This window comes from Aythya marila (assembly GCF_965140915.1).
Source record: "Aythya marila genome assembly, chromosome: 1".
Taxonomy (NCBI): domain Eukaryota; kingdom Metazoa; phylum Chordata; class Aves; order Anseriformes; family Anatidae; genus Aythya; species Aythya marila.
In genome coordinates, this window is record NC_139042.1 from 191,079,508 (window position 1) to 191,215,759 (window position 136,252).

Genomic DNA, 136,252 nt, shown 5'->3' on the forward strand with positions numbered 1-136,252 from the left:
CTCACTTGTTGTAACGTGGCAAGTGGTGGAATTAATCAGTTGTGCTGCTATATGTTGGTGGGCTATGATTAAGTCCTAGTTCATTAGCTAGTCATTGAAGGCTAGTCATTTGATTTAGGCTATGAGTGGGGACCTCATGTGTTGAATAATTTAGTTTTTCTCCCCTGCCTTCCAAAATATGTGGTGGATTTGGGCTTGGATAGGCTCCAGTGGACAATTCAGTATTTTATTTCGTTATGGCCTTGAGTTTAACTACACCGAATGGTTAAACTTTGTGATAGATCACAAAGATCTATCTTTGAAGGAGAAGGAGACAACTAAACATGCCAGACTGATGTGGCAGCTAACAGTGGTGGGACAGATGCCACTGTTTAAGGACAAGGAAGAAGTGCTTCCTTTAGCCTGACTGAGAGCCTGCAGTGACTGCAGGCAGGAAAGAAGGCTGCTACGAAATGAGGCCAATAGATCAGAATGATTTCTAAGCTCCGTAGATGTGCAGTGATCTCAAAAAATAAAAAATATAAATAAATAAATAAATAAATAAAAATTCAGCCCAATTCCTAAATCCTGACCTATAAATCTCATACCCTTACAAATGAGGAAATGCAACCAACCCTAAAGCAAATCAGTCATCCCAGTGAATGCTGTTCCTCTTATCAAACAGGCCTTGCAGGACACAGCAATGGCACAAGCATTTCTGGCACAGGAATCCCACATTCATTATGTGAAGAACTGTAGCGTGCATGATACCAAAGGCACCAAACTCACTCCAAGGCTGCATACTGCAGGACTCGGTACCATACTAGGTTTCTAGCCTTGGATTTCACAGACTCCAATGTAAACCTAACTGTGATCCAGGTGATGGCATCTCTAGTGCAACAAACTGTAAATTGCTCAGGTTGTTGATACTAGCCCTCCTCAGAGACTCCAATGGCAGAAGGAAAACCTAATCTTTCAATACCTGCTTTTGCATGCTTCCCTGAGTTGTGTAGCTTTGGTGTATGCTATGTAGCTCATGACATGACCTTGAGCAATATGATCTAGCTTTGAAGTTGAAGCTAACTTCAGAGATGGCCCTACTTTGATTACAGGATTAAGCCAAATGTCCCCAGATGACTCTACAGACCTTAACTCGTGAATTTAGCTCACACAAGCCTCTCACCTGAGCTTAGTAAAATGAGCCAAGAAATCCATTTATGCAGTTCCTTCTTCACCTGACCACAATACCAGTGATAGCCTTAGTGAGCACCATCTGGTCCAGACCTGAGGTAGAGTTAACACACGCTATTTGCCTTTGCTGACATATGAATCCTGTGAGCTTGGAAAAATGCTCAGCAAAGTTCTATATACACCCAAGGAAGGAAAGAAAAGTCATCTTTTGCTGTCACACCACGACCCTCTCATTTACATCTTCTGAAAGCCTTGCTTCTGGTTTCCTTAGGGATCTTTGGCTTAGGGATCTCTGTTCAACCTTTCCTCCTGGGCTCAGTCCACCCCCTGTGCACTTTTTCTCAATCTACAGAGGAAGAGGAACTGATTGGTCTCCTCTTCCGATCCCCAAGTGTGAGGGCTCCCTGTCCCTTGCCGCTGCACGTGCCACGTTCCTCTGAGACACAATGCTGCTCTCTGCCTCTTCTCCCTTGCCCAAGATTCAGAAGCAGGCTTTACCCTTCTGCCTGTCCTTTTTGAGATGGTCAGGGCTTTAATTTTTTCCCAAAGTCCTCATCTTCGTTTCTTGAGAATGAGAATAAGGTGAACCTTCATGGCATTCTTAAGACAATTACCAATTATTACCTTAACACAGCATTTGAAGAATCAGGTGAAAGCCTATAAGTTAGAGGTCAACTCAAATTTAATAATTTCATGTCTCTGATTTAACTCACTTTCTCGGTACTGTAATTTGTAATGGAGGAAGTTTCCCCTCCAAGGTGATATCAGCTTTTGGCTGTGCCAAAATTTAGCCTGGCACAGAGCTGGGCCACCATGCCCTGCTCAGCTCCAGGGGAACAAGGGCTTGCACAGTGCCCTTGCTGAGGACCCAGGGACACAGCAGTAATTCCACATCCTCGTTTCAGACTAAATGGGCTTTACCATGGGAGTGGTGTAAAGTTTCAAAATGAGAGAAGGCATTTAATGGGAATAAAAAACAACACATCTCAATTAATATTGAAGTCAAGGGTTACCGTCTAGCTACAAAATCTCCGTCACTGGAAAACACGAAGTACGTATCAATGTACAAAGTCTACATTTTCCAGGCAGATGGTCAGTGGCAGGTGACCTAACCCGCCAGCCACTCGTTCCAAGCAGCAGCTGTGGCTCAGGTTAGTTTTCCTGCCAAGTCTTAACTGTAATTTAAATTTCCTCCACTATTTAAGCTGAGCAATCTGTACTTCAGATCTCTTGAGCATTAATAAAACAGTTATGAGAAGTTTCAGGATAAAAGGTTAAGCCCATAAAAATATGCAACTCATTTATAAAAATAACTCCATCAGGTTTTTCACAGGCTATAAAGACAAGGGTGTTAATTTCTGCATTTGTAATAACCTTGGGACTTATAGTGGTAGAAGTCACAGGAGCAGCTTCTCTTTAGGAATCCCAAACTTTTCAAAATGTAAAGCTAGCCTGCATGCTTCACAGGCATTTTCTACCTTACAGCTGGGGCATTTTGTACTTCAGAACCAGGGAAACAGCTCAGGAGACCAAGAGACATCCTTGAGACATCCTTGAGACATCAAGAAACAGCCTTGGGTGGGATTTCTGGAGCTCAGTGCCTCCTATAAAGCTCAGGCCAGGCTCTGTCTGATGGGTTGCTTGACCCAGCCTGACCACAGAGCCCACACCTCCCGGTGGGATTGTCCCTCTTAGCAGGGCAGGCCATTTCACAGAAGCCATGTTCTCCATCAGCTGGAGTCACTGTCTACAGGGTAACAGCAGGGACAATCTCCCTGTCTGCCCTGACCTCAGCAGGGTCACCTTCAGGGTGATGCTTGGGGTACATCAGACATCTGTGTGTCCCTTGCAATCAGGAGAATCGCCTAGGCTGGCTCAGATGCAGACATTGTGGACATCCAGAGTCAGGTGAGAGGAACTTGGTGATTTCTTTCTCGAGACAGATAGAATCAACTCGTCCAGAGTTACTGTGTGAGTCCAACTGAAAAGAGTTAAAATGTCACGCAGGCATTTATTTTGAGAGTAACTACGTTAAGTAGTTCCAATTTGAGCTGGGCTTTTCAGAAAAGCCAAAGTGTGTAAGCAGCCCAGCCCATAGACAAAGTCAGTATGGTCTAGAGACAAATTTTAAGCTCTATTAGAAAAACTTTTGCTCCAAAATACTCTTTTTTTTTTTTTGCTCCAAAATACTATGAAAAATGTTTATGCAGTTCCTCGGGAGCTCAGAAATTATTTTAAAATAAATCAGCTTAAAATAAACCCAATAATTCCTTGTTATACCTGATACCATATTCATCCTCATATAATCAGCTTTTCTCAATAAGCATTAGCTTGTATTTGCCTGTCAATTTTGAAAGGTCTGTTCTTTCTTCTCCCCATCTAGGTTTCACTGCAGCCTTTTCTGGGAAACCAGGCAATGCAAGACAAGCATCCTCCTGCCTCGTTACCACTGATCACCCTGCTCTGGCCCATTTTTCTCCTGGCCTGTTCTACAGGCCTGGCCTTTTCTAGGAAATGCCATCCTTCCTCATGACAGCATGGCACAGAGACTTGCTGTGAAGGCGCTGGCACAACGCTACAGCTGTGGATGGGGAAGCTGTTTGAAAACCTTTCCATCCTGGAATAAAAGGATTGCTGTGTAGGTGTTTCCTGTTCAGGGTCCTTATTAAAATGTAGTTAAATACATTAAAATGTATATAAATTTACAAAATATAAATCTATGTTGGTATGACCAACTGCAACAAACCCCAGTGACTGGGGTTTCTTGCCTGTTTGACGTCTCCATCCCATACAACTCCACAAAACTCCAAGCTGCTCCTTTAGCTTTACACCAACATAACAAACATCTGCTTCTGATCCAACATCTCAGCCTGACTGGGTCACAAACTCTGCTTCAGAAGAAACCTCTCAAACCAACAGCTTAAGGAGAGGGAGGAGCGCTCTCCTCCACAACCTGCAAGGGCAGAACCTGCCAGCACTGCAGGTGAGGAGTCATCAGATGAGCACACGAGATGGGAGCCAAACCACAGCTGATGCCAGTGGGAGCTTCAGTAGGCGATTGGAAAACATCACCTCATTCAAACAACTTTAATCTCATGTAAGGCAGCTCACTCTAGGTTGGCCATCCTTTCAGATCTATATTTTTTTTCTTCCTATTTGTGCTAAAAATGAGAGCAGAAGCAGGAGAGTGCTTCAAGCCTGTGCTGTGTGAATAGAAGTAACAATAACGGTACTTAGCCTCTGTGTAGAGGCTTTTTATCTGTACATTTCAAAGCATTTCCACAAAAAGACATTACTGTCACTCTCCACATTCTCCCAAAAGGAGAAGAGCCATAGCCAAGCTCACATCCCGACAGAGACAGAGAGCAGCCCAGCCACCAGCATCACACCGGCTTCCCCACCGCTCACCCCCAGTGTGTACAAAATACTCGGGGTTTCTTCTCACCACCATCTACCCCTGCGTACCTGCACAGCCTCCCGGGATGGGATCAGCTCTGCTTGGGTGGGCACAAGTTGGGGCCAGGGACCTGGAGATCAGCCGTGCGGGGAGATGGCTCTGTGCAGACCAGGGCTTCTTCCCAGAGCTGCAGCAGCTTTTTGAGGTGAGCAGCCTGAAGAGCTGGTCCTCTACCTCCTGGTGGTGCAATAAATAAATAAATAAATAAATCACTGTGCTAAGAGACCTCCCGGTGTGTATTGCACTTTTTTTTTTTTTTTTTTTTTTTTTGTAAGTTTGTGGTACACAAATGTTTTTTTTTTTTTTTAAAAAAAAGACATATACATAGGGGAAAATGAGTAAGTTAGTTGATCTTTTCTACCTTAGGAAGAAAGGATGCTCTCATGATGCAAGCCTGAGCCCTCCTCCTTTAGTTGCTTTTGCACTTGTGGGGTCTGCAAACCATCCCAGTGAAAGGGCAAGCAGTGAGTTTTGTGCCTCTCTGCAGGTCTTTTATACCAACCTGGAGTCTGCTGCAAGGTCCTTGTGTTTCAAGACAGCAGAATGCTGGAAAGCCCAATAGTTTCTGGTGTTTAAAAATATTTAAAGTGGAGCAGCCGTATTGAATGAGTAAATGGCAGCAGGGAGCCCCTCGCAGCTGCTGGAGAATTTGGGCCTGCTCTTTACATGGGGAAAAATGCGTCTTCTGTGCTTCTGCCTTGTGTGCTGTGAGCCCTGCACAACACCAGGATTTCCATGGAGATGGAAGCATTGCATATTGTTGAGGCAAGGAAGTGAATTTAAAACAGAAATATGATTGATCTCGCAGTGCTGCTCAGGGGGCAAGGCACTGTTATGCTAAAGAGCGTGCTTTCCAGCCCTCTGCCACCAGCCCAGGGCCGCTGCTGTTAACTCCTCCGGCACCGAGCCCCACGCACACCCAACAAGGAGCAGCCTGCTACAGCAGAGGAATGATGTCGAGGTAGCAAATTTGCTTGTCTGCCTGCCTGAAAAGCTCCAGCTTTTCTGCAGCACAATCACTGCCATACCAGCGTGGCAGTCAGCACCCACCCTACAGCCTGCGGGGAGGTTTTGGGGCTCCTGGGTCGGGAGGGTGCTCAGCAACCTGAAGGATAAAGCCATGGGATTTGGGAATCACAAAGTAATCTAATAGGAGGAGTTTATATATGTATATTGATACCTCAGCCCTCCACTAATTGCCAGAAAACATGAGGAAAACATATTATTCAAGCCAAGGAAGTGCCTGTTGCCAATGTTTTCTCCTTTCACATCCCCCACACAGCTCTTACAGAACTTGAAACACAGAGGGAGCGCTGAGGGATGCGGGAAGGTGACCTGGGAGTGGTTTCAGCTACTTGTAGCTGAAGGAGCTCTCTCAGATGAATGTCTCTGAAGCTCTCTTAGGACTGGGAAAACTCATAAATATTAACAACAAAGTGCATTGTGCACCTGGGGGGAAAATAAACAGCGTGTCGCTGCAAAGGTGTAGGCAGCCTCACTACAGCCCTGACATGAATGTGCGGGCAGCAGCTTGCCAGTAACACATCGGGTGTGCTGTTTGGGAGGGAGACCTGGAGGCACAGGAGTCTGTCATGTCTCCAGAAATAAAGGCCCACAGTGTTTTAAAATCTGCAGGCTGAAACGGGGAAACAGCATCGCCAAGTGCAGAAGTACCGTGGTGGTGGCAGGGGGTAGTTTTAGGAGTTTGGGGAGAAAAATCAGACCAGGAACAAAAGAGTCAAGGAGCCACGAAGGGGCTCTGGTCCGGCAGGGAGCTAACACAGCTGCTGCAGGGCACTTGGCATCCATGGAAAGGACTCTCTGCTGCCAGCACCCTCACCCCACAGCCCTGTCTACCACCCAGGATGGGGTCCCTGAAGCTGGAGCTCCACTGAGGCACCAGCTCTGCCCCAAGCTGGCTGCCTGCCTCCAGCACAAGGCAGGAAACTTTAGCCCAAAGTCTTTGTGGCTCAGCATCCTTTGGTCCCCTCAGATGTAAGTTCCACCAGCCTTTCCCAGTGCTCAGATCACAGCAGCTTCCACAGGCCATAGAATCACAGAGTATCCTGGGTTGGGGCACAGCTGTACGGGTCTGTCCCCATTTCCCCTGCCCAGTCACAGGTGTGAAATGCCACGCTGTCGATTGCGTGGTGTTGGGACAAATGCCTATCTCTTACCGCTCTCCAGACTCCACAGAAAATGAAGCATCTTACATATTCTTGATTAGACGAATGGCCCACCAAAGGCAATCTTCATTAAAATTCCATATACATAAGTATCATTAAAGCACAGAGCTGGCTTGTCCTCGCATACAAATTTCCCAGTGTTAAATCATGAAATTGTAGCACTTAATGATGTTAGAAACCAAAAAAAAAAAAAAAAAAAAAGTTTAGTCTGGCAACAAACCATCAGCCAAGTACTGCAGGCCTGAAATTCATTGTAAAACTATTGCTTGGGTGTCTTTTTTTAACTCTACCCACAATATGTTTGAAAAACCACAACCTGGAGATTTCTTATCCTCTCCATGAAAAAACAGGGTGTGTGCTAGGAAAGCAGAAAAGCAGCAGAGCTGCTCTTTGGCACAGGACTTTGGGAAGGCAGGGATCAATCCAGACAAGCAGGGCATGCCAGCAAGAGGCACGAGGTGGTGGGGTTCTCCCTGATGGATCTGATTCTTCTAATAGATCGGGATCCTTCTTGTAATTTCCAGCCCGTGTTTTTTCAAGTCCCCCTTATATCCCACAGCTACGCTGTCCCACAGACCAAACCTCCCTGAGGCCTGTTCCCTCAATGTGTATTTGCAGTGAGCATACCTCCTCTCAATCCATATTACCAGGCTGAGCACAGACTCTTTGTTTTCTTGCTTCTCCTTCCCACAAATAGCCATAATAGCAACTGAGGTTCACAGGCATCCCTTCTGAACACCAGTGAGCAGACATGTGCGTTTGCAGTCCAGAGGTTGAGGATGAATTTGAGGGTTATCTGGAAGGTCGCTGCTGTCAGCATAGTAGTTGTGCTTGAGGGACTCTGGCATTGAAGTAGAAAGTGAAGTACAAAGTGATTCACTGTCCCATTCTCTTTGGCACAAATAGGTAAATTACCCGAAGATGATTTCAGATGCAGCCAGGGAAAGGCTTAAACAGGACAGCCACTTCTGAGAGCATGGGACAGGATGGGCTGGAAGCAGAAGTCTCATCACACAGTGCTCCACCACCATCTGCGTCTGTGTGCTCGTCCCCTGTGTGCCTCTGGGGCCCCGACCTCCCCGGGAGAGAAGTTTATATCCTGTCTTGGTGAAGATCTGGATGTGACAAAAGGATTCAACACAAAACAAGTTTCAGAGCAGGTGACAGGGGGATTAAAATTCAAGTAGAGCATAAATATACAAGGTTAGCTTCATCAAAATTAAATTACTTTCTCCTTATTGTTCTTTATAGACTGCATATTGACCATGAAAGTGAACTGTTTTCTATAGCATGTTCAATTGACTTCGGGAAACTTCCTTAAATCAAATTGGAAATGTTTTGAGATTTCTCAGGAGAACAAATGAGAAATAAATAGCAAAGCAGCATTTTGTTGAGGTGTCTAGTCACTAGTCATCATTAGATCTGACAGACAGAACAAGATGTTTAGAAAACTTATTGAATATGGTCTGTTATCTAGCTATGTACTGAGGCTTTTATCTGATGTATCTCTGCTTTTCTTTATATAAAAAGAGTTCTCTTGCATTTGCAACAAAAATATCTGTTTATCCTAAGGACCTTGTTGTCTACATTATGTTGTTTCTGAGTACTACACAATCCATTTTATGGCAGCGTAGTTCTCTCTGTTTTAATATTGCTGTGAAAAATTAGGAACATTACAGTTTGTCTGGTGAAGGGCAGACAAAAATCTGCTCATATTTATGCTTGAATAAATCTAAAACAACTGTTGACTTAAGTTGCTCATCTAGATACCCAGTGCTGTAACACAGGAGCATCTCATCCGCAGAATGCTCATTTTATTTGATTACGGCTGTCCCAGCACGGCTGAGCCTGAGCTCTTCATAGATAATGCACAAGTGCTTTGAAAAAGTCCTTGTCCTCCAGCCTGGATCTCGAGCTTTCCTCTGCCCATGGCCTCAGCCTGTCTCGGTGGTATTAAAGCAGCTCAGAAACTTCAGAAGCCTTTTCCCTGGGCAGGGACTTACAGGCCATGATGAAGGCACTTAAGCTTCTTCTGGATAAATTATATTGAATTCTTGGCGTTCTCTAAGCTTTTCCAGACTTCAAATCATTCTTGCAGCACTTCTCTGAATCCTTTCCAATTTATCAGCATGCTCCTTAAACTGGGGATCCAAGAAGCGGTCAGTTTGTTCCAGTAATGTTCTTGCTAATGCCTCACAGAGTGATAATTTCTCTTCCCACCTCTCATCAGTAGTTTCTTCCTTTGCAGCCAAGGATTGCTGTAGTGCTTCAGCCACTCGGTCAGACTGGGAGCCATAAGCACTCAGCTATCCACTGTGAAACCATTTCTTGGCCATTGCTTGCTGAAATACAGTCCCGAGCCCCATCACTGCTACCTGCATTTTTGTTCCTGCGTACACATTTCTATCTCTAAGCTCAGCACAGCATTAAAAGCCATATTATTCGAGCAAGCCCAGACTGCTGTGCCATCAGATAGCTCTGAGGGGCTGCCCTTTAGCATCTCCCCTACCCCCCGTGCCATATGCAACTGGCCCCTCTGGGGGATATTTGCACCCCAGCAGCAAAAGCCCAAGAGAAGTGGGCCAGGAGCAGGCACTTTGTGAAATCTTGGGATTTCACTGGGATGCTGGCTCCTAAATTTAATTACTTTCTGAAATCTGCCCATTAGCAGATTTCTGAAGCCTTTGGATAGGGGGTTGTGTTGCCTTGTGTACAGAAATGCTGGTGGTGTTTCTTTTTTTTTAACAGAGAGTCGTGTGTTATCAAACGAAACGCCTTACAGTGCAGCATTTGGCAGTGCTGTTACTTTTATCAGTCCGACTGAATCTCAAAGAAAAAGCAATATCAAGTTTGACAGAAAGACTGCTCTGCACTCATTTGCCTATGCATACAGAAAAGCAATCAATCTGCAAAACCTCAGCAAATAAGAAAATATATTCAGTTATTTAAATTTTCAAAGGAAAATCTTTAGTTCATCCGCCTTGCAGTATTCCTGAAAACAGAAAGGTTTTTCCTCCTTACTGATATTCAGCAACTCCCATAACATCTGAGACAGCTAATTTCACTCTCAAGCCATTTAAAGCAGATGGATTGTACTCATGCACAAAACTCTCTAATGAATAAGTAAAACTACAGTTACTTATTATATTATATAATAGCCATTTGTAAAGAACTGATCATTGAAGCAGTTGAAGTTTTCAGCTTCTCTTTGCCTTGCTATATTTAATTGCCTTTGTCTGAGGCGGGTTTGTTGTGCATCTACTGCCATCCAGTGCTTCTGGGGAGATATTGCTCCTACATCCACCGCTCAGGGCTAACCCACAGCAAGGCAATTCGGCTCCTAACGAATTCGCTGACCTCATTTGCAGAAAAAGTGCTCCAGGTATTTTCCAGCAATAAGGGCTGCGCCTTGCCCTGCTGCTGGCAGCGTTTTGGGGTGATGCAGTGCTTCACTGAGCCGACAGCTTCATGAAAATGGGACGCGAATTGGAACTGCTGCCGTACAGGTGTTGCAGGGAAGACATCTCATGATGAGCACTTTAAATAATGCTTTGCTTTGGTTTGAAGATGTTAATCCTTATTTTTTATTATTATTTTTTTTTTTTTTAATTTCCGACTCAGGATTTGCTTCTGTGTTTCATAACCTGCAAATATTCGCTCATGTCTTTCAGAGAATGGGGTGCTTCTGCTTTGCTGAAAGATAGAGCTCAGTATATGAAAAGCATCCATCTTACCTGAATGTTGTTTTTTTTTAATTAATTTTTGTCAAAAAAAAACACACTTCCTAAGATTTTTACATGTTTGTACAATGTCTAACAAAGCTAAAGCAGTAGAGATTTTAATTTTAAAGAGCCCAAATTACTTCTATCTTCATGAAATTTTGGGTGGGGTTCATAATGAGCAGTCCATTTTGCTAAATAAAAACAAAAATAATAACAGAAATCCCACATTCTGCTCTCTTGTCTAAGCCTGGGTGGCTGAGTTGTGCGAGGAATAAACTGGGGCTTCAGAAGGGCCAAAAATGTTTCTTCAGCTCTCATGAGGAGATAGACAATGAGACGCCTAGGGCTGTGAGCTGGGAGGTCAAGCTGAACCCCGATCCTGGCCAACTCAAACCACATTCTTGAAGTTTGGCAAGTACTCCTTGATTCTGGGGTGTGGGAGACGCTAGAAGGGCTTTATATATATCCGGCCATCTTCTTACTACCTTTGGAGTTCACCTATGCCACCTAGTGGCATTTTCCCTATCACAACAACGTAATACATTCTGGTGATAAAGGAAAAATATATATTTGTATTTTTAAATTTAAGTCTATTTTGTCATCAAGTGCTGATTTAAGAAAACCTAAACTTGTATAATACAGCACTTGAACTTTTTTTTTTTTTTTTTTTTTTTGGGAGTGTGAGGAAGGTCAGACCCTGGAACTCATTGCTTAGGGAGTTTGTGGGCTCTCCATCCTTGGAGGTACTCCAAACCTGACTGGACATGGTCTTGAGCAACCTGTTGCAGCTGATCCTGCTCTGAGCAAGGGTGGGAGTAGATGGTCTCCAGAGACACCTCCAGCCTGCAACAAATTACTGTATAGTGCAGGAAAATATTGTATACCAACCCTAGTCGAAATCATAGCCAGTTTATGTTAATGAGCTAACTGTTTTTCAAGTTCCATTAAGATAATGAAGCTCTAATGGCACAGCAACTCATAATAACGTTCATAAATATCACATAATTTAACTTCCAATATACTAAAATGTTCAAGCACATACACAAGTATATGAATAACCACACAGTGGTCAATATTCAGATTAAGATTAAGCATGTAGTCAGATGAACATATAACCTTTGCCTCTTTTAACACATCCACTGCTGTGATATCCATACTCCAGACCACTGAGCTGGTTAATAAAGGACAAACAAAGGTTTTATGGGTTACTAGAAACTGGTGTGTGTCCAGGTGAGATAGAAGAAAATTCTGGGACATCCCAAAGAAGGGAATACCTGGTCCCAAAAACACCTTCTGTGCTCCTACCTCAGTCATTGTCCCACATAAGCAGTAGTCTGAGGAACTGATGAATACCATGATCCAATATTACATTTTTCACTACTGAGTTTTATTTTCTTTAAAAAATCATGTTAATTAAAAATCTTTGCCTCAATTAATCTCCGTGGTTTAGAGGATTTCAACTGAACCTTTAAAAAAAATGTTCTTCCTCCTTTATCATTGTTTCTAATTTTGTGCTTCTTTCAGAGTGGTGAATCAAAGAGAATTTAATCTGATTCAATTTGTTTTTAATTGATTCCAATTCCAGATGGCTTTTACATCCTTCAGATGCCTTAACGGTGACGGCAGGGAAATGCAGATCCATTTTCACAAGAACAAAAACAAAAAAACTGTCCTGAGGACTTCCACACTTACCTAAAACAAAACACCGAAAGCACAAAGACCTCAGAAAGGGCTTTGCAGAGAACCTGCGTAAGAGACCTGAACCCTGGGAGAAAGAGGGTTGTTTTAGATGCTCTCTTACAAAGCTTTCATCGGATTAATTTCTTTTACTTGCTCGTGAAGGCTAGGAGCTGGAGGACTATCATCTTTATTTCTCAAAGAATAAAAAGCCTTCAGAAAATGTTAAAGTTTTCTGTGGAGGAAAACAAGGAAGATGTGGGGCAAATGTCATTTCATATTAATAAACTCCTATCCTGTTCCAGCTAACCACTGTAGTCTTCAATCCTGAGCAAGAAAATAACAACAACAAAACACCTCAATGGATATGTTTTAATTCCCTCTCCTACGGCTTAAAAAAATAGCACAGAGACATAAAAGAAATGGCATTTCATGAGATTGGGAAGGAGGCTGCTTGTCTTCCTTTTCTTAAACCCAATCCTATGGCAGGATCCACCAGCAGCTTGTGCAGCCACCCGGCCCTATGTATGCCCTTAGCTCTAGTCTGGCCCCAGATCGTCCTAAATAGAAGAGGTGATATCTGAATGAGCTTTGTTATTGCTCTGTCCACAGCTCTAAATGGAAAACTGATTGTTTAAGAATATTTAAAAACACTAAAAGAACATGTAACACACTAAATGCTGAAATCACAGCTGAGCCACAGAAAATGGGTTTGCTTTTGAAGTAGCAGGAGAAAAATAGGTTTATTTTTTCCACAAATGCCTGTAAAACTGTTCCGAGAGAGCACTTAGCCTTTTCTGATTGCTGACATCTTTACAAGACCATTTTATACGACATCATTCCGAAAGTTTCATTTCACCTGTTCCCAGAAGGCTGCACTACTGGTGCCCCCGCTCAGTATTTCACCACGGCCTAGTCTGATATTCATGCTGGTCAGTTTGCCATGCTATCTAACCTGCCTGTTCCCATGTTTAGCTACTTCTCCTACAGTCTCTGAAGAACTCTCTTCTTTTTCTGCTAACCTGAAAGTATTTGCATTTGCCATTTGATAATGGCATTATGTCACTGGTGTCCTTTCCTTCAAGGCATTACATTGAATTTCTGCAGGAGCTCCTTCTCATCTTATCCAGATTTTTAATTCTTCTTGGTTTGTACTTTTAGAAATGCTTTGAATCAGGTTAATCCCTCTCTGTTTTTTATTCTTCTGGATCTGAAATGAGTGTTGGCAGTGATTCACTGGATGCTCCATAGATGCTGCAGGTCTGTGTACTAAAACAAAGAAAAAGGGAAAGAAAACTTGTTTTGACCTTGGGCATGAAGAACATTAATTGTACTCAGAGCTTTCTTTAATAATTTCATAGTGCTTGATTAGGAAGAAATCCTGCAAAACCTAAAAATATTAATTGGATCCTATCTAATATGAGAGCAATCCAGGAGTCAAAAGGGATGTTGAAGGCAACACAGAGAACATAGTACAGGTCCCTGTAGGAATGTGGGGGCTTCCATGAGCCTCTTTTTTAAAGCTGGAAATTTGAAGCCACTACTAAATAAGTTTATAAAGCCCATCGGAGATTTCTATCAAATTTTTTAAAATTTATTATGACTGTGGGTAAATAATGGGAGATGTAATCCCACTGAAGAGACGACCCTCTGAGCCTCAGCCTTTCAGATGCCGCATGTGTGCTCAAGGGGCTGACAAGGTCCCACGGAAGCAAATGAGGGAAAGGAAAGTAGGTTGTGCCTAATTGGCATTCCTTCCTCGGGGTTTTTGGCTGTGAGGCAGCAAAGCCTGAAGACTAATGCCACAGGAGACAACTGGAGCAGAGAGGACATCAATGCACACCCCCACGGACTGCAGCATCAGGGATACATCCGTGCTATAGATCATGGCTTATAGCACAAACTTCTACCTGGTTCCGCATTAGGTACTGGCTTTGAATGCTTCATTCCCCATGTTTATGCTCACGTGAATATTTCAGCCTGCTTTAGGACAAAACAACAAATGCTGAAGAACCTGTTTTTCCCCTGGGATGAAAAACCTAATTTCTGCTTGGCTGTGGAAAATAAACAATCTGCAGTAGCTTAGAGGCTTAATTAAAAGTGGGCTATACCTGTGGTAGGAACTGGCAAACATCGACTTTTTAATGGCTTGTGCGAGCAATCAAAAAAAAAAAATAAAAAAAGAAAAAAAGAAAATGAAAAGAAAAAAAAAAAAAACCTACTTGACCTTGCAGTCTAAGGAGACAAGCAGTTCTGAAGAGCAGCCAGTCTGAGGACCCTGACCTTCACTGATAGCACCCTTAGAGATAAACATGGCTAACACAAGTACCAAATGATGCCCGGGATATAAAATATTACCTTAACAAGATGTGTTTTACAGAGTTGTTTTGCAAGATGTGTTTTGCAGGATTTTACTACCAGGACACAATTATAATGAAAAACAGAAACAGAAGCACTTCTGAGGTGGTGGAAACAAAATTTATTCCTACCACCAGTTGAAGGGAAGAGAGGAGTAAGCCGGTCTCTCAGCACTTTCTCTGCAGAAAGGGAGCCACGATGGAGCAGTGCAGCTGGCCACCTTGTGGAAATGCAGTAACACTCACCAGAGATTACACGGGGGTGATTTCAAAGAAATGGCACCAAAACCCGCAGAGCTTAATTCTGTTTGAAAGGATTGTTTGCTGTGAACCTTCTGAGAAAGACCATCGCTTGCTCTAAAGGCTGGTTCACAAGCAGATGGAAAGCTGCTATTTGCAGAGCTGACCAGGATTCAGCTGTCCTCAATAAACACTGCAATAAGGAGAAAAAAAAAATGAATGAAGTTCTGATATCCTTGAAGACAATTGCAGAGGAACAGAAAACTCTTCTTGTCAAGCTCTCATCCTTGCCACTGCTCTAAGGCACACTCCCAGGCTCACCCTATTTGTGCGAACGGTTTCCAAACGGCTCATTTGTTTAAAAGTCCCTTTTTGCTGTGCTGAATTTCCCTACTAGATAAAGAGCCACATTTCACACTTATCATGGTGCTGCAGCTCACAGACCCCCTGCAAACACAGTGCTCCTCACTGCTGCCTTCACCGGCTTGCAATGAAGTTTGCTCTACCCTGATCAATTACTAAAGAGGAGACTCAATAGCGATTTTTCTCAGTCTTGCTGACTTGTTCGGCTGTTAGTGAAAGAAACAGAGGAGGAAGCCAGTTAATTTGGTAACAGGAAGGCTTTCTTCACTGAAATACCACAAGCAAAAAGCAAGCATTCGGGGTTTTAGGTTTGTTCCCTTGATTATTCTACGTCTGTAACAAAGAGAATGTTTGCTATGTTTAAAGGAGGTGCTATGTTTAAAATACATAATCATTTGTACTGAACTCTTAAGAGGGAAAGCTAAGATGTTTGCAAGAAAGATTATAATAGAAAATAAAACACACATGATTTATTACTGACTTTAATCCTTTTTCTTCTTTCTTTTAGACAAGCTCATTACAAGAAAACCGAATTTCTGCAGTCACTGCCTTCGTTCACAGGCCTCTGATGAGCAATCAGTGCTGTGCACTGAGGCGTGAACTTTATATGTGTACAGAAATTCACAGTTCAACAAATTCCCCAGATCAGTCTGGAGATGGAATAACAACAGAATTAGATGTGTTATTACAGATAGTGACCCAACACCTTCATTCTTAGTCTTTTCATTTACCTTTCCCTCTGCCTGCATCCAAAGTGACAAGCTGAGTCTATCTCCACTCCATCACTTCTGTGATGAAGTGTATGATGAAATTTCAGCAAGCCAAAAATATTATTGCTCTCTTTTTAATTTTGATATTGTTTTTCTCGCTTTGCTGGTCGCATAGAAGCCCCATATGCATGGAAGAGATAAAGGAAAATATCAAGCTGTGCAGCCTTTGAATTAAAATGAGGTTCTTGCATCCCACTTTGGCATGTAGGAAAACACATGAAAGGTCCTGCATTTCCTCCACTTTTCCAAGTGGGATCACGGAGTGATTTTATCTTTGTCAGTGCAAGCAGCGATGATTTCAGCCTGCAACAGGCACGATCATTTGTACATCTGTCATTGACTACAAAGCGAACAGCTCATCCAGATCTACCTCCTCCCTGCAAGCTTGCCACCACATCCCTGGTCATCATGCTCCAAATGGCAGCTCCAGCTCTTCTGTGCAGCACTGGGGGGCATCTCTGTGACCCTGATCATGGGGACTGAGGGCTTGCAGCCAGCACAGACAACAGCGTACCTGCTTGGATTTTTTAGGTCCAGCATTTTTAGCATATCTTGGCTTCCCTTCTTCAAAGCGAACAGTCTGTGAGGTTTGCAGTGATGTTAACTTCTTTCTGTAGCACTGAGGAGGAGGACACTAGTGCTCTTAGCACTGTGGAAAGTGAACCTGAAATCCATAAAAGCATTTTTTGACAAGCTCCTTTAATTTAATATATAGCAATGCTGCTATCATGAGGCAAAGTAAGGAAAGAGTGGCAGTCTGGTATCTGAAACTTGAGATTTAGTCACTAAGAAACTCTTTTATGTAATACATATTCCATAAAGCAAGAGATTTTGGAGCTCATTCCCTGATGTATTAGCTCAGTGAGGATGAATTTATTGTAGACACAATTTGTAGGGAAATGGAGCTGCAGGGTGCACTCATCCCTGGAGTCAGACCTGTTTTCATGTCCTTCTTGCTGATGGCCAAGGGGCAATGGCTATCCCATCCCCTGCCTACAGCAGTCACTTCTCACTGGTACAGCATCCTTATCCTCTGTCCTGTCAGCAGGGGGGAGCATCCTTCTATACCCCGAGGGCATCACAGCTCCTGCTGGCATCAGCCATAACTGCCCATACAATGATTTTTACTGATACCAAATACATTTAATTTACCCATTAAAGGGATAAATATGTTACTACATTTTGAAGCACTCACCAAAAGACCAAAAGAAACACAGGTTTGTAAGGACAGACCCAGCTTCCCCCACCAGTGCTGTTTGAAGGTACATGTGTTTCTGTCCCAGCCTTCTCCTTGTCCTCCTTGTCTTCCTCCACATGACCCTCATCAGGCACTTCTCATGCCAGCATTATTCATGTCTTTCATTCATTTAAGTCCCCTAGCAAAGACGTACATCATGACAGGCAGAGAAGTGTCCTACTGTGAGTGCCTGTGGTCTCCTCCATGCCTGTTCCCCTTCCAAGCCCTGAAGCTGAGCTCTCCTTCAGCCCTCCTGATTCTCCCAACCAGCCTCCTAATTCAGAGCTACTCCACAAGCAGGGCATCACCTCTGTAGTGCTCCAGCTGAAGTGCTGGTGGCGATGGCACAGAGTCCTGCCACTCAGCTCTAGGGCCATGGCCTAGAAGCTGATCATCCCCCAAACTTTGGGAGCTAATTTAACACCGTCTGAGGTTTTCCTTCCTGATAGCACAGCAGTGGGGCCAGGTTTCTCACAGAGTAAGTCTGATGTCACGCCAGCGATGTCAGATGTCTCTGAAGGTATTTTAATTAGTTCAAGGTAGCTTGTGCTTCCATCAGAGATCATAAATGTCTGTTAGCTTTATCATTGCAGAGCTCTGAACTGATGCGTCTGATAGCAGCCTGCATCTGATCTGTTTTCCATTAGAGCATTAGTGGTCCGCAAAAAATTGAAAATAAATCAATTTTCAATTTTTTTTCCAATCTATTATTCACCAACTTTGACCATTTCCTAATCTCATGAAACACACAAAAATAGCTATGCTAATGACGTTGTTATGAGTCCCTTTTTCTTACTCATCATTACCATTTTAAAGTGGCTTAAATGGGCTAGTAATCACCATAGCAACAAAACAGCAGTCAGAAGGACTACTATCAAGAGAATTTGGCATCTTAAAAGGAAATGCGATATTTTTTTTATGTCTTTTTAATGAAACCTGGGTTTCTTTTGATTTTGAACCTGATAGCAGACCAGAAAGAAACAAGAAGAAAATACAAGCGTTCTCATGAAAGCAATGAATATCCCCAGGTATGCACTTCGTATTTATTGAAGCAAAGTTTAAAGGGCATAAAGAGACAAGTAAGAATTAGTATGTCACTAAGGATCTGGAGCATGCACTGGGGTAAATAACACATCCAGGTAGCAGAAAGGCAATGCTCCACTTCGGAAAGTAGATAACTGGGGTATGGAAGATGATGGCAGTGTCTTGCTGTACCTCTGATTTAAGGTGTTCGTTTTTTTTGTTGTTGTTGCTTTTTTTTTTATAGATCCTCTTCCTCCTTCTACTGCTAAATACTCACAGACCCTTAAAATGACCTGCCATCGTACTCCTCACAGTTTTACATCTTCATTTTAGGAGGAGAGGAGAGGGAGAGGAGAGGGAGAAAAAAAGGAGAGGAGAGAGAGGGCCATGCTACTGCTTGGCTCATAAGGTTTCTGTATGTTTACCAAAAAATGAAACATTAAAATAACTACTGTTGTTTATCTGTTGTCTCTTTCCTATCCTTCTCTGTTTCTGGAAGACTTGATAGGTCACAGGAAGAAGCTGATTCAGATAGACATAATAAAACTGTTTTTTGTTTTGGTTTGGTTTTGTTTGTTTGTTTGTTTGTTTGTTTGTTTTATCATTTTTGTTTTTGAAGATATACATAAAGAATGAATCATAGCTGTTCATACCCCTTTTGACCTCTCTGGATAAAAACTCCTCCTGTGACAACTGAGCAAGCTGTGGCTGAGGTTCGTGCTGCTGGGAAGTTCCTCTGCCATGAGCCCATCACCAGCACATGGTGCCAGGCCTAGAGGCTTCCCAAAAAGCAGAGCTTTTTGTCCCCAGAGTGCCTGCCAGCAGTTGCTCTGTTCAGTCAGCACTAAATAGCCACGGCAGACGGCAGGTACAAGGAAGATATTTGCCTGTATGCAGGCACGGCTTAGCCCCGTCCGACCTGGCTGTGACCACTTCCAGTGATGGGGCACATGGACAACGGGTTCCTGCACCACTGGGCCTGCAGCACGCCAAAGGGGGACGTGCGGGGCCTACACCAGGTTGGGCAGCCCTGGGTTAAACCAGACACAGGACTGTGACACTGAGACCTTCTTCCAGCTACCGCCAGATCAAATGATCTCATCCAGATGCTGCTGCTCTGGTGGGCACAGAGACCTTTCCGAGCCCTGCACGCTGCTCTGTAGCCAGATGCTGTTTTCACCTCACTGCTGACGAACGTGTAGAAACTGCTGATGAGTGGATCTACAGCAGTACACTTTCTCCACGTTTCTTTCCTTCATTATTAAACACCAGCAGACAGACTTGGCTTAAGGTCTTACCTGGCTGTGCCCAGGGTCTGCGGGAACGCAAGCTGCCTTCACCACGAGCAGAATGCAGCAGGATGCACCAGATGAGAACTCATATGAAATAACACTTTGTAAAACAAAAATAACAACCGAAACAAGACAAAAACAAACAAATAAAACAAACAGACCAGAGATCTCACAGCTGAGCTGTGCTCCAGGTGCTGAAGACTTCAGCTACAGCACAACACAGGACCCTTGTGTTCCCTGGACCTCCGAGTCTGGGCAGGGATGGCTGCCCAGGACCACGTCCAGGTGGCCTCTGAAGATCCCCAAAGAAGAGACCCCACAGCCTCTGTGGGCAGCCTGTGCCAGTGCTCGGTCACCCACACAGCACAGAAGTGCTCCTGTTGTTCAGGCAGCACCTCCTGTGTCCCACGCTGTGCCCATTACCTCTTCTCCTGGCACTGGGCACCACTGAAAAGAGCCTGGCTCCATCTCCTTTGCACCCTCCCTTCAGGTATTTATGGACATCAGCCTAAGCATCTCTGCTCTGCTAAGTGAAAAGCTTATACAGTTAGAAGAGTGTTTTTTTTTTTTCTTTCTGCTGAAACGTGTCAGGCCGTAGCCATAGGACAGAAGAGCAGAGCCTCTTCCACCGCTGCTCACCTGCTGGTGGCTTGGGGACAGCTCTGACCTGGGTGCAGGAGGTGCAAGGCCTGGCTGCTTCAGCTGATCACCATAAGCCATGACCAGGGGCGGCCCTGGATAAAGCCACAACTTGGACCTGGCCTGGAGGCCTGGACCTGGCCTGGTTCTGCCAAGCTGGAGAGGAGCAGCACCTTGTTCCCACCACGTGCAGTGCTGGGGGGAACATGAGCTGCTCCCTCTCACCTCCCTGCTAAGATGTTTGGAGCACGGTGCAGGCACCTCCAGCCAGAGGCCCAGCCTCGTGCAGCCCTTGCCAGAAAGCAGCAGTCCCACCACGTCTCCCAGCGCTGCAGTACCCAACTGCACAGCTCGTGATGTGCCCTCTGGTTGTGCCAGGTGCTTGGTTCATCAGCTGACCTGGTTACAAGCAACCTAATGAGATTGCTGAAAGGACACTGCTGAATGAAGATAGGGGCCTGGGAAGCCTAAGCCTTGGCCCCGGCAGCCTGCGGTTCTGGGGTCTGCCCATACCATCCGTGCCACTCCTGCACCCAGCTTTCAAGTCAGAAACAAAACTTTTTGCAAAGATTTCACCCATAATTCTCTTTTTGTGCAGGCTGACAATCTAATCCTGGATTTCTTTGCATTTTATACCAATCTAGACCCGCTCCTCTGAAGCTGGATGGAGTACGGGTCTTCCCAAGCCTTGCTTAAGGAGAAGAGCACTGGTCATATGAGAAAGCAGGGAGAGGGTTTTGCTTCCCTGGGGGAGCTGCAAGAAGTGAGATGAACCTATTTCTGCCAGAAAAAATACAAGGACCGGGAAAGCGTGAACTAAATTCATACGAACACATCTGCTGTGCACTGACGGGTACATTTGGGGCTTGTTCATTAGTGCGCACAGTGACACGCCTGCAGGAACGCGTTCAGTAAAGACACAGATGCCCTATGACTTTCCCTGCTCCGACTGCAATGGCCCAAAAAAATCCTGGATGGGCAACTGCTACCCCCCTCCTCGCTTCTTTTTGCCAGCTCTGGGGTTTTGAGAGGAGCAGTGGAAAAGTCACTGCTTGGAGGCAGCAGATTAAACGTAGCGCTGACAACAGCACGCAACTCTGCAAATATTTGGGTGATCAGGTTTTGTGCCCAGTTAACTCGTGCACCCAGAAGTTAGCTTTAGTTCCCTGGTTCTTTGCTTTGTTCTTTGATACTATAAACTCAGGGCTAGCACTTTAAAGTTTATATTTAATTTGTTTTTAAAGGTTACCTCTGGAATCTGATGGACTTCGCAAAACTGGAAGGGGGACACAGAGCCAGCTCTGTATATCAGGGTTGTTACAATCCCCCACAGCTTACCTGGGGCTGGGGTTTCAAGGGCAGCTACTGGCTTGGAAGGGAGATGTGCAGTGCTCTTCTCACCACTCCGAGGTCCTCTGCTGGGCTCTGCCATTCTAGGAAAGTCTGATGAGCCCTTCTGCTGGCATAAGGCAGGTGGCAGGAGACAGCAAGCTCTTAGTTTGGCTTGAAACCATAGCTACTTTAAAGTATTTGAAGAAAATATTTACAGTTGGACCTGGAGCCTGGCACACCTGGGAGAAGCAGGCATTAAAGGGCTGCTGCCATCCACAAGTAAAGAGAAAGCTGTACGGTGCTCAGGAAGTCTTCACCGAGCTGTCCGCCTGCTCAGGAATGTAAAATAATAAAACAACTACTCAAACAGTAGGAATAAGTTTTAAGCAAAAGCTAGGAGAGCTCTAAGTTGCTTTCAGGTTGCTTGCTGAGCTCACATTTGATTTTCTCTCCACCTCAAAAAGCCACAAAACATAGCTGGTATTTGCCGTGTAGTGACCTTGCACGAAGACCACGATGGTCATATTTTGAGAACTACTGTGTTAGGACAATAAATCCCCATCCTCCATATAGACACCCCTTAAACAGATTTCAGTATATTTAAAAGTAGAGTCTCAACATATTTATAGTTGTATGAAGAGAGCATCTCCCCCCTTTCCAAGAGCCCTCCTGAACCCTGCTCAGCCCCAGATGGCGTCGGGGGGATGGAGCCACAGCCATCACAAGCCCAGTTTTGGACTCAGCGCTGCCTGTCCCCAGCCTCCCATCTGTCCTCCCTTCCAGCAGACATCAGTTCAGGCCTGCAGCACTCAGAGTGAGTCCAGGGTTAATTCCCTTCTGCTGTGCTTTCCTTGGAAAGCGCCCAGAGTCGTTGCAGATGGACGTGAATGCAGACACAGCCACCACTGCTCCATGAGCCATGCAGTTGGGTTTCAGATCTGGGAAAGCTCGTAGGAGTCAACACACGAGGTAGAGCTCTGTCCAGGAGCAGGAAGGCAGTTTTCTAAGGCATCTCCCCTGCCAGATGAGCACTGACGATGCCCTGTGTACCTTCACTTTTCCCAGAGCATGTCCACTAACCAGTATCATCTCAGCATGTTTCCTGCAAGCATGCAAAACATGGGGTTTTGCAAGAAAAATCCATCCAAATACAGGAAATGCCTTCATTAACACACTCCATCCCCCCAAGGATAATGGTAAATGTTACCATCATAAAACATATACCCCATAAGGAAACACTCAATGTATGGTGGTGTTAGTTCACACTCTGGAACCCCACCCCCAGCTTTTCCCAAACACCTTCTAAAAGATTTGATCATTTTTCCCCAGCCCCAAATGCCTCTCAGACAGATCCCATTTCTGTGGATTTATGGACTTGTGTGATATTTTCAGGGATCAGGGGGTTTAGAAACAGCTCATGTGACTCTCACTCTTTATTCATGTGTGACTGGTTAACATTTTTCAGTGGCTAATGACATTTCTGGTCAGAGATGACTTTTCAAAACGAATAAATAACACTTAATATATCTGTTTGGTTTACAGACTTCATACCAGCAGCAGTTCCTCCTAAATACTTACCTAGCCTAAGAAAAACAGGGAGAGGATTTACAGAAGTTCTTCCCGACTTAGCTGAGAGATCAAAACCTGATGCCCTGTGCTCAAGAGAACAGCACGGAGGCAGCTGAGCAAATACCAGCTTAGGCTGGAACAATCCTTCCCAAATACCTTTCTGTGGCATGTACCTAGTACTATGTTTATTCCTCTGCAGACACCGATTTTGCTCGGTGTAAGCCTGAACCAGTAAGAAAATGGTTTGTTGAGAAGAGATTGTCCAGTCTGAGGAGTGCACGCTTCAAGAGACATCCTCTTCCTTCAGCCATGCAAAGACCTGACACGTCAGCTTGAGAAATGGAAGGCGCAGAGTGACCCAAAGCAGTACAGAACAGTTTGGTTCCTATTTACACAAAATGGAAGATGTAAAACATGGAGGCAGCTTTAGTCAACGTGTGATGTGCTCATCGGGACATAGCTACTCAACGTCTGAACAATCAGGACCTAAACATAGGGAGGAAGAAAATTGGAACCATGCTGAGGACACATCAGAAAAAAAAAAAAAAAACACTGGAAAGCTCTCAATTCAAAACCTGATTATGTAGAGAGAAAGCAAAACAAAAATTTGGGAAGTTTAGGAATGAAAAAAGAGAGAGTGACTCCTCTTGGACATAATTCACCTTGAACCTGCAGCTAGACTGTAAGGTAGAAACCAGCCACTAATTGCCATTAATTACTAAATGAAGTGGGGATGAAGACAAATTTCTGGTCCAAGCATGCAAATGGCTAGTGAGATCTTACCCATTTACGTGTGATCATCCAGAGATAAAACAGAGAGCAGAGGTTAAAGAAAGGGATGCAGCAGGCTAAATGGGTCAAGGGGTTTTGGAGGAAGGTTTGTATCTGCACGAGAAGGAGCAAGATAGAAGCACAAAGAAATACACATGAAATTAGGGGAGGGTGAAACATAAGGGAGAAGCTAGAGAATATGCAAAGTTGCTTGTTAACTGGAATAAAAGCACAAGGAAGACTGAAGGAAATCCTTCCCCACATTTAGCCATTTTACATTCAAAGTGGCAAAGATGGAGCTTCAGTACAGGACACAAAAATGGAGATTTCACCTAATTCACATCTGAAATAGGTGTTACACTCACAAGGTACAGTGAACAGCAGGTATTTGAACATGGAAACAGGTCTCTATCTTCCCATCATCTTCTCTCTGCTTCCCATACAATGCCGAATGATCAGACACAGTTCAGGTTAAATATAATATCAGACACATTCACAACCATGTCCTTGTGGCACTGCATCAAGCCCACTTACATTTTAGAGTGGCAACAGCTCCAGGAGGATACTGATGCTTCAAGAGACTGTTTGTTCTTTTACAAACACCCCAACTTCTCTAACACAGGAAACACATCTTTTAGACCTTTTTGCTCATAATGCAGGAAAAATATTTGAAGCTGAGAGGAGCCGATAAGTTGTAGGCAGAATGTTTAGCTTACTAAATTCCCCTACTTAGCAAGGTTGAGAAAACAAGTGCAATTTTCAGGAAGACCACCCCCTTCCCCAAGTCCCACGTGGTCTACAGCCAAAATCAGATGTCCAGGCTCCAGAGACTCTTTCCACAAGGCTGCAGGCATGCTTGAGTCCAATCTACGTGAGCACTGCTATAGATGCAGCTATCTTGTACAAATATTTAATAAAAAATGCATTAACAGAAGTATGAGGGGGAAGTTAAGTATGGTGAGAACGCACAAGCATTTAAAATACGAGCTTGAAAGCACTACTGTATCGCCAGATGCATAGCTGCCATCGTGAGAAAGCTAAATATAGAAAGAAATGAAGCAGCATGCATTCATGACTGCAGGGTCTGCCATGGACTGAGCTCTGTCAACGGAGCAAAACATACAGAGGAGCATTGTAGGGACAAACAAATACGTCGGGATTAGATGACCAGGAAGCTTAGTCCTGGTATCATATTCCTAACCAAAGACAAAGGGCTGTGTACCCAGTGAAAGCCAGCTCCTGTTGCACACAGCGTGGAGAAAGAAGCCCTACCATTTATCCCAACAAGGTTACAGATTTCACAGAAGCACAGCCAAAGGCTCAGCAGCTCAGTATGTATTTGTAAGACAGATGGACCGGGCCACTACATGTTCTGCAAGACAAAGAGCAGCCCTGTTCGGATGTCAGAAGCTTCTCTCCTGCATACCTTTGGGGGCAGAGAAGGGTTTTGTTCTTACCTCCAGTGCCTACCTGTAGCACAGTCTTCAGCTATTACTGTGTTTCATGAAAGAGCTTTTACAGGTATCCATTTGTGCTCTTCCTAACACACTAAATGGCACAGAAGACAAAAACATTACTGTGCTCTGCAATACACCAACATGACTACTTCAGGTTAAAGCAGGGTCCTCGAGCTTCAAAAGCAGTGAAGCTTCAAAAGCAAAGCCCACCCAATTCCCCCCAGTGATGGGCTTGAGGTGGCTGTGAATATGCCAAAAGCAGCTCACCTCATTCCAAGAAATCACGTCTAGTTTTGCTATACGACTCATTAAAGTTTGTAAAAAGTATTAGCACAAAGCATTTTTATGTTTATTTAAATAAAAATTATAATTTATACAAGACTTTTTAAACAAACAAGATTTTCTTAAAAAATGTACAGGGCAAATTATTTCATTATTTCAATTCTTCGTACAGTATAAGTCTTTTGTCAAACAAAAGTTACACTGATAATGAGTTATTTACAACTTCAAAATATAGACTCGAACTTCAGACATAAAAATTTTAACATCCATTATATCTCAATGATTAGTAGTAGAAATTAAACATCTGCCAAAATGTACAGAATTCAATAAAAACTACCAGTGTTTTTAATACAAGTTTAAGTAGCCAAAAAAAAGTACATCCTTTCATCTCTTCAAGATTGGGTAAAATTGTGTTTTTCTTTGTCTGCAGGAACAATAGGAGGGTTTTGCTGCTGGCTTCCTGTGTGGTGTTGCTACTTATAAATAGCTTGTTTCTCTCAATCTTGCCTCACAAAAGCTACAGTGTACGGAAAGGCATGATTTCATATTTCAGCTTTATTTTTTTTTTGCCTTTTGAACTTAAATGGTCATCAATAAATAATTAAAGCAGTCAGTTTTCATCTCCCTTTTTTTTTTCTCCCGTAAAAGGGACTCAAACTAACCAATGCAATTCGACTGAAAAAAGCTAAACCCAATTACACCTGAATGATCCAGCAGTGAACCACACACACCAACAGAACTGCAAATATTAACAGCAAACAGAAAGACAAGAACATCATCTTCTGCTATTAGAAAGTAACACTTTACATTAAGTGATGCTACCCAGCCTGCTGATGAAGCACAGCAGGCTACACTGCAAAGCTTGGTAGGACAAGTGGAATTTAAGGTTAACTGGAGTGTAATTGTACAAGTCAAGTACATATTTACTCACTGTCCATCCCCTCCAAGCCCGTGAGGATGTAGCAGAAGAGCGGGCAGAGGAGCACTCGTGAGTAAACACACCGAGGGGACTTGCTACCAGCTCTGATGTTTGGTAACACACGAGCAATTCCATAGCAGTAATCTGGACAACCTAATGGAAGTGAAACTTGTCAAATATGTACACAGATGTCTGACAGTTATATTACAATTCCTTTAAAAAAAAATCCAGTCTTTTTTCTACACGTTAGAATGAAAAGATGTTGCATTGCAGTTTGCACTAGGTTTACTGCTTTAAGAGGAGTCTGGTTTTAAATTCACACTGTTAAAGCGTGGATTAATTTCAAATTAGATTATTAAAGTTCCTAACAAGTTTCTAGTTTCCTTGCTCAGACCAAAAAAAAGAGCATATTGTGCATGAGGCATTTCAGGCTGGGAAAAGGATAATTATTTCTTTTCTCCCTCTCTGAAGCCTAGGCGTGGTTAATTGTCCTGGCACCACAAGCGCAGGACCTACGGCTCCTTTGGGAACCAGGATCTAGGACAACCCTGTATGCTAGGGTCAAACAGCGAGGGGGGACGTGTGGGGGGAGTAGTAAGTGCCAGTCAACTGATTTCCTACTGAAACTGCTGCTATGATCAGAGTGAAGATATAAATTACACTTGAAAAAATGATACAAAAATAAGAAAAAGAGCATGCTCTCTGTAAAAAATATAGTTTTCTGTTTCCTCGGGAAAAAAAACAATAGCTTGAAACACACTCAAGTGATTTTTCCTTAAGACAAAATGAATGAATCTGGTTAAGATTTATATAACATTAAGCGATTTTAATGCCTATTAGCCACACTTACTATTCAAGGAAGCTTCTAGAAAGGAAGGTCAAATGGTAATACACAGCAGTTAGAAAAAAAGATTAATTGACTTCAAAGCAGGTTTGAAGAAAAACTTTAAGGTTTTTTTTTAAACAAAAAACCTGCATATGTAAAGTGAAGAAGACACAAACTGTCAAGCTACACCCACATTAGATGGTGGCAAAATGCATTTTTCAGCCAACTTCACTTGTATGTTAAGCTTTCAGGTCCTGATGTACACCATACCTAAGGAGGTATCAGAAATGCCCCCCTTTTTCTGGTCACATAAAGGTGCTCTACCCAGTGAGCTCAAAAATTGCATCCTTCCCCTTCTGGTGGATTCTCCCCAGCTCGTGCTCACAGTTCCACTCAGGGAATGGAGTTTTACTGCAGTCAGTGTTTTCCTTTACAACACCCAACCAACTCACAGCGTTCAACAGTATTTCTTCATGTCAAGTTCACATCAAGTTCTTCTATCATACCTCGTCATGGCCAGACTGAAATAGGTTTGCGCAGTTTGACTGCCACCTTCTTCAGTACTGCTGCATTTGTTGAGAGGCTTGAAGTAAAAATTGTGCTAAGAGTTAAAGACCCTTTGGTGCTTGGCTCCCCTGCCTGTCATTCATTTTACCCCTTTCCCCACAAAGAAAGAAAAATCCCCGATTAAAAACAAAACAAAACAAAACATAGAACAAAGTCCCATTTTTTAGGTAAGAATCTGCATCTGCAAAATTACTTTTTTGGGGGGACCTTCATATGATGTCTGGAGATATCCACACTAGCAACTCAAAGGACATAGCAAAAGAGAAGACAAACGGGAAGGCATAGAGTAACTCCTACTGTGCTTTAAGAAAAATGCAAATATAATTCTAAACCTCTCAGAAGGGTGCTATTGTATACAATATAAAAGCTTTCTGTATTAAAGACGAAGGTCAAATATGTGCTTTGCTGCTAGAAAGGCCTGAGAGAGTTTAGATAAGGAGTCCAGCCTTCCTGTTTTACCTGGCCATTGGGTTTAATTGTAACTAAAATTTAATTTTGCACGGGGAAACACAGCAACATTCCAGTGCCCCTCAAATTATGTTCTGAAAAGGAAATAGTGCTTTCAGTTGCTATATTATAGTGTTATTATAAGGGAACTCAAGAGAAAAGCTAAATTAAAAGAGTCATGTCTCAGTTTAGTTTAATTATTCCCGCCTCCCCCAACACAAAAAGCCTGCAAGTCTTTTATGCATTAACATACAAACACCTTGTACATACAACGTGTACAATAGTTGAGCCCTTCTGTGACAAGTATCTACAGAAATACAAATATACGATGCCTAACATTTTAGGAACAACATTTTGATGCCGTCTTTTATAAAAAGTATCTGCCTGCCTTCCTTCCTCTTACTTTGGTTCATTCGGAAAGGAAGATATAGTTACAAACTTTTTCCTCCAATTCACTGTACAAACAATTTAAACCTCTGTATGCAGGAAAATCTGAACCTAACCCAACCAGTAAAATATCCTTCTGCAATGCAAGAATTAGCAAGGAGGAGTTATTTTAAGTGCATTTACAAATACAGAAATACTACGATGATAATACTTCCTTGGTGTTGCTACCAGTTTTAATGTAGAACCCAATTAAAAACTCAGAGCTGAAGAAACAGACTTCAGGCTACTAGAGTTGTCATTCTCATGTCTTGGGGAAAAAAATAAATGAGATAATGGGACAAATGTATCCCTAGTGATATCAGTGGAGTTAAAGGGATCAACCTGTTTCAGTCCATTATTTCGTCAGTTCTCCAAGTGTCTTCCCAGCTTTTAATGTCAGTAAATAAACATTAAAAGTGCTTAATGTGCAAGGCTAATAGTGATGATAGCACTTTCACCGTCTTGTTTCATTTTGTTTTTTGTGTTTTTTTGTTTGTTTTTTACAAAAACCTTAAAAACAAACATGAAGGCATATATAAAATACACTTGATTTATGTAACAGATAGAATATAAACCACCAGACAAGAAAAATTATTGCAAAATAGATGAGGATGTTCATTTTTTTTCACTACCAAGTTGTAAAATAAGAAAGTTTCCTTTAGGTCTTCTATGATAAGATACTAGCTCTCACTGTTGGATGATGCAGACGTTATTTTCACATACTGGTTGAAAATCGTCTCAAAAGCTTCATCTCGGTGTACCATGGCACCAAACACCAACGGCTGGATGACAGGGGAAAGGAAAAAATCAGAAAAAATATCATGTCAGTTTGGAAAAAAGAAGTCTTCTTTCAGGTATACTTTTGGCCAGATCATTAGCAGCAGGAGATGAACTATATTCAAAGTGCATTCATAAAGTAAGAATCCTTTTCTCTATTAAATCCTTGGATGCACGCCAGAGTTTCTAATATTTTCACTTCACCAGCCTCTTCCTAAAACAACCATGGCATAAAGTGCATCTGCACGGAGTACTAGCAATAGAGAATATTTTAACTCTGTCATCCGCTCAGTGCATGAAGTTTCCCTGATTGACCTCTGCCTTTGTTAAAGGTTTCTAAGACTCTTTATCAGTGCCTCTTAGCTTCAGCTCATAAAATATTTATTTAGGTAGATTAGCATTTTCAACCTCTTTATTAAGTACTTCTCAGTATTAAAAAAGTGAGCAGAAAGCCTGGTACAACCCTCATATGACTTAAAGAAAAGCTATTTATAAGTGGTTAGTTTAAAACAAGGTACAGTAACATGTTAAGAAAAGCTTCATTTGTCCCAAAGGTATTTGAGGCTTAGAGATGTTTAAATCTTTAGCACAATAAGGTCGAAACAGGAAAACTGAATCCTGAGGGTCAGGCCCTTCTACCCCCAAACCTGCCACGCAGCACACACAAAGATACTGTCAAGCCATCAACTTTGAGCTTCAGACTGTTTCCACTGCAGACCACCCCCTATGCTCTCAAAGGAGGTAATGAAATAAAGGAGCAGTAAGGCAGAAGTGAATCTTTCTGAAGCGTTGCAGTAAAATAGTCCAGATGCAGTAAAACAAGCTGAATGTTTAATTCATTCAAATTCTGAAACCAGACATGCTGATATGCACACAAATGAAATAAAGGAGACAAACACTAGCATGAGTGGGGAAAAAAATAAAAAAGCCTTTTTGCTGGTGCTAGCCAAGAGAAAGACGACAAAAAGAGCATGAAGTCAAACACAGCCATATAGATATAACCAGACATAAAGATATAGCCAGCTACTTACTTTTTGTGTAGATGGTGTTGATACAGCAATACCCATCCCTGATCCCGGGAGAACAGAGAGCACTTTATACTGAAAAGACCAAGCACAGATCAAAAGATAGCTCATATCTACTGAACAACTGCCAAAGGTGTTGAGAGGTCATGCAACCCACCAATGGCAGACCCTCCCACCACAACTAACAGACCTGCAGTAAAAATATGAGCAGGCCAAGCACTCCCCTCTGCCCCTGGTGTCCATGGGCACAGCACTGCTTGTGCAGCCAACTTTGCTTGTGCCCCTTCCCTTTCTGCCACATATATGTCTCTGTGTGTATATATACATAATATATGTATTATACATATACATGCACGTACATGTAAATATACATGCATAAACAGGCAAGAAAAAGTGTGGAAGTGTGTATTATCTAAAGGTTTCCCTGGAACTAATATTCATCTACTGTTTAAAGAAGCAGGAAAGAGACCAGAAAAAGCTTCTTTTCAAAACTCGATAGACCAACAGGGTATGTACAGCTGGGCTTTTTGAAGAAAACCTCTAAAGCTAAGATGAAATACAGTTGGCAGAACTAGAGAATATCCTAAATATGGAAGGAGCCTGAGCGTGGCATGTTTTTACCCATCCACAAATGAAGCAAGGCACAATATGTTTTTATGCTTGGCTGCATGATCTCTGTCTCATCTTCATTAAGAAGCTACACAGATACAAAGGAACATTCGCAGCATGCTACTAAACAACAAGCCCTCGCTGCTTCAAGTATGATTAAAATGCATCACTATGAATTATTAATTCCAATGAGAATGTTCAATCTGAGCTCAAGTCGTCTCATTTATAGATGTGACATAAATGGAAGAAAGTCATTTGAAAATCTGGAGGTACCTAAACAGCACACACCAGACCAAATTACTTCTCTGAACAACATAATATAAACGACTGCACTCATGGCCACGGGATGCAGTAGAAAGCACTGGTGTTGGCCTTCTTGTGTTAGATAATTACAGAGAGGTTAACAAATATCTCCATATAGCACGATGCTAGGTGTGGACTAAAGCCTCTGGTAACAGCGGGCTGATAAAACTCAACCAGAGGCTCACACCTCACTTGCCATGCTTCTGACCATCCACTTTTCCCCTCTTTTAGTGATGGGATGCCACCAAGACAAAGCTCCGATCCAGTAATGTTACTCCAATGGTTGAAATAATCCCTCTTCCCTCTGAGGCACCTACATTTAAGATGTTGCGTCTACCCACATCGACACACAAATTTAAGTTAACATTACACAATTACTGCTAACACAAAATCTTCTTAAAGCCTACACAATTCTGGTCATTACAGGAATTAAGAAACAGTACAACTTTAATTTTAAAATAAATCAAGAGTGTAAGAATTTCATAAACTTTTATGCTCATAGTGAGTTTGCGTATGGTCAGTCTAACCGGCTAACCAAACAGTTCTGGAAAATATTCTTTGATCAAAGAATTATGTCTTAGTTATAAAAATCAATATTTTTTTTTACAGCATCAAACAAACAATAAAAAACACCACAGAAAACCAAAGCAAAACTAGTTGAACAGAAACCCAGCTTTCTCCCCTACTTGCAACACAAAGCAGCCATACCTTCTGAATATCCGTTATATCCGTTAGCTTTATAACCTTATTTCTTTTAGATGAGCCAGATTTGGAGCTTTCAAAACACAAGTAACTGAAAACAAGGAAAGAAAATGGTCATTTTGATACAGTATTCTAAAACGAAGCTCACAGTATCCTTCCTGTCACTTCTGAAGTTTGAAATCTCACAGGTTGAAATCAGCTTTACACAAAAAGAGGCAAACAACATGCAATTCAGTTACAGCTTCTAAGAACAAACATTTGTAAATTCTAGAAACTAATGTGTTTGGAAATTCAAAACAAACAGTATGCATACACAAAAAAATATATTATTTTTAGATTACTGCATTGAATTTCTGAGCCCAATAGGTATTTTAAAGATACAAGAAAACAGTAGAGCCTTACAGAGTTAAAATACTAGATCTCAGAAGGCTTATAAATATTTTACTTTGCTAGAAGATTAATGGAAAATAATGTGTTAGTTACATATCATTGTGATGCAGACAAAAGCTCAGATTTCTAAATGCTAGAGATTCTAAACGCCCTCTATCATTAGGTGACATTGCATACAGATTAGCTTTACTTCCATTCATTACACTCCAAAGGAATTTCAGTGCAAGAGCCAAACAGTAGTCATGATATTTATTTCAGCACAGGGGAGGGGGAAAAGAGAAAGTAAGAATTAAAAACAAACATAAATACTAGTTTTGAAACCAAGGCTTGAATTTCTTTTTTTTTTTTTTTTTTGCTGTTGTTGCACATTGCTTCAAGGAAGCTATACATTCAGTTTGCTTTAAAGAAATGAACCGGAGTATTTGATAAATAACCATTAATCACAACTCTCAAAATACAATTAGTGTTTAGTTTCTTTTTTAATATACATACAGTAAGTATGATATCCATATCAAGGACTGCAGCTACTAACAACTAACTACATAGAGCTGTTCTCCATTCCCATGCAAGCCTTTGCATTCCCATGCAAACATGTTTTAACAAAAACATGTTTGTTAAGCTTTGCCACAACCCAGATTTAGTTCTCCCTCTCCTACAGTGCTTTCTTGAGGTTTTAAAGCACCACAAAAAGGCACTTGATACCCACTTATCAGCAGTGTTGTTTCAAAATATTGTCAAAGGACTGCTTTCAGATTCAATTTTTTAACGTCTGTTGCATTTCCCTCCTAAGAAATGTGTCAGATGCAATGACTCACTTTTCTGTGACATAAAGAATTCCATTCCTGATGTAGTCTGTAGGCATCTTCCTATCTCTATTAATCAAGCAGCAGCGCCAGCCATTTTCACACACTAAAAAAAAGAGTAAATCTTACTTTAAGAAAGAGAAAAACAGATATTATCCCTAGCAATTACTTTATAAAGAAGCAGAAAACACTGAAAATGAAACTTTACGTACCCCAAATCAGAAGTATTTACAAAACAAAGCCTAAACAAGGTGCTTATAGACACTGTAATGTCTGTTTTACACTGGTAAAAATAATAATAATAAAAATAAAAAATAATAAATCAGAAAAAAAACACCACACATACACGATTTTTACTTTAACATTTGCACTACCACAAAAAGCATGACAGGCTGTGGATTCTCACAGAGAATTGTAAGGATAAAGAATGAAGGAGATCACCTCCATTCATCTTAATTGAAACCAGGCATTTGTTAATTACAGGCTTATATTTGTACATTGCACTGAATCCAACTTGAAATTATCCGCAGCTTTTTGGAACAGATTCCAGTAACGTAGCCTTCCCATTGCAGTACCTGCTAAAGGACGCTCGTTTTCTGACAAGTTAAAAACTTCATGGAAATTGCCCCTCTTGGTGGTATGGAAGCGACTCGTGTCTTCATCTTTGTTTATTCCGGTTGGGGCATTTGAGCCCACATAACTTCTGGATGCTGCTGTCTGAAGCTGCAAAAAAAATAAAAATAAACATAATTTTAGACTTATCAGAGAAGCCTTTCTCTTAAAAACATGACTAACTATTCTACCTTGAAAAACAAGCAAACAAATAGACTGTAAGACAAGAATTTTCATTAACTTCACTGATGTTGACTTTGGACTACTGAATTCTACTACTACTTTACCACAGGCTGTAACGTGCTATCTGAAGACAACCTTTCAAAGTGCTCTGCTTTGACAGGCACCCTTTGCAGGGATGAAAGCACATGGCACTGCACATTCCTGCCCTAAAAATACCCTTTACTGTAGAGAAATGGTAATCTGATTACATACAGCTAAGTCACTGCACACAACTCCAAATTACTACCCTAATGGAACTAGTAATAGCTAATATATTATCAGTACTTAGCTTGTCTTCAAGAGACAGGCCAAGCACAAGATATTTTTGCACAAAATAAGTTTATAAAGAAAAAAGAGCAAACAAAGAAAAAGGCACGCCAAACTGCATAAGCTCATTATGAATACAAATACTGAAATTGAAAGGAAGTTTTCCACGCTACGATCCGTACCTTTTCATGCCCTGACAGCTAGCAGGAAAAGAAACAAACAACACAAATGTGACAGTGACAAAAGAAAAAAGTGAAGTCTATTTAACAGTATAATACATAGAATAAAACATGAACTGAGTGAAGCTGCAAGATCTTGCTCACATACCAAAAGACTACATACAATGAATGCAATTAAAAATGAGAGTTAGCAGTGGTTAGAGCACACCAGTTCAATTTATTCAGGTTGTGTTAGAGTCATTGATCTTTGCTTTGCTTTGAAGTTCCACTGACTTTTGAGCGTAGACATGTGAAATAAAACTGAAATGGTTGTCAGCATCCTTGAGGAAAAAAAAAAAAAAAAAAAAAAAAGGAAAAAAGGAGCATGGAGTTCTTAATACTGAAGTCCTTCAGTAAAATCTACCTTTAAACAGGGCTCCTGAACCTCTGGGACTGCCCTAAAAAAAGGCCTTGTTTCTGGAAGGACTGAAGGCAGTTTCCTTCAGAAAGCTTGCCTCCATTTGCTTTTTTCACCTTGGTAGCACAGCACACAGTTCTCAAGGCTGGCTTTTGTCATGAAAGCAGTACCAGCTCTGTTCTTAGTCCTACTGCACACATGCAGTTAAACAACTGGCAAACTGACAACATGCAAGCTCGGGACTAAGCCCTTCTCCTGCGCAGCCCAGTGCTGTTGGAGGGTAGCTAGCCTCAGCCACTTTTTGAGCATAAGTTGGCAGCACTCAACACTTCACAGGATTTAGCTCTAACAAAAGAAATATAAAGCAAATGAGAAGTGTGCACTGCAATCGCTGAGTATAAAATCAGACTGACAAAACAGTTATGCACAACAGAGGGTATTTACCATCCAGCTTTTAGGGTAACCGTAATACAACGATGCCTCAAGGGAAAAGAATAAAGAAAGTTGAGATTGAAAGAAAATAGTTGACAATAACTGTACTATTGCTTCAGTGACTGCCCTTCTGCTCTGCCCTTAGCAGTGAGTAAGCCCCTGGAACCAGCCCCTGGAACCAAGGAAAGCTTCCCCAATTCTTTGTGTGGGAGTAAAGATCAGATGAATTTTTGGAAGGCTCTCTTGGACGAGTTATTTGGCTCCATACACACGTAACCAGGTGAAGCTCCCCAGCCCAAGACACACAGAAGGTCAGGACAAAAGAGATAGTGTGTTTTGCTCTGGAATAAAGATTATTCCTGCCCTCTGCTGCATGGCTTCCTACCTAACCATTAAAAAGAGGCAAAAAAAAAAGGTGGTTAAGCTTCAGTATCATACCCCATCCTGAGGCTGGAGATGTGAACAGCTCTGCCCTTACTTTGAGTCCTTCCTAAAACAGGCAAGTGTTTCCATTAAAACAAGTAACTATTTAGCTATAACCACCCAGGCTAGAGACAAACCATGATCCATGCCTAAAAGCAAAGCATCAAATCCAATATATTAATAAGCCTTAAATATAACTGGAAGTCATTGAATTTGTAATGCCAGAGGAGTCCTGCCTGCCTAACGACCTGGAAGCAGGCAAACAGGATTCCTTGCTGCTTCCACTTGACCTGTCCTCAGCTTTTGACGTACAATATTTACCAATCAGACACTGGTGTCAGGATTTTTCTCAAAGGACACTTGGTCAGGGTGGTACAGGTAATGCATGGTGTCTAATTTTACAGTGTCGTGTACACTATTTAAGGATAATAAGCCAAAGCAAATGCACATAAGCTGTGCATGCTTCCAGGCTTTGCCTTTTGTACGGGGGTCAAAAAGGAAAAAAGGAAAATCCATTTGGCTTTTACCTTTTATAAAATAATAATAGAAAAAAGGAGAGATACAAAGAAAAAGATAATGCTTTCAAAGACATTTTGAAGCAGGTAATGCAGTCCTGCATGTCCTTTCCAGGGAGAAAAGCCAACCCTGTCAAGTCAGTCTCAAAACCCTGGTCTCCTTGTCAAAACTTAAGTTGTTAAGGAAGGTCCAAGAAGGACAATTACTGTCGTCTCTGGATGACAGATTCAACTTCAGCAGTTCAGAGCCTTTCCATCCCTAAAACAAATTACACAATCATCACAGCGAGTGATAACCTGCAATGATAACAGAATGGTAAGAAAGTTTTAAGTCAACCTTCTACAAGCAACTGAAATAGTCTGACTGCAGCTGACAGAACCTACAGCTCTGTCTAACCACTCACTCATCTCTCTCACCCCTTAGAAAATACAAACAAAAGAGTCCCTTTCAGTCAGAGATTTTCCTTCTCTTCTACTTCCTTCTCAAATACTCAAGTCACACTGCTGTTACCATTTTGCCACCTACTGCTAAATTTCCCCCAGACATGAAATTTTGTCTTCTTCTTGACAGGTTAACCAAGGGTTCATGCGTTTATCCATTTTGCTCCCCAGATGTGTTCTCAGGCTGAATTATTGCTAAGTGCTTCACATTATAGTCAGGGAGTTTATGAAAGAACTCAGAAACCCCATGAATGCAATTGCATATTGTAATAAGAGGCATTAAGCAAACACTAAAATGGGATTAAAGTCTATGAGACTTTAACAAAAGAAAAAATTACTGTTATGAGTACCAACACGGTGAAAAGTTATTTGTCACCACTACACTTACTTGTCATCTAATACGAATAACCTTAAGGCATAATACCTAAATATGTGAACTGCTTTACTAATTCTATCAATACTTATCCCATCAGTAAGCTACGTACAATCAATCTTTCTTTTTTTTTTTTTTTTTTAAATGTTCTTCAATCCACACAAGCAGCTGAATCTCCACTAAAAAAAATATCTGGGAATAGAGAAAAGCTACAGAAGACTAAATTTTGACAACAAAAATCACACAATGTATGTTACAGAAATTGATATGAGTATGGACAGCATCATTTTTGTGCATTTAGCTTCCTATGATTTGCATTATTTGTGTGTATGTGTATAAATATATCCACATTTTGATAATAAATTCATTTCTTATAAGAAACAAATTCTAGATGCAAACTCTGTGAATCTTGGAAGTAATTATAAAAATAGAACTAACACTGACCATTACGGTTTAATTAACCTTCCCTTTAATGTGCTCTAGTCACTGGGGAAAGGGGGAAGGGAGATAGGGATCTGATTTTCAGATGTTGGGAACAAAGAGACAAGATGACTTATTATCCTTACCCGTCTCGACACTGTAGCATTAGATCGTTCTTTGAGCTGCGGATCTGTTGGGAGGCTTGTCCAGATGATATAAGGAGTATCATACTTAGCTCTTAGTCTGGGGCATCGTTTGAAGATGAAATCAATAAGGAAAAACTTGATTCCGGCATAGAGGCCTGAAAAAAAGGTCACTGTAGTATGCATGTTGTAAGGGCATTAAGAACATCCCAGTTTTGACCGTGTTTTAAAGAGTTCATGAAGGAAACCAAATTCTTTAGTTATCTTCATTTACAGTGTTAAACCACTCTCTAGGTTCTATTTGGAGTCCTCTTACAAAGGCAGGAAGCTACTCCTTTTCATCCCCTCCCCAGATGCCTCTCTCCCCCAGATTTTAAACACGTAGCTTCTTACTACGCGGAAGAGCACTGAAATGATCCAAGCATACATTGCTTATTAACAGAAACATCCTGAAAACATAATATACTTCCAAAACAGGAAACATGCCAGAGCATTATACGCTGCAGTTCCTTGCAGGAATTTAAATGGCAACAGAGGGCTCTCACGTACTGCATTAAACTGTATCTTCCAGTCCACTAGGCCTTATCTTGCGGAAGATATTTCCTTGCATTCTGACAGATTAAAAAGGCTTTGAAATTTCTTAAAACTTAAGTGAATGCAATTCAGATCTCCTAAGAGTCACAGTAACAAAATAATTCCTCACACTCATAATTCAATAGCTATATCAAGCAAATCTATGTATATGTTTAAATTTGAAGCTTGAAGTTCAGTGCCACTGAAGCTAATACTCATTTGACCATCTCATAACTTCAGTGAGTAGAGAAAAATAAAAAATAATAATTCTTGGTTCACAGAACATGGCCTTATATCTTATAGATGTAAGTATTGTGCTGTAGAGGGAGCTGTCTTTTCCCAATTCCCAGCTGAAAGTGGAAGTATCTGAAACTTTACCCACAGCAGTCTGCTTTTTCCAGCCTATCCTCCAAGTTCTACACGTAGTCCTACCAACATCTTTCACTTTTTTTCCAGCCCTACTATCCTTGTGCCTTCTGTGTGGTCCCATGTATTTCATTTACAAGGAAGAGAGAGCAAAAATAACCCCAAATATAGGACTTCCTGGAAGCCTTATAGCTGGCAATCTGAAGACCTCTGCTAAAAGCTCATCAGAAACTTTCCCACTTCAAGGAGCAAATGCATTACTTTTTCTATTATGTATTCAGAGATGGTCTTCAAAATGAACACAACAAATGATGCCAAGCACAATGAAGATACTTTAAAACACTGCATTATTTATTAATGCAGGGTTTTCTTTCTTATACTCGAAAATTCTCCCCCTGAAGATCATGCTCTATTTTAAAAGCATTAAGTCTAGACTTTAATAGGTCAATTATTTATTGTGTTTACCCATTGCAAGACCAATAATCCTGTAGGGCAAAAAGCAGGATGCAATAAAAGCCGCCCATAGAGCAATGTAGAGCTTCTGTGTTATTTCTGGTTGGACCCACATGAACAAGCTGAAAATACACAAACAAACAAAGAAAAAAAAATCAAAACTGTATTCCCATGCTTTCCAGACATCGGTCAAGTCTTGTTTTAAGAGGGTAAAAAGACTCATGTCAGATAACTTACTTTTTAATTTTTTCCAGTATGTCTGCCATCTTTCCAAAAAGGTTCTGCATAAAAAGCAAGAGAATTAAATCCAAGTCCCGTGTTATTTTGGTGGGGTTTTGTCCACGTAATAGAAATCAACAGTTATCTTACAGAACAAGCAATCCCTGGAAGTGATTTTTGCAATAACTTTTAGCTATTTATATACTTTGTAGGTGAGTAAATACAACACAGAACAGTAATATTCAATGACTTCCATCTCATTTAACACCTTGTTCTGTAACTCATGTTTATTAGAAGTGAAAGGAAGAAGTTATTCAGTCTCAGTGGTGTGACTGCAAGGTGTTTACATCACTGTAAAATTTTTAAATTAAGTTGTCAGAATTTGAAAGTTAAGAGCTTCTGTCATTTGGTAACAAAATGGGAAGTTTGTTGAAACACTCTGAGCACTGACTTTTCAGGAAGCAGTTACTAAGTTTATGAAATGTTGGTCTGTTAGTTTGTTGTTTTTATTGAAACCTACCACAATGAGGTTTTTATAATACACTCTTGAAGTTATTAGATTCCATGTAATTCCTGTATTGCAGACAACAGCTCTGTATTAACAGTGTTACTCAGCAACCTTCCCTAACTGATCCTTGCTGTCACAGCACCTGTAAATTTCATCTTCCCAATAAACTTCCGAAGGTAGTCATATAAACACAGGAGAAGCCCAGTCGCTTATTGCCCAGACAAAAGGAACCAACAAATTGGTTCTGCTGCTACCAATGGGACGATTATTGAAGCAGGAGACCATGCTGCTGGCTCACCACACTCCTACCTGAGGCTAGCAATGGCTCACTGCCACGGTAAGCTCCTTCCCTGCTCTCAGTCACTTGCCCCCCACTTGACCAAGAGCTTGGTTTCATTTTCTGTCAGATCAATTTTATGTCAACTCCATGAACAAGGGGTCAGGCACGCACCACAGCCAGTAGAAGGAAGGAGACAAGACTACACAGTTGGCAACAGAAAAGTAAGCTACTTTGAGCAGCAGCACATTGTTAGACATGGCACAAGGCTCATGGCAAGGCACAAGGTTCAACTAGATGGTCGAGTCACGGGGCTACAAGTGTAGCTCACCAAAATGATTTCGCTGGGAGAAAACCTTCCCTCACTCTTTGCCATGTAAATAGTAGATTTCAGGGTTAGGCAGGTGGTGGTGTCTAGAAAACAGACTTTCCAGAGATGCAGTCCAAACTGTTGAACTAAACTAGCAGCAGCCTTCAGATTAAATCTTGAAAGACTATGGTCTCTTAAATCAGTTTTGTCACTAGCAGATTTGTGATATGAATCCATGCTCCAGCATACTGGTAAGATTTACCACCTGATCTACATTCTTGCTGATGTCCTATTGCTTGAAAGTGAAGATCCCCATGCAAGAAAAGTGTTGTTTAAGTGTTTGTTTTCACACAGTGTGTAACAAAGTGCTTTGACCACTTCAGAATGAATGAGCCTCCATGTTTTAGGGAAGCAGCAGGAGAGGTGTGAGAGTAGCACAATACCTGAGCCTTCTGAGCCACATCTAGGACAAGCTGAAACTTTTCAGACACCGTCAGGTCCTCTTTCGGGGGTTCCTTGGGCAAGAAAGAGACGATTGATTAATTTCCAACTCAGAAGAAGCTGGTATTTTACAAAACTCATGAGAACGTGACCCCTCCACATTCTTGGCAACAATAGTCTCACTTTAAACAATCTTTAAATCTACCAAGTTTCTCCCATTGTTTTAAACCTACTGATTATGTCATACTGATGGTTATCTTTAGCTATGAATGCTTTTCCTCCGTGACATATGCAAATATAGTAATATGACACTGTGAAAGACACAGTAAGTCTTTGATGCAATGCAGTTACAATGGCTTTCAGTCTACACCACAGACCTTAACTGACTTATTTCTGATCTAGCATAGAAATGTTATTTCTGTAGAAGTTTTACAGCTCTTATTTTTTATTTTTTTTAAATAATCTAATATTGCCCTTTTAAAAGTAACATTATCCTGGAAGCAAGGCCAGATGGCAATTCAGGTTGGAAGGGACCACAGTAGGTCATCTAGTCCAACTCCCTGCTTATAGCAGGGTATGTAAGTGATACCTTCAAAATGTTACAAAGGAGACTGCAAGACTTCTTGAAGATCCCACGGGATCTAACATGTCCAAGTTTTAGATTAACATTTATTCCAGAAATGCAATTCAAGTGCAGATATGTTATGGTGAAGCACTCAAACGTAAGAGTGCTGTTAGTAAAGGTTTCCAAATTGCAAGAGAAAGAGAAGCTGTAGTGTCTTTATTTATACCTTATTACTCTTTCTTGTCTCAACTAGCCACACAAACACACAGGAAGGTTTTGAAGGTGCAGCTTTTAACACAGGCATACAGAACACACTGATCAAAGACTTACCACAGGTTCAGAAACTTCAGGCACAATGCTCCACTGTATTCTCCAACCCCTAGAAGTTACGGAAATAGTTAAAGATAGCAAGTATTTCTTCTCCACCTGCCAACATGGATTGTTTGCAAGAGGTTAAAAAGCAGTTTTCTGCAATAAACTCTTATGGTTTAAAAAAAAATCCAAACATCAAACGAACCACCACATAATAAAAGCACAAGCACTCAACCACAAACAGCTTTAAATGTATATAAATTATTTTTAAATGGTATTAGGTAGAATCAGGTACGTAGAATCAGGTACACCAATTTTACAACAGAAGTGAACTGCATGCACAGAGGATATTTTATGTGAACAAAATTGTATCAACTCATTCAGGAGTTTATTTGCTCCTATTAATTTTCAAAGCATGGAGTGTCAGATAGTAAGTGCCAATTAGGAAATCAGAAAATGAGTTAACAATATGCACACTAAAAGGTCCTCACCCCAATTTTAAGGGGGAAATACCATAAGCCTATAATAGCATTTTAAAAGAGCCTCTCAGCATAATATATATATATATATATGTATACACATTTAAGAAATCAAAAATGTTAATAGAGACTGAATTTACAAATTGAAGATTCTTTGGATAAAGTGTGTCATCAGCTCCTGAAAATGACATAACTGCCTAGGCGAAAATTCTCTCTAGGAGTAATCAGCAAGTTTCAATATGTGACATTCTCCAACTACTCCTGTTGCCCAGAGAGGTTGTAGATGCCCCATCCCTGGAGGTGTTTAAGACCAGGTTAGATGAGGCCCTGAGCAACCTGGTCTAGTGGGTGGCTTCCCTGCCCATGACAGGTGGGGTTGGAACTAGATGATCCTTGAGGTCCCTTCCAACCCAAGCCATTCTATGGGTCTATGATACTCTGAATACTGGAGAGTAGTTTTATTTTAGAAATTTTAAGTGTTGAGGGGTTTGTCTGATAGCACATAGCATCATTTATGATGACCCAAGTCAAATTAGGAGCCATTTCTGCTCAGAAAGAGCAGTCAGGCACTGGGACGGGTTGCCCAGGGAGGTGGTGGGGTCACCGTCCCTGGGGGTGTTCAAGGAGAGGTTGGACGTGGTGCTTGGGGACACGGGTTAGTGGCGGCACTGGTGGCAGGGAGTGGTTGGACCAGGTGATCTCGGAGGGCTTTTCCAACCTTAATGCTTCTATGATTTTATGATTCTAAGTCACAGAAAATAAAGATAATTCCTTAGTGTAGTCAAAAATTATAGAACTGAGTGATGAAATCAGTTTGAATTTTACCTTGTTAAGCTGAATTCACAACATTAGGAAAGATAATGGGTTATGAGTCAATGATAATAATAATAAAACAGATTTTAAGCAAAGCATTACAGGAGAATGATCTAGTATATAAGTAAATACCTGGCTATGAGGTAATTTAGGGACAACCTCAAAATTGCTAAAAATAAGAACATAGGAATGGCCCAGCCATGCCATACAGCATTCATGTAAATCTGCAGAGTAAGACAAAGAAAGAAAAAGAGAGATGTGGATTACAAACTTGGGTACAGTGAGTCATAGACTGTTTCCCACTGTACCATTGTGTACAGCATCATGCAACTCAGATCATGAACATTAATGGATTTTAGCCACCCCATGACTGACAACAGCGCTGCATTCATGAATGTTAAGTTAAAACTGTAAGATTGAACCAAATCTCCAGAGATAACACTTAAATAGTTCTCAGCCGCTTGAGAGACTGAGTATTTCCAAGGCTGCATTCATGTGATGGCGTAGAAGAAAAGAGTGAGCCTTCAAGTCTGTGAATCTGCCACATGAACACAATAGGGTCGAACTTCATCTAAGGCAGTGAAGTAACGGCACAGTAGAAGAGCAGGAGTTATGACAATTATACCCTTACAGGGCAACAGGACAAACTCACTGCATTACTTCAGGTCAATTAAATCCCAAATTCTTTACCAACCTAACAATGGTGGGACAGGCCCCTTCTCAATATTCTTTCAACTGTGCGGTGCAAAGTAGCATCCAATAAGGCTCTGTAACTTACAGGGGTGGATCACTTTGGTGAAAATGTCACGCTCCTTTTCATTAAGAGGCTCATCCTGACAAAGTTAGCTACAACTACTGCTAATAGTTTTCTTTGACATCTAAGTATTGTGTCTATATCGTGACCAAAAGAATTTAGATCATTTAATTCACAAGTAGAAGAAAAAAAATAACAAATTGAAACTCCACTAAATAGTTATATCACAGCAGTATGCAAACTTCCTTACATAGCCCTGTGGGAATACTTAAATTTAGTTCTTGGGAATACTTAAATTTAGCTCACAGACCTCCTGTTGGCACATTAAGCGATACTCAAATCAAGACACTTTGTCTCTCATCACTAACGATGATCCTAATCAATGGAAAAGAGCACTGCTGGTAAATACCCTTCCTATCAAATACAGCCTCTATCAGCGTTTCAGCTCTAGAAAAGGAGAGGTTTTGCAGATGCAGAAGAAACCATCAATTTATAGGACAGGGAGACAGGAAGCAAGGAACATGAGAACAATGACCCGATTGTTCTAAGTTACTTTAATGGTTACAAAACAAAGCAGAATACACAATTGAAATGGCTTTGAAATATAAATTAAAGTGTCAACTACATGGCATTTTGTGTTAAATGTCATTCCACTGTTTGATTTGACCTAACTGTAACACACCCCCACTCAGATATGGTAGTTTCAATGAATTTCAGTAAACAATACATTTTAAAAGTTCTTACTACTCCCGGAGGAATACAATAACTTACAATAAAGGCAATAGCAGAAGTGTAGATAGAATACCAGTCTGATAAGGCAGAAAGATTCTTCACAAAATTAGTAACGGGTTTGGCACCTCTCTCTAAATAGAATGGAGAAAAAAGCACAATTGTTAGAATTAGCTGTGGTGTTAAATCACTTATAAATGGTAAACGAAACAGAAAATATGAATGTAAATATAAAAAGGCTTATCCAAATTAAGGAAAATGAAAACTTAAGAGACCCATCAATGTAACTGAACAATTAGTTAAGCAATACATTTCCAAAACTTTAAGTGTCTTCATCAAGACAAAGGTTATGTCTAGACTGTTAAATACAGACCAAATAAATAAATAAGAAAAATCAAGCATAGCACTATCTTTACAAAAGTTAACTTGGATGCCACCAGAAGTCTGTTCTGAGCTCTGTTCATACTGCCCACAAAGAACTCAGCACAGGTCAGCCTGTCCTACTGTAAAGCAAGGTAAATTAGCCTGACGGGACTCCCAGCCACCAAGAAGCCATTCATTGCTACCCCCAAAAAGCCAGCTCCAAACCAGGCTAGACATCTCTTGGCTACACTTCTGCTGCAGTCAAACTGCTAGCACTTTGCTGCTTACTAAGCCGGGAGACAGAGGAGTTTTCTGCCTGAGAGCGTTTGTCTCTCACCTCTGCAGACCTTTGCTCTTGCTGGGTGACAGATCTGTGCAGGGAGAGGCACTGCTCCCACAGGCTGATGCACACCGCCAGCCAGCAACAGTAAGAGCTCCCTAAAAAAGACTTGTCCTTTACACTTTCTATTCCTACATCCTCTTTTACTACTTAGCTAGGAACACAGGAAAATAGGAAGGGGCCTTTGCAAGACGACCTTTGCTTACTCTACTAGCAAACGCTGACTTTTGCCTTTCCTGCTGAGAAAAGTGAAGACTCCCCTTGCAGGGGGGGCCTAAGGAGTACCCAGCCTTGTTTGCAGTACAGCTCACAACTTTGAAAGGCTTTCCTCAGGAGAGCCTGCCACTTGCTGTCCTGGTTTGTTTGCCCTGAAATGCAGCTAGCCTTGATGTATTCCCGATGGGAAGCAATTAAACAGCGAGACTTCCTTGAGCATCAGTGACACAAAGAAAGCAGCGGATGAAGCAAGTGGAAGGGGCAGGCTCAAGGCACCAGAGGAGGCCACTGACTCGAGCCCTGCTCCCAGCAGTTCTTCTCATCTGCTCTGCCCTACCAACACCAAACCTGCAGGGAAGGTCAGCGCTTGGAGCCACTGGTGACAGAAAGGCCTTGAGAGGCCCGGGTGGCAGTCAGGCACCGGTGGACAGCAGGGATGTAGATTTTGTGGCTCACCTGCTGGTAGTTAAGAACCACTCAAAGCTTAAACTCAGTGTTTGTTTTTTAAAGCTATCCCTAATGGCAATGCGCATCCACCACAGAGAACAAGTCACTAATATTCTCCCAAAGGAAATTATTCTAATACTGGTGCTCATTCTGAAGAGAACAAAACTGAAATTACAGAGATTAAAGACCTGCATTTGCCTCCTCCCTACAATACTTTAAAACCTCAGGACATAAATTAGCCTTTTTTTTTCAAGCTAGCAATTCTCTGCTGCACGGAAGGTTAAACTACTTTGTTTAACTTGCCGTCACCCATCCTCCACTTTCCAAAATAAGTTATCAGCTCTCCATGAGAAAGAAATGCAAGCCACGCTCAGGGTCTGCATGGTCCAACCCCTCCCCTTGAGCTAAAAGCTTAGCAAGCAAACTACAAGCAGCTCAGACGTAGCTTATGGGCAATGACTTTTGCCACTGGAGAAATAGCCTGCTCTCACTCATTACATGCTTACACATTTTAATTAGCACTACTTTTTTTGTTCTGAGATACCTTTCATCTTGAATTACAGAGTAAGGTCCTACCACTGCTCCTCTAAGTTACTTTGTAAAAAAAAACATTCAGGATTTCAGGATTTGTACTCAATAATTGAGGTTTTCAGAATCATTTCTGCTTATGAACTGGCAGAAATATTTCTGAACATCAGATTTTGCACAGAGCAGTCTTCCCAACAGGGTTACCAAGAATTACTTTTACTTGCAGAAAATAAAATATTTTTAAGTACTTACTTAATCTTCTCATATTTTCAGTCAACCTGAAAAAAATAAAGTAAAATAAAATTAACTTGTTAAATAGACTACTAGTGAGTTATATTAAAATGCAGTTGATACATATTGGGTCTCTGAAAAATTGCTCACAATTATAACTTAAATGTTTGTGTATAGAGCTTCATTCTTGCCTGCTGTGAAGTGTTTCTAGTGAGTAGTATAGACTATCTTGCATCAAGCCAAAAACTGAAACATAAAAGCTCTCCTGCCTAACTAAGCCCTCGGCCACACTTTTTGAGAAGTACGTGACAGAATCTGCCAAATAATAACTTCTATTCTACCTTAGACCACAGACAGACTTCAAATTTCATGTTTCAGCCAAGGTATTGACAAACCATTTGAGACAGCTCAGTATCTTCAGTTTCATTACTTTTTATAGAAACACTTGCTCAAACCACATAAAAGATTGTATTGTGTTCTTAAAAGAAAAACAAAAAAAAAGCAGCAGCAACTTGTAAAGAAGCCAACAGTTTCTTACAATCATGTTAGAGATTTACCTTCTAGCACTAAGTGGCTCCTCTGTTTCCACTGTATTTTCCTCTGGCTGAAATCTGAAGTCCTCAACATACTCCCCAAATTTGTCACAAAACCACTTTTGGAGTCTTGAACACACTGTATGACTACGCTTATCTACAAAAAAAGAAGCACCATGTATCAGGATATTACATGAAAACATCACACAAAACCTGCATCTGTTCCCATATGCTACTTTTCACAGCTATTTATGCTATTTTAGTAACAGCGTTTCTGTCCTTCACTAACACTTTTCATGGAAATTCACTATGCAATCTATTTCTGCCATTTCACAGACAGAGTGATTATACCATTCTTGTAAAAGATGACTAAAGGTGATTCCTGCTTCCAGCAGGAGCTTTGCTGTAAGTACAACACATGGGAGGGAGCATCTCATTACAGAAGTACAGGAATTACTTAAACACTCCAGACAAATGAGTTTTTTTAGCAAATGCTAAAAAAACTTTTTCCTGTGTTCCCGTAAACAAAAGACTGCCCTAATTTTCAGCACTCCTATTGTGCTGAAGGGTTTTCTAGAGAAAAGTAAGTGTAAAGCAAAACCCTCCTGAGCAGAGAACAGGACAATCACCTTACTGCCACGGCAAAGCAGTGCAGGGGAGAGCAAGCCAAACATCTGGTGTTGCCTCTAACTTGGAAAATCACTTTCCAGCAGCAACAGACAGACTGTTCTTTGGAAAAGAAGGTCAGTAAAGCAGTGTAAAGAGATGGGTCACAACTATTCCAGGACCTCTCTTAGTACAGAACTCCATAAAATTAACACGTGATTAATCAGAGGCATGAAAGACTGATCAGCCAACTACGGCTGCCAAACCTACCCTTTCTAAGCATACAGAAAGGGTAAGAAAAAGCATACAAAAACATAAGAAAAAACAACCAGGCCTCAGAAAACAGGATTAAAATATACGTTAATGTGTGACAGTGAACTAAGAAAACCAAGGACTTCAATACCAGTTCACAGCTGAGAAAAAAGCTTACATTTGAAATAAAATGCTAATAACACTTGAGGTAGTGCAGAGAACAGAATTTTGAGCATACAGCATGACAGGTACAAATGACAAGCTGTAGTTCACAAAGAAAGACAGAACTGACATTACAGAAGTACAGGAGGAACGATTTCAAACACTTCATTTAATCCAGAGATTTAAAAGTCTAACTGGTATTGTAAAAAAGAAAAAAAAAGTTGTGTTTTTGCAGTAGAAAATTCCACTAACCTTTTATATTCAAAGAGTGACTGTGTAGTCACAACAATGGGGAATGTTAAGCAGGTAAGGGGACAGTGGAAGACTCCACTGTTCCAAAATAAGGAGGGTGGCTAAGAAAAGCAAGACGAGCAGTGCGAATACAGTAAAAACAAAAATAACAGGCCCTCTAGTCACAAGAGAAGAAGGAAAAAAAGGGGGGGGAAGGAGAAATGAAAGATTCATCAAATAAAATTGTATGTATGTGGAATAGTAAAAGCGTCAAGTAGATTGTGAACCTGTAGTACTCAACCAATGAGGAAAAAGGTGAGGAATTGGGTGTCAGGTAATAGGGAATATAAGGTTATGATATACTTTTGCTGTGTGCTCCTGCTTGCAGGACGCCTGCCATTGCAACTGCAAATAAATTAGCTTCACAGAAGACCCCGTCTGAGAAAATTATTGAGAGATTTCTCACAGTACTCTTAATCAAGAGGTGTGGGAAGAAAACTCAAGTGCTCTGAAAGATTGAGAACCTGCCTGTTACCTTAGTTTTTTTCAGATATTATTCTATTTATAATGAGCAGCAGCTTGAGAAATGAAAATGAAATTAGTAATTCACTTAAGCTTATTCCCTCTACAGAATGTCCTTTCTTTTAGAAAAGAGAAGTACTACCATTAATGGCATAAAAGAGGTTTTGCAGTTGAGAATGAAACAAGACATCTTTCCTATATATTACAGCTGTGTTCTGATTAGTTGAGGATCAGCTAGGTGTGCAAGAATAATTAAGTCAGACAACAACAGTTCATTACATTCCTGAAGGGCTTGTAGTATAAAATAGTTTCCTTGCTCAGGCATACAAAATCATCAACAAAGAGTAAAAGCAGAATCATATACAGAGGTAAGAAACTGCTCAAATGCTCTTTCATACTTGGCTTCTTCAGAAGTCTCCTTCAGGACCCAGCAAGTTCTTCTGCAACATTTGATTTTCTGGAACAGCTTCAAAAGAAAGAGGTGAAAAAAAAAAGATCTGACTGCATCAAACTGCTCGTACATATTTGACCAAGATTACCTGTTCCATTGGCTTGTGTCTGTGGCTTTGCAGCTTGCTGTGTTGCAGGCACCTCTTCAGCTCTACAAAGAAAACAGAAACAATGTGAAATGCTACAAGTTCAGAATTTTAAGAGAAAACCAAGTGTGCGCCCTATTTCAGGATTCAAAATATTCACTGTACACTGTACTTAGGATCCAGAGAAAGACCATTGTGTAAGGCAAAGTGCGTTTTAGCCATTTTGTGTCACCAACAGCTCAGCCTGATCTTCCAGCTACTGAATATTTTAGTATCAATTTTCTTGCATTACTTCTGGTTTTGCATCGTAGATTCATTGCAATGCCTGCCAGGAAAACTCTTCAGAGCCCTGACTTTTCCCACAGTAATAAATGAAAAGGGATTCCATATTGCAAGTTGATAACCACAGAGCTAAAATAAAATCAGCTTAATTCATGAACCCTGAATTCTGCCACCGTTATTGCAATCAACACCACTCATCTTCACAGTGAGAAGAACAGATGTCAAGAATTATGTTCAAATGTTATGTCGTAAGCTCTTGAAGTGCAAAGATACCAACCCAAGATGAAAATATCTTTTTTAAAATGCAGAATTTAAATAATGTTGTGAAAAACAGAGACAACAATGTGATAAAAATACATGGCAAGAACCAGGCACCACTGGTCACATCTTTCAAACAGGTTAAGAACAATACTCACATTTATTACAAGTAAGCAGATCATGGAAAATACGAATGCCTTGGCCATTCTGCACATGTGCAAGGCTTCAAATTACATTTGCAGTATCCATAGCCTCCAACTGCTAAAGTGGCTTGATAACACTTCAGGCATCAGTCCAAAAGCCTTGAGCCATCCATGAAGATATGCTACAGCAAGATTTCTCTAATGAAGCAGTAGCTTTGACAACACCAGCTGCAGCAAGCTTTACTTGACGCAGTTGTATGATGGAAAAGTTTACTACTTGAACTTAAAAACATGCTCATTGCATAATTTCAATATCACTTATATAGCAGACCATGTAGGTGCTTTCAAATATTCCCTTCATCTTTCAGTCCTCAGGAAGGGAACCAAGTGGGATGCAGGTCAGCAAATGGAGAGCAGGAGGAGGGATCCCACTGCACTGGGCAGATTACAGAATATATAAGTAGATTTATAGGCATCTCTCTGTTCCTCCACGAAGTACACGAGGAAAAGATCTCACAGTATTGTCTGTGTATGGAAAAGGCCACTCTGAATTCGTGCACTCTGAATGAGTAAGATGGAAAAACCACAGGACTAATTGCCTCCCTTCTTCCCTTAGCACTCCCCATATTTAATGAACTTTCCACATTCCTGTTTATTTCTAAAAGGAGCATTTAGAAATAATTTATTGATTTATAGCTATACTTGGACAACTATCAGGGTGAGTAGCCAACTTCAATGGCTTCTGCTTTTCACCTGTTTTCAACTCCCCTGCAGGATTTTTCCACGTTGCTCCTGTATTTGCAGCAACTCTTGAATCTTTTCAAAAGCCACCTGAATTCTATTAGTTAATTTTTTTTCTAACTAAACTTTCATTTGGGCTTCTCTGCCGTCAACTTTGCACAGACTGCTATACAGCAGTGGCTTGTCTTCCTGGATCACACTCCTTCCAGCACATCAAACGGTTACACCATACAGGTGGGACATTTTTAGTCACAATCTGTCACTGCCACCGTCTCTCATTAAAGACACGTTTTGGCAGCGAGGATGTAGTCATTCACAGGCAGGAGGCAGTTACTCGACCTGCTCCCGTTGTGCAAGCACGCTGAGGGGATGTCACACCTGAACGGCCCTGGTGACAGAGCCAAGATGGGATCCCACAGCCACCACCCGTCAGAGCCTTCAGGCTGGGCCTTCCTTTCACACGCTGGGGTGTATTTTCAGAAGCAGCTCAGCGTCATTACTCCCTACGTTTCTTGGAAAAAAATCAAGAAAAATCTCAGCCAAAAACAGTCATGAATACCAGCCTGACTGGGCTCCCTCAGTGGCACGTGAAGGTTTGGCCTTGGCCACTCATGGTGTTGTTTTTTGTTTGTTTGTTTGTTTGTTTGGCAATGTCTTACCCACCATCTGCCTGTTACTCTTTCCCCACGAAGAATCTGATCTTTACGAATCATCAGGTTAATGATAGCTCATTACTGCACCTGTGAATCAGGCTATAATTAGCCACCTCAGACAGATCTGGGCCAGGAAGCTTCTAATTCATTCTTTAGGCTTGCACAATCCTAAAACCAGGTCAAATCAGCCACTACTGGAAGACCTTTGACAGAGGGTAGGAATTATCATTCCTATAGTTTCTGAACCACTCTTCATGCCAAAGATCAGTTAGGAGGCTAGAAAACACAAGCCATCCCCAGAATCACAGGATTACAGAACTGTAGGGGTTGGAAGGGACCTCCAGAGATCATCAGGTCCAGCCCCCCTGCCAAAGCAGGTTCCCTACAGCAGGCTGCCCAGGTAGGCATCCAGACGGGCCTTGAATAGCTCCAGAGAAGGAGACTCCACAACCTCCCTGGGCAGCCTGTCCCAGTGCTCCGTCACCCTCACCGTGAAGAAGTTCTTTCGCATGTTGGTGCGGAACTTCCTGGGCTCTGTTTTGTGGCCATTGCCCCTTGTCCTGTCCCCACAAACCACTGAAAAGAGGTTGGCCAAATCCCTCTGTCTCCCACACTTAAGGTGTTTATAAACATTAGTAAGATCCCCTCTCAGTCTTCTCTTCTCCAGGCTGAACAGACCCAGGTCTCTCAGCCTTTCCTCATAGGGGAGATGCTCCAGGCCCCGTATCATCTTTGTGGCCCTCTGCTGGACTCTTTCCAGGAGATCCCTGTCTCTCTTGTACCAGGGAGCCCAGAACTGGACACAGTACTCCAGGTGAGGCCTGACCAGGGCAGAGCAGAGGGGGAGGATCACCTCCCTTGACCTGCTGGCCACGCTCCTTTTAATGCACGCCAGGATCCCGTTGGCCTTCTTTACCACTAGGGCACACTGCTGGCTCAAAATGTTAGAGCTATTCATGACTGGTACAAATATAACGTTCAAAAATGACAAGTACACATCAATGAGGCTCCCACTCAATGCTGCCCCACAGAAACATCCAGAACGATGCCCAAATGTTATTTTTGTAGGTGCAAATATGACCCAAAAGTTAAGACAGCCTTGACACTGAACTGCTGGCCGTTTATCTTCACTAAATATTTTGGGTTAGTGCATCTTTAGCCTTGACTACAGCTGTGAGCTGAACAGTATGTGAACCAAAAGAATCTCTCCAACAGTTACATGAAGACCTTGCCCATCGCACAACAGCTATTGAGCTGTTCTCAGCCATGTTCAGAGCAATTTTCCTACAGACCAGCTCCAAGTACTGAGCTCCCAAGCAACCCATCATCATTCTTCAGACAGCTTTTGTGGAAGCCAGTCAAGTCTGTTTTATCTGTGTAACTGTTACTGCTCAGAGTAACATGGACGCATACACATTTGCAAGACGAGCACATTCCAATCTCAGAAATGTAAAAATAAAACATGAAGGAAGTATTTTCTCAACCTAGTTTAAACACAACTCGCTCAGGTACACATGGCTCCTTAACCTGAGGAGTTGTCACAAAACTGAGTTAAAATATTTTAACATTTTTCATCTCCTTCCCATTAAAATAAACCAAACACATCAGAAGCTTTTGTCGTCCTCACAGATATTCCCACATTTTACATGGCTATTGTCCTGCATTTGTAGTGTCAGAAACAAAAGACAGGCTTTCAGAAGAAATGTCATCAGCCCAAAGCTGTACAAGATCTAAATATTTGTGGCCAGAGGTAAAAAAAAAAAAAAAAAAAAAAAAAAAGCACTCTTGACAGGAGGTACTTCACAAGCAGATCTGGTGACAGGCTGCTAAGTTAAAAATAAAGACACACACAGTTCAGCCAACTGGGTTTGTCAGCAATCAAGTATGTTAGCAATCCCAGGGCAGCACGGCAACCAAACTTTTGACCCAGGACTCAGCTTCTTTCTACCTGTGCGGAGTCCCAGGCTGACAGGTATCCTTCCAGCAGGGAGCGTCTCCAGGCTCCAGAGGAATCTCCACTGCCATCTGAAGCATCTTCTCAAGTGACAAAGTCAGCTATACCCAAAGCACTGCGTGTGTGGAAGATGATGCCTTTTAGCAAAAGGCCAGGAAGAGGCAACAAAAATAAGTGGTACAGAAGAAAGAGCGGCTTGTGCAGGAGCACTGTCTATTCTTCCTTAAAAATAGCTCACAATGATACTACTAAAAGGTTTGTACCAGCCACAGCATGTTGGTAGGTGTTATTACAATACTTTTTTTTTTTTTTTTTTTTTTCCAAACTGCGTGATGGAGCTGGCTCAAAATTTGTAAAATAAGGCAACAGCAGCCTACAATTTACACTAAACAAGCATTACTCACACAGACTATTCCAAATTATTTATGCATTGTTCCACTAACAAAATGTCATCAGCTTCAGCTGTTGTACCAAATGCTGGGCTGTCCCAAAGCGTCTATGGAAAACTTTAACTGAGGGCACGTTTTTGAATGCTCAGATGTACAGACAATGTACACCATGACAAACAAACCCACTAGGCATCCTTTTCTTCCACTCCTCCCTGCAAAGACTTCAATGAAGTAAGCCCATGTTCTGCACACACACAGAAACAGAAACAATCTACGCTGTTAATTCATTGTTTTCTCCTTGCTGAACATTTTGCAGCGTCTATTTATATAGCTACATGTATCGATCTACTTCACAAATACTTCTGAAAACTGCAACAATTAAAATAATTTATTTTTTACACTACGACATGCTTTGCTTTTCATTAGCAGTTCAATGCTGTAAGCAAAAACAGAATACATGCAAACATTTTTTATATGCATATCTATTTAAAGATTATACGAAAAATTACCTGAGACACAGGGCAAATTTGGCTTTGTTGACTTCAGCAGAGTAAATGACTTTCTGGGGTCAAGTTGCTTAATAAAATTAAGTTTCTAGTAAATATAAGTTTGGCCTATTACATACATGATTGTGTCAACCAACACCTTGCCTGTAGTGCTAATAGAACTATTTCAAAATGCCTATAGCAAAGTGCAAACAGATAAAAAGCAGTGATAAATAATTTCACACAACAGAGCACAATTTATGAAGAAGCCTAGGCAACCTGAGTTGTCTTCTGAGTATAAAATGGAAAACTCTTTGAATTTATTTATTTTTGTTATATATACCTGCCTGTCTGAAAAAGGTTAGAATATTAGCAAGACTGGTCAAAAAAAGACTGATAAAATGGATAATTGGCTGAATGTAATCTTCAAGTGCAACTCAAGCTAAAAGGGCTAATGCCATCCTTAGGATATCTAAATGGGAATACAGCACTGGAGAGGGCAGGTCATGCCACCTTAGTTTAATAGTGGTATGCCTGCACGAGATTTGCTCTGATTATGGTTATCTATCTGACCCAACAGGACACAGATGTTGACACTTGAAGAAGAAACACTGAAAGAGATAAAAGAAAGCCTAAAGGTTTGATAAACAAAGACCAAACTCTTTTCTCAGTAAAACACACATACTCACAAGCCACAGTGGGCCATATCAGACCCTGGACCATCCTCACTACTCCTCGTAAAGAGGGACTCAGCAGGCTGCAATTTGGGTACCTTCTTGCAGAGGAAGTCCTCATCCTTCTCCAGGACTCTCAGCAACGATGGGATCATTTTCCTCCCTCTGTGATGGCTATGACCTAGAACCCAGGTGTACCTGCTTTCAGGAGAAAGCCTAAGGGCCAGAGCTGATGGTACAACCTGTACTGTGCTCAGCTACAAGCACAGAAACACAGAATCACAGAATTTCTAGATTGGAAGAGACCTCAAGATCAACGAGTCCAACCTCTGACCTAACATTAACAGTCCTCCACTAAACCATATTGCTAAGCTCTACATCTAAACGTCTTTTAAACACCTCCAGGGATGGTGGAACTTGCATCTCAAACACCTTCAAGGGAGCAAGTCGGAGACAAGAAGGAGTCCTGAAGCACCAGTTTCATACACCAAGAGAAGAAAGGACCATTCTTTGTCATTGCTTTGTACTGCTGCTACATAGCAAGCAGATATTCTCAGTGTGGGAACAGGACCAAGTTTGTCCCTTTTCCTCTGCCCCCAGTAGTCGACTCAAACAAAAGAACATCAGTCTAGACACAAACTGGAAATTACATGAGCATGCAGGCAGACCAACCAGCACAGGAGATAAAAATACACTCACACTTTCCAGCTCTAAGAGCAACTGTAAAATGTCAGAAAAAAATCCCCAGAAAACAGAGCTATGCAGATCGCCTTCCAAGTGCAAGATCACAGCCTGGCTTGGGAACAACTTCTCTGTAAGGACCTTGCAGAGCCCGCTCTAAGCACACAACTTGGCAGCTCAGGTCAGGACTGCACATGGACCAACCTTCCATGGAAACAGCGATTTTGGAAGACTGTCAATATAGTCAGACAAAATACATCAGACAAAAAAATCTAACACTGTCCTGGGTTCTGAGAATAAGAGGGGAGGCCTAATTAAACTGCTATATAAAGCCTTGGTGAACCCACACTTTGAATACTACGTGAACTCAGTCTCTTCATCTTAAGACACAGGAGTTGAAGAATGATAACTGAAGTGATGAAAGGAATAGAGAGTACTCTTAAGAAGATACCAGAAAAGCTGGAACTCTCTAGTCTGCAGAGGAGAAGAGTAAGAGATCAAAGGTGGTACTTAAGCTGAATGCTGAACAGTTGTTCACCAAATCTCCCAATTCTGTAACTCTAGGGTATGTCTTGAAACCACTAGGAAATCTGTTTAAAAACAAACAAACACCATACAACTGCTTTTTTGTAATCAACAACTTCTGTAAGGTATCGCCTCCTTAGCTTCCTGTGGTAGACAGCACTGGCATGTTAAAAAGGGGACTAAACAAATCCCTGGATAACAGGTCTGCAAACAGAGTCCCAAGTGAAAAGGCAATGATATACCTTCAAATACCCCTCACGCAGTGTTCATGGATGCTAGAGAAGTAGGAGATAAACAGATCACTGAAAGCAACTGGGCTCACGTGTTCCCCATAAACAACTCCCCTGTCCTTGCAACATAATACCAAGGGATATGGACTGCTGACCTAACCAGGAAAAGCATTTTTATGCTCCGAATGCGTACAGAAGTAAGTAGCACGCTGGGAAGACTTTGTATAACATTCAGAAACCTCATATCCAAGCAAATAGTTCTACCCTTTTTTTTTCTTGCTCATCACTTCTAAATAACTGACAGTGCTTACTGCATATGATTACTAAATCAGCCTGCACTATTTAGTGTTGACAGTAGTTGACGTTGAACCACAACTCCTACTGCTCAGCCAAGTAACCTTAGCTACTGCTGAGGAAGATAATGCAGGCAACTACGTACGCAAGTGGGTTTAGACCAACAAGGCCACCAAGCAGCTGCTGTGAGTCTAAGATCTAAAGTCCAATACTGTAAGGAGAGACATCATCAAACACGATGGCTTAGCAGCACCACAGAGGATATCCTCAACGTTGAAGGGTTTTGGGTTTTATTGGATTATGGGGAGGCACATATCCACTTGCCAATGCAGTGGCAAGGAAGGCTTACAGTTCAGCCACTCCCACACATTTAGGTCTGTGGTGTGGTATTGAGATGTCCTGCTAGAAGAGGAGTACTACAGACTGAGCAGTCTGGAGATGACAATGCTTGAGGAGGCAAAGCATATGCAGTGTCGTGGCACAGGCTCTGGCACTCAGCAGCACACATTGCACACTTATATCCCCAGGTACGTAAGATCCAGTGATATGAAGAATATCCCAACCAGATAGCTGTCAGGACACCTCTGTAACTATGGCAGTATGTATGGTCAAGTAATATGGAAGTACCTGCATGTACAAGATGTACTTTCACATGAAAGCACAGACAGCTTCTCTCTGTGAGAGTTACTCATTTATTTGAAGAGAGCCCAGGCTGGAAATGGATGTTTTCATCAAAACTCCTCATTAAGAGAGTCTGAGACCTCAAGTGGCTTTTAGCTATAGAGTGAAGACATTTCTCTTACCTTGCTTTAAGTACTTCATTGACTTTTTGTTCTAGTTCTAGTCTCCTCTGTCGTTCCTTTTCCAGCTCTTGCCTTAATGTTTCAGCGTTTGTTTCTTCTCTCAGCTTCCTGAGTTCCTCCTCTATTAATTAGGGGATAAGAAGAAGATTCAGTTATATCAAAGAAAATTAAAGCCTAATTATGACAAATTAGGTATTTTTTTGTTTGCTTGTTTTTTCCATTTGTGTTACAGTGAATATGTTCACCATAAAAAAAAAGGTAATCAAGAGTTAGAAAGACTTCACAAAAAGCACACAGTTGTATCGTGTACAAAATGTTAAATTTGAATTGGTAAAACAAGAAGAAAAACAACTTTAAAGTTTTCTTTTATAGATGCATCAAAAATAAGTTCCTGTAAGCTACCTTTATTTAAATACAACTTCACATACCCTTAATTCCCCAAAGAAATAATCATCAGGAAAGGCTGTTTATTGCCAAGTATGTTGTGTCTCTCCCCCACACCCCCAATATGTTTGGGCAGGAAAAAAAAATATACATACACTCATACAGTCATACAATGCTATGCAACCCTCTGTCCATCAACTCCTGGCACTCTCATATTTTTATACACGTCAGATGGGCCTGTTAAGAACCTGAGTACATCATAGTTTTAAGAATGGGTTATGAGATGGAGAGCTAAGTTCAGATTTCTATCTTTTTACGAAGTTAGTCTGCCCTACTAACTTCCAAGGAGTAACTTATGTATGCATGTACATATAAACATACATATGTATATATATATATACACATATATATACAGATGTTTCCTTTCATGAGCACATTATCAACCATGCATAAGGCTTTTTGTAGCTAATTAGCTTTGTTTTTTGTCATTGACAGTATTCTAGTTTGTGACTTTACTTTAGCCCAGAGCCACACAACAGGCTCGCTATTGGTGATCATTTTACCCACATAAGCATTCAAGAGATGACAAAAAGAAGATTGGGAATCTCTTTTGTTTTTTACTTTTTTTTTTTTAATGACAAAATTACTCTATTTTGTGTTCTCTGGGCTCTTTTTTTTAGCTCAATTTTGCCAGTAAACAGTAGAACAACAGAAAATACTTGCTAATTCTACTGTCACCACAGACAGTAGTTCAAGCTTTACATTGTTTTACGTGATCCATATATTATGTTCTACCCTACAGCAACCTCTTCTGTTTCTTTTTATAGATTGTCTCATAAATCTTAAATAATCTGGTAATTTTGATGTTTGAATCTCTCTCTCTTCAATCACTACGTGTCTTGAGAAGGTCAGAAATCCTACTGCAAATACTCAGAAGATGTGATAAACTCTCTCTCCCCTCCCTGCAGGAGGCCTTAGTGCAGTATCTCAGACTGTTTTATCTGCTGTGCAAGCTAGGCAGCGGTAGATTATCTGTATTCCTGCGGCACTAAGGGCTTTAGAGCACAGAATTAGAAGAGAAGGAAGAAGATAGATGAATTGAGAGGACAACATGATGTGATGTGTTACACTGTGAGGCTACAGGTTGAATGCCATTAAACTGAAAAGAGTTTGCTATCATCTCATCACTAATGACCCTAGAAAGGAGAGTTGGAACACAGAAGCCACCTTATCCTCTAGCAATTTGTATTGGGTTTACATGGAAAGGGCTTGGTAGCAGGGGCCTGCTAGGGTGGCCTCTGTGAGTAGAGCCCAGCAGCTGCCCCATGTCAGATCAGAGCCAGCTCCAGGCGGCTCCAAAAGGGACCTGCCACTGGCCAGAGCTGAGACAGTGACCAACACTGGTTGGGCCTCTGGGAGAGCAGATTTAAGAAAGAAAAAATAAAAAACACTGTGCAACAGCAGCTGGGAGAACGAGGAGTGAGAAGCAGCCCTGCAGCCCCCCAGGTGAGTGCAGCAGGAGGACAGGAGGTGCTCCAGGCAGGCAGCAGCAGTTCCCCTGCAGCCTGTGTAGAGGCCCCTGGTGGAGCAGGCTGTCCCCCTGCAGCCCATGGGTCCCACATGGAGCAGATCTCCACACTGCAGCCCCCCCATGGGTGGAGGAGCCCTGAGTGAAGCAGGTGGATGTGGCCTGGAGGAGGCTGCGGCCCATGGAGAGGAGCCCACGAAGGAGCAGGGGTCTGGGGGGAGCTGCCGCCCGTGGGGGACCCGTGCTGGAGCAGTTTGCTCCTGGGGGATGGACCCCGTGGTATGGTGCCGTGTGGGAGCAGTTCTTGAAGAGCTGCTGCCTGTGGGCAGCCCCCACAGGCTCAGTTCGGGAAGGACGGCATCCATGGGAGGGACCCCACAGGGAGCAGGGGCAGAGAGGGACCGCTGTTCCTAATTACGTGTCTACAAGCAATTTGAATTCCAGCAAGAAAACTGTGTTTATGATTAGCCTACCCTGCACTTTCAAGAGCTTGCCTTGTTGCATAACAGAGCATGCAGCAGCTGAGGGGAAACATCTGTTGCAATTGAAATCTATCATGATGGTATCACAAAGTTCCAAAAGGGATGTTATCCTCTCAGACCATTAAAGGAAAGAAAAACCTCTTTGTTAAGCACTTTTAAAAAAGTAAAAAAGAGGAAATGAATATGCGTTATATGTACATAAGAAAGCCACAAGTAGTGTAAATTAACCTCAGTGCCCTTGGAAGTCTGCACAGATCTTCCAGCTTCCTTAATACCGGTTGTTCTGATTACACTACATCTTGTTCTATTAAAAACAAAATCCAGAGACTCAAACACTAGGATGAGAAGAGCAAGAGATACAGAATTGCTTTACGCAAAGAGGAAGAGATAAAGGGTGCACAACAAACAAGGTTGAACTCCTATAAAAGAAAACAAAAAATACAGCACCCGATCACTGGGACTCATCAGAGCTTCGCTTTGCATGGCATTCTCTAACACCCAAGTACAAGACTTTGCAATTTAAACCCATCCCAGTTTTGGCCTTTCCCACTCTTTAAGGCAGCATTGTTGCTACTTTGGCAGCAGTGTGGGTCTGGCATCATAAAGCCTCCGTGCCTGGTTAGTTAAATACTCTAAGTTTCCTAAGCAACAGAAACCACAAAGGAGAGGGAAACAAAACAAAACAAAACAAAAACCCACTACTGTCCTTCCTTGCTCACTCCCCTAAAATAATCTACAGTGTGGCTAAACTGAACTAAATTTACAAAACAAAAAGACGCTTCTCTGGAAGAACCCACAAGAACGTTTCACCACGGAAGTCTTAACACAGTGCCTTATGTATTGAGCTTTACAGGTGTGTATCCTCCTTGACGATGAGAAAAATGTGCTCCTTGCATTTCGTCTTCAGACAGGCAGGGTAAACATAAAAGGTCAAGCTTCAGGTCCAAGAGTAATCAGCTTCTGTAATTTCCCTCTCAGGCCCGTCAGTCACAGCTCCCTATCTCATGCTGGACAAGAAACATTACAAGAGGCTTAGTGCATGGCTTAACTAGACATGCAGGTGTGATCCTGCAAAAACGCTGTAAATCCTCTCTAAACAAAGTCAACTTGTATAGAAAAAGCAGGGAAATACCTGAATGCTACGGCACTTGCAAAAATCAGATTTGGAAGTCTGTAAGACTAGGCAACAATAGTGTTTAAGCTACATTAACCTGTATCTTATTGTAGTGCAAACCCTAGTAAAGTTGACCTTGTGGGAAAGACCATCATTAGCAATGTATCTCACAAGTTACCTGTATATATTTTTTATTTTAATTTTTTTTTTCCAGTTTTTCTACAGCATTTTATCCTCTATTAGTTACCACACCACTGTCACACCTGCATTCTAAGGATTTGGTCATCTACATTTAAAGATTTAACAACTCAAAAAGTTTAGTTGCTATCACCTAGCTGTTCAAAGACAAGCTACTTGGTGTTTTACCACTATGCAGTAATCATTGAATTGTATGCCATCAGCTCCTAGAACAACCGAAAAATTTCATTTTGCTCCTCAGAATACACAAGCTTGTTGTAAGAAATGTTTTGCTGAAAAGCTCAAATACTAAAATATTTAGTTCAGAGAGACCAAACAAAATCTGAGTGGTATACAGAAAAGAAAGATGCTACGATAGCCTTGGAAGGCATGACGCAGTAGGTTCCTAATTCAATACTGCATGTGCAGTAAAGCGGATGTCTCCCTTAATATGGGGATTGGAGGGGGATTAGGGAGTCTCCTAGTAGCTACTTTACATAATAGCATTCCCTTGTAGGCCTACAGGTATGGTGCAAAATCCTCCCGTAGGACAGAGTGACAAAAAATTTCTTCCGGAGCAGAGCCTAGAGATCAGGCGGTAAACTGCTGTGTACAGCTACCAAATCGGTTCACTGTTAAATCAAAGGAGACCAAGTTAAAAACTACGAATGCCAAAAATCGTACATGTATCCTGTCATATTTACATAGGGAAACACCAGTACTTAGTAAGAAAGAAATAACTCTTCTACGTGTATGTTAATTATGGCAAATCTTCCTGTAACACTCTGCACATTGCTAGAGTTCAAGGACGTTGTCTGATCGGTACTGAACACACCAAGTCCCAACCACACACCATCAAACTGGATCTCATCAGCAGTGCTGATGGAGCCAGAGTTACCTCCAACACATGAAGTTTCTCCCCTTGCCAGACTCCCTACTCCTATGCAAAGCCACTATTAAGTTTGTCCCAAGTAAGCCAACTGTACAACATTACAGACAAAATGTTAGAAGTCTGGAAATAGATATATTTTTTATCTCCATAAATATTGAAAAGCTTTTATTCTTTATCCTAAACTGCAGCAAAGAACAGTGCTGTGACACACATGGAAATGTTTCACCATGTGTCATAAAGCAAAGACACATCCAAAGAACGCTGCCTGCTGTCTGCCCAGCAGTGGTGATGGAGGAAGGACCCATCAAAAAGAAATAATTCAATAACCTCTTTTTTCTGTTTATAGTTATTTTGTAATTCATTTCTGCAGGCAAGTCCACAATTCACAGCTATAACTGGATATAGCTTAATTGCGTACTATTTACGACCTGTTCTTTGAATTTTTGCCTCTCCTCCCCCATAAGGACATTAAGTACTTTCCACTAGTGACTTGAGACCCACAGAGACTCCAAATAACACATTAGCCTTTGATACCAGACTTCACAAGACATTTTTCTACTTCACATGAGAGATGCTTGAAAAGGGCTTACCTAGACCTCTGTTCCAGCAGCTCCTCTTTATCAGCACTTTTTTCTTCTTTAAGCCACCTCTTAATTAAGTTCATGCCCTTTCAAGCTTAGACTTCTACACGGGAAGCATGAAGCTCACCTGCTTAGGGGACCACCCTTAGCATTCTAAGGAGGAAGAACCAAAACACCTCTCCTCTCAAGCCCAAGAGGCCAGGATTACCATCTAATCTTTCCTTTGTCTTGTGGGCTTAGGCGGTCACTTGCAAAACAGATACCAGCCTTCATGTTCTTCACGGATCTTCTCCAAGAAGACGGACAAGGAGTGGTCTGGAAAGTCATCTCAGCAGACAGAGCAGCAACGGTGGGAATAGGGTGGAAGATGCAGCATGTGGTGTTATCACAGCTTTACAAATTCCTTCCTACTATAAAAATGTCAGGTACTATAAGCACGATGATTCAGTACAATACCGTAAGCTGACTGCATTTAAAGCACAAGAAGAGTTCTTCATGCCATTTTTTGCAGCTAAGAATAGTGTCCTGTAAAGGTGGAAATCCAAATTATTCTGACTTTTAAGTCCCACAGTCTTTTTTCTTTATTATTATTATTACTATTTTCACTGTTATCTCTGCACACTAACAGGCTAAAGCCAACCTATCTCCTCCTTTAGATTTATCTTTATTTTTCTATTCCCTTTAATTCAGAAAAAGACACAGCTGAACTTAGTAAGATATAGTTATGAGTTTCAGCATCACTGATCCCTCTTTTGCCAAGTGCTTCCTCCAAATTTGTTTTGGTAGTTATGATGTATGAGGGCTAATACCATATAACGCCATTTAATTGTATATAAGTAGGAGGAAGGGGGTTTATGTTCTGTTAAACTGAAGGAGAAACTCTCAGACTTTGGCTAACTCAGAGTCTTCTTTATGGCAACTCAGGCACAGAGATGATGGCTATTTTTTCCCTATTTATCTTGCCACAAATATTTCGTAAAGCAATATTAAGCAGATCCTGTCATACAAGCTGCACATTTAAACAGCTGTATCGACTGAAATTGAAGAGCTACTTAGCCCAGCATCCTGGTTTGACGATGGTGAGGAAGAGGTGCTCTTCCACGGGCATGAGAAGAGAGATTTGCAGCAGTCTCTTCCCATCCTCACCTACCTGCAAGTTGAGGGAATCCCTCTGCCAGGGGTGCCACCGCTCTTCTGAGGAGGAGTGGAAGTGCAGCCAACATTACAGCATCAGAAAGAGCACTATACAAAACCTACTCCCGGTAAGTTGCAACTACAGTTTCCTCTAAAAGCACAGTTTAAGGTGTCAGTGGAAGCATTATTTAGGCCAAGAAAAGCCATTTCAGGGCTCAGATTCACCTATGCAACCTTCAGCAGTTGGTGTTACAACGAAAACCTCCACAGCAAAAGTGAAGTTTCGTTTTGTCTTACTTATTCAGCGTTGAGGAGTTGCAGGTGAGCAAAGAAACCCTCATATGGATAACGTCAAATCACCAGTAAATGCAAAAACCAACCAACCAAAAATCCCCACCTTGCACGATCTACTACTGTACAAGGATCAAAATGCATTCGCCACACATTCGACTGCTTTTCAAGATCTCTCATTCCTCCTGCCTCAGAAACTTCTTTTCATATTGTTCTAAAAGACTTACCCTGAAGTATTTTATCTGCAGCTGATCTTTGCTCAACTACATTATCTGAGAAGCATAGAAGAAAATAATGATACAGAGAATTGAATATATATATTTTTTAATCCAACCAACCAATGCATGGGGACAAAAAGTAGGATATTCAAATGCGAATAAGATAAAGGGAAAAAAAGAGTCAGCAAAGCTGGAAGACTAAAGGCATAGCTTCATCTTATTCCTTTTGAAAATATCTTGCTTTGTCAACTCAATGCTTTTCCTTTGTGGTCAGATCTCATTTGCTTGCAAGATTCCTTCACACAGAAAGACAGGGGAAAAGATTTTCTAATGGGAATATAGCTGCTACGCAAAGCCAGAAAAGCAGACAGGATGCATTAAAGATGAACTACATCTATCTAGTGCATATCCTCTTCTCCTTCCTACTGCATTTTATACAGGCATTTTGGTAGTGTGGAGAAATGAAATAGTCACAGATTAAGAAAAAAGAAGCACAGACAGACATTTTCACCATAACCTTTCTCCAGCTCAGACTGGTGTACCTGCACACATCAAACCGAAGTGACCCGTCAGTTTCAGAAATAGTGATGCTAATTCTCTTTAAGAAAACCTAACACAAGTTTGGCAGATAAGCAATCCTCCTTTCTCCTTTCTATTTTTTTTGTTTGTTTGTTTTCCTGTCATTCTGTTGTGCCTCTGCTTTTCCAAAGGCAGAGTTCCTGCTCCAGTACTTGCAATGAGCATAGCTTTTGGGGACCAGTTTTGGAGTCTCTTAGCACACGCCTCCAGGAGCTCAGACGGGGAGCAGCACGGCCTCCCTCTGCGCTGGTAGGAAATAAGCCAACGCTGATGCAGAAGCAGCAGCAGGGGGGCAGAGCCTGAACTATCAGCCTGCTGCTCAACTGTACAACATTCCTCACCTCGACAGCAGAGTTTTATGTAAAGCATCCCTGTTTCACGTGATCAGGAAGCCTAATTCTAAAAGGGCTTCTTATCTGACAAGATCTTCTCCTGTGCAAACCGGTCCAGCCTACTCCCTCACCATTCCTCTTGCATCCCACTTCGAGTGGGTGAGGTTAGAAAGAACTCGGTTGTCATTACTACGGCATGTACTGAGTAATTATGCTAACAAGTGATTAGTTACTTTACATTTACATGCAGTGTTTTCAATAGAGCACCATTATGTTATTATAGACAAAGAAGAGACAGGATCATTTCACCTTTATTATGGATTTCAACTTTTAAAAGTTTCCTGAAAATATGCCAGCTACCTTAAAAATCAACAGCTTACTGAGACAGACTCCCCTCTCAAAACACAAAGTGTGAAGCTCTCTATTGCTAGATACACTTTTGTCAGCTGAAAAGTCATGAGAACTACTGCTGCTCTATGGATTTTCAGAAATTTCAGAAAATAAAAATGTCACCAGAGTTGCGGATCCATCTAAAATGAAGGGAGCTGTGAAAAATGTTGTCGCTGGTGCAGGAACTGTTTTCACTCCTTGTTTTTGGCAGAAGCAGCGAAACAGGCTATAAACATTTCAACGCCTGGCTCAGAAATAGCAGCAGACTCTTCCAAGACTTTTGTGTTACTAAGCCGAGCAGGGAAGGGCAGGTTCTGCATGGAGCTCCCAAAATCTTTGGCCTGGTTATACAAAAGGGGCAGGCACAGCAGTGCTGCCCCTGTCTGAGCTTGCAACCAACTCTAGCCCTGCAATTCACAAAGCCAAGCCAGGAACCCAAAAACAGCAGGAGGAAGGAGCACGCTGTGCCTACGTGATGCAATGTGTAGGTGGCACCTGTAAGAGCCAGTGCAGGAACAAGTTTTGGAAGCAGAAACAACCCACCTGTGTCAGCACAGTGATTAATGGGCCCCACAAAGGCAGTGTGTGATCCTCCTGGGTTGGGCCCTCCAGGCTCTGTCACCTTCCTGCATCTTCTATAGGCACGTGTGGGGCAGTGACGCGGGGAGGTTGCACAAGGTGGCCCTGGAACAGGGCTAGCCCAGGACTCCATCCTGCTGCCGGCGCTGGGCTGGACTCCCTTTCCTTCCTTCCCCTGAGCTTAGCAAGCCTGGGCTTTTGAAGCCAAGCTGAGAGCAAGCAAGATCCTCTACCTGCTAGACACAGTCCTTACAGACAAGAAATGGAGGCCTGAATCCTCCTGAGTCTGCACTGAAGTCTCTAAAGCCCCAGACTTGTGGCCCAGCCTGCTCACAATTTCTTCTTCCGACAACGTTTGTAGGAAAAAGAAGCCAGAGTTTTGGAGGGCTTTTTTTCTCCAGGAAATGTTAGACATGAACTCAACACACATGGTGAGTTATGCAAGCATCTCTGGGTATAAGCAAAAGCTTTCTGACACGTTTTAAGAAACCTTCCACAGATTTACGAGAAGCCAGTCCTAGAAAATCATCTGAACATTGCTTTTTTTTTTTTTTTTTTTTTTTTTTTTTTTAATACAGAAGAAAGCAAGAGCAGCTCTAGTGAGCAGACAGCTCTGCTGCAGAGCCCAGACTCATTTCTTTTTCCTTGTTGCTTCTCTGGGTGCCCAGGGAAGAAGTTCAAGAAGATTCCCCACAAGTCCTCGTATGCAAACTACAGATATCACCAGAGAAACTTCACAGGCTCGAGGGACATGTGCAGATCTTCCAGGAACACCCCTATCAGCACCTGGGAGCCCAGGGTGTGAAGCTGAAAGAGACAAGGCTTAGGGGAAGGTGCAGAGCATGCGATACACCCTCGGTGTTCGCTAGCACCAGCTTCAGAAGCCCGTGCTGCATTATCAGCTTTCAGTCTACTCCTAGATTTGTGAACTAAAGGTGACTGTAGGCTGCTGAGTCAGTAAGAGGACAGCAGAAATGATGCACTGAAACTGTTCCTCTGCCCTTATCCAGCTCTGCTGCTGCAGCAGGTATTTGACTCTCACATCAGGAGCAGTCACACCAAGGGCACACTGACACAGTCTGTAACAGGACTCTGACTTCATTTTACAGTCAAATGTGTTTGTTGCATACAATTATTATGGCTGTTCCAGGAGCCATCAGCATTTCTGTGCAGAGCAGGACTTCTTAGTGGAGTTTATTTGCTGGTCACTCACCAGTACCACACACACCGCCCCTAAGCTGGCCACTTTCTAACATCCCAGATCTGCCTGAAGACCACACGTGAGTTTCTGGAGCTCTCCTTCCATTCTGCTAATTTGTTCTTCTTAAAAACCATCCCTGGGTCACTTACACCAAAACAGCAGAAGTCAGAGAAAATAACCGTTAGCAGTAACTAATACTAAATATACATGGTTTAAAAAGGCATGTGAGAATCAAGAGTGAAGGAAAGGGAGGGAAGTTCAGCAGGAATTTTAATAGGAAAGAAGCATTTTTAATGCAGTTTTTTAACACTGTTATGAAAATCATAACCAAACCCAGTAGGATTCGTTTGTTTGTTTGTTTTATGTCCCGAGGGACTCCTGCCCCAGCCTGTGGAACAGAGAGGAATGCAAAACCCTCGTGGGAGAGGATTTTATTTCCTCCCCAAGCCTTTCATCCTCATGCAGGGCTTCTGCAGTTTATCGGTTCCTGACTCACCCTCTTCCCTAAGCCACCTGGGTTGTTTACGCTTGCTTGCTGCCACCTCCTCTTCCCTGAGCTGCTAAGATTAGCATTGCTAAAGGTTTGAGCATCCCTGAGTGAGAATTAGGTAACAGTAGGAGCCATAGGATGCATGCAGGCCCACAAAACATGCCTCTAGCACCAGCACCACAGTGCTGGTACCAGCTGCAGAACTGCCCTCCGTAACCAGGCACAGACAGCAGCAGAAGAAAAGCAGAGGATTTCCCTCAGTGAGGTGCAAACATAAAGATACTGCCCATCGTTTTGTCTTCCAAATGCAAGAGCAGCAAGTGAGCTGTCATTTCTTGTTTAGATACAGCCAGGTTTTGAAATGGAAGCACTACAAGTTATCTGTCATAGCGTGCCGTACATCATAAGAGGTGTTCAACCATTTGTTCGTCTGTATTAAGTGATGTATGGCTCAAGAGAATAAATATAGACCATGATACTATATATATATTATATTTACTGTATATACATATATACTATAGACCAAACCTGACCCTCAGCAAGCACCCAGGTAGCGTTGGTAGGCACCAAAACATGGCTGTAGTACCACAGCCCTTTACAAATGTATAATTATGACGGTGGCAGCCCCAAACCAGTTTTTTTTCTTCCACTTCCATTGGTGTTTCCAGCAGACGAAGCTTTTTGCTCTTTTCATTCAGCAGGCATTTTGGCATTGTTCTGCAGGAATGAATCACTGAGTCATCCGCTCCACGCTGCAGCCTCGCTCGCCCCAAAACGCCTGCTGTCATCATTCCTGGAACAAGGCTCAGAAGGCCCCGCTGGATTAACAGACAGACTGAGAACATTCCTGCACAGACAGGAAAATCAACTTCAGCCCTTTTGCCTGCAAGCATCAAGATGATCCTTCCCTTGTTTAAGATGTCATTATCTAAGATCCCTTCCTCCTCGTGCCTCATCCGCTTGTCAGCCCGGAGATTAAAATCCTCACGTTTCCAGCCACATTTTGCTTGCATTTACAGCAATGCAACATGCTAATAAATTAATAAATAATCCTCTCCTGCTCCACCTCCCTGGATTTTTATATTGCCATTAAGGAAGGGATTCATCTGGCATCTTAGATGAAGACATCCTCCATTTAGACAAGTGTGCGTGTGTGTGCCGAGTATTTTCTTTAGATTTCCTCTCTGGCTTTTAGAGGCTCCAGCTAGGACTGGATGTGTTTCACTGAAAACATTTCTGAGCCAACCTGCACTTTTTACTTGTACCTTTTTATGAGTGAATGGAGTTTAGAGCAGACCAGCAGCTTGCTTCTCCCTGAGCCAGACACTTGCAACTATGCCATAATACCAAGCTGGAGCTGTACTGTGCACAATACACATCCTGTGCAGTGAAGAATATACCTAACGGGTGGAAATGGAATATGAGGAAATGTCAAACTGTTTAGGTAAAAATATAGTTCTAGAAAAGTGTCCTCAAGGTGTTCCGTATTAAAAATATAGTAGTAGTATGCAAATATGGCTGAGTTAATCGCTTTCTTAAAAAAACTTCTATTGAAGCAGCATGATTAGAAAAGAAGCAGGCTTCCTTCCAAGGGCAAATTAAAGCAAACAAACTGCACATTTCAAGAATGTTTTTCTGCTCACTGTCAGTTCAGTTTTGGGAAGAAAAAAATATGATGAAGCATTTCTAGTACCCAAAAGAAAACACACTAACCTCATAGAAAAGAAGGAAGAGATTAACAAATACAGGAACCATACCCAAAAAAAGTCAGCTCCTACTTCATTCCAACTAGCAAACACCAGTTATGCATTTCAGCCCAAAATTTTGAGAGGGGTAGGAGTAAGAAATGAGCTTTACTGTGGTTATTCCTCGACCAGCTGACCATTCTGTCTTGTTTTTCTGTACAGAGCTGCAACCAATTTGCCAGGACAAGACTAAGTGCAGCTAAAGCAAATTTAAGGTTTCAGTGAAGAGCTCTTGACCCAGCACTAAGGGCTGGAGAGAGACTGACTGCCACCAGAACTACCCCCGTTGGCCTGAACCTCCAAACATCTGATGGAAGTCCACATGAAACAGTGAGCTTCATTACCTTGGAGGTTGTTATAAACATCTCTGCAAAAGGAAAGCATTCAGCTAGAAATGTTGAAGTGGTTGATCAGAAGGTTTTCAGACTACAGCATGAACCTGAAGAGTGAAAATATTCGCAAAACCGTGTGCCCTACACAGTCACTGTAACCATAAACTAAAGATTGCAAATGGATTCACCAGCTATGGAAATGTTTGGTGACCGTACAATGGTTTAGTAGCAATATGTAGATCCTACTTCAAACCAGAAATCCGTTCTGGGCAGTCCCACCATTTCTCTTGCACACCAGATTACATTAAGAAATCAGACAGGTCCCATATAGTTTAAAGAACAATTTGTTAACAGCAGCTTAAGCAATACATCTTCAGGAACATAGGAAGTATGAGGTAACTTTGCACTGCACAGACAAATGAGAACTGAAATAAATCATGAAAGCAACAAGCCAATTCCGAGCTTTCAGTTTTTGATTGATACACCAATCATGATATCTCTTGCAGGTATCAGTGGAAACTGGTATCAGCTCACTATAAATTCTTGTCCAGCTTTCTTTATCACACCTCCCTCTCGCACTCAGGGGAATAAAACATCAAAGAAATATTGTCAAAGGATAAACAAGTCACAGAAAATTAATTCCAAGTCCTTGAGAACATGCTGAAGGTAAACTACAAGTCTTGAATTATTGTGAGATTATAATCTAGTTATTGAATAGAATCTATAACCTTGTTATTTTTACCTTCAGAAAACATTTAACAAGCCTTGAGCCCACAGAAACAGCCTTCCTAATCTGAAGTTCAAAAATTATCCATTAAAGTCACCATCTGGGGAAGCAATTGAGCAAGATCTCTACTTAGAGATCTCTGCTTCCATCAACTTAAAGGAATGCTCATCTTCCTTTTTTTGTTGTTGTTTTAACTACCAAAGTCAGATTTGTTGAAATATAATCCCAAAAGTCCCCAAAACCCCAAAAGGTGCCTCTACCTGTGCATGAGAACTTTATCATATATACACCAATATACACACACGCATTCATACACATACATATACAACCAAACACGTAACACAAAGTCTACAAATAGTTTCGTTTTATTTATTTATTTTAATACCAGAAATACTTACCAATATTCCATACATTACTAAAGAAATGTGTTTTATGCTACTTTAATCGTCGAAACAGCTTACAAGGGAATGCATTGGTTGTCCCTTCAGAAGTCTTATCTCTTGCAGCTATGACTAGACAAAGCACACCTACTGCAATCACCAATAATGCTGAGTTAATTCTAAGATAACCTGAAGCTGCCAACAGTGAGACTCCACATAAGCAGCTTTTGTCATGCCGTGATGTATGCTGAGAGGAATGCAATGAGGAAAAAAATATTTAAATGACCTGGTAACCTTGGGAATGCTGAGTTCTTCCTACAGAAGTGTCTGCCCATGCATTATCCACGCATCAACACATCACGAAATTCCAATGCCTGCTTTTGCAGCTTTGGAGAACCTACACCAATACACCAAGCTTTTTTTTTTTTTTTTTTTTTTTTCCAGCAGGCCTAAGCCACTCATTTCCACGGAACATTAATTTTATACTTACGCAAAAAGTGTTTTTCCAGTAAGGCTATTTCCAGGTGACCTTTGATCTCATTCAGTCTGTCAGACTCCGTTCTGTTAAAATCCTGGACTCCTGAAGCCATGATGATGGTCCCTGGACCAGCCTATAAGACAGGCAGAACACAGTGACAGCTCAGAGGCACATTTTGGGGTCGTTTAAATATATCAACTTACTTCTGGGGCAGTAAACAGACGGCCATGGGAGAAACATGCAAGTATCAACAAGTCAGCATGCCTCTTATTCAGTGTCAAACTACCAAAATGAGTGGAAACTAATGCAGTGCACAGCATCTCTCCCATGCAGATTTACAGATGGCACTTATGTAACCTCAGGGAGTTAGAGAAAACAGACTTTTTTTGGCCCCCTTACCAGTTCTGCTGCGTCATCATGTATCTTTTCTTCACCTGGTTTAAAAAGGTGTATTTATAATATTCCTCTCCTCTTCTCATTCAGTGAAGGGTGAATGCAACACACCTTACACATAATATGGTGAAGCTAGCAGGAGAAATAGTTTTCTAGATGCTCACTGAGTTATTAGGAAGCACATGCTGTATTCTGCAATAACATTTATGCAATGTGTAACTGTGCAGACTGCAGCCTCTCTGCAAGCAGGGGCCCAGTCCCCCTCCTCCAGCACCGCCCGCTTACTGCTGAGGGATGTGGTTGGTGCCCAAAAGACCTTCCAGGAGGACCACAAGAGGGGGAAGTCAGGAGACTGTGACCTGCCAGCTTTACTGCTGTCACCAACAGCCCCCCCAGCGCTGGAAATAATGCCCAGTACAAGAATTAAAGAGCAACGTGATCAGTTCAGAAGAACAGCAGTGACAACTGCCACCTCCACAAAGCCAGAGAGGAAAAAAAATGAGCCCACGCAGCAGAAGGCAGGTGATGCTGCCCATTTCTCCTAAAGTGAGCATTTTCAAAAGGCAGGGGAAGGGGTGGGTGAGGGCACCTCCTCGCCAGTGCAGGCTCAGGCCCCGTGTGTGGTTCCCCCGGCCCTAAATCCATCAGTGAGGATTACAGGAGCTTCTCCAACAGCTTACCCCCCAAGCTGAAGCACTAGATTACAGGAACCCACATCCTGAAAAGGATTTTAAGACAAAAATATATTTATCTTAAGCATTTCCCCACCCCCTGTTTATCTCTGAAGACATACAGAGACTGGACTGCTCTCCGCAGTTGGTTACATACATTTAACCACGACGGTTTAATTACATCCTTACATAAACTCAGCTAATTTACAAGAAAGTTAATTAAAATACATTTTCTAGGTTTCGGGGAAGATGCACAGAGTTATTTCACTCTGAGATGGGCTGCATTTCAGAAACCCAGCAAGGAGAATCACAGAACCACAGAACCATCTAGGTTGGAAGAGACCTGGAAGGTCACCGAGTCCAGCCTCTGACCTGACACTAACCAGTCCTCCACTAAGCCCTGTCACTGAGCTCAACATCTAAACATCTTTTAAAGCCCTCCAGGGATGGTGACTCAACCACTTCCCTGGGCAGCCCATTCAAATGCCTCACAACCCTTTCTGTAAAGAATTTCTTCCTAATATCCAACCTAAACCTCCCCTGGCGCAACTTTAGCCCATTCCCCCTCGTCCTGTCTGATTCTTCCATGATGCTAAATCTAATTAGAGCCCCAGATTCCTCAGCTGAACCTTTTAGGAAGCAGGAAAAGGAAAAAAGTGCACAAAACACTGGGAACATGACGATTAGGGTAAAAAGGGTTCATTTGGAAAGTCTACAGACATGTAGATTTGCTAAAGGGTTAGACCCAAGAACTCTGACATTAGTTAATGGGTTAAAAATCAGCAGGTACGTGTAATTAAACTAACCCAAAATGTTCACACTGACCCTCTAAGTTAGGGAAAAAATAACAAGACAAGTTAAAACCTAGGGCTGCTTGCGGAGAATGCTAGGAGCAAGATCAGACAATTGCTTTCTAATAATGAAATGGTTTAACCAGAATAGGAAGATTTACAGCAAGACAAGTTTGGTGGCAAACAGAGCCCTCTTTCCAAAATCAGTGACACCACGAGGTACTAACGAATACAATCTAGCAGTGCTCAGAAACCTGAGCATTTACAAGGGAGGGATATGGGAGATATTTAAGCAGATGGTTCCTCTGTCACACGTTTCTCTCCACACCAACACACCTTGCTCTGTCAAGAGGCGTTAATGGGATAGAAAGATAAGAAAGGAGGCTGTCACATTCACCTGAGGTCAGCCGCCTGCCCCTGCAGTAAAAAACTCCCCACCTCTGCATGGAGCAGGCATAACTGCCTCCACTCACGGGTTAACAAAAATGTCCCTGTAATGCCAGTGTTAACTGGTAATAACGTTGCTTTCTTCTACTGCCTTTGTAGGATAGTGCAGACTTGGATTGGGTTAACTAAACTTCACCGTACAGGTGCCCTTTCGTGCTTCTGCATGACTCAGTAAAAGCCTTCAAGCCTTCCACAGATTTCTGCTTTCCCACCCCCTTCTGCCTTCCCAGCTTGGGCAGTATCTGACACCAGAGCCCCCTCAAAATGTTGGCAGTCACTATTATTTAGCGAAGAGGGCTTCACAGCGCCTGGGAGGACAGCAAAATGCCACAGAGTCGGGCAGGAAGAGCTGCAGTCAGAGGGGTTAAAGGCAGATTTCTGGTGACGACAGCATGCCTGCAACCCGCTGTCAGAGCTCTGAGTTCCTGCTCCAAGCCACACACAGCTCCGGATCTGAAAAACCGCACCTCATCGACCCACAGATGCATTTTTACAGCCATCACCAGTCTGGGCTTTTTGTGACGGCACCTCTGGACCTTTGCCTTCCCCACGCACGTCCCCCTCCATCCTGCCAGCCCTGGCGTTTTGCTTTGTGCTCTGAGCTCCGAGAGCACCCTCACCACGCGCCTGGAGCGAGGCTCTGAGTAACTTCTCCACCGAGCAAATACGGATCTGTCTGCCCCGTCTGCAGGGCGGCACGTTTCAGCATTACGTGGAAATGCAACTGCCCGACCCTTTCGGAGAGAGATGATTTTCCTCTAGGACTACCTAACAAGATGCCAGTCTCATTTCCAGGTTTGCAATTAACCTGCTAGAAGAAAGGAGCAATTCCCAAACGAAGCAAAGGCTGGTGCAGCACAGGAGGGGCATTTTAGATGCAATTTGTCCAAGGCAATGGTTGCTGGACCTAGGGAGACTCCAGCTCAGTCATAACATCCTCCCCTTGACTCCTCTCCCCCAGGAAAACCCTCACGTTACATGAAGAGGGCCCACAGTGCGTTCAACTCCTGGATTACTTTCCTTGTATATCCACATGCTACGAAATTCAATGCCCTGGGTTTCTCATTCTGACATTGCACATGGAGTCTTCTCATTAAGAGGGGTTCACCGTGTACCTGGTGTAAGGAAAGGAGAGACACCCAGCCAGACTGCTCAGGAACAAGAAAGCATCTGTGTGAACTGTTATTCCTTCATAGCTATTCTGTGAAGCACACCCCTACTGGGTAGCTCCCAGAGCACTGCCATATTTTGCATAAATTTTAAAAGAAAAAAAGACAAATCTAGTGTTAGCCCGGTTTAGAGACTTTTAATATCCTAACCGTAATGTTTGCATCATTCTCTGTATTTTCATATCGTTGTAAATGAGGCAACCGATACAAAAGCGTTTGAGTTTTCAATTGTTGTGTTTCAGGAAAAGCCAATCTGTACTGGAACAGCAATTAAATTAATGTTTTCTGTGCCATAATAATTCACATTTAATCCTAGTGCACTGCCAGGGAACTTGCCTAAGTAGATTAGACTGCTTTCAGCACAATATGCCAGGTACAAGAGAGCTTCCATTTGTAATTCTCGCTGCAAGTTTGGTGCAGAACCTCCCTGGGCTGAAACACAAATTTGTTCTTTCTCCCTTTTGCCCAGGGGGACGTGATCCTCCGCTGCAGCAAGTTCGCTGCACGCAGTACCGGGTGTTTTCTCCTCCTTATAAAAATGGAACACTTTTCACTTTAACAGGACAGAAATTCATCTATAGCACGAAACGATGAGACAGCTCCAGAAGAGGCAAGGCAAGCCAGAGCTGGCAAATACGAGGAAGGGCTGGGATTTTCAGGGTACAGCCCCACTCCCTGAACATTTGCAGTGTTTTAAAGCTTTTTTAGGTGCTGCCAAATCCAAGAACTGGGATTAACAGAAAGGAGCCCATGTTACACCTACAGAATAGAAAACTGTGACAGCACTGAATTCATGGGACTTTCATTAATCGAGCAATGTGAATTATTCACATAATTCACAACTTATGTTAACTTCCAACATCACAACATGACCAATGCTAATACATTCACTACAAGGAAGCTGGAATGGACCAGGTTTCCCACTCCACTTATTCCTTTGATAGTGGTGTTTTGACAAAACAATGCCAAAATAACAGCTGCACATGGTGCTGAAGGCCCAACATCTACAAAAATCTACTGCTAAAGTGGGAAGAAGGAAAAATCTGGGAAGCTGCTGACCTGAACGATGCTTAGGAAAGAGTTAACTTATTAACCAAGACAGCTGTCTGGGCTATGATTTGATCACAGTATCCAGGTACCCACTGAAACCCTAGAAATTATCTGTTATCCCAGAAATAGCAGGTAGTAAGGGCACTTAAATAAGAGACAGGAGAAGTACCCACACAAGGAAATGGACAGCCTGTAGTTGAGAGCAAGCTAGCTCAAATTAAGGGCAAAACACATTTTGAACAGAGCCTCAGAACAGAATTCAAAGAGAAATAACAAATCTTCAAACTCCAGGGCTCTCCTAGCAGCAACCAGCTGTTCTTATGGAGCTGCTGCTTTACCCAAACACCCGTTTGGATGCTTATTCTAGAACTACCTAGGTAAAGCTCACAGTTGTAAGACAGAGAGTAAGATTCCCTTATCTGAGCATCCTTTCTGTCTGTTCAGAGGACGGAAATTCTGCACGTGCTACTTCTGTAAGATGTGAAGTGCTGGGTCTAGCTCCCACTGCTGTGTTTGTGGCTTGTGCCTGAACTCTCACCCAAGTCCCTGGAGCTATATCCCAGAGGATGCTTTTCTTTGCAGACAGATCTCTGCAGCTACAAGCTTTTACGACAAGGCATTTTCCTCTAAAACCTCCACTTGTGGCAACTTTTTGCATATGCTTGACAAGTTCAGACACATCCATAAAGAAGAGGCAGCTAATCTGCACATTTCTAACGCGCCCTCTGTACCCCTGAGGCACGGCACAGAAGGGCCTTTCATTCGTGTGACTGTGCTGCACTGTTCTAATAGACCAAGATCTTCCTTTAATGGCTCTGTAACGATTAATACACCAGACTCAAAATTAAAAAAAAAAAAAAAAAAAAAAAGTAGAGGGGGCAGAGATGAAGCCTTTGACAAGAGAATGGCTGACAGAGGAGTCAATGACATCAGGGTACTGAAGATGCAGATAAGAGGACTGGGACTCAAATTGTGCACGCCTGTGCTCTTCTCTAAGCCACTAATCTTGCTCTCCTAAGCCCACCAGTTCTGAACGCAGATTTTCAGAGAAGCAGTGAAGCAAGAAAAGTGAAAGTACAGCACCGGCTCTCACATATATGAAAAGACATACGGCCTAGCTTCCATTTATGCACGAGACTTGCACTGACTTCTGCATGCTTTGAACAACTCCCTGAAGTATTCAGCAGGGAGAAATCAACACAACTGGGTCTTTTCATGGCCTCTCTCCCAGACAGCATAATCACAGTATAATGCCGTGCTGCTTTCAAAGCCTGTGAAAGACAACAACCCTGTATAAGCAATTTAAGGTTTGAGTTTTAGTCGCTGAATTAAAAATAATTCAGGCAGAACTCAAGAATCTGATGGCAGTAGGAAACAGAAATAGCTAAGGTTCCGTCTGTACACCTAGTCTCAGACACTGCCTTAATATTGACTTAAACATACAAGAATTAATTTTGTTGCTTCGATCACTTCTGCAGCACAGAGGATTATTTCTTCACCCTTCATTTTACGGATGGGCAGCAGCACTTGGGGGACAGACAGATGCCTGCCAGAGCCAAGTGCTAATCCCCCAAACTTCCCGTGTGAAACCTATCCCTTATACTCCAGATCTCTTTCCTCATACACGTTTGCTTGTTTAGCCAGTGTTTGTAGCACAGCTGCTGCTCTTACCCAGGTCCAGCATCACACTGGCTTTGGAACTCACTAACTCCATGAGCAGGGCAAAATAACAAGTTTGATACTGTTCCTGCTTTCCCCTCCCCTATCCCTCTGTTTTTAAATAACTGTGCTCAGCTGTATCCCACAGAGATAGATCAGGACAGCCTGCTTAATCAGCCAGAGAGCAACACAGGTCTCTTCAGATTGTTTTCTACAATTGTTCAGCTCTGTGTGCTGAGAAAGTAGAGACCACAACGACCACAGCTGTGAGGCTCTATCACTAGCCAAAAATGTAGGTTTAGTACATGATTCCTTGGGCCATACCACCTTGCATCTACTGTCCTCCTAAAGAGACACGGAAAATACTACCTGGGCTTTAATTCAGGTCTTTCCTAATGCTGCCATCCACATTGTCCTGACTGGATACATTCCCTGCTCTCCCCACGTTAATATAATGCCTAAATTTAATGAAAATAAGCCAGTATTTACCTAAAACTAACTCAGAAAATACCACATTGGACGGGCAGAGAGAGTACACTCAGCATATACAATCCATACATATTAACAAGTGACAGATGTCTTCAGCACAATAAAAGCGAAGGAAAGGCATTCAAAAAGACCTTCCTTGCGTGAGGAGCTTGAGGATATGAATACAATAGACTTTTTGTGGCAGAAAACGCTCTGTCATTATCCACTTGTTTGTTCCGTGATCGTAGGAAAAATCTGGCAAAACAGCTCCATATAAGCGTTTGTACATGATGCTATATAAGAAAACTTTAGTTAAAAACAAACAGTAGAAAACTAATAGCCACTGAGAAGGACACAAGCTGCCAACCCCAAAGGAAATGCTCAACCTTAAACACTTTGAAAGCTTTCAGTTTAACTCCTCCAAGCAGTGAGCGTGCCCTGTGCTGCTGGAAATGTGAGCGTTCAGCCAGCAGCTGGACCAAGCACACGTGGGGACAAAAACTGCATGGTGAGCTCCCAGAGAGCTACAAATTCCAGCTTCAACAGTTAAATTACCAAGCTGTAATTTAGATTGTACCCACGAGTCCTGGCTCAGGAACCCACAGCCATTTCAGAAGTTAGAAGGAGGATTTTTTATTTCTTTTCTTAAACCAATATTCAGCTTCTCCTGAAGCATTCAGTGTTTAAAAATGACAGTTCTACTGGGATGCTTCTGCTTCCACATGCCAAAAAGTTGTCATAACTGAGGAGTCTTGCAGAGGGTTCAGCCAGCACTGTGACAGGGCAGCGTCTCTGGACACAACATCACAGCACAGAGCGAGGCAGCACGACCCTCTAAGTGACGCCATCAGAAACCGTACACCTACAGCTCTGGTCAGTGGCATCTGAGCAGGTCTGAGTTTTTCAGGCTGAAAAGCATCCAGAAGTCTTTCCTTCATATCTATTTGTTAGTGTTTGAACACTACAAATAAAACTTGACACCATTCAGAAGCACATTTGTGGTTATCAAACCCTCCAAAAGCACACCAAACCCTTCAACCTACATCTAAAAGCAATAGCAGAAAGAGGGAACCCTAATATTAAGAAATGATCTTTCCATAAAATGGAAGCCTACTCAAATAGCTTTATTCCTAATCCACACATCTTCAACTGTTAAATCCAAAATACAGGGGCAAGGAATTACAAACTTCTGTTATTTTTTTCTATGTGGTAACAATATAACATAAAATGATATTTAAACACCCAATACTTACAGGGTCTCTCAGCTCTTCATTGTCTCGGGTTGATGTTCGAGGTATTTTCACCGGAATTTCATCTCCACATTCAGTGTCAGAAGCATTTGGAGACTCTGCTAAATCAAGGAACTCATCTCTCTTGTGACCTCTGAACCTTATTTTGTCCAACTTCTTTAGCATGTTCAGCACTGCACTTTTCTGCTTTACCTTAACATGACGGTTGGAGTCTCTGCGAGAAACAAAACATCAGAAGTACTTTAGAAAGCTTGCAACAAGCCTAAAAACACATTCTGATCACTAGCTACCTCTGTTTTTTCAAGTGTCTTCTTGCCCCTGGAGGAGAAACAATTTGCAGCATATCTTTTTACAAGACACTTTTAACAGACGTGTGGTTTGGTTTTCATTAGTTGGCAATTTACCACCTGCCTCCACTATCATGGCCTCTTTCTCAGGGCTATTTTTAAAGACAGGATGGATGCAAGCTCACAACCTGCACCCCAAACTAAGATTAAAAAGTCTGTTCTTAACTAAAGTTTTATTTTTTGTTTAAAGTAAGCTGTTAAGTCCACATTCTTCAGTTTGCTGACATTTCTAATCAAAGGCATGAAAATCCACTAAGCATCACAACTTATCCCTAAATCCTCTGAAAAATATGGAGAAAAAGAGTGGCAAGGCTACCATATCACCCTCCTACTTCAAACTAAAGAAAAGAAGGTAACAATGATTTATTGAAGAGCTCCCATTAAGAATTACAGATTGATAAATTGACATAATCCATAATCAACTGTACAGCCAAAATCCTTTAAATTAGCACTGCTGACAATCTTGCACACCCAGAGAAGGAGCTTTTCTAGATTTTGACTGCTCCCTTTGAGATACAAAGGAGAATCGCTTTATTAGTGATGTTTCCAAATTGTTTAAAAGCTAGCGTAAGCGAAACTTTACTGTTAAGTGCATCAGTTCAGCCAGTGTTTGTGCAGATCATGCAGATGCTACCCCATCTGGGGGAACAGCAAGTGCCCAGAACATCTCACTTCTGGGGACCACACATTGACAGAAGCAATACTTAAACTTAAACTGACGTTATAATTCAGAAACCCCACTAATATATATATATATTTTAAAAAGATTATATAAGAAATCTGAATTAACATATGTAAACTTATTGTAATCGTAGCTTTCTAAAATACTGCACTGCATCACTTATGATTTAAACTGGACCCCCTGAAGCAGCCCAATTCAATGCTGTACACCTACCACACCATGTACAAAAGGTCACAAGCTCCAACTTAAATAAAAAATAAAAAGTTAGGTCTTTGATCCTGCCACTTCAGAAAACTAGCACTGGCAGTTTATTGCAAGCTAGCCACAGACTTTTTTTTTTTTTTTTTTTGGTGCAAATTCTGGTCTTCAGCTCAGAAACCTCCACACAGGGGATGCTCTAATACTCTCCTCAAAGAACTTCTGCTAGGTAAAAATCTGCATTGATGCTCTTGTTGCCATTACCATCCTCCCATCCTCTTTCCCCATAGTCCAGATTGCCCTCCTCATCACTAGAAGAAACATGACTGCACATCACCTCCTAACACAAACCTCGTTTCAACAGAGCTTCTATTCTTTCCCTGCAGATCCTCCAACACTTCAGCAGCAACTAATCGCACCAAGTTCAAACCAGATCGTTACCTTCATGACCTGCCTCAGTTTGCACTCTGCCAAGGTTTATTAGCACCCTTAGCTTAAACACAGAGGTTTGAAGCTCATACAAATCCCCCTGAGCACAGCTGGCTCAGAAAAACCAGCCTCGTCCTTTATCGGAGATCCTTCAGGTTGCAGCCGTGTGTTTATTCTTCCTCTTCAGCCTCTTGTGGTAACTCTCCCCAAGGTTATTTTCTACGAACTGCTTTTCTTTGAAGTTCTATTACTTGTCAAAGCTGAGTTTAAAATAGAAACACTTCTGCTCATTCATTGCCTATATGATGAGGAAAGTTGTCAGCTATCACATCCAGAGATATCTGTGGGCCCTGCTATTAATAGCGACTCGAGAACAAATGCTATCAGGGCAGTTTAAACCTCTGATAAGCACTGGCACAGACTGCCACGCTCCTTCCCATCTCAGAGATCTCCATCTGCGATCAGCCAGTGTTACCTAGGACGCGGGTCAGACCCACACCAAGGCAGTTCTAAACCAAGCCCCTCTGCTGCCCAGCCACAACAGCACTTTCAAATGGCACGGCTACAGGCAGAAATAATACGGATGGGGTAGTGATCGTGTTAAGTTAAGGTTGGAAAAGCCCTTCAAGATCATCTGGCCCAACCACCCCCCACCACCAATGCCACCACTAACCCATGTCCCCAGGCACCACGTCCAACCTCTCCTTGAACACCCCCAGGGACGGTGACTCCACCACCTCCCTGGGCAACCCGTCCCAGTGCCTGACTGCTCTTTCTGAGCAGAAATGGCTCCTCATTGCCAGCCTGAACCTCCCCTGGCACAACTCGAGGCCATTCCCTCTGGTCCTGTCACCAGTTCCCTGGGAGAAGAGGCCGACCCCCAGCTCCCCACAGCTTCCTTTCAGGTAGCTGCAGAGAGCAATAAGGTCTGCCCTGAGCCTCCTCTGCTCCAGACCAAACACCTCCAGTGCCCTCAGTCTCTCTTCACAGGCCTTGTGCTCCAGGCCCTTCACCAGCTTTGTAGCCCTGCTCTGGACACACTCCAGGGCCTCCATGTCCTTCTGGTGCTGAGGGTCCCAAAGCTGAACGTAGTGCTTGAGGTGCGGCCTCACCAGAGCTGAGCACAGGGAGACGATCACCTCCCTGGTCCATCAGTGTCAGTATTTCCTAAAATATTTTTGATCAGGCTGACCATTAAAAAAGGAAATAGTAAAGAATCACGTTCCTAGGGATTTTTCGAAGTATTTTAAGTACAAGAAGCTGTTATATAGAAATACCTGCTCGGTTATAATTTAAAACATTAATATTTTGTCTGAAACTTGTCCGAGCATACCAGGCTTACAGATTACTTACCTACATTAGATGATCCCAAGCAAAAACCTAAGCTTGCCAACAAGCTCCTATGGAAGCTCATTACTTGGCCGCAATCCAAGCACGCACTCCAAGACAGGCTTTTTATGCCAGCATCCTATTCTTCCAACGAGCAACTTTTTTATTTTTTAAGACAAAGATCAATAAATAGAGCAACATTTCAACACTTTCATGTTCACTAGAAAAAAAGCTTCTCAGAGATTTTGTATTTCAAGTGACTTGGATGAAACCTAGCTAAGCTTGAGGAAGCAAATGAGTCTTTAGTAAGACAAAAGGCCAGATTCTGACCTGTAATTACATTTCTTGTAAAACACAGTAACTAAACACCAAAACACCTGCTCCACACCACAGCTACTGAGCCCCTTCCCCTCTCCCAACTACCCAGCCACATCCCGGCCCCAGCTAGTTCAGCTCTAGGTTTCGGGCTGTTAGATCCCCTATTAGCATCACCAAGCCTGGCATGCAGCTTTGTACTTGAAGAGCTCTGAGCAAGAACGAAGGCCCACGTCTCCTTCTTCTTTTGAGCTAACTACCAACAGAAAGAAACACAACTATTTTAACTCCGTGCACTGTGAACACACACTCACCTCCTAACAGTCATATCAGTGACAACAGTTGTTCTCACTAGAATGCAAAAAAAAAAAAAAAACGGACAAATAAGCCTGCTATCACCCTCGTAAATTATTGATCTGAGGAAAAGAAAAGCAAATCCCTTCTCCCCAGTCAAGATCATTTCTGCACACAAAGGCCATGCTATTAATGCAAGCAATGAGCGATCTTTTCCACGTCCAGCTCTGCCATGCAAAGCACAGAGTGCAACAAGGCAGACGCTGACTGTGCAGGACTGATTTAGGTCCAACTTTGTTGCACCTCAGCCAGATCTATTAATACTCCCAGACCCCCTGCCATAATATCGTCGGGATATCTTACATTAACGTGCTTGCAAGCAAGGCTGTTCAGGCACCCGGCTTTTTTTAAGAAGGTGGCTTTTATTTCTCTCGTTGCAGTGGCAGAGGTCAAATCAGCAAAATTAAATACCAGCCTGGTAAAATTATCCCGAAGTCCCAAATCATCTCGTAACAGCTTACGTACATAGGGAGGGCGTGATAAGTGAAAAAGATCTGCACTTTTCACATTTGAAAAACAAACAAATAACAGAACAGTAAAATATCTCTAAAGGTTTCTTTAATTGACATTAATACCCAGCTGCTTTTACAGCTTTTAACCCCTTTTACAGAGGGCTGGAGAAGAAACAACATTTTTTGGGACCCCAATTAACCCCAAAATAACCATGAGACATTCATTTGAACTAACATACCGTGACTCCAACCCCAGAAACAACATATGCACACATTCCCACTTCTGATAAGGAGAAAAATTTGGGGTTCCCCAAATTTCCACATAAAAATTGCAAGGAGATTTGGAGCAGCTTCCCTGCTTGCAATTGCAGAGAGGCTTCAGAAAGGAGGTAACCAGCTGCTGGGGAATGCCCAGAGCCAGCCTGCCCAGCACAGTCCAAGGGGTATCAGTTACAGGGTTTGCTCCTATGAAAAATGCCCTCACCCCTTCATAGCACCGCTCCCCCCACAAACTGCCAGATTTTTGGCAGGTCCCGAGTTAACACCAGCATCCCTTGCTGCCCTGCAAGAGACTAACACGATCTGCTCTTGCATGATTGTGGAAGACTCATCCCTCAGCATGAGCACCAAAAAACTTGCTTAGAGGTTTCAGTTTTCTCTTCACATCCAGTCTTTGACACATGAACATGCTGAATCAGGGTACGAGGTCTCGCAGACCTTGCAGAGATTCAACAGCTAAAGTTTAATGTGCACTTTTGTCAGGGGAAGGGCTCTGCTTCGCAGCCCTGAGATTCGTTTTCCTCATCTGTTAACAAAATGCAGAGCCACTACACAAAGTCAAACAGCATCTCCTCAGCAAGCATTCATTGGGAGCCTGGGAAAAAAAAAAAAAAAAAAAAAAAAAAACACACACACACAATGCTAGAACATTATGGATGAACTTTAATATAAAGTCCAAAGGCCATAGCAAACTGACACAGCAAAGCAACCACTGAAGCACCTGTGCTCCTTTTGCTAGAAAAACAGCATTTCAGAAAGCTGAAGACATAAATAAAATCAAAATAAATCTAACATACCGCTGGTTTCTCATCTTCACACCTCATTTTCCTTCACATCCTCCTTTGAATCTCAAAATGTCTTTCTACAGAAGTGAAAGGTAAGAGTGCTGGGACTCAGCAAGAGCACGACTGTGTGCGTGTGAACAAACACAGGCAAGTGTCAACACCAGGATGTTTCAGTCTTATCATGAGGGAGGGACATGCAAACGGAGGGAGTGGAAAGTATCAGGCTTACATGAGGTATTCATTACTCCTTCACCGAAATGCTCCGGTGTATTATCTTGACAGGAAAGCAGGAACAGAGAGATACGTGGATGGTATGAATGTACCAGCTGATACTTAAAGTACTGCAAACAAAGCTCGTTGTGTTTTCTTCAGGACATGCCTAACTAAAACTGGAACCCTTGGTAAAATACCAAAGCCTACAACAAGTTCACAGACCAGCTCTGTACAGTGTTTTGTGTAAAAGGTTCCCTCTCGACATTAGTTTCCCCCTTTTTAATGGGCAGAATCTCATCTCAAGCCATTGTCTGAACATTTTGTACTTATTAATATTTCAAAAACTTTAACCAGAGAAAGATCAACTGACTGCACTGTGAGATCCTTGTCTGCTCAGTTTCTCTTTCCCCTGTGCACACAGTTTTCCCACTTTGCTCTCCAGAAGGCTCAGATCTATTCAGAAAACCAAACCTTATTCACTGCTTCTTCTCTTGAACAACAGGAAGTGGTTTTGCGCAGATAAAGTTGGTATCTTTCAAGAAAACTGCATTAAGCTCAACTCAGGAAGATGCTGAAGCACAGGGAAGAAGGGACGCAACCTTCTCCCAACACAGCCCTGTCCCAAATTGTACTGTGTCCACAGAGCACACTATTTCAGCTCAGCCCAGACTAAGCAATACATTAAGTTCTCTGTACATAATGTTGTCATCATTTCCACAAAACCCAAGTGCTGCCGCGGCTGGGCAGTCCGGTTCCCCTCCTTCAACACCCCCACCCACAAACCGATTGAGAGCCTTGGAAAGAAAAGCTTTAAGGGCACAGTCGGTTTCCGAAAAGAACGCCTCTTGCCTGCCATCAGTGGTTATGAAGGCGGCCATGTGCATCATACCTGTTGGAAACAAAGAAACTGCAATTCTTTGGGCCAAACATGCAGTCAGACCAGCCAAGAGCAGCCTACAAACACCTTCCAAATGTCAGAAAGGTTGCACAAGTGCCCTCGATTTCTGACATCAACAAACAGGCAGGACCCGACCTTTGGAGCTAAGCTCTCCCCACGCTCAACCCACCACAAGCTCATCCTGAAATTAGTCACTGCCTTCGTGTCACAGTCTGCTAAAGTCTTCCTCAAACTATGTTACTCTGGCCCCAGGGTTACGACATGATGGACTGAGCATACAGCATGAACTATATACTGCTTCTGAGTAACACCGACAAAAAGCACCTAATCCTTTCGGGGTCAGGAGTCCTTAAAATGCTGAACTTGTACAGGGATGGATCTTGTTGCATTTTTTAGCGTGAGAGATTATGTTATCAGTCAGGCTACCTAAGGCATGGGGAAATATTATGCTTACTATTTCAGCTTTGTTTTTCCTGCAAGTATAAAGAAAAACGAACAAAGAAAATCCAACCACAAAGCGTCCCACTTCCACAGCACTCGATTAACACCAGTTGGAAACGAGCAGGAAGCTGTGCTTGGACGTGTTACAAGCTTAGTTACATGCAGCTACTAATTAACAGCTCTAAAACAATTTAAATTGTCCACTAAGGGAGGAAAAAAAATAATAGTATGTGTAACATCCACTGTGGTAGAAACCCAGACACTGGAGACAGAAGTTTAAAACACTGATCTTGATTGCCAGTGGTGAGGTTGTCACAGCAACCATAATTCAGCTTCATGAATATGCATTATGCTGAAATCTATTTTTTTCCAAAAGAGACTACCGTGTCACTCAGCACCCGACATGAAGCTGCCTAGGCGATGGACCAGTGCCGTACAATGAAAGTGATTTGTCTTCAAGATTTTTGTCCTGGCTGGTGCAGGCAGAAGGGCTGGGGGAAGCGGGGTGTCACAGGACACGGCCGCACAATAAAGGTGGCAAAACGTGGCTGTAGGACTTGCTTCTGGTCCTGCCCCTGCCACAGAGTTCTTCAGACATATTCGGCAAACATCTCAAGCTGAAGGGTCCCAAAATGACCCAAGCAATCACTGCGAAGGTTTGGACCTGTGCAACCTATTGGTCTTAATCCTTCAGTAACCTGGGGATGAGCTTTGAAACAAACCAAAGGAGGCACCTCCAGTGCCCCTCCATGGAAGGTGGGGCTGCTACTCCCACTGCTAGGGACAGTCCCCAAGGCCACTTGAAATTTGTGGGCCTGGACTTGATTTCCACTGGGAAGTTGTGGGAGGCACAGAGGGGACATCAAAAAGAACACAACAAAACCATACACACATACCTGTACAGGTCACACACCCATGTGAAGAAACCCAGAGCAGGGACAATTGCGACTAAGCAGCTGTGGTAGGTGTACTTTGTACTTAATCCCTCACTTAATGTCCCAGTTGGAAAAAAATGCACTGCCAAAATCACATCCCTTCCTCATTACATTGACGCCCTACACACCTGTGCTGCTCATTCATCATGAGACATAGTACTAACAAGGTACGTTAAATCAATTCCTCTGTACATTGATAAAGTGGAAATTCCAACTCCCAAACCAGGAAGATAAAGCTCATTTTTACCTCGTGTGAAAAAGTGAAACATTTACTATACCATCTAAAAAGCACCACCACAAATACCCTGCAAGAAAACCACTTTGCCTGCAGACAAGCTCAAGTGACAGGAGAAGCCCACAGATTCAAACCACAAGTCAACAGGCAGCCTCTCAGCATTTTTGTTTTTATCTCCTCTGCCCCTCGAACACGGCAAATAATGGTCCAAATAGGTAGCACATAGGGACAGGAGTAAAAGCTTCTCCTCCTCCAGGTGAAACACTTCCATCCCGGTCACCAGCTCCCACCGCTCTCCCCTCAGTGCCTCCTGGTCAGGCATGCTGGAGCCTGAAGCCAGCTCAATCGCAGGCTGGCACCGAAGGGAGCAAGCCTCGTCACTTCTGCCACAGCCTTTCTGTCACTTGACCACTCATGCGGTTTATCAATTCACTGCTGATCCAACTAATTTGTGTTTGTTTTCTGGCAGGGTCGGTTTAATCAGAGCAGACAGCCATTCAGGCTCACTCGTGGTTGTACACAGCGTTGGAGCTGGCGTGCCTCCCTCACAGAAAAGGTTTCTGGTCATGGGCTGAGGGAGAAAGTATCCCGGTACAGCAGCCACCTGCACCTAAATCAAGTTAAACAGCTGTGAAACCTCACCCTGAAGACAATGTTTATGAGGCTGCTATAAGGCACATTTCAGAAGTCAGGCCTACGCCAGAGCTTCAGCCCCTCTGAAGGACAGAGGGGAAGCCTGTCACAGCATTACATGGGCAAAATGCATTTTTTGCTTCCTCTCTCTGACTGCTTTTTGCTTGCTGGTCAGGATGGGAAGACGAGAACATCACCAGCTCAGCAAGAGCCTCCTGGATGACAAGGCCCAGCCAGCCCGGCTCTGGCCCAGCTCCAGCCAAGTACAAAGCCAGGGCCCAAGTTCTGCCCATAAAAGCAAAGGGACCAGGGGACTGGGGGGACATCTAACATGGGCTAAGGTTAGGTTTTCACGGCGTGCATCTCCTTTTCCACTCTTCTAAAGGAAATACATGAAGACTAGCTTGACATAACACTCGGAATAAAGTTGGCCTTTTATACTCTGCTTTAAAATAAACATTTGAAGTTGGAAGTACACATACTGGCATGGAACATCTTATTCAGGCTAATAAGTTTATTATGAAATGTGATCACTACACTGTTTAAAAAGTGAAAGTCCTGTTAGCACTGAGGAAGAATTTTCATTCTATCACTTCGAGTAAACAAAGTACAAGTTACTGAGACTAGTGCAGCTATACCTGTTCAACACTGACCACATATTTCCACGATCTGAACCACACAGTCATCATCTTTTAATGATAAATACAGATAAATTAGAGGAGTACAGTAACTAAACACACCATGAAAAATGAACCATAATCCAGGCTTAGAGAAAGGCATTTTGACAACAGCCTGCCAAGAGGTATGAAGAACAGTTTTGGACCTCTTGGAGCAGTCTCTCAGCAGCAGGCAAGAGCTTCATCTGCTCTGGGTGATTGCTCGTAGCTCACCCAGTAATCTTCAGAAAGAGACCAAAAGCATAAAATCTGAAGTGCAGTTTTTTATTTTCCAATAAATATTGTGCTTTGCTATTCTTTAAAAAAAAAAAAAAAAAAAAAAAAAAGAGAGAGAGTGCTAAGAGCTACATGTATACATTTGCAGCAGGACACAGCTCACTGCAAATGACTGAAGTCTGGCTAACACAGTGCTCTTCAGCTCAGCACAGCTGAGAGCATGCAACTCACTGCTCAAACAGAAGCCTGTCGTAGCCCTTACAACACCTTGCACATCTTCACACGCGCCACAGTGCCAAGCTACCTAAGTATTTTATTTCCTCTCAGGTCAAAACCACACAAAATGAGTTACTGACCTATCACACAAAAGACTACAGATACATAATTGCTATGCTAGATATACAATGATAAAATGAACTCTCCTACCTTTTTGTTCACAAATCAAAGTTCATAACCCCAAATCATTCAGTTATTATGGGTACCCCACTGACAAGGTGGCTAAGGGCCATCATACAGAGTAAAGCAAGACAGTTTACTTTGAGGGGCTTTGCACAATTTAGAGTGAATTCAGCAGAAACCAACATTAACAGTTTTGTGAGTAACCGAAGTTACACATATCATTAATCCATCTAGGTATGAATTTTCACAAAAAGGCTTCAAGGATGTGGTGATTCTGAGTATAGTACTGCATAACTTCTGCCAACTTGAGCTATTCTACTGCAATCTGAAAAAATTATTAAGCCTCTGAAATATCTCTAATACAAAAATAAAATATATCAAAAATTAACAAGTGTTTGAGATGTACCAACTACAGAAATCAATGATGAATTTCCTCTCATAAGTAACAATGTTCAACATTTCTGGTACATAAGAAATGAATTACACACAAGCTAGCACGTGTCAACTATAACCACAGTACAATTAAAAATCTTAATTTTCCCTCCTATATACAGGCCTTGAGCTTATAAATTACGTGTATAATCCCCAAATCCCACATATTTCTATGTAAGAAACAGTGCCACATCTCATTCTGTTCCTTCTTCCTTCCTTCTCCTTCCAACAGAAACCTGAAAACGCTCCTGCAGTTGATGCTACAGGCATAGAAGGAAGGGGGCTGGAAAAAATAAATCACTGCATAGATTAGGTAAGTACACAGCGTTGTAATTCCTCATTATGTCAACTTCTAAATGAAGGGACACGAAGCATTGTGGAAAAACCTACACAGATATGTGAAAGGGCACCATGTGAAAATGCTGTGCTGCACAACATACCTAAGAGGGATTTATCCAAGTACACTAACTGAAGGAATAAGCAGCAAGTTTCATACAGTAAATCTTCCTTCAGACAGCAACTTAATTTTTGGCAGTCTGTGCTATCCAGCAGCTCAGAGGAGCAATGTAAACTATTTCTTCAAATCTTATCACAGAGTACAACATTCAAGATCAAAATCCCACCAAACCAATGGAAAAGTACACAGCAGCTCCTCTGGGCAGAACTTGCCCACTCTGGAAAAAAACCTCCTTCCTTATCACACAGCTTGGGAAGAGATTAGAGGAATATTTACTCCACGTGACAAAGTTTGGAAATAACAGAGAAAGTTGTTACACAGGAAAGCACCGTACTTGTCCTCTAGGTGTCATGGACCTCTTTTCCATTTCTTCACTGCATCATTCTCCAAGTAAATCCATTTGCACTGTTGGCACATTGGCTATAACCAGAACTGAATCAGAGCACCCAAAAGACAGTTCTGATTTCTGGACTGCAATTAATTGTTTAAATAATCTGGCTACTTAACACACTTCTCTAAAAACAATGAAATTGCAGGCTTCAGTTTGGAAAACTCTGCTGTTCAAGCTAATCTCTGTTACAGGGACAAGCCTCCGTTCCCTCAAATTTCCAACCAAATCATTCCTTCGGTATGCAGAATATCTGTTCTTGTCCCCACACTACTTAGATTAGCATTCCTAAATTAAAAAAAAAAAAAAAAAAAAAAAAAAAAAAAAAAAAAAAAAAACGCTTTTGCTTTAGGTTGTTACAAACCTGTATAGACACAGCAGGTAACAGAGCATCCAACCCGATGAGAAAGTAGAGGAGCCACAAGGAATATAAGTGCCCACTACCCTGTACATTAACTCTCTCAGTAAACCACCTGGGTATTCTAGCTTAACTGCACACCTTTCAGTTCACATGTTTATTTTAACATTCTTTGCACAGCAAAATTCAGTGGGAATCTTTGCCCTCGGATCTGATTCTCCCAAGAGATACATGTATCCTGCGTTTTGTCTTTACCTTCCTTCCCCGAACTCTCTGCACATGGTATCAACTGTGGTTAAAAAAAAATTAAAAAGCCAATTTTGGTGATACCACTAACTGCTCTCAGCAGAAGACAGACACCAGAAATGCACACATGCTGACAGTTGTGACTTGTTAAATAACCAGCTGGCAGAGAAATGTAAACATTAGGCCCCGCAGAGATTGTTCCCTGCCCCATTAACAATTTTAGACATATAATGACAACACAAGCCTGTGCTGGGAAGTGCAATAACCTCACAAAGAATGACAGAGCAAGCAAGCCAGATACTTGTAAGGAAATACAGAGGAGAGGATAATAAATAAATAAATAAATGACTCCAGTAAAGTTTCCCACACATTCTTGTCTTTTCTCCCAAATTTTATTAGTTCACAAAACCAAATCCATCAATTTGGCATTTTGCAAACAAAAATTAAAATACCTCGTCACTCAAAACACTCAATGACACAAACAAACACCCGTCAGCAATCACCACCCACTGCAGACACACACAGCTCAGCTCAGTTGTCCACCTTCAGCAGGCTGGCATACGTAACTACATACGTGACCAGTGCAGAAGAGGAGGGGAAAGATGAAAATACACAGCTGTATTCTACAAGGAGGCAACTCTAAGACTTTGCCAAACCCTCAAAAATATGTTGAACTATTGGCCATCACAAGGCAATGAATTAAGACCTACAGTCTCCTGAGTCACCTTCTTTAGGGGGGGTACTCAGCAGCAAAACCTTTTCTTCCCCCTGCTTTTTTTCTTCCGTGTCACTCTACTGTGACACTCAAACTCCACTCCAGGTACTGCAGACTCTGGGACAACAACCAGTTTTCACAGTCAGGCCTGAGACATTGCCAAAATCCTGAAACCACCTCAAAAAAGCGCTCTGCAACCAGTGCTTGTTTCCCATGGTCTCATCGCTCAGTCAGGTCCAGGTCAGTTTCCAGCAAAGACTGAAGAACCTCTCCAAAAGTTCTGTGACTAGACCTTTAGTTCAAGCAATTTTGTATACAACTTTGAGATCAAAAATGTAAAACCATAGCAGTTTCTAGTATTTAATGTAACAGCCTTCAGCTTTTTTACCCGGCTTTCAAAGAGCTTATGACAATTATTCTTCAGGCAACCACGTAAGAAACAAGTCTGAATAGACTCCTTTTAAATTTTCAAGCCTCCTTAAAGCATGCACAGAGTTGAGGAAAACTGAACAAAAAATTGCACAACTTCAACAAAACACAGAAATGATGCATTACATAAATCTGTAAGAAAGGTACAAAGCCTCCTCCTAACAACTAACTGGCCAGCTGAAGCTATTACCATAAACTAGTCCAGTTCTCATTAATTTGGCTGCATTGGTAGGAAATTAACATTTTAATGGCACTTGTTATATCCTACTGCCTCATAACAGCAGATGTTTCCAGTGGCAAAATAAAAATTATACAGAGTTATCAACTACATTTTTGAAGCTGCTGAAACAACTGGAACAAGTTATCTTGGAGCAGGTCTTTAAATAAATCAGGGCACATCAACGTATCGAGCTCTATTCCCCTACTGAGGGGGGAACCTACTGTTGGCAGCACCACTGAAGGGTAATTTTGTGCTAAGTGGCATTTCTCCCCAGAGAAGCCGGTTCCTCTCTCGATACAGCCATATTAGCAGTATTTCAACTGCATCTCAACACAAAATGTACTGGACACAAGGAAGAGGCAGAAACAAGCTCTGCCAGTCTGCTTTTTTTGATCCCAGACATGAAGTAACCCATGAAGCCAGCGCTGTTAGCACTTCATGGATCAGCTCCTCAGAGAGTTTCTTAACCAAGCCTGCACACGCAGGCGGGCCTAGCACACTACCTGCATGCTCTGTTTCAAAACAAAATATTTCCCTGTCACAAACACACCAGCAACCCAATCAGGTTGCTAAAGCAATACAAATCGCATGACAGTAAGCAGTAACCTGGCACATCACGGCAGCTTCAGACCTGAAATAGAACTAAATTGACTCAAAAAAAGCACAATGGATAGTTTAGTAATGAAGTAAAGAAACCAAGGTAGAAGGAATGTGAATAGGACTAATTCAGTCATCATTTCAATCAGACGAGCAATTTAAAAGGCAGATAAAGGATGGCATTTATACGTCTGCCTCTAAGACTGGGACGAGGGCCAGAATTACACTGCTTGAGCTGACAGGTGTGTTTATGCCATGATGACAATTCAGTCAGTAATGATAAAGGTAAAAAAGGCCCAAGTTGTTGAAGAAAAAAGCCATATACAGACGATTTATCTTTCTGAACAGTCATGGTTGGGTGCGGGTAAAGGAAGAGGCAAGAAGAGTTGTTCCCTGCACACACAAGCCACAATAAAATCATTTGAGTTGCACACATTTCAAAGCCTCACAAGGAGAGATTTTTGTAGAGGTGCCACCCTTCTTTATCAGAAAGACAAAGAATTCCTCTCAGAATCTCTTCTTCTAAAAAATACTTTATTTTTCAGGTCAAAAGTCCTAATAAAGACTCCTTCCAGCTCTGTCTTAGTGCTGGTTATTTCATTAACAGTCACATATTTAAAACTGAGGATTTTAAAAATTAAACCATGGATTCACTTTTCCAGAGAAATTCTAAAAACTTAATTATCGGTCACACTCAAATTCTGATCTGGGGGTAGCAAGGCTTTTGTTTACACTGTACAAATGTTTTAACAGATACAGTCTCCCAAAGTCACGGAAATGGAGCTCAAGCTTTTTTACATTGAATATGCTGAAGACTGCAGGACAAGATCAAACTACTAGTGAACTCTCCCTTATCTCTGATTTGGATATATAATATATAATATGAAAAAAATACATATATAATTCTTGACTACATTAGAAATTCCAGGAGGCCCATGTCTTTGTCCAAAAACCAACTTTGGAGCACCAAATTTGCTGGAAGGGGAATAGCGGAAGGAGGATAAGAGAGAAAGATGACAACTTTTGATTTCTTCATTATAGGTATCTGGGGTTTTCGCCCACCTGCAAGATCTAGACAGGCTGACTAACCTTGAACAGGGACTTGGGCGGCTGTAAATAAGAGCCCGTCTTCAGCAAGGCCTAAGTCACAGGATGGAGGAGACAAGAAATAGGGACTGAAAGCCATCAGGATTAAAAAATATATAAATACATAGCAAAAAAACAGTTCATATCTTATGCCTGCCAAACCTTTCAGTTTATTGGATAGTATAAAACCTTCAAAAGCTAAAGAGCAGTTTTAATCAAGGACTGTTCTGGGGTTTTACTGCTGTACTCAACTCTGATGGCCTGTGGCAAAGCAGAGGCATCAGGCCTCCAAGTGCTGCATTATAAAAGTAGAAGAAAAAACATGCCCTGCTACAGATTGTCCTTCAGAAGAGGTATCCACACCACCCAGAAGACACGTAAGAAAGTTTGTCTGGTCTTGAAAAGTACCTTCAGGGCCAGCAAGTGGAAAATCTTCTGGGTACCTGAGAATCAAGTCAAACAATAACATGTGAAAGCTGGGCCCAATCTGTGTTATAATTAGCCCTATGACTAAAAGGTCACATGAGTTTATATATCAAAAATAAAATAAAATGAAAAAAACAAGCTTTTGGAGAAAAGATTGGGCATATACTTTGACAAGGCTACAGAAGAGGTCAGTCCATACTGGCATCCCTACACAAGGATGCATGCAAGATCCCATGGGGGCACACAAGAAGCTGTCTTCCCTCAGGAATGATAGTACTACTGAACCACATGGCACTGAATCCCCTTAAACATAGGGTTTTTCTTTAGCTGGCTGAGTACAAGACGAGCTTTCCATGTCACCTTGCCAGGGAGAGTGCTTTGCTGTTCCCTGTGCCCCAGTTACAATGCTCACATTCCTCTTGTCACTGTATTTGGCAAAAATCCTTTTAGTTTAAGAGTTGAATCTGCTGGTTAATCTTCGTATGAAAACAAAAGGAAGTTTATTCAAATGATGATCAATCCGTAAGTAAGAAAATACGTATGGCAGTAGCAGATAATCTACTTCAAGCGTTGGCGTCTGCTATTTCCTCCATGGTTCAGAAGCACCAGCAATGCTTATACTTCCTAAATACGGTTCCTCATCTCCTGTTTCAGATAACAAGCAAGCTGTGGTTAGCCAGTCATCTTTGGGGTCCAGCCCCTTCTTAGCATTCCCAGCAGATCTGTCTTTACCTACTTTTCTTCTGACATTTACAATAACACACTATTAACTTCATAACAACTTTGGCATTTATACAATTCATTATATCATGGACTTTAAAAAAAGAAGCCCTATGAAACATCAGTCTGTTTAACTACCAACACTTTGTTTAGCTGAAGCTTTTGAAAAGGGAGGAGAAAGTGGAAAAGCAAATCACCACCTATAAAGCAAACAGACACTTTTTTGCCCAAGTCCACATAGTGTTTCCAAAAAACCATCTAACACAATTGTTCACCAGCTAAGTACACACATGAAATTTTTGTGCCATGCGTGAGGTCTGCTGTAGCTCTCGGATAGCATGAGCTTCTAGCCAGCTGAGAACAAAGCCACCAGTGGGTAAGATAAACAGATGTAATTTGCTTCAGACAAAAAGAAACATAAACTGCATGGAAAGATTTTCCATGATTTAACAAAGACAATAAAAACTCACCAACAGCAGATTCTACAGTAATGAGTCACAGATAATAGCTTAATGCTTAAAGCTTATCTATAAAGAAAAAAAAATATTTATGCAATTACAAAGCATTAACAAAAAATAGGAAGGTACTTATAAATAGCTTCCATCTTTTCCAACTGTTTTTATCTGAGTGAAAACCAAAGCAGATACTGCACATTCAGGCTCACACACCACCAGGAAAACCAATCTGGAAATACTGGGCACTGTTCCTCCCTCAGAAAGCATATGTTGTCTCTGTTCTGCTTTACGAGAGGACTGCCAAGTGCCAGAGAGCTTCGCTGGTCAAATTCAAACTCCTAAGCAATGCAAGTTCTGTGTTCTTCCTACAAAATATTCCAAGAAATGGTATTTGTGACTTTTTTTTTTCCTAAGCATTTTTGTAAGGGGATAAGTAATCCAGCATTAAATGCAATCATTGTTAGCAGATCCCTCAAAAACTAGAAGATTGCTACTAGATAGAACAGGAAAAAAAAAAGCAGAAGTAGCTTTAGAAAAAAAAAAAAAATCAGTTTTGTTGTAAAAATGATTTCTAATACAGAGCTTTCTGGGGAAATCAGAACTATCCTACTTAGGCAAGTTATTTCACATAACTAGAAGTAAAAATAAGAGCTGTTGAATGTGTATAATTTCTTCACACCCATAAGGAACTCTGAGAAGGGAAAGCAAAAAACCTATATAGTAGGCAGAGACCCTTTTAAAAGCTTTATACTCACAACGTTTCTCTGAAACAAAACAGGGCTAGCTCCAGATGATCCGAAGGAGACCACAGCCTTCACTTCTGCAGTGTTTTGTAAGCTCCTGACGTTAGTTTTAATTACTGCAAGTTTCCAGGAAACTCCTACAGCTCAAGCAAGACTTGGGAGTACAGCATCCTGTAGCAGCTGGCAGATCTCTTAAAGGATCAGCATGTCCAGTCCGTTGCTCTGCTTACTGGAAAGGACAGTCCTCATTGCGTGATCACAGTTTTTGCACGGAGTGTTGAGACCAAGCAGCATTTTACACAAAAGCAAGCTATGCTTCATTTTTGTACAAAAAGGGATCTCAGATATCCTGCAGTATCTTTTAGGTTCCTTTATAGATTAGCCTCTGAGAGGAGTTTGAAGATCTTGGATAAAAGAAGTGCAAAATACTACAAAGTTAATCAAACTGGAGTGGTTTAATGCTTCACTTATTCCTACCCCAACCAATGACAGTATCTTTGCAAGATGATGCAAGACTTGGCCCTCTAAGGAGCTGTTTGTTAGTATTATTACCTGATGAGCACAGTCTGAAGTTGTCCTAGCCGCGGTCACACAGGGATGCTTAGGATGTATTGCTGCTCTCAAGCTCAGAGCTTCACAGCCACCTTTGTCCCACACAAACAGGATGGCTGCTGGCTGAAATCGCACTCCTTGGCTCCGGGCAGCACTGGGAAGCAGCCAGGAGCTTCACGGATGGGACACGCAGACAGCTCCCTAAGCATTATTCCTCATTCCAGGAGGGAAAAGGTGAGGAAGAAGAAAGGTGAAGAAAGCCCTGAACCCAAAAAAGTGAGCGTATCCCCAAGATAGGATCTTGGATTACAAATCGCCTTGCATCTTGGTTTTAAATCAGGTAGTCACAACTGTATTCATCAAGGACTACTTAAGAGCAAGGACCGTCACACTGAAGGTAAATAACATTTCATCTTCTGGTGTTGAACATGCTGTTTTTTTCCTGCTGCAACACAGCATCTTGTTGTGATAACTGCATCTTTTCCTAAATGCTCAGAGCCCAGGCCCAACAGCCCCAGAGCAGGATTTTAAAGGTATTTACAGACCGGTCTCTTCCCTGCTGCTCAGACCTGCGGAGCCTAAGCTGGGCACACCACCCTCTCCAGGCAATGCAGAAAGCAAAAAATCACAAGCTCCTGGCAGCACCTTGTCCCTGGCACAAAACCTGTGCTGGGTCCTACTTTTGCAGCGATGTCTGGAAGAGCAGTTTACGCCTGAAGCACAGGACCATAAGGCTCCAAAGATCTGGAGTAAATTGCAGGGTTTTGTCTCCCACATCGGTCCTCACACAACTCGGAGGGACCGACCTCAAAGCTGTACAGCTACAGACATCAGCTGGCTCTACCAAAAGCAAATGGGAACACAGAAATCCTTTTCAGCAGCACGGGCTACGCACGGCCTTCAAAGAACATTTCAAGAACTCCTTCTCCAGAGGCTCCGCATTTCCCCATCCCTACGGCTGTGATACTCCTTAAACACTGCAGACAGTTATAAATCCACATGCCCCTGTACAGCACTGCCACACTTCCCCAGCAATGACAAAGTGCCTTTAACCTTGAGAAGCGCAGGAGGTTGTTTAAAAACGCAGCTACGGTGCACACCTGAGAACACAGATGAAATTCAGAGAAAGGGGAACAGAAACACACAAACCATTTCCTGAGCGTGGGATTTCAGGTAGTAAAATCAGCAGTGTGAGACAGGAAGACTTTTTTTTTTCCCCCTGAAGATGGCTCCAGAGCTAAAACACTTGCTCATGCTATTTTAAGCAGCTCCCTTTCAGATTCGCATTTCTAATGTGAAGACTCCTCTTTACAAAAGTTAAGCTAACGATAAACTTCAAGTTATGAAATAAACGCCGCTTTAAGCATCTGAAGACATTCGGGGATCCTTCACTGAAAGCTCAGAGATTAACTTTCAGCCACTGAGACTTGGTTGGTTTCCAAACCAGTGAATTTCAAGTGTTCTCCCTATAAGTAACCTTATACCTGAAATGAATATTGAAAGAACAACTGGCTTGTACAGGACGGCAAAAATGCCAAGCATTAGTAATGCCAGATACTAATAAAAATCCCTGACAGTCCTACCAAGAGCTCTGATAGCATGGTTATAGCAGCTGGAAACTAATTGAACTCAGGCACTAATTGTATGCATCAGGCCACCATAGAATGCATGGCTTTGTTCTCTTTAATTAAGATAAGTACAGACCTCTCATATTATGCCATTATTTTCAGGGGACTACTTTGGAAATCTAAAATGCATCTGTTAACCATTGCGTTTGGACACAGAGAACTGCTGACTACTTTTTCCACATTATTTTGTCGTGTCCCTTAAGGAAGAAATTCTTTATTCTGAGGGTGGTGAGGCCCTGGCACAGGCTGCCCAGAGAAGCTGTGGCTGCCCCATCCCTGGAGGTGCTCAAGGCCAGGCTGGATGGGGCTTTGGGCAACCTGGGCTGGTGGGAGGTGTCCCTGCCCATGGCAGGGGGGTGGAACTGGGTGGACTTTAAGGTCCCTTCCAAAACAAACCATAATTCTGTGATTTAAGATCTTCAAAAAACAGCTTAGTCAACTCCATATAGATATAAATGAGGGGACACTCAAGAAACAAGAGTGTCCCCTCCCACAGGGTTTGATGAGAATCCCATGGATGGAGTGGTATTTCACACTTCATTCCTTTTCTTGTTCCCCTCTCTCCCTCCCATTTATGAGTAGCGTTACTTGGCTGTCAATACTCCACTAACAGATTTACCCCTCACCTGAAGCACTGACCCAAAAATAAAATCCCTGTTTCTAAATGTTACATTCAACACTGACTACAGCTACCCATGTGAGCGTACAAAACAGATGTGGCAGAAAAAATGTCTGAACTTCACCGTGTTTACTTTATAAGACAGATGTTCACCTTCGGGCATGCCAAAAGGGAGACTCAATAAAAGGGAGACTCAATAGCAAGTATCCACTAACAGCCAGGTGAGCCCTGATGGACTAAAACACAGCGTGGGGTGGCTGCTGCAGAGCCAGAGCAGCACCCAGCAAAGATGTGCCCACACAACCATAAGCGAGCGCTCACCCAGAACTGGAAGGTGTTAAGTTTTAGACAGAAGCCCATACGCACACAACCCGAGGAACACATACCCATGTGACTCAGCGTCTAATGATGACAATTCCTAGGCATGTGCATCCCGCAAACCGAGTCATAAATCCCTTAATCACAGGTCAAAAGATGTACCAACGTCTGCATCGACGGGATCAGGAAAAGAGGGCTGAAGCGTCTGTTGTTTTTTTTTTATTATTATTATTTTAAACTGGAGACGTCAGCTCCTGCGGAAGGGCAGCAGCACTCAGAAAGCTGCATCACCAGGGACTTAGCAGTGACCTCTAGGACCTGCATCCAGAGAAGAGAAAAAACGCACGCTCAAAATTGACTTTAAAAGTCACTTATTTTTTTATGGCATGCAAGGAAATAAAGACTAGTTTGCATCAGTCCCTGAGACAGCTGGAACAAGCTCTACTCCAAGCCTGATGCACTCTTGATAGCATATTTACCTAGGACAGGCAACATGTTCTCAGCAGGCACTCGCAAAGAACTCGCTGCAATAACTCAGGATTTGTAAGAAGCTGCCTCTCAACTGAACTGCAGTTTCCATTCAGGTGGAGACACAGTTGTCAAACTAAAAGTAAACCAGACAACTGCAGGCATTCTCAAAGCATGTTTAAAAAATACCGCTATCCAACATACCCAGCGGGTTTCCTCCTCATTAACACGGGTAAGAACTGAAGACACGTGGCGACCCAGGATGCAAATAGAAAGAAATTTTCCAATGCACCTGAAGAAGTTAGGAGTCTTTACCTTCCACTGCTCTCAGAAGCAAAGAGCTGCATCTTCAGTCATATAAGCATCTCTGAGGATCTGGTCTCCTAAATCAGGAATTAAATCTACAACTACCAGAGTGTAAAATAGGAGAAAGTGTTAAAGGGTGGAGGGGGAAAAGAACAAGATAGTCACAAATAACGCACATATTACTAACCACAGATAAGGTACTTTTGATTTGCATTTGAACGCTACTCTTTAGCCAAGGCAAGAAGATCTACTGTGCAAGGGAAACTGTACCATTAAGACAAAGAAAAAACCTAGCCCTTCCTCTCTGCGAAGACTGCAAAGATTGTTAATATTTATGAAGCCTGAAGTGCCTTCAAAGACTTCTTACTTCATTTCCTTATGTCATACCAAAAAGCAGCACTAACTCATTTCAATTTTAAGGTAAGATCACCACTGAAATCTTACTGGTTTAATAAATTCTGACCTCCCAGGAGGAGGCTCAGCATCTTTGCTTCGCCCCCCCACATCCATACGACTGACAACGACCATGAGATGAAAAGAGAAAACTTGCATTTTTCAGAGACTTTAGAGATCAAAACGCATAAATCCCAACATCACCACCCAAAAGCTAGGTTTAACGGCTGTATCACCATGCACGACTATTTCATAGATCAGCTCACAAACGTGCAAGGCCTCGATGGTGGCAGCAAGAGAATCTCTTTTGAAAGGCCCTGATGGAGCAAGACTGTCAGAAGCTTTTCCTGCACTCAAACCCTGTGTCACAAAAACAACACATTAGAGGAAGGCATCTCTGCTTCTGCAGTACGGATCCTGCCGTGCAGGCAGCATTTAACCCAGAAAAATAAATCCATGTAGGGAAGAAAAGGAACCAGTATTGCAGAATAAAGCTAGGAAGTTATAAACATTATCTGGGCCAGGCACAGCCAGGTTTGGACAAGAGGGCCTGGAATTCAGGATGGCAGATTTTCTGCACCTAGTACTGGGGTCTTCTGGTAATAGCCAGAGCTTTGGAAACTCTGGAGTAACACTGATAAGCCTGACAAATACTGGGGTGAGGTGAAGGAGAAAGAGATCTGGAGCAGCCACTGAATAGCTACTTAGCTGCAACCAAAAATTAAAAAATAATTAAAAAAAAAAAAAATCAGCAAGGTCCTCAGGCATTGCTAAATAGTATTTATTTTCCATACCTGTAAGAAAGAAAACATCACAAAATGTGATCTGTTACATCTTAAATAAAAAGACAAGCACCACAGATCTTTTAAAGGAACCATCTGCCACACAAAACACCGCCTCATATTTTCCAGAATTGCGGTGACTGATTCAAAATGAAATGGTGATTTTTCCATGATCACGTGCCGTGAGATGGGGTCACTGTTAATTTTCCAGCAGATCTGTCGTCGTTTTGGAGGTTAAATGGTTAATGCTCCTTCTTAGTTTTGGAGTCTCTGTATTGAAGAGTGAGTGCTGAAGCGCCAAATGATGCCGAAGACACCGCACGCATACGGAGCATTATGCACAGCGTTTCCTATTCCAGAGGTTTATCAACCTAACAGCAACACCAATCATTTTTTAAACACTGCAGAAGCTTCCTTACCAAACCCAAATCCATTCTCCCCCCTCCAAGCCTGCTATTCTCCACCAACATCCAATGCCTGCCATCCGATATCACACACACACACTCTCACGAGGAACTTATGGTCGGTGTCCACAATCCCTGAGCATCACACACCGGGAGGAGGGGAAGGGGCAGTGCCCAGGAGCTGCCCCTGCTCGGCCAAGAGGCTGAACGTCGCGGGGAGCTCACACCTAGCCAGGGCTGCCCCAGCCCCCTGCGCGTCCCCCCCCCAGCAGGGCTTTCTCCTCCGAAACCGGGTTTCCCCGAGGAGCCAGGAGAGGCTTTTCCCAGCTGCTGCCCTTAATTCCTCCCTCCCCCACAGGCATTTACGTCACCAGGCCTCAGCGAAGCCGCCACGGCAGGCAGGCTGGCGCGGGCGAGGACAGCGGCGAGAGCCTGGGTGCCACCTTCACCCGGCCCCAAGGGGAGCCACGGGTGCACCCACCCCGCAGCGGCACCCCAACCCCTGCAGCTGGCACCCCCCGACCCGCTGGGAAGAACGGGGCTCAGGAGCTCAAATTAAATACAAACCCATCGGCCCAACGCCACCCAGGTTGGTCCTACCTGCCGCCGAGCAGGACCACGTCCGAGAGGTGAGCGGCGGAGCTGGACGCACCGAGCGCCTCGTCCCGGCTCCAGCCGGGCATCGCAGCCCCAAGCCACCCGTGTTAGGGTGGAGAAATGAGCCCAGCAAGCTTGAGACCACTGCAGGAGAAATGGTGGGACCTCCCTCCGACTTTGGGGGATTTCTGTGCCATCTGATAGCCCCACACGGTGAGTTAATCTCCTATTTTATCCATCCCGCAACCGGCAGGTTAAAGATCCAGTAGCAGCTACAGAAGACGACGGGCAAGGACTAAACAAGCCCTCCCTTCTGAATGACTAGATATGACATTGAAAAAAATAAAAATAAAAAAGGTTTAAGGCAGCTCACGTCCCTAATTCTGAGGGACAACACTACTCGTCGCACAGTAAAAATTAAGGCACGATGCTGTCGGGTAACGTGGAGCACTGGGATCCCCTCTTGTTAAATATTTCCCCTCCCCACCCTATCTAAACCATTATTGGGAACGCAAAGCCCAAGCACCAGCCCAGCATTTATGCCACGTTCGTACAAGCCTAACACAGCCACCCACCCCAAAACCGTGATAACGAAGCACGGCAGGGAAATGGGGCAAAAAAGGCTGCTATTCCCCCGACTTGCCCTGTAGGTGCCTCAAAGCCCTGCAACAACCCAGGGAAGCGGGCAGGAGGCCTGGGCTGGATGCACAGAGCTATAGGGCCCTCCTGAAGGGCTGGCAGCTTGCTCCAGAAACCAGCCTTACCCCAGGCTCTCCCACCGCACTGCTCCCGTACCTCGCTGGCTACTTGGGGCGAGCGTGTGGCTACTGCCCTACGGCCAGGCGGGCACGCAACGCCTCCGGCAGGCACAAGCAGGCAGCGGGGTGGCCGAGCGAGGTCCGATGGGGTCACCCCCACGCATTCACCCCCACCCCAAGCCAGCATCACGCCCACCCCAACGACCCCAAGCCCAAGCCCCCCCCCACGGGGGCTGCGTTTGCTGCGTGCTCGGGGGCCGGGAACAAAAGCCACGGAGCCGGCTGCGGGCAGGAGGCGCCCGGCCGAGCTGCAGCCGCCTCTCCCCGCTCCGCTCCGCTCCGCTCCGCCCCGCGGCTCTCACCCGGCTCGGAAATCGGAGCAAACTCTCATCCACGCTCCCCGCCGAGCCCAGGCCCGCAGAGCCGCTGGGCGCCCCCCTGGCTGGGTGCGCCCGCTCAGCCCCCGGCCCTGCCCGGGCGGCAGCAGGTGCCCGTCCTCCTCCTCCTCCTCCTTCTCCTCCTCCTCTTCCTCTTTCCTCCTCCTCCTCCTCCTCCGTGCCCAGCTCCCCGCGCAGCCGCCGCTCGCCGGGGCCGCGGCGGGAGCCCGCAGAGGAGGCGGGGGCGGGCGGGGCGCTCAGCCCGGCCCAGGGGCGGCCGCAAGGGGCGGCGAGCCCGGCCCCGGCCCCGGCCCCGGCCCCGGCCCGCAGCACCGGCCCCGCCGCAGAGCCGGCCCCGCCGCCACCAACACCGCCCCTACGAGGCCGGCCGGTGCTGGAGGCTCGTCCCCGGAGCTGGCTCAGCGGAGGAGAGCGGCCGGCCGGCAGGCAAGGTGCTGCGGGGGGCGGCGGGGCTGGGGGTGGCATGGGATGGACCCGGAGACACAGCCCGCATGGGGTCCGTGGGGTCCAGGGGGTGTGCTGGGAACGGCTGGGAGATGTGGAGGAGGCAGTGAGGGGCACAGCCCTGCTGGGTGTGCATCAGTGCTGGGTGTACATCACTGTTGGGTGTACAGCTCTCCTGGGTGTCCACACCACTGCAGGGTGTGCATCAGTGCTGGGTGTACATCCCTGCTGGGTGTACATCAGTGCTGGATGTATATCCCTGCTGGGTGTACAGCCCTGCTGGGTGTACAGCCCTCCTGAGTGCCCACAGCACTGCAGGGTGTCCAGCCCTGCTCAGCATGCACCACTTCTCCTGCATCACCGCTGTCTTCCCATTCACCCTGCTCCCTTTCCACCGCCAGCAAGGAGCTGCGAGGAGCCCTTCTCATTCACCATCCCTCCTCACATATCCCATCGCCTGTGTCCCAAGACGCAGGGAATGCGGAGCCGTCACCGCGCAGCATCACGCAGTTGTGTAAGGGGTTTGGCTCGGCCTCACTGCATGCCTCCAGCAGAAAGGAGCGAGCCCCCGTGTCCTGTAGGGTGCCCCCCTGCAAGCAGCAAAGGGCCGAGAGCTTTTGCACTGCGGGTTTTGCTGGGTGCAGGGCGCTGGCACTGAGCGCCCTTCTCCCGTCTCGCATCATCTCACACCCTGTGCTCGTGCGGTGCCTCCGTAACTTTCCCCGAGATGGAGAATTTATGAATCGAGGGATGGGGGAGTGGATCCGTGGGGAGGCTGAGTCAGATCGGGAAAAAGCGACCGCCAAGAGAGGGGGTGCGATCGCCTGTCGCATTTACAAACACGGTTTCATTCATCCCCATATGTTGCTGCTGTTACTACTAATAAAGCCCTGGTGTCTCAGGCTGCTGCTGCCCCGGGAGCACTGTTTGATCTTACCAGGGTTTTACTCCATAGCCTGCACAGCGTTTTTGTCATAGCGTGCTCTTTTCCTGGTGAGGTTGTGATTACACTGAACCCATGCTAATCACAGGAGGAATTTGATGATATGAATGTGCTTCCCACACCCTCCTCTTTTGTTCCTATTATTTGTGGTGCAAAGGAGTGACGGTTTGGGTACCAGCAGCAATTTTTCCCTTTGTACTGGTAAGATTTGCTAATTATGAAAGCAAAACAAGCCTTTTCCCTGAGCGCACGCCCTTCTTGACTTCCTATTTCTTTCCTCAAGCTGCTAATGATACCCAGCTCCTACATGGTGATTGTGGAGCTGCAGGAAACCTCGATTCGTCTGCTGGAATATTTCTGCCGAAGCCTCTAGACGCAAAGGGAGCCAGAGAGCAAGGTCTGCTTCGGGCTTAATGGTGTCTAGGGCTTTATTCCCTGACAGGGAGGTGTAACTGCGGGGTGTACATTCATTAATTTAATCCAACATAGGGAAGGAAGAAGGATTGCAGGGGAAGAAAGAAATTTCTTCAAGTTCCAAATGTGAGATCGAAGTGGGAATTTCAGTGACCTTCGTGGTTCCTATTTTAGGCAAAAGGCCACAACCCAGCAGCATGGTACCGTTTGTCTTCTCCCGGGCCTCGTCGTTTCTCTCCTTGGTTTTACCTTTCACCTTGGTTTTGCCTTTCGCTTCCCAGGGCGTGACTCTGGGGCAGCCTCACCTCTTCCCTGCGGCTCCAGAAGCGCTCTTCTGGGCGGTGATTTTTCCTCCAGCTGCTCATTTCTCATCTCAGCTGTGCCAGGCCTGTCTTTCTTACTGCGACCCTCCATGTCTCTCTTCCCTACGTCTTATTTATCATACAATATTTCTGTCTTGCCAAACATCCTACTGGTTATTCTACCTTCCCCCTTCTCTCTGCTTTTTGTCCACCCATGCCTTTTCTCTCCTTTTTGTCCCATTTCATGTATCCTTCCCCCCATCTTTTTTTTTCCTCCTCCAGCCTGTTTTCAATACCTTATCTTGCTCTCTTCTCCCTGAAATCTCTCTTCAGCCCTTACTTTGTCTTCCTCTTTACATTTTTCCCCCACGCTGTTCCTTTGTTCATTGTCCCTTCTCTGAACTGCCATTTACATACAGAGATGCCTACAGATATGTATGTGTGCTCCACTCCAGATCTTCCATTCTCCATCCGAAACAAAGAAATGACTCATGCTGATAGTCCCAGCCTATTGCATCTCTCTCCCAGGGCTGAAACCCTCTGCTCTTTGCCCTTCCTCAAATACACGTTATCAGCTGGACTGAAGAATTATTAACGACGTGGGAAATGTTCCCGAATTCAGAAGTGAACCTGGGAAGGCAGCTTATTCAGGCTGAGCTGTAAGCAGGAGCCCAAGGAACTAATGGAATTTTCTTCACGTTTCTAAATCTGGTTTCAGTAATGAAAAATCTATAATATTAAATAAGGGATGCTGCTGTCAATTTAAATTTATCTTTGAAGCCTGGACTGACCCAAAATAAGACCAAAAGATGCTTTTTTTTTTTTTTTTTTTTTTTTTCCCCTAATCATCTCATTCTATGCATGTATTAATCCAATTTTGTGCAGCTATTTTGGGAAGGAAGTGCTTTTTTTCCTCACCAGGGCTGAGCTCTGCCCCTGGAAAGGGCTCTGTGCGGGGCGGTGAGACTGGGATCTTGGCTCGCCAGCTTCCCTTTCTTCTGGAGCCAGGGAGAGAGGAGGGCAATGTGACTGCAGGATCATAGGCGTTGGGTGGGAGACAGAAGAAGAGATGCATTACCCAAAAATGCTATTTGAACCTCAGGTGGTGGGGGGGTGGAGTTGTTTAACAATATTTCTCCTTGACTTTCACTGCAGACAGCATCCTGGGGATCAAGGGCAACCGTTAGATGTTGCTCTTGAAATAGGTCTCTTAATTTTGGCAAAACTGATTTATTAATTAAACCATTTTTTTTTCTATTTCAAAAAGCATAACATTAGCTGGCTGGAACGAACACAGCTCCATCCCACGGATCCCACCTCCGCCTTCTGGCAGCTTACCTGACTCATAAAGAGAGTGGGGGATTTTATATGCCACCTACCTCAACTCAACATTTCCCTTTGTGGTGAGAGTTAATCACCACGCTTGTCATATTATTGCACCGACCCTCCTGAAGATACGAGCTGTTGGGGGTGATCATTTATCTTTTGAACCATCCCGAAAGCTTCTTGTAGAACAGTTGTAGGGTTTTTTTCTTTTCTGAGTTAATTGAGAATACATTGGTGGTCCATCGCAGCAAGTTTTTGTGGGCTAATTGTTAAAAATGGCAATTTATTGGGTTGACTCCAGGGTCAGGGAACAGAGAGTTTCCACTTGCAGAGGACTTGACTTTGATACGAGACGTGGAGAGTTCAGATATGTCAGTGGCAGGTCCTTCCCCAGGGTAATCCCAGCAGGAGGAAGAAGCTGTGGTGTTGTAGCCATGATGATGAAGGATTTTTGTTTGGAGAGTGAAGATGATGTTTGTATTATATCAACTGCCAGAGTTGGAAAAATGGACATGCTTTTGGGCACAAAATCTTTCCATATAACCCATTTGTATAACCTATATAGTCCTCTCACTTGTGAGGAAAGCAATTATGTGTAGGAGACTGATCTTTGCCAGCAGACAGTACTGCAGGGAAGAAGGCATATAGATAGCAATGAGAACAAGCTGCAAAGGTGGCAGTACAATGAATACGGTCTGTGCAGGAGGCAGTGGAAGAAAGGGGAGGGAGAACTGAAAATGCACCTTCAGCAGGATTGTTTAGCATTACAAAGAGGATGTGAATTAGCCTAGAAGGTGAGAAGAAGCTTGAGCAGAAAAGCAAGTGACATTTTTACAAAAGAAGTTGCTGAAATGAGATACAGGAAGGACAGAGAAGAAGGAACAGTTGGGACCACTCTGGATTTCGATGCATTAAGAAAACTCTTAGTGTGAAGGGCCAGAAAAAGCAAGGAGATAAAAAGAGTCTCCTTGTTCGTGTGCCACAAGGTCAGGCAGGATGCCTGATGAAGGAACAGAAATACCAAAAGAAGTGAACAGTTGACAAACGTGGATGAAGGAAGGGCGAGGATGTTGCTAAAATATCAGCAGAGAGGGAGAAGTGGCACCTTGGCCTCTATGGAACCGGGAAAATGGTTGGGCATCGAGTGGGGCGCTGCAAGACAGGAGGCAGTGAGCATCCTGGGGCAGGCAACACGAGAGCATCCCATCGGCACTGAGCCCTCTGACCACCCCAGTAAAAACACAGATTATTTCCATTCTTGATGTGTGTAAGGCTTAAAATGCACTGCAGATACAGAGCTGTGTTCTGAAGGTAGGAACGCTGTATCTGTCTCCCCTTTCCTGTCCTCCACACCTCCCTTCTCCTACACCAAAATTAATTCCCCTCTTCTATCCTCTCATGCACGGTGGGTCCTCAACCCAGCTCCGATCATTTTCCTTATTGATTGTGCCTGCTTAATAACTGGGGCAGAACCCAAGGGCTCAGGAGTCCCCCATAAAGGTGTAGTTCTTGAAACCAAGGCAGTAATGCGATGCTCGGAGGGGCACCAGTGGTGAGGAGGAAGAGCAGAGGGCGAGCAGTTCACTGGAGGAAGAATCAGCTTGGGAAACCACAGCCGTGGGGAAACTAAAGGTGTGGAAGCCTCAGGAAGAAAACGAGCGTAGGAGGATGGAACCAGGGCTGGTTAAAAATAACAGCATGGTACAGATAATGTGACATTTTAAACCTGCTGCCTTTGAAAGCCCCTTTGTGTTTTGAAATGCAAGTCTTCATCGAGTTATGCTAATTACTGCTTACCAGCCAGGACCGCTGGCATCTGGGGCGATCACTTTGCCCACCAGCCCCTGTTTTCTTCACTAGTGGTTGCCACTTCAGCAGGAAGCTCTTTGCATTCTTACTTGACACAAATAGTGATGTATCCCTAATTAGGCTTTGATTTCTTTGGGAGAAGTCCACCTTTTCCAGCTTGTAGTGCCTAGCACGCTGACTCTACTTGATAATACTGACCACTGCGTTAGAGCTGAATTAAAACACCACTAAAACACTACTCACACACAGGTTGTATGGTGTGGTGCAATTTGGGCATGAGCTAACCTGGCCTGAGACACAGTTTTTCCAATGTTTCTGGAGATCTGCAAGTTTTTCAGCCCCGTGGCTGTTCAAAAGGCAAAGCAGAGTGCTAGTCCCTGTACAAACGCCACGTGTTGAATGGGACCGAGTGGCTGCAAACCTCCTGGGGACCTCCTGGGGCTTTGAAGCTCCTGGCACTTAAAATGGGTGTGAGAGAAGGAAGGAAGGAACAATAAAGAAAATAATAAAGAGCAAGGTAATGTGGAGGGCCTCTTTACCTGTTAATAACCACTCTTCAGTAGCACAGCAATATGGAACAGAATGGGATCATCTGGTTAATGCAGAGCAGCTACTTGGTATTGCCAGAGCTATGTCCTAGAAATGTTTTCAAAAAAAAAAATCAGTTTTTATGGAAGATACAGGTTTCCTCATCTCTCTCCTCTTCTCTCTCCATCTCCCTTCCACTTCCAGGTAAAGGGTGTGAGCTTCCTACTTCCCACCTCCAATGCAAATCTATTTATGACCTATTGTCAGTTCTTGTGGCGGAGTTTGCCTTCGCCTTAAATTATTCTTGCATCCTGAGCCTTCCCCCTCCTGTGTCGCTGAGAGCAGCCAGCTCTGCTGCACTTCACAGGCTGTGCTTCTCTTGTCTCGTGCCCTAGAAGAGGCTTGTGCTCCCCTGCTGCCACGCCTGGAAGATGACCTCTAGCCCTTGGACGGCTCTGGCTGTGGCAGTGTGAGCTGCCGGCTGCAGCAGAGCAAGGTGCCGGCAGCCCTGGGCTGTATTCCTGGTTCTCCTGCTGCACGGTGTGAGGTCTGGGGAAGGACGCTGGTCTCTGTTTCCCTGCAGGCACACGTCTTCATTTCACAGTAAAACTGCTATCAGCGTGGGGGAGAGTTTGTGATGCTCACTGCCCAGTTCCCCTGAGCACAGACCTATAAACGGGGCACAAAGGCTGTTAACATTTTTGCTAGGCTTGTCTCACCCATGCCAAAGGAGGTTGGTGTTGTGATGTGCCCATCATATCGCTCTTAAAACCCTCATCACCTTGGTCTGATCTTTAGTTTAATTTCAGAACGTAGCTCTCCACTTCCCCCTGGTTTTATATCCACACGTACGATTCCCAATCAGCGTGGTCTGGCCACAGGAAACATTTTGGGGTTTGATCTCTGCTCTTGTTTCTTTTTGCTATGCAAAGCTGTAACAGATCGAGAAGGTCACAGAAACCTCCTAAAAGCCAGGAATGGGGCTCGTAGGAGGAAGAGGTGCCACATACGTCTGCGTCGGTTCCCACATAGCTCCTGTCTCAGCTCTCATCTCCTGGGCTTTCTTATTCTCTCTCTGCCACCCACGCTCCCCTTATGGCCTGCAGGTGATGGGCTGTAACTTGTCGTATTTTTGGCCAAATGTGCTAAGTTAGCACATTTGTAATGGATGCCATTTTCAGCACCAATGAAAATAGTCTCGGATTTTGGTAACTCTCCATTACCCCATCAAAGTTATAAGAATAGTTTACTTAAAGGCAATTCTTCAGCCTTATTGCTATAGCTCCTTCAGAGACTATGGCTCCACTGTAGAAGGAGTTACTTAGATACAGGAGACTTGGTGAGTATATGGTGTCTGACTGTCGTGGTTTAACCCGGCTGGCAGCTAAACACCACGCAGCCGTTCGCTCACCCTCCCCCCTCCCTCTCTGGGACGGGGGAGAGAAATGGAAAGTGAAGCCCGTGAGTTGAGATAAAGACAGTTTAATAAGACAGGAAAATAATAATAATAATAATAATAATGATGATACAATGGTGATAATACGAAAGTAATAATAGTATGTACAAACAAGTGATGCACGATGCAATTGCTCACCACCCGCTGACCGATGCCCAGCCTAACCCCGAGCAGTCCGGCCCCCTCCCCCCGGCTAGCCACCCCTATATATTGTTTAGCATGACGTCAGATGGTATGGAATACCCCTTTGGCTAGTTTGGGTCACCTGTCCTGGGTCTGTCCCCTCCCAGCTCTTACTGCACCCCCCAGCCTGCCCGTTGGCAGGACAGAGCAAAGGCTGAGATGTCCTTGGCTTAGTATAAGCACTGCTCTGCAACAATTAAAGCATCGGGGTGTTATCAGCACTCTTCTCATTCTAAGCCAAAACACAGCATTCCACCAGCTACTAGGAAGAAAATTAATTCTGTGCTAACTGAAACCAGGACATATGGTCTTCAGTTTTTCCAGAAAAACATGACCTAATCATGGCCGAAAATGAAGCAATTTTCATTTTTTATTAGGCATAGAGCCTTTTTTTTGGAATCTACAGTTCGCATTTTCAGTAGCATAGGGCATCGTGGAGTAAGTAACCCTCCTGATGGGTAACAGGTGGATAGCCTTACAGAACCCAGCCACCTCTGAGTTTTGTTTTACACCATTTTCAGTCATCTGCACGTGGTAAATCACAAGATTTGTACAACTGGTGATGCTGTCAGGTAGCTGAGCTGATGCAATGCCTTGCTTTCTTCTGCAGAGCAGGATTGCTCTAGTTCAGGTTGAGATCATCTGCAGGTATGGGGTTTGCAGACCCTTGTGTACTCAAAGCAGTTTCGCTGCATTGCTCTGATGACACAGGGGCAGGTCCAGATCAGTCGCAGTGGGATATAAAGAAAGTTGCTGCTTAAGGAAGGGATTTGTGGCAAAAGAAGCAAATCCTGGTAACTGTGGAACTCGGAGAGGAAGCTCATGTTGAAGTTTATGTTGTGTTAAGTTTTTGACTTGCTGATAAGCCCCCAGGGAGAGAGCCTGGTTGTGTTCTCTGTTGGATGGTTTTAGTACTGAGAGTACAGAGGATGGCTGTGATAATGTACATCTCTTAAAACTTTGTGGGAAAGCTGATGGGAGGATAATTGTAGCAGATTTCAGTACTGGATATACTCTCTTTTATTAGGTCCTGTTAGTCAAGTGTGCAGATCAGAGAGATTCCAAAGGAGGTAGCTTACAAGTCATCCTATGAAGAGCTGATAAAAGTCAAGTAGCTTTTTTAAGCACTCAGGTATTTATTTGCTCTAACAAAACCCTGACAAAACATGGAGTCTGATTTTTCTAAGCACTGAGCCTCCTGGATTCCAGAGGAAATCAGTGCTGGCTGTTGGTGCTGAGCATCTCTAAACACCATACTTGTCGTTTCAGGCCCAGGTTAAACCCCCACTGACCCCAGGCACCTAATCAGAATAAAACCAGCAATGTTTAGCCTTCTGACAGTCATTCCCCTTGCAGTACTGTGTCTCTGCTGGGCTCATGAATAAGATTTTCTTTTCTTTAAAAATGAAGCGTATGTTCCTTGCAGATAGCTCTGATCTGTGGTTCTGCTCCTTCCTTTGTGCATAAGCATCTCTGGTGAATGCTCCCAGAGCCCTGAGAAGTATTTGCATCTTTGGCGGAGGTAACATAAGAAATTGCAGCTCTTGCTGGTGTTCAGAAATGTGTTTGCTGGAGTTGTAAGCAGAAATGCCTGCAAAGAACAGCAAAGAAAAGATTACTAGAAGGAGTGTCCGGGACCAAAATCCCAAATAACGTGTTGCCACAAGCAGTGATGAGGAGCAGTCAGTTAGGATGCTTGGGCATCTCTGTGCTCAGTTCTGCCTGCATTTATGCTAAAGCTGTAGGTCACTTGGAGCACAGGGTGCCTGTGTGTGGCGCTGAGTTGGAGCCTTGCTTTGTATGGGTAGGGGCAGGGGCGTCTGCTGAGCTAATGTATTTTCATGGTAAGCATGAATGTCTTCACAAGAATAATTGCATGTGTGTCTCCTAAGTTAAAATTTAGCCTTTTAAATGATAACTTTAGAGGAGCAATCGAATAAAATAGAGCAGAGTATGCAGGATTGGGCACTGTTACTGATAGGGAATTACCTGGCGTCCTGACACCGACCTCTGCCCCTCCACCTTTAGAAGAAATCAGCCGATTCAGCTTACTTTACCTTATCCTAGAAAACGACTTTCCTCATCCCTTCAGAGGAAAGCAAACACTACCTCATCATCACATGCCAGACAACACGCCAGCAGAAAAACCCTTTCCCATCCCACAGATGAGTGGCACACGAGGAAGCAGCACCGGTGGCTCGCTGTGACTCATCACACTCCTGATCTGCTCTGCTGCCGAGGCAAGGCTTGCGACCAAAAAACCATGAAATAGCTGCCTCAGTTCTCAGTTTTCCTGATATTTTTCTCTCCTTGCTGCGTAAGGGCACCTGTTGGATCAGGGACTGCTCGTTTAACAGCTGAGGTGGGTGCGAGGTAAAAGGGGAGGGTTTGCAGAAATGCGCTGTTCCAGCACCAGTTGTCTGCTGACATCTGGTAATTTGTAAACTGTATTTAACAGATCTTCTGTCTGTGCTTTTATTGGCATTTCTGAGCAGATGAAGCCGTTACAAAGCCTCCTATTTCCTGCAGAAACATTCAGTGATTTGTTGCCCTTCCTTGTGTTCGAGACTAAAACAAACAGCAGCAGCGAATTTCACTGTAGGTTTCTAGGCCTGGAGGATCAAAGCCAGGTTTTCTTTATTTTGTATCACAGGAGAAACTAAGGAAAGGGATGATAATCCTCAGAACAAAGTGCCAATTAGAGAATTGTAACCTCTACGGCTGATTAGTAAGATACAACAAGGGAGCAGCGCAGTGGGCACAAGGATTTACAGTGGATGTCACAGAGCTGAGGACAGCTTTTAAGAGGGAAAAAGAAAGAAAAATCCCAGTGTCATTTCCACCTCTGCATGAAGAGAGGTCCCAAAGGCCAGACAATGTCCCTTGTCATCCCTGCACAGGTTTGCCAGACTCAGCAGCAAGCCCCAAAAATAGCAAAAAATAAATCAAAAAATGCTGAAGGTGCTTCTCCACCTGCCTAGCTATCATATATCAGGCCTAGGAAAAACGAAGGCAGCAGCAGGCCTCACGTGGGATTTCTCAGCAGGACTCTTCCATTTCAGATCCGAGAAACTGCAGTGATTTGTATCTTTGAATATGTTTTCAGCTCATTTTGCTTTTAATGATGCTGAGGAAAGGGGTGTCAACTCGAGGGAAGATGTATCTGTCATCCCTTGCTGCTCCGGTTTCTGGCAGCAGGCGGACTGCTGCTTACAGCTTAGGACAGGCTGGGAGAAATGCTGTGGCTGATTTTGTTGTGTTCACTGATAACTGATTGCCTCACAGCATTAAAAGTGGCTGAAAAGGAAAAATGTGCCCAAAGGCTTTCCTCAAGAGTCTGAGAAAACCTCACCTTGGTCCTTCCAACTGTCTGCTCTTGCATGGCCATACCCAGTGTCCCAGGGGGGCCTGGACCTGGAGAGCCCTCATTAGGGGTGCTTGTAGGCATCTTGAGCTGCAGTATCCCATGCGAGATGTCCACCTGGGGAACACAGCTCATGAAGCCTGTTCTAGATTAAAGGTCCTTCGGTTTCCAGCAGCCACAGAACGAGTGGCTGAGGCTGGAGGCACTTCTGGAGATCGTCTGGTCCAGCTCTGGCAGGGTCAGCTGCTGCCAGAAGAAACGCAACTGCTTCTTTTTTCTCCCACAGACTGGAAGGCAGGCAGCCGGTCCCCAAAGGAGGTGTTATTTAGCTGTTAAACTGTGTGCTGCAAAGAAATAGGTGCAGAGAAGCAACGACATTGAAGCTTTTGTGCTAATTGCTGAACTTCAGCATCCTTGCAGCCATACATGGGAGAGGAGCGAGACCCTGGCTGTGCTACCCAAGGGCTCCAGCGAGATGAACGGGCAGAGCTGTCTGCTAAGCGTAACCTTTTCTGGAGACAAATGAAGTCACCCCCGTGCCTTTTATGTGCTGCATTCCTTCTTTAGAAGTTGCCTTGCTGTCCACTTAACGGTTGATGGGTATTTTGGAAGCACGTCCTTTTTAAAAAGCCCAAGAAGCAGCCGTTCCCATTTTTCAGTTGTGGTGTTTGTCAGCCAGGGAATTAGCTCCGGAGAAAAAGAAGCAAGTGCGCGATTATTTCTTGTCTTGGAAAAATGCCTTTCCAATGCTTCAGGTCTGCAAACACGAACAGTAGGGGATTTATTTTCCCAGTGTTGCTTCCCAAGTAGAGGAAGAAGGGAAGACAAATTCTGGTGTCACCACAGGAGGAAATGCAGAGCTTTGAGGCACCTCCTGTACTTTTGGGGCAATCCAGAGCTTACCCTTCCAAATTCCTCCACTGGGAAAAAACACCCTGAAAGAATCAAGAAGGGTGGCAGAGCCAAGGAAATAGGTTGGTGAAAGTGATGTCTTTGGAGGGTTTAAGGAAAAGGTTAGACATTGATCTGACAGGGTTTGGAAAGACGAGGCTGGTACCCACTGAGCTGTGGGCACATCGATCCCCCTCGGCCTGCAGAACATCCCAGCTTTCTCTCTCCTGTTTACTTCTACCCATGTGAGCAGCCCAGGAGGTGTCCCTGCCCATGGCAGGGGGTTGGAACTGGGTGGTCTTTAGGGTCCCTTCCAACCCAAACCATTCTGTGATTTCCTCAGGTGCCGTCTGCCCCGAAGCTCCTTTTTCTTCTCTCAGCCATCCGACTACAACTCGTAGGTCAGCCCTGAGGGGGGCACAGCCTCGGCAGAAGGCTGCAGAGCAGTGAAAGCCCAAGCCCCAGAGTGATGCTGGAAGCTGATCCTCCAGCAAAGCCTGGACAGGACTTGCCTTCCAAGGGAGCACTCCAACACAAAGCCATTTGTATCAACAGACCAGGCTGCCACACTGCTGTCCCTTGGCCCACGTAGCATGTAAATTTGCAGCAAGGAGGAGGCAGCCCCTTTTATGACCTTTTTACAGACTGCCTTTGTGTTGTTGCACTTCTCCACGACAGCAGACAGCTAAAGGTCAGGGCCCTGCAAGTTGGGGCACAGTGAATTAAAAGTCAGAGAGGGAATCTGGCATCTCTGGCACCAGCTGACCAGCAGAGGCCTGCTCCCCCAAAAGCAGAAAGCACCAAACACCAAATAATTTCAGTCCACGTAGTTGTCTCAGTCGACATGTGGCCCTAAAGCATTTCGATTTTTTCTTCCTGTCCCCATTCCTGCTTCTCTGTAGGGTGATTCCTGCCACCTCCTCTGAGCTTTTCTACTCCTTGGTATTTTTGCTAGCTAATATTAATGCTGAGAGATTCCAGCACTGCAGCCCACTGGCTTAAATCTTCTTTTTATGTTGCACTGTAATGCATGGTATAAACCAATAGCAGTATGGGCACTCTCAGAGTAAACCTTTGTGCACGTGCAGAAAAAAAGAAGGAGCTATTGGGGTTTGTAGTTACTGTATAAAACACTTCTGAACATTTTCATCTGAAGATGGCTGCAGTGATATCATCCAAGTGTCTCCAGCCCGTTCCAGAAAGGCTTAACTTAATCCGTGCTGCAGTTAATGTTTTCCCCGGAGCTTGAATGTTCCTCTCAGAAACATGTCCACCCCCAGCCCATATTTATTGGTTAGATGCCAACTGGGTTTGGGTTCAGTGCTGTTGACAAGGCCAGCGTCACGGGGATTTAGACAGAGCACAGCACAAAAACGTGCACAAAGCAGCATGGTCCTTGGCGGCAGCACAAAAATGCTTGCACAGGGTCACAGGGCATTCGTCTCAGATCCAGAGGTGCCACTGACTCAGCCTCTCCCATCTTTCAGTAGAATTATCCTGCAAAAGAATGAAAACAAACCTTTTTTGTTGTTGTTGTTGTTCTTTCCAAGCAGCTCTGAGGGCCAGAGGAGAGAGCCCTCAGGATGCCAGAGCCAGCCAAGTCCACTTCTGCCCCCAAAAAGGGCTCCAAGAAAGCCGTGACGAAGACCCAGAAGAAGGGCGACAAGAAGCGGCACAAGAGCAGGAAGGAGAGCTACTCCATCTACGTCTACAAGGTGCTGAAGCAGGTCCACCCCGACACCGGCATCTCCTCCAAGGCCATGGGCATCATGAACTCCTTCGTCAACGACATCTTCGAGCGCATCGCCGGCGAGGCGTCGCGCCTGGCGCACTACAACAAGCGCTCCACCATCACCTCGCGGGAGATCCAGACGGCCGTGCGCCTGCTGCTGCCGGGGGAGCTGGCCAAGCACGCCGTCTCTGAGGGCACCAAGGCTGTCACCAAGTACACGAGCTCCAAGTAGCCGGACGCTGCCCCTCCGACGGGACCGTTGAGCACCGAACCCTCGGCGCAGGCGCAGGGAGGCAGCTACGACCCGGGTGAATGTCACAGGTCTTCTCCGCGGCAATGTACAGGCTTGGGATGGGCGCTGGGAGCTGTCAAGTGGAAGAGGAGACGGCGAGCTGGGTGTTGGCTCATTTTCATCGGGGCTTCGGGACGTGCTATGGGTTCTGCACGCTGCACCTCAGGCGACGCTGGTGGAGGAGGCCTCTGCTTTCACATCCCATCTGAAGGACTGGCTGCACTATATCCAGATTCTCCTCCATGCTTGGAAACCATGCATGTGTGGCGCCGGCAGGGGAGGCTGCCCACTCCAGAGATACTCTCTCTGAAGTCTTCCTGGCTGCTTTCTTACAGTCATCCGAAATGGGCACCAGGGAGTCGGCACTTGCATCCCCTCTAGTAGCCCAGCCCCAGCCTGTAGTCCACAGCCCTCCTGTGCGGGCAGAGGTGGCACCGACAGCCACAGCCACAGTCCTCAGACTGAAATCCATGCGGATCCAGCAGAGATCTCTGCTCGGCAGCGGTGTGTGAGGCCTCTTTCTAAGTGCTGTGGTCACAACACTCGCTGCTGCTCCTCCTCGCCCCTGACGGAGGAGGGATGAGCAGGCTGGTGGTGCAGGCACACGTGTCCTTGCCCGCCAGGATGCTGGAGCCACCAGCTGCCTCCCAGCTTGTGCCAAAGCATACGGATGGGCAAGGGGAGTGTGGGACCACCTCCTCCCGCTGCTGCTTTGCCTCCTCTATGACCTATGTCAGTGTGCAAGACACCAATGCTGCTGCTTTTTTGGAGACTTTTTCTGCCTGTGCACTCCTGTTCGCTGTGAGGGTGGGCACGGTGGGGTGGTGTCCGAGGGGGGACGCTCACTGCGGGCAGCTCGCCCTGCTCCTGCCTTCCCTGCTGCACTCATCTGCTAGCAAGCAAAGCAAAAGCTGGGGCTGGGTGGGTATGTAGGGACATGTAAAATATCACTGCATCCCAGTGGTGTTTTATGGGTTAAATCCTTTTGAGCTAATTCAGATATTCCCCTCCTCAAAGTCCACAGTAAGGTGAGCAATAAGAAAACCCCAATAAAAGCCATAGAGATTAGTGGAGGAACGTCTCGGTTACAAGTTTAGCATGCAGGGACTGCTGGATAGCAGAGCAAGAGCATGTGTAGAAGTGGTGTGAAGCTGAAGCTTCCTACTCAAAATACAAAATTAGCCAACATTTTTAAAAAAATATATCAAAATCTCCGGTGGGCTGTAGCACTTCAGATCAAAAATATTCACGTCTTTAAAATAACAACTGCTTTTTGCAACTTGTTCTGTAAATAAAAAGGGCAGCAAAGACACAGCTTCCAGAACTAAGTGAAGGGTCTCTCCAAAATCCAAGGCACCATTTTTAGTCATGTGATAAATTCCTACCCCCAGATAACACCCTTGTCATACACCTCTCCTTTTTTCCTACTTTGGCCTCCATCTTACCCTTTGAGAGTGATGGCGACCCTTGACAAATTCACGTTGCTTTTGGAGATGCAGAATTCTGCATTCAGCCACATTTCATACAGTAATTGCAGCAGGAGTCACCAGTGATATCCTTCAGAAAGAGCAAAAGCCAGGTCTCAAGGTGGTGGCACCCACAAGAAGCATCTCCCAGCAGCACCATCTGGATGTAGTAGCAGCAATCTGCCATCAGTCTGAACCATTGGGCCATCGTGCTTTGAAAGGGACAGCCTAGCACTTCACTTCCTTTTTATTTATTTATTTATTTTCAGTTAAAAAGTCAAAATCAGATACCAAAGATGAAAATGTTCCTGCACTGTCACACGTGCACTGCTGAGCCACTGTCATTCACACCAGAAACCAGAAAGCAGAGGATGCAGAAGGGGAACACGTGAAGCAAAGCACTGCTTGGCAGCACTGAAGCTTTCTCCTCTGGTCCCTAGGAGCTGTGAGTCGCAAACCACCCCTTCCAGGGCTGCACCTCAGTGCAGGAGCTGTTCAGTTCCAGCGATGTGTGCACGCCACGGCCCTGTCCCGCTCCTAGTCACAGTGCTGCTCCCATTCTCCTCCCTGTGCTGTGCCACAGTTGCCACTCTCCGTTTCTGGAGGCTGTTCCAGGGAGGGGAGAAGTAGCGATTTAAGGCTGCAGAGATACTTGAAGGCTTAAGGAGGGTGTTTGTGTTGAAGCCAGGTGAGCGAGGCTGATCATCTCCATCCATTCAGAAGTTAGGCTGTCCTTTCACCCATAATTTGCTCTTCACTCTCCCTTCATACCACTTTTTTTACTTGCCCCTGACAACATGGAGAAGAGGATTGAGGAACCTATCCAGGTTAAAATAAAAATGAACCCTTTTTTCCTTTTTTTTTTTTTTTTTTTCTTCCCCTCTTGCAAGCTTCATTTTAACCCAGTTCTGGTGTCTGGTCTGATTTGTCCCATGGACACTTGTGCCAGACAAGGGAGGGGCTGGTTCAGGAAAGGCATCAGCTAGGACTGCCTCAAAAGCACTTGTGAAATCAATGGCCTTAGTGTTAAAGGACACGTGAAAAAAGGAAATCTGCGGCTCTTGCAATCTGTGCAGGCTCACAGATCACTTTGATGGGAATTATTTTGACTGGGATGGGCTTGGTTTGAGCCTTAAAAGTAGAGACAATAGCAAATGTTCTAAAAATTCAAAGATCATAGTGTCAATTTTCAATTTATTAAGCTGAGGTGTGGCCTATTCCACAGATCCCTGGCAAGGAGGGGTTCTGCAGGGAAGGGGGTTCATACTTCAGGATCGGTGCTTTTTCAAAATACATCTTTCCAGCTCTGGAACTGATACAAAAGTTGAACAATGAAGATAATACACCAAGCCCTCCTGACCCCACCTTATTCCAACTGCAGCTCCAGAAGTGTTTCTGGAACATTCCCGTGTCTTGCCAATAAATAAATTAAACAAATCAGCTGCAGATTGAAAGTTAGAAAAGGAAACGGCAGAAGAATAACACTGCATTGAGACTAACCCCGTGTTAATGGAGGTCATTGCACTAAGCTACTTGTTTTCATGTACAATTTCGGAGAGAAATTTTTGCGATAGATCTACTTGTGGTTTTCCAACCTGCTTCCCTAAAGCCCACCCGCCACAGCAGGTCTAAGCCCGCAGAAATGCTGAGTGGCTGCGTTCTCGGTCTGGGGGTTTCCTCCCACACAGGCCAGGTAGGTTTTGAGTCAAGCATGTGGAGAACACAAGTAGCAGCAGGCAGAGGACAAGTGCCCCTGACAAGTGCCAGGCAGCCCCGTGTCCCCGCACCCCACCACACCACGCCAAGCTTGGCATGGCTTGTGCACAGCCCTGAGCCTTCGCCCTGTCAGCGCGCCCTCTGACAGTTTACATCCAGAGCAAATTGTTTACAGGGAAAGAAAGACTGTGAAATGAACAATAAAACTCACTTGCTACCAGGATCCGGGGGAGTGCCCTCTGACTAGTGCCGGGGGGCAATCTCTCCTGCTTGCTAGCTGTGCATGGTATCTTGTGGGCTTGCGTGCACAGATCTTTTCCGAGAATATGTGTTACATACTGTACAACCTATGTTATATCACCATTGTTTTAGGGCATATGTTACAGCTAATTCTGTTTTTTGTTAAGTGTATGAATAAAACATAAATGCAGACCTGATGGAAGTCAGGTGAGACACAGCTCTCAGGCCTCTTTGCTTCTGCCACATCACGGGACCTCCCAGCCCAACGTTTCTCACTCTCCATCATATTTCCTTCAGTGTCTCGGGCTCGGGGAACCCAAGCAGTCCCAGAACCCAACCTGCCCAGGGCAGAGCTGAGCCATCTCACTCTGCTGCTGGTTCATCCATCTTCACCTCAGGGTGAGGAGGAGGATGGCAAAAAAGCAGCTTGACCTCCCACAGCCACCTCTGGCACCAAGCAGAGACGTGACACAGTCAGCTGTGCATATGTATGATCCTCTGTGTCTGCCATGAGCTGTGTCCCAGGGAGGGGACAGCTGCTGGTGTCACAGTGTGGAGCACATTCAGTGTGCTGCCACCAGCCACCCTGTCCCCAGTACAGGCTGCATCAAACCCACCTCTCCTTGCTGCACGCAGCCGGTCCTTGCCTGTGGTGTACACTGCCTGGCACCTGTCCTATAAATCCCAAGGGACAACACCTTCCCCTTGCACAGACAGAAGCACTGTGAGGTTAGAGAAGTGTTTCATGCACCTTCAGAATTTCTCTTTATCTGACTCAGTGATCCCTGCTGCCAGAAACATCTTTCTTTGGACCATGAGAAGCTTACAAGCAGCAGATATGGAATAAGATGTAGCGTCTGAAAACCCCAGGAAGAGAAAGAGCTTCCTTTTAAAGAATTATCCGTAAGTACTCTCAAGTGAAAAGCTTATCTATCGGCTGGACATCAGCATGGTAATGCACTCACTGCAGTGGGAAACGTGTGTGCTTTGCCAATGCCATGTGCTGGAGACACAAACTCAGACTTCAGAGGTGCTGTATAAGAGAAATCAGAGCTAAAGAGGTTTCAAGTTTCTCTAAAAACAGAGTCATCAGTTTAAGATAATTTGGGAAAAGCAGCACTTGGAGAAAACACGCCTTGTAATTAACTGATCTGAACCTGGAGTATTTCCTTCCAGAGAAAAAAAAATACTGTTAACTGCTGATTCCCACATTGATAGCCCTTTGCAGAGCAGCACCCACAAGGTGCTTTCATAACAGAGCTGACACCTGGGCCTTGGGAAAACCCAGACCAGGTTACAACAGCTAGAGCAAAACCTGTGGCTGTGCTCCCTCAGGATGCTGGGAGAAGGGAGCCACCATTTTGTCTTGGTTACTCCGTTATTATTCAGTTATTATGACCTGGTTATTCCAAGACCGTAAGCTGAACACGGGTGCCTCATGGCTAAGGCTGTTGGCAGAACCAAATACTCAGGAACATCAAAAGAAACTGAGGGAACCAGGTTTAAAACAAGTGAAAAGGAGAAAACTTGATGAAACGGGCACTTTACCTCTTGAGCCCTTTGCCAAAGGATTTTGGAGGTCAAATTTGGTTCAAGGACAAATTAGTGGAAGAGAAATTCACTGAGAGGTACTAAACACATATAAATTATGTTTAAAATGATTAAATAGGTAGTTATTACATTATTCTGCACTATTCCTTCAATCTTTCTTGCCTGTTCACTCATGGTCAGTGCTGGAAACAAGATGTTGGGTTGGATGGACCAAAGGACATCTACATAAACTCAGGTAATGCCTGCCTTGACTCCTCCTGAACTGTTGAGAGTTTCAAGCAGTTCTCCTAGGCCTCTGAAGAAGAGGCCTAAGAAGAGAGCATAAAAGAAAGCCTTTTCTCTTTCTTTTCTACATTGTTCCTTCGCTTGCCTCGATGGTTATGTGGATTGAGTGAGGCTGGCTTGCAAGAAAGATGTAAGAGATGTTTTGTTTCTAAAATAGAGTTAATAAACACAGATGGTGTGAGAAAGAGAGAGGAGCTTCTGCTTTCTCATATAAAGGAAAACTGTTCTCAAACATTTCTCGTTTTCTTGATACAGTTGTTTTAAAATATATATATAAATATATACACAATTTCCTGCTTTTTAATGTCCGTAAGACTAATCCTCCCCTAAAATCTTCTACAGAAGCTCTTACAAAATTCATTCAGAAAAATTTTCTTCCAGATTTAGCTGTCTTCTAGAGAGCTGTAATAGAAAAGAGAAGATTGTTAAGCATGGAGAAAGAGTGGCAATGGATGGGTGTGAGGCTCCAGAAGGAACAGGAGACTGTGAGTGAATGCTGTAAGGTTTGCAGGCACTGCTGGGACCCCGATGAGGAGCCCACAAGATGCCAGCACACACAGGAGGCAGAGCAAAGCCACTGCCAGCAAGAGAAGGGCACAGAAGGTATGTCCAAAGCTGGGTTGATCACCATGACTCCCTCATGCTCATATTCTTGTACCCACGTGAGATTGGTGTATCCAAGCCGTCTGTCTATCACACACACACCAGGGGACAGGTTTCCATCTTTGGGTTGATTTTTGAGGATGAGGGACGGTGCTGTGATGTCCTCAGTCATGTTTCCTGGGTTCCCCTTAGGTTGGTGATCAACAGAAGAAGGGAACATAAGAGCATCACATGCAGTTTAACTAAAATGAAGGAAATAAGAGGCTGCAGTTGCTGTTTACCTCCTGCCTTTTATAGGATTTTTGCCTCTGTGGAGTGGTGCAGCATCCAAGGGTTCCAAGCAAGCCTGGTCTCACGGGCAGCGATGAAAGCAGGCTATTGAGCAGCTCCATCTCAATAAACCTGGTCTTTGCAGGAAGTGTTTTTTTAGTGCTGGCAAAGTGGGAAGCTGGGGGGCTGCAGCAGGGATGGGCTGAGCAGGTCGAGAGGCAGACAGGTGCTTTTGGCAAGAGGTTGCTTTGTTGGGACCAACGCCCGTCCCACAGCTTCTTCCTCCTGTCCTTCAGGCAGCAAAGAGTCACATCCAGGTGCAGATTTGGGAGCTGCAGCACCTTCGCCTTCCTTCTGACAACATCCCACCCACATCTGCATGGGCTCACCCTGAGGCCTGCTGCAGGCCTCGGGCCCAAATCTAGGGTGAACCAGCTGCAGCTTTATGTGGAAAATTCAGCCGTGGGAAATAAAAAGAAGGAAATTCAAATTCAGGTCCCCCCATCCCCTTTTGCAGCCCCAGGGCTAACAAAAGCGGTCACCGTGGGGCCTGTCAGCAGCCTGTTAGCAGGGGACAGCCCGAGCTCTTCTTAGCCTGGCTGATTCACACAAAGAAGCCTTTATGGCTCAGCAGTGGGCAGCTCACCCCTCTCCTCATCACGCCTCTGCTCAGGCTTTCAATACAAGGGGACAAAAACCCTTACAGCCCCCCGAATCCACCGCTCCTCGCACGCCTGCCATTCCTGGTGTTTAATAACCCTTATGTGCAGACACTAGGCCTCACAGGACACCACCAGCACCAATTTCTCTTTCAGAGCCAGCAGAAGCGAATCACCACTTGGGTTACTCCACGTTTTCATGTGGGATGATGGATAACAGCAGCAGGGACAGTTCCCCACAAGCAGCTGCACCCCGTGAAGAAGGAACACAGGGTCCCCCATGCCACAGGGTATCACAGCAACCGAGGGCTTGGCTGTATTTTAAAGGGATTAGGAGTGTGTACGGCAAGGAGAATTTTAATGACAAAAGGCTAAATACATGCAAGTTTGTAAGCAACGGGAGCTCTCTGCTTTATGGTAGAGTTAACTAGTTGCAAGGGAGCAGCAGGAGGAGATCCTATCCCACCCCAAAACCACCAGTGATTAGGAGGAGCACATGAACTGCTGGCTGTAGCCATCCACTTCCTGACCCCAGGCCAGGGTATCCCAAGCTACCCTTCCTGCTGATGTTGTGACACTGTTTGGAAAAAAAAAATAAAATAGGGAAAATATATGAAAGAAGAAGCATTTCCAAAGTAAGAAATAGCAGATCAATACCTAAATACTGTTTCCCTTATATGCTTAATGAAAAAGGTACAAGTGACCTGGAGCAGAAGTCCATTCCCCTGTGGTTGCTTTCACCTCTAGGCTCAGCATCAGGAGGACTTCCATGTCCCTTCTAATATTTTTATACAAGGGGTCAGTCTGGGAGAGGAGGAGGACTCCTTGGAAATGAGGTGTCACTTCAATCTCGCACACATCTCTAGCACAGCTAAGTGCCTGCACACGGGTGGAAATCCAAACCCCACTTCTCATTCTGGATTCAAGACAGCAGACCTGTCCTTAGCTAGGTCTGAAGATCCAAGCACTAGTAATAGCAGCATCTGTTGTTGTTGTTATTATTAACCTTTACAGAAGGTCTTTTGCCCGTCCCTGCAGGCAGTTTAAAAGGGAATCCCTTGGTGCTACCTTAACACCGAGAACAGCGTCCGCTCCACATCCCGGTTATGTGGCGTTCCTGCACTTGTCAGATGAGGACTGACCCAGGAGAGGTAGCTGCAATATCAGACAGTCCTCCCAGCCCCCTAGAGTCAGCAAGGTATGAGGTTTGCCAGGGAATTATGAAAGATTTATCAGAAGACATGTGGCTGAGCTGACATCCTTGATCACTTGTGGGATTTCATGGCACAGGACGTGTCAGGTTGTGTTTCACTGTGCAGGACCACTTTTATTCTTTACTAGCACCTTCCTAGCTCTGTGACCGAGCACTACCAACTGAGATTTAAGATGTGGATGTGCAGTATTATCCACGCCATAACCCAGTATGGCGTGGATAATACTGCACATCCTGTGCAGTATTTGTTAGAGGCCCAGCAGCTGTACTCAGGAAGCCCTGGTGTAAGATCCTGATTAGCTCCTTGGGTTATAATTAAGTGGGATTTCACTAAGAATCCAACTTATTTTTAGCAAGGTGGAAAAAATCATTTTTCATCTGCCTAGACTCTGATCTCTCCTTCAAGTCAGCCAGCTAAGCATCCCCCACGAGGTGATGAGTCACGAAACCGAAGATGGCAGTACCTGGTCCTCACAGAAATGGCTGCGATCTCATCTGGGCTTTGGACCCTGAACTGAGACAGTGCCCAGGCCATGCTGACGAGCTGAGTCACTAGGGCAGCCACAGAGAAAAAAGCCTTGGGCACAGCAAATACCCTCACCTGGAATCCGATCCAAAGCCCTGACCCTGAAGGACAACACACAGAGAGCTACTTCCAGCAGCTGCTACACGAGCTGCCCTAAGCCTGATGCTGACAGTTATTTTCATTCTTGCAGATAAAGATAAGCTGTGGGTACAGCAGGGAGCTATTCGGTATAAATCAGATCGTTGAAATGCAGCCAACTTGTGTCGGTGATGAAATAAAACCGAGAAGAATGTCACCCATCCCAATTATTTTATTTTTATTTCTGCGGTGCTAAAATAATTCAAATGAGAGCAGGTCTCTACAGCAAAGAAAACAGTTTCTGTGCCAGAGCGCTCACCCACCAGTGCAAGGACAGGCTGGCAGAAGAGCAAGGAGAAGCGCTCAGGAGGGCTCTGCGGCACACTGCTGGACACCAGGGACCCAGAAGACAAATGCCTGTCCCTGGCTCCACAGACCTGGCCTGCTTACAGACACTTTGCAATCTGTTCCTTCTTCAGCAGTCCCGGTGGTGCCCTGTTGGTGAGGTGCAGCATGAGCACGGGGCTTGTGGAGAGAGGCTGCTGTGGCACCACCATGTGCGGCCATTTGTAGGTGATACGCACGGTCAGGATTTATGCATGATAGCTGCTCTGCTCTGCACAGAAGACAGCAGTTTTCTAAGCAAAACTGGCTCTGCAGAGTGTTTTCCATGACCTCTGTTCCTATATGTTATGTTCCTATATGATCCTGCAACAGCAGCAGAATCCAGCTAGCAGGAAACAAGTCTCCACTGCTTGGTAGACATGCACATGACACCCCTGGTTGCAGCCTGCTTTGTCAGCATAAAACCACATCTGACAACATCTGCTTACGTCCTACCTTGCCCCCCACATCTTTCCAGCTTTTCCAGCCAAGTGCTGGGTGTCACGTTCAAAATCTTTCCTGCAATGTGTCCCTTAACCTTCTCATTTACTTCTGCTCCCCACTGCAGGTGTCTTCAACCATTTCTTCCCTAACAATCTGTTTGCCCCCAGAAGCAGATTTAACTTCAAGCAATGAGATTTTTATCTGTCTCAAAGCCCCTCAAAGCACAGGTACTCATCCTGGCCCCGTAACAGAGGAGGCTGCAGCCCTGACACACGCTGGCAGCTGCAGGAACCCAGCTCCTCTGGAGACACTTCACTTGGCCTTACTCCACTTTGCCTGTATGGCCCATGGGGTAAGGAGGAATTTTGGTGGTGTAAGCCTGCTGACCTTCACTGGGACGAAGTAAACTACACCCCAGGTGTAGTCTCCTGGCAGCGGAGAGCCTCTGGAGAAGACGATGCCCACAGCTCTGCTCTTCATCACTCGCATACCACACAGGAGTGCCTTGCTTCCCTGCAGGAAGCCTTCTTGCAAAAAGGAAAACACAGCACTCATTTCTAAATCCCACCGTGCGAAAGGCAAAGCCACCTGAGGGGGGGAAATGAAGTAGAGCATGAAATGTTTCCAGGCAGGACAGATTTTATCCAGCTGCAGGGCAGGCGCTGGTTTCACTCAGCACAGTCACCTTAAAGGTGGGAGCTCCATTTCTCCCCTTTGCAGATGTCTTAAAAACACCTTGATGCTGACAAACCTGTGCAGAGATACAGGCAGGTGGGGGGTTATTTTAGGTCTTCATCAAGCCTCCTGACACTAAAGGGAGGACAGCCCAGGTCGCTCCAGCTTTCCTCCCCTGTCACTCTGACAGCTTCAACACCACCTGCTCTTAGAGCAAACAGAAGCTGACACAGGTGAAATCCACGCTGAATTTTGGGGCTGGACTTCACAGCCTTGTAATGTGAGAGCACACACTTTATTTCTATGTACTGGCAAGGAAGTTGGGCACACCTAGGACATCGCCGTCATTCATGTTCGTTTGCCTTTTAGAAGGTGAATACCTCATGGCTCAGGTGAAGCAGGGAAGTAATTTGGTGTTTCTGGTCACTGAAGCATTTTGGGATGCTGTGGGGCTTGGGTGAGTCACTCAAAAGTCAGGCAGAGAGGAGGGAAGGGGGCTGTAGCTGCTGTCTGCTGTGAAACTCCACCAGGAGAAGGCAAAGCCGTGCTTGGATCTGCAGAATAACGCCCTGTCCTTCTGCCCATCATGTTTTCATTACAAGAAAGGTCAGGAACTGCTCCATTCACATGGCTGCTGGGCCCCAGATCTTCACCCAAGCCTTGGCCTGCACCACTATCCTAGGTCTGAAGCAGTGTCTTCATCAAGGGGATATTATTAGGTGCAGGCTACCATTTTCACACAGTTAAATATTCAATCACAACTAAGATTACAGAAGGCTGCTCTTCGGAGACAGGCTGGGAAAGGCAAGGAGCTGAAACCCAGTATTCCCAACACACCCTCCTGGCATTGCTGACTCACTGCTGGCTCTCAGAGCTCTTCTCTGGCTTTTCCCCATTTACCAATCAGGCAAAAGTAAATAAATAAAAAGAAGTTTCAACCCTCCTTTTCAGGTTTCATGGCACTTATAGCCAAAATCTATCCCACTGTAGTTTGAAAAACAGTAAATAAATCAGGTGAGGTGAACACTTCACAGTAACTCCCCATCTCCTCCAGGACCATCAAAGTTCTGCACACACTTGTGCTAAGAGCAGGCAAGTTTGTCCTCCCTGGGCACCAGGGCAGCAGCTGAAATCAAAAACCTCCCTCACCATCAGCAGCCGGCCAAGTGGCTTCCTCCGAGCCTCAGCAGAGCTGTGAAGGGAGGCAGGGAAATCAGTCTGCATAAATCAGATTCTAGTCCTCAGATATATTTCAGGAGACCAGCAGGCATATTGCTTCATTCTTCTCCATACAGTTCTTCTAAGTTCAATCTCCTGTGATGACATCTGAAACAAATTTAAATATCCACCAGTTTCAGTAAATTGAAATGCCGATGTACTTTGGCTGCAGTTTTAGTAGACTTTCAAGGCTTCCAACCACCTCTACACAGAAGTACATTCAAAAGTTTTTGGTTTTGTTTTGCTTGCTTTTGGGAGGGGAAGAATCTTTGGGGAGAGCTACTAGCCGAACATCTACCACCCTGCTCTTTCCAAGACAGACATGGACTATGGACAGTCTTGTTGAGTTCATAGCAGAGCCTGCAGAGTACTGGAGTCCTCATCCACACCAAGGGCTCTGTTGGACTGCTGCAATGCAAATAATAATAGTTACAGGTGATGCATTAGATCAAGAATAGATTTAAGACTTTGAAAGTCAGGATTGGTGCTGTTCCTGCATAGAGTATATGCATAGAGATTTGTCTAAATTTTGTCCTCGGTAGTCAAACAATTTAGGGTTTTAAAAATGTTTCTCCTCCTTATAAGCAGCCCCTGCAAACCCCTTGAAAGACCATGACCAGAATATAGATACTGTATTTCATACAGTAATTCACATGTACCGCATATTCTGTATTTAATACCTTTGAGCTTTTCTGCTAATATTTGTCTTTTTTTTTTTTTTATGACTCTTCTCACACAGCCAGATTTCAAAAGACTGATTCCGAGAACCCTTAATAGGCAAATTATTAAGTTTTTCTATGAAAAAGAAAAGCCTCCTTCTACAATGCTCCACTGAATGCTCTTTGAGATGGCTAACACCCCACTGCTTTTATCATTGTCTTAAAAGGTGGAACAACCCTACCACGATTAATTTTTCATGCACTGGGTAGGAAGGGATAATTAGAGTGCTCTTCATACAGATTGTCTGCAACTGCTTTCTAATTAACTAATTGACTACAGAACTAATGAGATTCAAAATTAATTTTTATATTCGAATTTGGCCAGACCTATTTTAAGAACCGTGAAGACAGATTGGCCAGAAGCTTTCATTTGATGTCAAATAGAGTGGCTTTTTTGGAAATACTGTTACATTATCTCCTGGGTGAGTATTTTGCAGTGGCTTTTGCCTCTACCTAGTGGCTGGAAGATGAAATGCATGGTTCCTTTTTTTTTTTTTTTTTTTTTTTTTTATCCTTTGGTGGGAATTCTGCAGTAACAAAATATATCAGAAGAAAATACAACAGAAGAAAATATATAGAAACATGAAACCCACACTAAGCTACGGCTATCTCTGGACTCACTTTTGCCCATTCCACAGTCTGCTGGAAAAAAAAAAAATGTATAGGATTTGTGTTGTGGATATGTGAATACATATGATATATTTATAGTGCAGAGTCAGTACGGAGCAGTCATGACTCACATATCTATGGATATGCAGTCACCTCGATTTTCAAAAGGCGCTGGGCAAGCTCCTTCAACAGCTTGTAAAGAAGCTGCCATGGATTACAAGGGGGTGCCTAAATGTGAGCAAGCCATTGGCAAAAAATAGGAAACAGAAAAGGGAATAGGCAGGCAGTGTTTGCAGGGAAGGGAAATCCCAGCTGGAGTCCTACTACAGCTGCTCTGACCAACTGATTTTAAAAAATCCTGCAAAAGAAGATGAATAGTAAGCCTTCGGGGGCTACAGCCAAAATCGGCCAAGTGCACGAAGCTGTCCAAAGTAATCAGGATGAAAATTACTTCTGAAGTTACAAAAGGGTCTCAGCATAGCCAGAAACAGGACAGTAAAATGGCAGATGAAATTTTCAGATGAAGTGCTGATAAATTTAAGTGAAACCCATTAGAAAGCACGGTTCTACCTTCCAGCATGCAGGGATACCACCTGATATAACATACTACAAATCAAAATACCATAAGTAGTTCTGGACCCTCATCCCATGGCAAATATATTAGAAACACACACACACACACAAAATCACAACCATGAACCCTGAAAACAGTTTTTGAGGAGGACTCGTGGTGTTCTGAGCACTGTGAAGAAAGGGATCAGAGGGCACTGATCGTAACAGCTTGCAGCAGGATGATGAAGTTTACACAGTTCAGAAAGCAATCAGACAAATTTGTGAAAGAAAAAGAGGGGAAAAAATCATTTTGGTGCTATTAAAAACACAGGCATCATTTCTGGTTAGGAGATCTTTGAACCATGAGTCACTGCAGTCCGACAGAACCTTCTGGAAGCACCAGTATGGGCCTGTCCTCTTCTTGTGCTCTTCCTGCAGGACTTGCAAACTGCCCACAGTCAGAAACAGGGGAATGAGCAAGATGGCCCTTTGGTCTGCTTCTTCTTTGTACTTTCTACATTTAAAAAAGACCCCAAAGGCTGTGAAGCTTTTGCTGGAGTGCACATCACGCTGTACTGTACCTGAAACCTCAGCAGGAGCTGTTTGTCTACAGGGGCAAGGCCAATGCCACTCACGGGCACTGACCCACCAGAAGCTCCTATCCACCCACCACTCATGGGCACTACCCCACCAGAAGCTCCCATCCACCAGCACCCTTCAGTCAGACCATGTTTTGGGGCGGGCAGTGCTCCCACAGCACCAGACCCCAATTGTGGCCTGTGGTGTGTGTGGGTGCTCGGCAGGCCCGGCCAGAGGGATGCTGAGCACCCACCATGGGCAGGGTGCTGTATGGCCAGCCTCTGGCAGCTCTCAGAGCAGAAGGACAACTCTGTATGGCTTTCTGATACACTGATGGGTGACGGATGAGCTCTCCCAGTGGCAGTGATAGGAGTAACACGGTGGCAATCCAAGTGGCGCAAGGGAGCTGGGCTCAGACCTGCCAGCAGACAGCCTGTCAGCTGTGATTATCGCATCCCTGCGTATCTCACTTAGCACAACTGTCAAGGGATAATTTAGCAATCTAAATAAACACTGCAGGTGAGGACTGCCTGTGCTTTGACGTGCCAGCTGCTTCTGATCAGCGGTGTGTGGCCGCAAGCTCGTGCCCCGAAGCAGTTCCAGTGCCAGATTCAAACTCCCAGAGAGAGGGAAAATCACAGAAAAATGATAGGTTAGGAGCCACGTCTCTCAGATCACCCCACCATCCACAGGAGATCTCTGTATCCGTTCCAGGGATGGACACATCTGTGATGAGGAGCAGGGACAGCAAAGGCACCGGGCAGCTTTCTGGCACCTCCAGGAGCACTGGATGGGTGTCACAGGAGGAGAGCTGGCTTGGCACGGCCAGACTGCTGACAGCCATCCCCATAAGCTCCATACCGGGTAATGAGCCTGCCAAGCTGTGACATTATTGCCATTTATCAGTTAGCAGCCAGTTCTGACTGCAGCACCGTATCTCAATATGTCCTGGTTTCAGGTGGCCAGAAGAGAGGGGAGGCTGACCATCTGGGGAGCCCACAGCTGGGCACAGCTCTGCAGGTGTGGTCTCAGCAGGGCTCAGGAGAGGCGAAGGGTCTCCTCCCTCGACTTTGACCCTCCTTCTGCTCACCAGAAGGACACGTCACCACTGGACATCAGGCAAAGAAACACTCTACAAAATACCAAGCAGAAAACCTGACCAACAAACACATTCCTCCACTGCATGGGACAAGGAGGAGATGCTGCAGATCTCACCTGAGACCAGAGGTTACATTTAATGTACTCTAATAGCCACCAAGCTCCTAACTAGTGCATGAGCAAGGCTGACCTTTCGTATTTTAGAATTGTATTTCTCTTTTGTATTTTAGAAAAATGCTGCCTTAGGGGTGAACATACCACACAGTACCACAATGCAGCAGAATCACAGTACAGCAGATGGGGACCATGGATTAGTACAGGGAAAAATTCTTGTTTTAGAATAAAACACAGGTACAGGGCAATATGCTCCCACCAGCTACATCATGTACAAATGCTCTGGCATCCCTAGGGTGAGATGATGGGTGAGAAAGTGGAGGGTGAGTAGGAGAATTCCTTTTTCCAAACAAAAAGCCAGAATGCCTCCCTTTTCCCCCCCCAAAAAAAACAACCCATTAATGCTCAGCAGCTTCAACCCATGAGAAACCCAGCATCTCCACACTGTGCCCCGTGAACAGCCCAGGACCCTTCTCTGCCCCTGCTGGCGCTGACAGCATGTTTTGCCTGCTAAAAGTTTCAGAACAACCTTTTTCAACACTGACAGTGGCAGCTGTGGGAATATTTTTAGTCGCAAGTCTTCCAGCCTCCTCGTAGCTCAAAAAACATTTTATTTTTTGGCACCGTGGGTGGAAATGGCAATGAGTGCTTTGTGGTGTCGTGGCGATGCTCCCTGCACGAGCAGCAGGCCTGGTGCTGGGCATCTCTGCTCTTCACCCATGGCATGCAGAAGCAGAGGGTGCCTTGTGTTTCCCTGAAGTGCCATGGCAGAAGGTGCTGCTAATTGTAGATACAGCAGCTGGACGATGCTGAATGCCCCAGAGGGATTTTTTAGAAATGTTCTCGGGGGAGGTCTTGCACCTGAAAATGTATTTTGTTCCCCTGAAGTCAGACAAACCATCAAGACAGCATTTATATCCATAGGTCAGGTCTGGAGCAGCAGGTGGGGAACACTTTGGTGGGATTTGAAGACAAAGCTCACCGTAAGAAATTGTCTTTTGGGATTACTATCTTCTTGAGGGGTGTGGGGGCTGCGTGTGTCAGTGTGGGAAAACAGCTTGCCAGCAGCAGGAGGGATGGAGAACAAGCCTGGAAGCTCAGTTCCCAATCCCCAGCCTATGTAAACTGTGACTCTTCTTGTCCTCTTCCCTGATTACAGCTTCCAGGCCAAAATGTCTGAAGATAAGGGTGTTTTGGGGGGTGCCAGGAGAAGAAGCCATGACCTGTGGTGGTGCCTGAGGAAGAAAGCCCATCTCCTTGCCTCCACGCAGCCACAGGATGCTGGCACAGAGGGGCTCCAGTCTCTGCAAAGGGGCTTGACCAATCTCATTTAAAAGAAGAATTTGGAAAGTTTCCCAGATTATAATTACCTATATATAAATATAATGATAATTACTCTACCTAACTGAGACCTCAGTGCGCGAAACTGACAAGTGATGACAACTACATTCATTAGGAGTGCGAATGTTCTTCCTCTCCTTTATGAAACGATACTGAGTGATTGCTGAAGAAATCCAGCAGCCAGAGACGTGATCTGCAGATACGTGCCGAGCCTGAGATGGATAAAGGCTGCTGGAAGAGGCTGAAGGACTGCCTGGAGATGGGCCTGGGCAGCCTGCTCCAGGTGGCCCTGCTTGGACAGGGGTTGGAGCAGGTGGGCTCCAGGGGTCTGCTCTGCTGATGCTTTGTAAAGCAATTTTTCATGCTGGCTTTTCAAACACTTTATATTTTTTCACATGCAAAGGTGTCAGGCTACAGGCGAGATGCTGAACATGCAGAAATACATGGCCAAATGCATCTAGGAGGAAAAAAAGTAAGGCTGTTTCTAGGCCTCTTGGAAAAAAAGATGAAAAAGTGATTGTGGTACAAGGTGAGCTTCTAGGCCAGGACTAGAAATCAAGACAGTCCCTTTCCATCAAACCCTGGGTGTAAAATAACACTGAGAGAGGGAAGGAAACAGTGAGAGCCGTAATGCCTTGTGCAGAAACAGGGCGATTAGGAGAGGTGCTGGACACCTACGTCACACTCCCAGTGTTTTGCTGAGACAGCCGCAAGGTCTCAGCCACTGCTGTTGTATGAGCAACCTGCCACGCTGACTTCATATCCTCTTGTTAAGCATTTCGGTCCATGATTTTATTTTTCCAGCAGTGCGACTAATCCCCTGCCTGAAAGTGTTTCATTACAGCTGTGTGCTTCTTCCCATAAAAGCCCGAAACACTTTGTCTTTGAATGTAATTGAATTTCTGGAAAGCAGCAGTTCAGACCCATTTGAAGGTGCCTTGGCTTTCACTCTGCCTTCATGCTTCTCCACCAGACATTCTTTAGATACGTTTTTTAATAAAGACTTGCAAGAAATTTTTATTTTATTTTATTTTATTTTATTTTATTTTATTATTTCTCTGTGTAAAGGCTTCTGTGTCTGAGTGCAGTCAGGGCACGGAGAGCTCACGGGAAAAGGCAGCAGGGGGCTCTGCTGCAGAGCAGTGGTCCCCTTTTCTGGGAAAGATTTGCACAGGAGGGTGTGTGGATGGCACAGAAATACCCAGGATGAATGAATCTGATGCTATCAAATCTAACCAGCTTCTGGAGGGGTGACAACACATCTTGCAGCGCTGAGTGAACGGGCAACCTAATGGCAGGTGATGCTGCACCGAGAAGCACAAAGTTGTGGCAAATGATGGGAAAATCCTAATGTTAGCTCCATAATAATACATATTACTAATGCAATGCTATAGCCAGAAAAAAAAAAAAAAAAAAAAAAAAAAAAGGATTTTGGAGACATTCAAATCTCTGGAAAACAGCATTTTGGTATCAAATGTGTGCCAAAAGGGTAAATAGAGCTTTAGGAATTATTAGAGGAGAAACTGAGAGTATCCAAACTCAATATCCATATCCTATGTAAAAGCGGAACACACCCTACATCACAAATACATTGTGCAATCCTGTGCAGTACTTCTTCTCTTTCCTTTGGGAGGCTGCTTCACAGACAGAAACCCCTCTGTACCAGAACTGGGACCCTAATATTCAGTCTAGTTTCCCTCTTACATGTCACCTCATTGCTCCTGATGCTCCTGTGCCACAAGAACACAATTTCTGCAAGGCAGTGTTGGACTCCCGCCTGTTCCAGTCCTGTCTCTTAGCCCAGGTAAATATGTCTGTCTTCCACACTCTTTTCTTATTAACTAGTCCCTTAATCCCCCGATTACATATCAGGAGCTGGCAAAGCAAGCACATCTGTCGTGCTGCTCCTTCATTTAGGGAGAAGGGACTGCTCCCTCAGCAAACTCATCTGAGCCTCTTGGGCAAAGCCACCAGAGCTGATTTTGGACCTGGTTGCACAGCACGAGACTCTGCCCAGAGAAGGGGTGGAGTCCCCATCCCTGGAGGTATTTGAGAGACACATGGATGTGGCACTGAGGGACATGGTTTAGTGATGGGTCTCTGTAGGTCAGGCTGATGGTTGGACTTGGTGACTTTGAAGGTCTTTTCCAACCTGAATGATCCTATGGTTCTGAGGTAAGAACATCATACAAATCTATAAATCAGGGCTTTCCACATCTCTTATTTAAACTGGAGCATCAGTTTTGGCATACTCTGCTGTTACAGAGTGTTTTTAGGACTGCATTTACGATGCATTCGCCTCCTCACCACCTCAGTCTTCCCATAAATCAGAGTCGAGCCACAC

At 43.8% G+C, this 136,252-nt stretch overlaps 2 protein-coding genes across 5 annotated transcripts; one reads left to right on the top strand and one right to left on the bottom strand.

Annotated features, from left to right (window-relative positions):
* Window positions 1-26,115: 26,115 nt before the first annotated feature.
* GRAMD4 (GRAM domain containing 4) lies at window positions 26,116-104,006 on the bottom strand. 4 transcript variants are annotated; one of them, XM_082768583.1, is made up of 20 exons: window positions 103,849-104,006; window positions 79,576-79,786; window positions 71,687-71,807; window positions 57,641-57,761; window positions 49,532-49,593; window positions 47,244-47,376; window positions 46,708-46,733; window positions 44,604-44,695; window positions 43,211-43,302; window positions 41,805-41,853; window positions 40,912-40,983; window positions 39,392-39,435; window positions 39,167-39,276; window positions 37,766-37,920; window positions 35,460-35,495; window positions 33,914-34,061; window positions 33,351-33,444; window positions 32,152-32,236; window positions 30,538-30,606; window positions 26,116-29,511 (listed from the first exon to the last, which is right to left on the bottom strand). In XM_082768583.1, exons 1-20 carry the CDS (start codon window positions 103,875-103,877, stop codon window positions 29,410-29,412), a joined length of 1,851 nt encoding a protein of 616 aa, XP_082624709.1. In that variant the 5' UTR covers window positions 103,878-104,006; the 3' UTR covers window positions 26,116-29,409. The 4 variants fall into 4 exon arrangements, with proteins under 4 accessions (XP_082624709.1, XP_082624712.1, XP_082624710.1 ...); XM_082768586.1 differs by lacking the exon at window positions 103,849-104,006 and adding an exon at window positions 96,674-96,774; XM_082768584.1 differs by lacking the exon at window positions 103,849-104,006 and adding an exon at window positions 84,755-84,866.
* Window positions 104,007-104,163: 157 nt separating this feature from the next.
* LOC309876248 (histone H2B 5-like) lies at window positions 104,164-121,175 on the top strand. Its single transcript, XM_082756298.1, has 2 exons — window positions 104,164-104,315; window positions 117,098-121,175. Exon 2 carries the CDS (start codon window positions 117,128-117,130, stop codon window positions 117,506-117,508), a length of 381 nt encoding a protein of 126 aa, XP_082612424.1. The 5' UTR covers window positions 104,164-104,315; window positions 117,098-117,127; the 3' UTR covers window positions 117,509-121,175.
* The last annotated feature ends 15,077 nt before the right edge of the window (window positions 121,176-136,252 follow it).

What these genes read in the sequence shown, in the direction of transcription:
- GRAMD4 (XM_082768583.1), bottom strand. Translation starts at nt 103,877, where the DNA reads ATGAGAGTTTGCTCCGATTTCCGAGCCGG. An exon ending in CTGAAGTTTCTGAACCTGTG is followed by an intron (nt 40,984 to 41,804) that starts GTAAGTCTTTGA and finishes TTCTTGCCCAAG; the next exon opens with GAACCCCCGAAAGAGGACCT. An exon ending in GATTATTGGTCTTGCAATGG is followed by an intron (nt 37,921 to 39,166) that starts GTAAACACAATA and finishes CCTTTTTTTCAG; the next exon opens with GCCTCTATGCCGGAATCAAG.
- LOC309876248 (XM_082756298.1), top strand. Translation starts at nt 117,128, where the DNA reads ATGCCAGAGCCAGCCAAGTCCACTTCTGCCCCCAAAAAGGGCTCCAAG.